The sequence below is a fragment of the Macrosteles quadrilineatus genome, unplaced genomic scaffold (assembly GCF_028750875.1).
Source record: "Macrosteles quadrilineatus isolate MER2022 unplaced genomic scaffold, UCM_ALF_1.0 Scaffold_7__1_contigs__length_78375512, whole genome shotgun sequence".
NCBI lineage: Eukaryota > Metazoa > Arthropoda > Insecta > Hemiptera > Cicadellidae > Macrosteles > Macrosteles quadrilineatus.
This window is the reverse complement of record NW_026542600.1, coordinates 32,354,148-32,461,738: the sequence shown is the minus strand read 5'-3', so window position 1 is coordinate 32,461,738 and position 107,591 is coordinate 32,354,148. Positions and strand designations below refer to the sequence as shown.

The following is a 107,591-nucleotide window of genomic DNA, read 5'->3' as shown; positions in this document are numbered from 1 at the left end:
TCTGTATATAGAAACTAATAATCTATTAGCTCCATCCCTACCAATGAGTTTGAGCCATTGAACAACGTGTTTTTTGTACGTTGTAAGTGAGTGTCTGTCATAGTCTCGTAAGTCTAGTGAAAAGATAGAGTAAATGATGTGTGCAACGTAGTAACAGTTAGTTGTAGAAAATGTCTTTGTAAGTCTGGGTAAGCGTATGCCTTGGCCTTGTTAAAAGTTAAAAATGGAGAGAAAAGGACTCGATACTGAGCAGAAAATAATTTAATTACTCACAAAAGAAAAGTATACTCAATCATAGTAAAATACTACCAAACTATTAATCTGTAGATTCAGTATTAACCTCCACTGGATCCTTGATTCCTAAAAAATCCAAACTCCACAAATCTGAATTGAATTCATTATCAACAGGGGACAGTAAAGAAGTTACTGCCATAGAACTGGACCTATCATTGCCTTCAACTCAGGCCCGTTTTTGACCATGTCAGCGCCCTAGGCACAACTAAAATAGTTGCGCCCCTTTGCAATATAAACAGGGTGACCACTAACCGGGAAATCCGGGAATTAAGCGTGATTTTTTGAACCGGATATTATGTGTGCATTTTGTATTTCTACCTGGAGTTTTCAATTTACCGCGATGGCGCATGACAACAGTGACGTTTCCATGACCACGGGAGACGATAGTATGTCTCCACAAGGCCGTGAGGAATGATCAGAACTTTGCCGCGATCGCTTGAGATGATGATAATGTCTAAACGACCGTGGGATATGATCATGATTTTACCGCGATCGCGCGAGACGATAATGTCTAAACGACCGCGGGATATGATCATGATTTTACCGCGATCGCGCAATACGACAATCAGATCTACAGAACCGCGAGGGATGATCAGAACATTGCCGCAATCACAGAAGACGAAGATTATGTCCACACAACCGCCAACCGCGGGATATTATTAACATTTTGCCGTAATCCCGGGAGACAACTACGATTTCTTCACGACCGCGGGAGACGATTATGATGTCTTCACGACCGCGGGAGATGATTACGATGTCTACAGGATCGCGGGAGTTACAATAATTATGTCTAATCTACACGGCTGCGAGGGATGATCAGAATTTTACCGCAATCGCGTAAGACGATGATAATATCCACTCGACCACGGGAAAGATCAGAATTTTGCCTCATTCTCGAAAGACGATGACGATCTGGCGATCTCCAAACAACCGCGGGAGATGATTACCATTTGCCGCAATGGCGGGAGAGGATGACAATGCCTCACGACCGCGGGAGACGATGATGTCTTCACGGCTGTGAGGGATTATCAGAATTTTATCGTGATCACGCAAGAAGATGTATGTCCACACGACCCCGGGAAAAGATAACAATTTTGCCTCATTCGCAGTAGACGGTGATAGTCTCATCACGACCGCGGGATGTGTTCATATATTGCCGCGATCAAGGAAGACGATAACACAGAAAACATACGATAGTTATTTTCACACATCCGCTGGAAATAGTCAGAACTTTGCCGCGATCGCGGAAGACGGACGATGATGACGTATATACAACAGCAGGAAATAATTAACATCTTGCCCCAATAGTGGGAGACTGTTAAGGTGTCTACACGGCCGCAAGGGATTATCAGTTTACCGCGATCTCATGCAAAAACAGCCACAACTTTTTTATTTTTCCAATATTTTTGGCGCCCTCCAAAAAAGCCAATTGCCTCGCGCCCTAGGCACGTGCCTACCTTGCCTATTCGGTAAATCGGCCCTGCTTCAACTGTGGTTCTTCCCATTAAAGTCTAGCCCAACAAAGTGTGCATCGCAACTAACCCGTTGGAAAGCAGATATCGTTTCTCAGTGTAAAGTTTCCCGGCGACGTCTGCACCTATCAGAACTTCAATAGGTCCGTCTCCATCTGTTACATCAATTCCCAGTGTTCCAAGCTCAGTGGACCAAGGACCAGGTTTAACTGATGTAACATCGTTACAAATTACATCTTGATCAAGAACGTCAAAATTGTTGTTGTGTGTCATAACTGTTATTCAAGTCACTTTATACACAGTCATCATCCACACGCATGTTGAATTGTTTCAGTGCTAGTGTCACCAAATAAAGCATGAACTAGCTTCTCCTTTCTGAGCTTCTCCGTCGTAGCCAAATTCCTTTGCTGTATTTTTCAAAATATAAGATAGTTGTGATCCCGTATTTGTTAAAGCACGTGCTGTTCGCTCTTGATTTTGGTTTCTAATTTTTACCAGAAAGGTTTGTAAAAACACTTCAGTGTGAACATTGTTTGCTTGAGAACTTTCTTTGCCTGGTTGTTCACTCAATGAACTTCTTTCTACAGCAGATGCCCTACACATAACAGCCAGGGCTAGGATATACAAGGGCTGGCTCACTCCTTTGATGTTAGCGCTCGCCTCCTCCGCCCCTCCTCAGTGACGTAGCGGAGATACATCGGCGCGAGGCGCAACGGTAGCCTAACACGGCAGTGCATTTGTCGCCCGGCATCTACGCGCATATTAATAATTGTGTTTATAATAATGTAATTTATAGTGTGATTTTTAAAGCGGGTTTTGTTAACCCTCCAACATGCAATGGGCGAACTCTGTAGTGGCAAGGCATTTTTGGCGATTTTGCAGTCATATTTTCGAAAATTCATATAAACTAAACCAACAGATCAAACCTATGAACCGTATTTATTATTTCCAACTTGAAGTGTTCGTAATGAAATTAAGAATTTGAAAATTGCAACGAAATAAATATTAAAAATATTGTAGAAAATATTGTCAGTAGGTAAAAAAATTGCTGCATGAACCAAAAATGTTTCATAAGATATACAAATTGTTTGGAATTTATTTCCCTACATGGAAATGTAAAAAGATTCCAACCACCATTTATACAAAGTTATGGCCCAAAAACGAAAATGACAAGTTTCACGATTTTGCACAACAAATTTCAAATAAAAACCAAATAAATGTATTATCAAGAGGTAAAGTAAAAGTAAACATTTTTAGGCAATAATATTGGAGATCAAATGAAGTAAGAATTGTTTATGTATACTGATCATTTCAATAGATGTTTATGACTTTTAATAAATGTTTATAGGTATTTGTCTTGAAAAACATTTTGTTATTCACACGTATATATTATTTTAAAAACACAAACCAACTATATAAAATGAAAGTAAACTTATTCCCCTACATGAATATAAATAGTTATAAAGGCAAATACACAAAAATAAATATTTTATATAGTTTTTTTTTCTATAAAATGCTAATGTGCCTTTTTCATTTGGCGATTAAATTGTTTGTTAATTATGACGAAATGTTTCAAAAACGGGCTAAATGTAATGTCCCAGGACTTAAATTAAGTAAGTACATCCACATAAAACAGTTTATAAACTAAATAAGTACAATTTTTACAACTAATAAATACGATTAAAGTGATAAAGTCAAACCCGCGATATTTGTTGTTGGTAAACAGTCAATGAAGTTCACAAAAACTGGCTAAATAGTGTCTCAAGTTTCTAAAAGTAATGTCACATTACAGTCGAGGCACAATAAATAATATCGTAACTAAACATTTACAACGTATAATCTTGATGTAAACTGAAAGTAAAATCACACCAAAACTCGACTTGTTAGTTATTGGTCAACAGAGATTGAGGTTAGTTAGTCAGGCAACTTAATGTATTTTTGCAACTATATGTTATTTTAATGTATTGAAATATGTAGGGCCTATAATAAAATGTAATTGATTAATTGAAATTCTTTTCCTTCCTATAAAAGTTACAAAATACTAAGTATAGGTAATGTATTTACATACAACCTCAATGTATTTTATATAACCTCAATTAATCCTAAAAGGTATGAGTAAGTAATAAATAAATACAATTAATAATCCATTCATTAAGATACATTCGAGCAATACAAACACAGATATTACACAGTAACTTTAATGCATTGGATCAATAACTACAGTAATCTTAGCCATCGCTTTACATTCCACTCCCATCCTTAAATATCTAATAAAGTTAATTTTACTTATTAAAATTGATGTTATACGTAAACTTATTTGAAAATCAATTACTTTTATAAAATACATTAATACCTAATAAAAAATTACCAACATAGAGCTTAATAAACGCTAAATGTGCGGTAATACCAGCGCTTACACAGGCAAAGATATACGGTGCCGGGAGCCCGAGGTATCGCCGTGACGTCACAGCGGCGGAGTGGTGGGGAGCCACCTGGCATCACTTTCTGAGCTCGCGTGGCCTAGCCCTTGTATATCTCTAGCCCTGCATAACAGCGGTGTGCCTCCTTCCACAGTTGGGACGTTTTACTCTAACTTTACATTGCACACTCCTATGACCATACTTCAAGCAAGTAAAACAACAATCATTTTTTCCATCGATTTTCACCTTCTCATCTACTGTCAATTTACTGTCTCTACAGTTTTCAGCTAAGTGGTTCTGGTTAGAACCACAAAACATACATTTTACTTTAGTATTTAACTTATCAGACTTCGTTGGGTTAACTAAACCAGCAGCTGTCAGCATCATTTTAGTATGTCTGGCGTAACTAAGCTTAGATTGAAATACAGTAGATTTACTTAATTTAGGCTTTAGGTTAGGTCGCTTACTATTTTCAAAACCAGATGCGGCTAGGGGAAGATATGGGGGTTTAGTGAGTGGGAGAAAATTTCGCGCCGTTCCGGCCAAACCTCGCATGCGGGGTTGGTTTTGCAGATTGGCCACAACCTAAACCCCAACTCTTACTTGTTAGCTGCGGAGAGCTACCTTCTGCCACTGGGTGTTGGTCCACCTACAGAACCAAGTGAGGGGGGCCCTAGACTAAGGTGTAATGCCATCCGTGCCAAGAGTCTTGTGGCACTGGGGGCCTAATATTCAGTGTCTTAACGGAGCCTTCTGGGAACCAGGGGTAACCCAGTCGTACGCACCCCTTACCTCTCTAATCGGGTCACTGGGGAAGTGGACTTAAATACCCGGTATTCGTGAGAACAATGTAGACAATCTGACCCAAATGGAGGAGGAAGGTCTACTGAAATCTGACGATGACGACAAGCTCGCAGAAACCGGAAAGGAACGAAAAACGACTTTCCAGGGGCGAGTTGCAAAGATGGAGGATAGCGGACGCTTAAGCCAAAGGCGAAAAGGTGCTATCCAGAAGTGAGAGGAGGCTGGTGTGGGCTGCCAAGCACCCTAACTCTGCTGCCTGCAAAGCCAGTTCCTCCGGGAACTAGGATACTGGGAAAAAGCAGGGCAAGGGTGGTACCCCCAAAGCTGACTCTAAGGAAGAAAGGTGGAGGCTGTGCTGACACAGTCACAAAGGATTGGCTGGTCAAGCAAGTTCAGGAGCTGAGTCCTTTCGGGGAAATCTCACTACGGCTTGCCCCAGCCAGAGAAAGCTGTGAAGGTATATTTATGTACCCAGCCCTACAAGGTCTGCGTATGAGATCCCTTGGCCTATTGATGGGAGATCAAAGGGAAGAACAGGTCACCATAGTCAAAAGGCTCTCACGGTTCACCAAGGACCTGGGATTTGACGGAGAATGAGGATCTGCGAATGACGGTGCACAATAAGCTGTTCTAGCTGCGATGTAATCCCATGGTAACTTGTAAGCCTGGCCGTCTCTTAAAAAAAAAAAAAAAAAAAAAAAGATGCGGCTAGAGTAATCCTTTCCTCGTTAGCAACGAGATGTTTCATTCACTCCAAAATCGTTCACTCCAAAAATTAATTTGATAAATTATTTGCCTGTTCGTTCGCTCCAATGTTCATTCAATCCAACGGGTACAGTCAACTCTAGAAGTAGACTAACCAGTAGAAAATATTAATTTTTAATTTTACTGTACATTGGATCGAATGCACATTGGAGTGAACGATCAGTATAATATAAATATGTAATAATCTTGAACTGTTGCATTCACTCCAAAATCGTTCGCTCCAAAAGTGATGGGTGTTGCGTTCCCCAATCTGCAGGCTCGTGGCGCTTGTATATTGTCGTGATAGTTTAGTATGAATCTTTTTGACTACTTGTTCACCTTAACTGTTATGTCTTTACAAAAATAATACTTTGATATAGTTACTAAAGTCCCTACTGGTATAAAACCTAATTAGACATACCGTAGGCCTACTATATTTTATGCAAAATTGACATTAATTGGCGATATCTTAAGACCTACTCTACGGGCATATTGGAAAACGTCTGCAATATAATTTACATACACATAAATTATTAATACCATTAACTATACACAGAATAATAATAACTAGTTCAATAAAGTTAAAGTTTTGACAACGCGATCATTTATTTTGGCATTTACCTTTTCAACGGAGAGCTTAGCGTTGTATACCTTTTATTTACAACAAAAATTCGTAATCACTAACAGTAGAGACTTTGACTTTCGTATACAATATTAAGGTTTGGAGGTGTTGTGTTTGTAACCATTATTACATATGCTAATAGGAAATAGTGTTCAATGTTAATAATTCAATACGTTTTTAGATACATTTTTAGAGTTTTTAGATTTTTTTTAGCTTGTCCAATAATCGTCTTCATGGCCACTTCTAGGTCTGGCTAGTTTACGTGCGAAGCTTTCCAGAAATCGCCGTTTTCCAACTACGATATGACGGAAATATTATTTAACGTTTTAAAATCACTAAATGATGAAAAATATTTTGTGCCATCCGAGTACCCGTCTTCGTACGGAGTGGGCGTATAAGTATAAAATGGTAATTGTAGTTATACTCAGGCTTTGCGTTAGCAATGGGAGAGGACACGGCTTAAGTAAATTGGTTCTTTTAATATAGTATAGCACATTTACCATAATATATTCTACCACTGCACCCAAACATAGAAAAAGTAAAGTTAACACAGCTTTGTGTTGGTGCTTGGTTCAAATAAGCTGTTGTTATTAGTGCAAAAAGAATTACTAGTGAAGTCTGTTGGTAAACCTTATAACTTTTTAATGCTATTGAATATAGTAGAAATAACTTCTTGATCAGCATTGTTCGTGTTATTAAATTTACGAAAAGTAAATAAAAGAAACGTCTTATAACACTTAAAACAGATATTTACGCTTAAATACTGTTACTCACAAGAAGGCTAATATACAAAAAGGATGGTAAGCGGTGATAGATTTCGATTGGACACTCCAATCATCATCAGACCCAATAGGCGAAAGTAATTCTTCTATAATATGCAATAACATTTAATAACATTCTTTGCAATCATCACAAAGTTAAGTCCATGTTTCCTACAAAAAAAGTCGCACTTCGGCTCATATCATTGTTCATTTTTTGTGGGAATCTTCAAATTATTGGACGTTTTCTTCATCATATAGGTTGTTAAATAAAAATATTAAATTACATTTAAATGAAATCATTATCATCTGGTCTTTACGTGTGAACTAGCTGTTCTGAATTATACACAGTTTTAACTGACTACTCGATTACCGCAAGTAAGACGGGCTAACAGCTCGTCATATATTAAAACTCAAATATCTTTATTTTTGACAGTCCCGTGACAGGGTTTTTTTTATTTCACGATTTTAAATGAATTACTTGACGGAATTTCACGATTTTTGTGTTGAAATAAGTATAATTCTGAGAAGTAGGGAATGTCATTGTGATTTTGTCATTGATTAGAGGAAATAAGTAAGATTCTATAACCATTGCTATACGAATCGATGCTCTCGAGCTTTAAAAAAAAGCTTATGAAAATTTCTTTTGCTACTCAAATTTTTTAGGAAAGGTTGGGAAAATACAATGATCAGATGTTTTAATTTATCTTATCAGCTTTTTCTTTACAATACATTTTGAGCTGCTTAAACTATGCTTGAATTAGGAATAGAAATATTGATATAACTTTATACATTTTTAATGGACTACTCGATTCCCGTACGTAGGACGGGCCGACACTACGTAGGACTCTGTTGCCACTGGTTAGGGTTCCATTATCATGTTAACGAAACCAATCACGTATAAACTTTTCATCAGCATTGATATAGCTACATATTTTTAATAAGTGAAACGTAAAGAAACGGAAGCTACCTCTAAGGTTTAATTATTATTACTGGAAATTTTAAATTTTTCGTGTATTTGTACTTGTTGTAATTTTGCCGTAGTTGAAAGTTATCAAGGGTATTTGAACAGAAACGGTATAGATCATACACATAAACAAATAACGTCACTAGCTCAAACCAATGGTAACATTAACATATTGGTTTGGTAATTTTATTGACGGTTAAATTAAAAAATGACAGTACAAACACGTGTGCTTTTACGCTAGTAACGTCATTTTGTTATAATTAATAATAACTGGATTAATGTAATTCTTTTTACATACATAGCTTTCATATTTTTTTTTTATACTCCATTTACAAGCCCAAATGACAAATACACACCTTTCTTTAAGCATGACAATAGATACATAATTTAATTTCACTTGGAGGGAAAGAGGCTCTTTTTGGTACAGAAATACGATTACGTACCAAACTGTGTAAATAAATAATTAGTTGCAAAATTAGACTAAAAATAATTTGTATTTACATTTCAATTGTTTACAAACATAACTATAAATATCGTGTGATTAGCAACTTTTTTATAATGCACTGATACATACATTTGTCATTTTACAAAGCAAGCTTAGTTGTTCAACTAGATTCTTTTAAAACACCATGATAAAGTAAATAATAGTGTTGCGGAGGTAATGACAATACATCTATGAGAGACATCTATGATCACATCTATGATCTATCAAGAGAAAGGTATTCATGCATAAAATCTTTATACAGTATAGTAAAATGTTCGTTACGTGAAAACTTACGTTCCATGGCAGTTAAATATTGCTTCTGCATCAATGGACGAACCTAACATTTTGGATGAGCCTTTAAACCGTAATCGTACAATTAATTTTCAGAGTTTGTCTCCGCAAATAACTTTTCACAATGAATAACTATAAATATAACTATAAATAGGAACTTGGAAATAGAATCTAAAAAAACTCAATAATGTATTATCGTTATTTTATCACCACTAATATTATTTAATCGAACCAAACTGTCATAAATATTTGCAAACCTAAACTAATTAGGCTTTCCAGCGACCCAATAATTACCAAAATCGGTCCAGTAGAAGTCTAGATTTCATTGTACAAAGTAAAAAAAAATACATCTTGCTCAGTATTTTCACACTTAAATGCCATTTGTAAGTTGCTTAGCTTTTTTGAAAATAACTTTTCAAAAAGGAAATCAACCAAAGTGAAGGTGAACTGATACTAATACTCAAGAAAAGGCAGCCAAAAGTTGCCTCCAAAAATAAAATGTGAAACCCCCGTTTTCAATGTATTTCTTATAGGAAATATGTTTTTTTTTTTTACATAAATCTTAGATTTTCAGAACTGATCTAAATATAAGAAGATTGTATATAGAGATAGGTCGATATTTTACAAGTTCTCTACCTACAGATTATGACACAGTTATTTACCTATAGCTAAGGGAGTATGTTTTATCTATGCCTATACCCGCGTGAGGCGGACATATACAGTTACTAGTTTGACTAGAGATGGGACCATCTGTATTTCTTTCTAACAACATTTACAGCTTCTACTCAGTTCGTGGCATAAGGACGTGGATCCTCTAATCTGTTAACCAACAGATGCGTTCTGTCTGTTTCTTATCTACACCTCTGATAATTTCCTCCAAACAATAACACTAGGTTCAACGTCAACTATGTCCAAGGCTATGGTGTATAAAATAAGAGCATGATCGTTGTAATTTCGAATTTTAAAAATGTCAAGACTTTTTATAATCAAACTAAATTCAAAGAGAAAATAATTGAATAAAAAATATGGGTTTACCACAAATAATTGCGTAGTTGTGTAATGCAAATATATAACATCTATATTTCCTAGAATATAGATATTGCCATCACACAATATTATATATATATTTTCCTAATCTAATTGGAAACTAGTTTTCTTTGTCTCAACTAATTTGAGAGAACGGCTGGGTGTAGAAACTTGGTAGATGTGTCCAAAGAAAGGTTGGTTTGTAGATGAGCCAACAAAAGAGAAATGAGCTAATTCCCGAGAGGCCTTAAAGAGTTACACACATGACACACACATCCACACACATTATGACACATTATGGACATTATGAGAATATCATTATGTTACAATATCTTATTCTAAAATAGTTGTTAATATTAAAACTGTAGTAACAGTTACCCAGCGCGCGTTGCTGCACTTATCTACTATTTATTGATAATCGTTTTATTATGATAAATAACAACAATAGGGATACCAATTGACAATAACTAAATATGTTATTATTTGTACTTTGTGTGAAAATCATACATTTCCTAAAATTAAACATGTGATACTCAGGGATGCCATTGTGCCTTATTGATCGTAATCTAAAAAAACAAGAACCAAAGGAAATTGTAGACACTTAGATTCAAATGGGGGTTCAGATTAAATCATCGGTATTCTTTGGATTGGATTAAGATTATATCTCCTTTGAACGAGCCACTGATGATTTTTCTTCGGTCAAGATTTGTTTCATTTTTTCATACGTCAGTCTTGTTCCACTATCAGACAGTAAATGCGCCGCGAGCCTGCAGATTGGGGAACGCAACACCCATCACTTTTGCAGCGAACGATCTTGGAGTGAATGCAACAGTTTACTATGATTACATATTTCAATAATACTGCTCGTTCACTCCAATGTGCATTCGATCCAATGTACAGTACACTTTAAAATTTGTATTTTCCACAGGCCCGTCTACTTCTGGAGCTGACTGTACCCTTTGGATCGAATGAACATTGGAGTGAACGAACAGACAAATAAATTGTAAAAATACTTTTTGGAGTGAACGATTTTGGAGTGAATGCAATAGACCCGTTAGCAACCTCCTTTTGTAGAAACTTCATCAAACCATCAAGTCTATCCTTAAGTTAGCATCAACTTCATAGCCGGAGTGACGCTGTCAAGCTCTCAACAGTTCCTCGGGCAAACAAGACTCTATAAGAGAATATAACATAGAAAATTTGTCAGTTGTTAGTCCTAATGTCTCCAATGCTCTTAGCTGAGTTTCCAGTTTGTCGTAAATGCAAGAAACTTCTACCTTACTGTTTAAAATACTCAGCACTAACTTCAAAAGTTCTCTAATATACACTTCTATGAGGTCATCTCTACCAAAACTACTTTTAAGACTTTGGATAGCTTTTGAATAGTTCTCAGAGGTTGCAGGATAGCTTTCGACCAGCTGACGAGAGCCTTAGAATTAGTTAAAGTAGCCTGCATAAGATAATGATATTTATCGATATCGTCAATATTCTCGTCATCATCTATTATTTTGAATTGTGCCCAAAAAGGTAGCCAATCCTTCAAATCCCTGCCAAACTTAGTAAATTCAGTTACTCATTACAGACGTTGTTACAGACCCATTGAACTCAGGTGAAGTAGACATAGGACTAATCAATCTACTCTGTACAGCTAAACTAATTTGATTAAACTTCTCTACATATTCATTTGCTAGCCTAACTTCTTAATCTAACTCTTCATCTGCTTTAGAATCAAGCAAGAAATCTACAACTTCCCTGTCCAAAATTTTTAGTTCTATCTTACCTTCCAGAGAGCTCAATTTACCCTGTATATTGTGTAGGTCTTGCTCATCTTCCTTGACATAGATCTTCATTTATTGCATTATAGATTCTGGTAAATGCTGTTCTGGAGGTTTTTCTTAGTTTCCTATTTCTTTCCATTATCTCAATCAGTGACTGTCTGGTTAAGAACTCATACAGTCCTGTCACGGTCGCCAAATGTTACAAGTCAAAAATGGAGAGAAAAAGACTCGATACTGGGCAGAAAATAACTTAATTACTCACAAAAAAAAGTATACTCAATCATAGTAAAATACTACAACAAAAATTTTCCTGTAATAACAACCTAACAATCCATCCAAAAAACACATGTGTCAACATTTTTAAAGTTCATATTTTTATAGCAGCTGGAAAACGTCAAAACTTATTTAAATTAATATAAATCACTTATTATTGGTTCGATTTTCATCGCCAGATACTCAATGGATGCTGAATTTTATGCTCTTCAATTCCTTTACGTTGTGTTTTTATGTAGGCTGGACGGTTTTTTGACGTTTTAGCAAAAACTACAAATTAACCCTAGATTTCAAGGTTTTTGTGATCCCAGGTCAGAAGCTCGCCTGAAAAAATGAGACAAACTTCAAATACTTTTACTTCTAGATAAGAAAAAGGATTAAAACAAGTTCCAGCTTTCCAGGAATTATTTCCAGGCACAGCCAATTTTTTAACTAATTTTACTGTCTTTTTTTCTCATAATTTCACTGAACTAACTACTTTAACTCACACTAACACTCTACCTACTAACTAACATAACTATTAAAGCACACAATACAAATTTAAATATGCTTTTGGGGTCTATTTCCTTGGTCTGCTGTAGCATTTTTGGACAGTCATAAAAAGATGGTGTAAAAGGTTTAAAGTAAACTGTGCTTTAGTATCTTGATGGTAAGTGGAATTCAATAATTCTGTTAGTTTTGGCATTGGCCATATTTATATATTGAGGAACTAAATTAAATACATGGTCATTTTGTTAAATATGCCATTATAATCTGACAGATGGTTAAGTATAATTTCCTCATAAATAAATTAATACATTGCCAAGATAATGTAGTAACATTTTTTAAAGGTTTTAAGGACAGTGAAACTAAACTCTCCTTCAATAACAATATTACAGTCTGGCCATTTTGGGATAAGATATAACTTCAAGTTTTGTATGAACTTACTTTAAGTATACTGTATGATACTCGTACAATGACATAACTATTTTTGAAATAGTGATCAACATGTCAGCATTAGAAGATTAGTAAATTCTTAACAGAAATTACACATAGGCCCTATCACTGACCATTCTAGAATTCGTTAGTTTGTTTACGAAAATAGAGGACAACCTCTTATACAGGGTGATTGATATTAGTGTGCCAGCTTTTTTATTTGAAAACTATAAGAGGTATCAAAATAAGTTAAATGATAAGTGCCTTGGATTTTTAATATAAAAAATTGTAGTAAAGTCAAAAAGAATATTTTAGCCGCCATTTTTCCAATATGGCCGCCAACTTTGATTTTTCTTATGGAACACCCTGTATTTTATTAAGTATTCTGGTAGAAAATGTAATTTTAAGACAATTTTACTCTTGTGTTTTTTTTCATAAACCTAACCGTTTCAAAGATAATAATGGTTAAAGTTGTGAAATTTCGGCATGAGAAAGAGTTTTGATAAAGGCCTAAGCAAGCATGTCAGCTGTTTTATTTGAAAACTATTCAAAATTTCACAACTTTAACCCTTTGAAACGGTCAGGTTTATGAAAAAACACATAAGTAAAATTGCGTTAAAATTACATTTTCTACCGGAATACATCATAAAATACAGGTTGTTCCATTAGAAAAATCTAAGTTGGCAGCCATATTGGAAAAATGGTGCCTAAAGTATTTTTTTCGAATTGACTACAATTTGTTAAATAAAAAATCCAAGGCACTTACGAATAAGAACAAGTTACGTAAACAAGAAGTTTACGATAAGAAATATTTTGAACTCTATAGACCTTTGCTCGCAATTTTATTTAAACATAAAAATAACATAATAATAATATTGTGTTGTCTAATTACACAAGGTTAAATAGTTTTATTCTTGTTAATTAACAAATATGATCTGCAACCTGATTGTGATGGGAGTCTCCTGGTGGCCAGTTATCACACATCACTGGAATTGATTGGACCCATGATAATGGGACTAGAATAGGTACACAGAAAAGGCTTCCTTGAAGAAATAAAAATTATGACAGCAGTGATCAGGCATACCTTTGGCCGGTGTTAAGATGACATCTGACATCGCCTTTTGACAAGAAACTTGACTGTTAACTCTATTTGATTTTCCGGCTCACTCAGTTAAACAGAATTTTTCCAAGCCAAGAATTCAGAAATATTAGTTCTGTCTCATATATTGCCAATTTAGAGCTTAGGGGTTAGCCAAGTCTAAATGCCTGTTGCTTAAGTAGAATTGTGTTCCAACTTCAGACCAAAGAAAATCATCAACCTTGTGGAGCAGAAAGTGCTCAAGCCCCCCTCTCCCCCTGTATTATACACAAATACTCCCAAGGTTAATGGAAAGTGGTATTTATATGATAATACTATTACAAAAAAATTCAAGGCTCATTGTTTTTACATTGTCATTTGTTATTATAAACAAATTCTGTGACTGAACTAGAAGCCCAGTTTCGTTAAACAAGCCAGAATGGGGAGGGGAGATTTCATGAGACTCGGCAACACAGCATTTGGCCTTCAGGCTCATGCAGTTTGCCTCTTAGAAACCCAGTTTTGTTATTTTATACAGTGTGTCCAAAAAGTCCTGGGTCGATTAAATATTTTTTTAAATATTTAAAATATAGCTACAAAACTTTGCACAAAGTGACTTAACATAAAAATCTACTCTATCACATATTCAGTGATCTGTTTCTCCTCCAGGGGGACGGCCCGCTAGAAGTCAGAAGAAAATCTTAAAAGTAAGCCATAGGTTGATATGTATATCAAATAAAACGTCTTTATTAGTAGAATACAGATCCACACATTTTAACACAAACGGACTACCAAATCAAAAATGGCAGCCGTTCAAAGATTTCTTGAATCTGCCATTTTGAATCTTTGAACGACTGTCATTTTTTACTCAATTGTTATTTTGAGCATAAGAATAAGAAGAATAAGAATCTTTATTACCCTTTAAACATTTTACAGTGCAATAGGGTTCGTCATTTGCTACATAATATTAAAATGTAATTAAATATTTCACATGAAATAGTAACAAAGATAATTTTATCAAATAAGTTAAGACAAGCTGGCGTGATTCTAATCTAAAATCTAGTCTACTAATGGCATGGTGAAACACAATGCAAAAAATATGAGCAAATAATACAAGTCAAAATAGAATGAGTACATAGAAACAATACTAACATGGCAAGATGATAAAAATTGATTTTGAAAAATTGTCAAAGGTAAATAAAAATATGACTATATCAAAATGGTTAACATCAGAAACAAGTTACTTAAATAATATGACTAGGATGGCACAAAGAATTAAACAAGTTGGGGACATTGCGGTTGCTTTTCAAATATCAATTTTGAAATATCGCTTTTAAAAAACTCATCTAGTTTGTAAAAAGGGTGGCTAGTTAACCATCTGTATAAAGTAGTCTTAAACACATTATAACTAACATGGTGAGAGGTGTAAGAAAAGAATTTATTTATCAAAATAAATACCTCTGCCTTAAAAAATAAGGTTGCCAATGACACAGAAAAATAGTACACATAAAATATCGAAGGATTATACAGCTATAAGACTGATTAATTTTGATGTTTGCCATATAGATGATTTCTCATTATGGTCAATGAACCTCTTAATGTTTCATGAATAATAATTTTCAAAAAGGATCTGTCCAAATCATATTGTTTCCAAAAGTTCACAAACAATTTTGATAATGTTCCTCTAGAACCAATAAACAATCCAATCACCTCAATTTTTGAAATTTTAAAACTTTGCTTGAAATATTCAAAGGTAGAATCATAAATTTGTTTCTTTTCTTCATTTACTTTGTTAGCTTAATTTATGTTTGTTTCAAATCGAATTGTAGGATCGAGAATTATCCCTTTGTTAGTATCTCTTTCAATCAATAAAATACCTACTCTTCTGGTGCTTCCGTTAGAAGAAAGACAGTGTACTTCTTCTTGCACTTCCCATGTATTATACCTTTTTAGGAAGGCATTTGCTATTATACTTCTTATTTTGTGGTGCCTTGTGTTTCTTAGAAGTTCACCAAACGGACAGAAGCCAAGGGCATGTGCAAGGGTTTCAATCTCACCACAGGCATGCCTGCAGCGGTTATTGCCCTGACTTCTGCCGTGGAGAACACGCACTGGCACCACATTTACAATCATTTTTATACTGTCTTTCCACTCAGATTCTGACAAGCCTTCTTTATTAATAATACTTTTATTTCCCGGAGTATAGTCCTTGAAAAGTTCAACACCTTTACCCTTCTGTTTTAAGCTTTTCCAATTTTCAAACTCTTTTTCTCTTAAGTCATTTCTTAATTTTTGGGTATTTATTGTTTGATTACAATCAATTTCTTCTAGGTGTAATTTTTTTAAACAAATTGTTTCTATCCGTTTAAATTTGTTTTCATTTATTGTATAGCAATTTTTTACCCGCCTGAGTATTTGTATAGTTTGTTGAAAAGTGTTATACCTATGACTTCAAAAGAATTTTTTACCTTACTTAGTAAAGAACAAACCTTACTTAGCAAAAGGAACATGATTGTACGGAACATGACATACATACGGTTATGAATTTCTTCCGACTTCTAACGGGTGCCCCCCTGAGGATGTAGTGCACAACATCATTGCAGATTCTATGCATCTTTGAATAGCTGACATTTCAGGACTCAGTTGTCCGTTTGAGTTTGCGATTGTGGCAGTGTATTCTACTAGTAAAGACCTTTTATTTGATATGCATATCAACAATGGCGGCGATAAGAACCCACGGGCCCCCCCGCAAGTTTGTTCGCCGGGCCCCCTCTCCCAATAATCTTTAAAAACATTTTACCATGTATTACCGCCTAAACTTGCAATTTTGCAATAAACTTGACAAGGCATCTCCCAAGGCGTCATTATCGTCTTCCATGATCGCGGCAAAATCGTAAATACTTCCCGTAGTCATAAGTCATGGAAGAAACATTATCATAGTTTACCGTGATTGCAAATGCAGCCAAACCTATGATATCATTAGATAGCAGCATCATCGTCTCGTGCGTTCACGGCCCAATCTAATATCACGGCCTAATATCTCCCCGCGACCCGTCGGTGGTGATGGGTAAATCATTTTTCCGTAATCGCGGCTAAATCCTAGATATATCTCACGCTAAAAGAAACGTAACTATCGTCTTCCGCAAAAGCGGTAAAATATTGAACATCTGCGGCCGCAGAGACATCGTCATCGTCACACGCGGGGAAATGTTCTCGTCAATATCCGCGATCGCGGCAAAAGCGTAGGCCTAATCTTTCAATTTCCTGAGCGTGATCATTGACTATATAACACTACGTAGTGTTATATAGTCAATGGCGTGATCCTTATAAAAGCTTTAACTTTTAATTGTGCATTATTGTATTGAGTACTGAGAAAATAGGCTCGAGCTTGACTTTCTGACTTTGTGCTTGATCTTTCAAGCTTGTAGTCCAGGCTCTGCTCGGCTCGAAAATCGACATTATAGGGTTATTATAAAAATCAACCGTTTCCAAAACAACCCGATTTTGAACCGATCTGATTTGGTCTGAGGCCCTTAGTAACATTTTTAGTGCGTTCAAGATCGGGTTGCTTTGGAAACGGTTGATTTTCATAATAGGCCTATAATGTCAATTTTCGAGCCGAGCAGAGCCTGGACTACAAGTTTGAGAGATCAAGCACAAAGTCAGAAAATCAAGCTCGAGCCGATTTTCTCAGTATTCAATACAATAATGCACAATTAAAAGTAAAAGCTTTTATATCCGTGAGGATCACACTCACGAAATTGAAAGATTAGGCCTACGCTTTTGCCGCGATCGCGGATATCGACGCCCCGCGGGTGACGATGACAAAGGCCACATTGGTTATAAATACGGCCCTATTATTATGTAACCAATTTTGACTGCGCCTTCAAACAATCCACGGAGGACAGTTAATGCAACCCGCATGACTGATGACAATTCTTTTACGTTGGTAGATAATTTATGTTGATCGGTTAAGTAATAGTGTTAGTTTAGTTGTTGTAAACTACTTGAACTATAGGTTTGAACAAATTTTCATCATAAAAAAACGTTGCCTATTTTAATTCTCATATAAATATTGTTATGATAGGGGACCCATGTGGATGAGCCTGTCCCACTATCGCGGGCCCGTGTGCCGGTAAAATTTGCCGAAAATCCCGGCCAAGGCTCACGGGCCCCCCTAGCTCGCGGGCCCCCCCGCACCGCGGGCCCTGCGGGTCCGCTATCGCCGCCACTGCATATCAACCTATGCTTACTTTTAAGATTATCTTCTGACTCCTAGCGGGCCGTCCCCCTGAGGGAGTAACAGATCACTGAATATGTGATAAAATATATTTTTATGTCCAGTCACTTTGTGCAAAACTTTGTAGCTCTATTTTAAATATTGTAAGCAAAAATAAGTAAAATTGTATACCAATTTTCTGGAAACTTTTACTTAGAAGCAGTTTTGACGTTTTGTTATGGCATAGTGCATTTTTAGAGGATGGTTTCTATTTCTTTAATTTTTCTGAAATATTAATAACTCTACATTAACAGTTTTGTAAATTTAGGCTCAAAAACCTGACCATCTTCACATCCAATCAAACACTGAACAGGATTCACTATTGTGTCATAAAATGCTAACAAATGTATTGAAACATATCACATATATAGTGTTTGATAAATGCGCTCTTTTAAAACCAACTTTTTTCCATAAGGGACTGGTATATAGAATATAACTTGTTTAATTGTATTTTATATTAGCATTTATGTTGGCTATTTCAATTCCACACAAGTTTTACCCTAATATCATAAAACTAATGGAAGAGGGAGACTGAAAAATATGTTTTAAAAGGTAGGATAAAAAAAAATTATGAGTTAAAATTTAAAAAAAATTACAGGTAAATTTTGTCTCCCTTAGTGGATAACTTTGCATATTTTGCGTGCAATTTATATGAAAAAACTTAAGGTTTTACACTGTTTTGAAACTAATACCTTATCACTTCTCCTGATCAAACAATACACTTGACTTGTCCTAACGATAATTAAAAACAATTCAAAATAAAAGATATTTTATACATTCAAACAAAAACTATTGACACTTTTACCTTGTTGCAGTTTAAGTGTTATGCCATATTTTAAATCTATCATTATATCGCAAACAGGGTAAAATCACAAGTGTTTTAGTTTAACATGGTTTTATTAAAAATATGAAACAGGAATAAACAACAATGTCCAAGTATAAAAACTGTACTTTTGCGAAACAATGTCAAGAGAACAGAGAAAAATGAACCCTATTATAAATATTAACAAAACTAATTAAATATCATTTTAATTTTTGGTTTCACTGATGAAATTTCATAACCGAATCTATACATTAACTAGATATATTTATATTTCCATAAGTCTAAAGATATTTATTTTACAACTTCTTACAAGATAACTAATAACTATATATACATGGCAAAAATAGTAACACAATCAAGAATAATTTATTGGGCACACTATACATAACCCCAGCACATTACCGATTACTCAATAAAGCCCTAAAAGAAAAAAATCATAATTATACTACAAGTATACATTTATTTGTCATCTGACAACTTGGAGAAAACAAGGAAATTTCTTGTGGTGTAAGTAGCAACGCACAAAATAAACTGAATATCAGCTCTGGTAAAAATGTATAGAAAAATATGCTCCAATTTTTACGAGTCTCTAATTTTAAATTATGTTGGCAAGTAGATTTTTATTTTAAAAATAATGGGAAAAGTAATCAAAATTTTAAAATATAAATTAACGGAAGCTACGTGAAACTAAAATGCTAGGCATAGAATCCAAATTTAAGTGTGAGTTAGTCACCAACTGTAAGCATGTTTTAATGCAATGAACAAATACTAACAAAGGGGGAAAAACACAAAACCTCCCAGTAATACTGTTAAGGTATTGTCATTTGCAGATGAAATGTTTATACAAGTTTAATAATGAAATACCCCCGCCGCAGCAAACCTGCAGACTAAGCGAATTTCCATTAGCCTGATAGGATTTCACATTAAAATGCCTCCTTAAAAATATCATATTTATTCCGTATTTAATTATAATTAGTTTAACAAGTACTTAGGTTTGCTGCAACAGGGAGGGTAAAAAGGTGGTTTTTTATGTTAATAATTAGTAAGAAATGAATGTATTTTCCAAATTCGATCAAAATATGTTCATAAAGAAGTAAACTACAACAGTTGACTTAATCTCCATAAGAATAACATACGGATTTTAAATTTACAATTTTTTGGAATTTTCTCTGTAACCATTAGGCGCACAATAACGCTTCAATATACTAAATTATTTGTTTTTTAAGCTCTACAAAATGGTTTGGAAATAAATTGTAAAATTTTGTGTTTTTAGGGTCAAAAATGGGAAAAAACCTATTTTTACCCCATAAAACCCCCCATAAACCCCCGTTCCCATAGTCCGATCATGCTGGTTCGCGAACTCGTTCGAATAAATGTAGGTTTACACGTTTGTACCAAATTTCATCAAAATCGGATCATTTTTGCTTGAGTTATCGTGCTGACGGACATATATATATATATATATATATATATATATATATGAATTTGAACGGATGGTGTTTTTGGCCTTTAGGGACCTCAAAACGAAAAAATAAATCGGTCCCGGGTCCAGGTCTTACCATGAGTACTACGGTAATAGCTTATTCCCTATATGGGAAATTCGCTAAAAAGAGCACAAGAGCCTAGGATTTTATAATTTTTTCTGAGAATACCAGCTTACCTGAATGAGAATGACTCCAATATGGCATGAGAAATACAAACATGTAACAGGAAACTTATGTTTTTGTACACAAAAAAATGTAACCTTTTGCGTTTCTCAAGCCTGACTGGACTCTTTCCCATCCAAGTAACATGTTTCTAAATAGATTAGTTGAATACTTTTGGGATTTTCTTCCTTCCTCAATTGCACAAACTTTGTTATGTTTACATTTTGAATTAGGCTACAATGAACTGCAAATGCTGTAACGGAAAGCGCTCTGAGCCCCTCAAATGTTTGTGGGTATGCCATGGACCGAACCCGTCCCCCTCCCGCCAAGTCTGAGAACACACCAATCTTTTATTGTATTCATGTTATTTAATATTTAAGAACATTAGAACATTGTGGTTATTTATCACCACAACTGCTTTAGACAACTGGAAGATATAAAGGAGATAACTTATACAATAACCCAATGTGGAGTTAAAAAAAAAGTAATAGAGGAAGACTAAAAACACAGACAATGATAGGAAGCATTATAGGTAAGAATGCCATATTGAAAAAAAAATATTGAAAAAACAGGTAAAAACCTACTTTTAAAATGTACATTCTTCACATCAATGTGGCTATATTATGCTATCTTGCACTAAACATATACCACACGTATATGTGCATTGTAGTTTAGATTTGTTCAATGGTTGTCAAATATAGTTCTAGCTTTACATTTAAAGACGTAACTAATCACTAATTTGTAATGCCGTAAGACATAACTAATCACAATTATATCACAAGACATCATTTACCCTAAATTTAATATTTTGTTTAAGTATGGTTTGGGGTACATTTTAAGACGGCAAAGTACTTTAATACACACAAATCCATTTCATAACAATTTAATTATGAGTTTCTGTTTTTACAGACCCAACTGATTAAAAAATTAAAAGTAGGGACATGTTGATTCTCGATACCAATTCTTTATGCCACCTGTACTTGGACATTGGTATCGGTTTTGAGAGTCAATTGTCAATTCCGATACCCGCACAATTTGAAAATTATACTATTGCCAAAATTGTGCAAGACGACCATAACGTTTCTGTGACTGCGGGAGACGATGGGAAGTCCACACAGCCGCGGGTGATGTTTATGTTCATGGTTTTGCCGTGATGGCGCAAAATGACGACGTTTCTGTGATGGCGGGAGTCAATGATGATGATGGTCTACACGGCAAAAACACGGTAATGAATATGCCTAGGTCGCGGAAGACGATGATGATGTCTAGACTTACACAACCGCGGAAGATAACCAGAAATTTGCCGAGATCGCGAAAGACTATGATGACGTGAATAGGACCACAGGAGACGATGATGATGTCTACACGACTGCAGGAGATTATATGAATTTGAAGACGCTGAAAACGTTTCCATGGGAGATGATAGTTTTTCTGTTACCGCTGAGCCATATTCAGGATTCTTCCGCGACCGCGAAAGATAGTGATGATGTTTCTGTGACTGAGGAAGATATTCAGGATTTTGCAGTGATTCCAGAAGACGACGATGATGTCTCCTTGACCACGGGAGATAATCACGATATTACCTCAAGTTTGGTTTGACTGAAAATATTAGGCTGGTACACTTCTGGTTATCCAAAGATTTTCTTTGATTGTGAGATCTTCATTTACATTTAATATGGTAGTTATTTAATGTGTTAAGAAGGGTTTAAGCTTAAATTGGCTTTCATGGTGAGGTTAAATTGGCTAGTTAAAATTTGTCATTGCAGCATACATTTTCTCTTTACTTAAAAAACTCCCCATTACCTCTAAAATACTTCATGACTTTATAGTTTAAAGACTTTGTTGGTGTAGTATAACCAATCCATTCAGAAAATTTGATAAACTATGGAGAATCTATTTTTCAGGTATCGGTATCAACAATAGATAAATTCTGGTATTGATATATCAATAATTAAGAAAGTCCTCCCGATAGTTTTTTTGTATGGATTAATTGCTAATCCTTATAGTATAATAAATTTATAATTACAATAACATTTCGTGAATCACAATTATGAAATATTTATAAAGAGTCAACCTTTACTCGTGAGAAAAAAGCAAACATGAAAAGATTGTTTTTGTTTTTAGGCTAACTAAAAACTATTAAAAATATAATTAAATCTATTTTTCTTCATGATCCAGGCATCTTTTCTGCACCACTGTTAAAGAAATATTAGAAATATATTACATATATTTAAAGTAATACACATTTAAAAATGTAAGACGACTGTTATAAAGTAAGGACCTAAAACAATTTTGTGATGTTTTAATTTTTGTTACAAATCCTATAACAGCTTAGACAGGTTTTCTGTAAAAAACTGAAAAGTTCCTATGATTTCGGAATAGAAAATTATACAGTACTGAAATCTTTAGGGATGATAAATATTAATAATAGGTAAACCTAAGCTGTTTACAATATTGTGTAATCAATAAATTGTAAATAACTTCTTGAACAATAAATTGTGAATAACTTTTCGATCAATAAATTGTAAATAGCTTCTTGATCAATAAATTGTAAATAGCTTCTTGATCAATAAATTGTAAATAAATTCTTGATCAATAAATTGTAAGCTTTTTTGTTAAGTTTACAAATAAACGGGGGTTTACAACTCCTTTATATAGGCCTACATCTTTGTAAAAAAGACTTTATTGTGTCATAAATATTATGATTTTGGAAATTGAATTATGCTAGATATTGTGTTAAAGGGGAACGAATATAATATCTGACAAATACTTATTATATAGGTACTTATTAATAACATAGTAATTTATTTGGATCTATATACACTTTTAACTGAATTAATAAGTTCTTAAATTTGCACTTGTTCTTCCATGATTGTTCAATGAAGGTTTTCACATAAAAATACACTACAGACAGATATAAAATACAATTTGATTTCTCGTAAAGATGATAGCATATGCTTAAGTAGTACTGTATGTACATTCTGAACTGTATAAATCAAAACATGACAAATAATAACAACAAAATAATATAATTATAAGCTACTCAAAGGCTACAAAAAATGTCTGATGAAATAAAATAAACAAATACAATTCTACAAAGCTCTTTGAAATGTGTCATACTTTTTGAGAAAATTAATGTAAGCCCAAACATTTAAAAGGAGCGTGATTTTAGACCATAGGATAGCAAGTTTGAATCAATTTGTAGGGTACATAAGAGGTACCGTTTTTAACATAAAGTATGAAAACTGGCTCAGGTTAATTTGTTGGATAAATTGTATCAAGCAACAACCACAAACTAATCATGTTAATTTTGAGGTTCAGTTATATCTCACAAATATTGAAACATATCACCAATTTGTTTGTAAAACAAGTGGTAAATTAGAGTCCAAGAAGCGAGGCAGACTGGGTTTTGAAATTAACATTGTATCCTGTAATTTTATGAAATGATATTTTGCTCGCAATAAGTTTCATTGCAACATATAACAAAATGTAACATAGATTTTTTTATTAAATATAATTCTGGCTATCCTATCCCTAAAATCAATTGACACTAGTAAATTGCTTCTTTCTATTGAGACATTATCTAAAACCAAAAACAAAATACAAATTACTGCTAATGAACCAAATGTGATTTGACGAATACATTGACATGACTTGAGTCCCATTTGGTTAAACAAATAGTAAATGCAATATAGATATTTTCTCAGTGTGGATATCTTAGTTTTACTTGACAGGTACAACGATGTGATGCCTGATGGATGGTATAGGTTAGCTCCACGTCAAGTCGTAACCCTTCCAGTTGGCATGAGGAGCGAGATACACTCGTCGCTTGTTGTAGTAAAAGGTCACAATACCTCTGTATCCTGTTCGAGGAACGCCACTCTGTTAACACAACACAGAATAAATGCAACAACTTTGCTTGGCTTGGCTTAGCATGTAGAAAGGTGGATTGAGTTAGTTTAGTTTTTATGTTCTCTTTAACTGCTGTACCGATTTTAAATCTACAGGTTTAAAATCCGCGCCAGGCAACGGACAAGTCAGTCCAACCATGACGCAACGCGGAGGAAGGACTCGAACTGTGCCGTGTGCAATCCCCTCGCCACTCGTAGTAGCGCCCAAACTACCCAACTACCCCCACAACTTCGAGCAGCACATTCAGAGCCATATGTGCAATCTTCATTCTAGTTTCAGCTGAACGCCAAACACAGTTTGATGTTTTTAACAAGGGGAGAGTTACTACTTACTCAATTTTAATTAAAAATTTCATTTCATTGCCTTAACATTCCTGAAACCCTAAAACATATTTGAGTTAATATTTCTCAAGCTTCCTGAACTTTGTAATTCAACCCATTATTTCCTGTTTTCAATACTCAATCTCTGTAGCTGTCATTCTTAATCATCATTTCCTGTTTACTGTACTTTTCCAATGATCAGACAGTCTCGGCTTGTTCCCAAAAGTAAGTGCAAGCTACGCATCCGTTTTCCTGTGACAGAGACAGAGAATATGCCAATAAACTTCTGGAAGCATCGACACGTGTGCAAATCAGGTGGGCTCACAGAAACCAATCATCTGTAAGAACACCCTGGCTGTATGACGTATCACCACCCGATTGGCGGAGAGGTTCCGGCATCTTCACGACCCTCTAAATTATCTGCGGAAGTGACGGACAGTCTCCTAAAATTCGGCTTAGCGTGAGTTAGTCTCCAGTCTCCAAAATCGTAAAATGTTTCGTTGTAGTGTCGCGCGCGTGTGTTGTGTGTGAATGTGAAGAAGTTTAGATCCCATGGCCTGTTGTCACTTTATTGGCAGAAGTTAGGTTGTGTAACATCAAGTGAAATATGTATGTACCAATTTAAATCCATTGTAATCATAATTTATTTAAATTCTAAATCTGCTTGCTCAATCACAAAATGATTAAAAGGGAATGTTTTAAACCTTTGTTTCTCTCTTCCTAGGGGCTGCTGAGTGCCGCGCCGGACCAAATCAGTATTATGATAGAGCTATCTAAATGTTTATCGTGTATTCGTACCATATTAATGTTTTCTGTGTTCGTGTCCCGTGTTTTAAATGTGTTTTTGAAGCTTTGAAAATGTTGTCTTCGCAACGAAACATGTAAGCTGTTGAGCAATATCATTTTTGGACTATTTGACTGAGGTATGTAAAAAACCTATTATTGTCATATCAATTTAAGCGTCTTGTTAAGATAAACAACTTTCAAATTTGCACCTAGTGTCTATTTTTTTTACAATTTAATTTGAGTAATAAACCAAAAACTAAATTTTTTCATATAAAATGCAAGTTAATTTTAAAAGCCTTAAACAAAAAAAACTAAATACTATATTGTTTGGTAATGCAGTTAACATGCATTTTATATTGGAAAATTTAGTTTAAATCATTTTGTGGTAAAGGTAATCGTAAAGATATGTTTTAAAACAACTTACCCTAAAATCGTCCATGAGACCAAGAGCTTTGGCTGTGCGCTGGTACTGTTCCTTGGTGTAATATGGTATACGAACTGGCCCGTCATGGACGATGTTGTTAGACTTAAGCTCATGGTATGTCACCACCCTACTCTCGTACACTGCTCTTACAAATTGTACATCGTAATTGTCCTACAATGAAAAACACAGAAACCATAAACTTTTGCATTGAACATTCATGCATTTACTGTTTTTCTTTAGTATCACATTATCTTAAAAATGGCATAAATTTGGTAAAAAAACACTGTTATGTGGTTGCGCTGATGGCTGAGTAGTTGGTAGTGAAATTAATTTAATGAGTTAATAGTTATTTGTGGACATTTCAAATGAAAACACTGAGTTAACTGATTATGCTGAATTTAATATTGAAACACTGAAAAAATACAGATATGATGTTGAAAGTTCTGAATACACAATGAATTTGAATAAATTGAAAAACGCGTAACAAATACGATTTTAGCGGACTGTATAAATGAGTAATTTTAATAGAAAAATGCTAACGGAGGACGCTGTGTGCCACGTGAGTTTCGTTAAAACACTGACTGTTACCCCCATAAAACATCCCCAAGCCCTGACGGGGCAAGGGAAGGGGTTTTTAGAAAGTTACGTAGGCTACAATTGGCGGGAGCTCTAAACAACACTATCATACAAAATCAAGAATTTCTTTTTAGACACACACTGAGATACAACAATAAGTGCAACCGTAACAAAAAAAGAAGTTTCTGTAGTTATTTTTATTATTTGTGTTCAGTCAATAACAATCAGTTATCAGTTGGATGCCGAGCAGGACGGTTGTGTTTTTGGAGTGCTTGCCTTATCATTGTCCTTACTCCTTATATATCTACAGGTTTTCCTGTCATCATGGTTTGATGTAGATGTGCTTTTTAAATCCCTCAAATTACATGTGTACTACAGATAAAGTATAAAAAAATATAAATATAAAAACGTGCGTGTTTCTTATAGGAGAGTTTTAACATAGTGTCATTATAATTTTGAGACATACAGTATAAATATGGCTGATTGTTCTAAATGTTCAAAATCCCTTAAACATTTGAAAGTTAAAGTAAGTTGTACTGATTGTGAGCAGAGCTTCCATGCAAGATGTGTCAATATGACCACGGATGAAGTGTCGTACCTATCGGAATAAGAAAGTGTTTGGAGATGTGAACCAAATTCGAAGGCAAGAGTATGACTGTTGAAACTACAAGTTCTATGGCCTAAGATGATGTACTTTATTTGGTTTCTGAGCTCAGTAACGACTTTAAACGAGTTGAAACAAGTTTAGGACTTTCCCTAGATAGTTGCCACGAGGAAATATCAACCACAAAGGCAATGGTCCGAAAGCAAAGCGAAGAATTGTCAGAGTGGATGAAAAGAGTAGAAGATCTCAAAACAGAAAACATGACACTTCGCAACAAGGTTTTGTAGTCTAGAATCTAGGATGATTGAGATGGGACAGTAACACAATCAAAATTCATAGAGTCCCAGTGGAAAAAAAGGGGGAGAATGTCGTCGCCTTAGTAAAGACAGTAGTACGTGCCCTTGACTACCCTGTGGAGGACAACATGATAGACGCCTTTCATCGTCTCCGGACTAGAGAAGGCTCTGGCAAACCTCCGGGAATTATTGTTAAAATGGTGAGAAGACTAGATGCTACAGAAAAGAAGAGTGAAGAGGAATATGAATACTCATGACCTGGGACTGACTGCTAAGCCCGCCGCGGTGGTATATGTAAATGAAAGTCTTACTCCGGAATGACACAGGATCCTTAACTCCGCTTGACTGCTAAAAAGAGAAAAGGGCTAAACATGCCTCTGGATACGGGGAGGCGAGATTTTCTTGCGGAAAAGTGATGGTGACTGAGTAATTGTTCTTGACTTAATGGATGACCTTGATAAGTGTAAAGGTAGTCGAACTATAAGGAAACTCTAATACATAGCAAAGTAAGTTTTATATTTGTGTGTGTGTTTGCCTTAAAAACGTTTATCATTCAATTATGGTATTTTCTAATTTTAAGAAGAAATACATATAACCAAAACTAATTAAGGAATTCAAGTACAATTTAATCTAATAACTTTAGAGATAGTACATTTATTGCTGCTTAATACTACCTACTTTTTTTATTAAAATGTTCTGGAATAGGATGTGTTATCAAATCAATGATTATCAGTTGGATAACTAAGCTGAGCTTGACCTACATTCCACATATTCATTCTTTATCATTTGTTTGACCTTCCATTAACATTGCAGGTGAACTGACTAAATAATTTAATATTGATAAGTAAAAATATGGTAACAGTATTTTGCAGGCCTGTTATCTTTTAAAACTTACACGTTTATAAATTAAGATTTTTTACTAATACTAATAATTTAATAATATTTTTTACTAATGATGAGCTAAAAAGTACATAATATGCCCAAAAAATATTAAGTATTGTAGAATGTATAATTGCCACTACAGTACTAACATAATGAATCTTAACCTGTGTCAGCTTTGTTTTTCTTTAGGTTGTTTCTTTCAAGGTCTTATTTGAAATTTGTTTGATGTTATATTTGTCTTTTCTCAATCATGACAGGTAAAAGTTAGGTAAATTAGACATTAGACATTATTTATTTGCACATACCGGTAACATTCTTTTAGATGTGATAACATATAGAACAGGTGCATTGTCAAAATTGAGCCTAGACCAGAAAAATACAAAGTAAAAAGGAACAAAGTAACAGGAAAAAATACCTAGCCAAAACAATACCGTGGTTAAGAAAATCAAAAACAAAAAATTAACTCAAGGGATGGTTATAAAATTCTTCGATTTTATAAAACGCACGTTCAAGGAGTCCATTTTTCAATGTTTCTTGAAACTTGTTTGAACTAATTTGTTTGAACTAATTTTTTATAATATATCGGTAGTTTATTATACATTTTTTAACCTGCGTACAAGGACTTTTTTCAAATAAGGTCAAATGGTGATTTGGTAATCTGAAAATTGTTTCGTTTCCTGTACTATAGTTCTGTGTGAATCTGAATGAATCCGGGAGGTTATTTTTTATATTGTGTATGTAATTTAACCCTTTGGGGTCGAATTTTTCCCACAATTTTTGGAGAATTTAGCTTGCCATTCAAGCAGTCAGAAAAATGGCGCCCAGTGACCTATACTCGCCATTTGACCAAAAAAATTAACTTTTTTGATTTTTGAATATACATTTTTTTTTTTGGTCCTTGTAGGTCGCCATTTTTGAACAGTCGGCAAAATGGCGGGCGGCGACCTATACTCGCCATTTGACTGCAAAGGGTTAATAATTCATATATGTATAGTCCTGTGAGTGTTTGGATTTTTAAATTTTGAAAATGTAATTTACAAGGACTTCTGGGTGGGAATTAGTCATAATTCGGATGATTCTTTTCTGAAATCTGAAAATAGTTTTTGCATCAGTTGCCTGTCCCCACAAGATCACACCGTACCTCAAGATGGATTCTACATTCACATGATAAACCATTTTAAGTACTTCAATGGTGACACATTCTCTCAAGTGGACAAAGACAGATGATGCAGATCTAATTTTTTCTTTATAACATCTAGATGCACCTTCCAGTTAATATTTTTGTCTAGATAAATTCCTAGGAATTTATTTGAATGGACTAAATTGGAAATACTATTTCTCTTTCATTTCTGGCTGAAAAATTGATAATTTGGGTTTTATCCACATTGAGTTTAAGGCTATTTATTTTAAACCAATTTTCCATTTCCTTCATAACTTCTGTGAGAGATGTAAGAAGCTCTTCTCTACTATTTTCTTTAATGATTGCAGTAGTATTGTCAGCAAACAGAATAAGATCTCTATTAATAGCTTTAGGGAGGTCATTTATGTAAATTAAAAAGAAAAAAATGGAGCCTTGAGGCACCCCAAGCTTTATACATTTCCAATGCGAGAAATGCCATTGGAAAATTCCATTTGTTAACACGTAGAGTACGGCCGTTCCCGATCGGGTACGGCGCTTGACCCCCATACGGTGCGTCCGTACCCCATCGGGAACGCTCGGTAATGCCTTTTGTATATCTTCGTTTTTGCTCTAGCGTCAGCCGAAAGCGGACCTTTACCACGTTAGCGTGTAGTATGTGACTTGCATTTTGTTGTGGTGTAGGTTGGTAGTAAATTTCCCCGTCTGGCAATCTCAAAAGTCTTCTTTTTGTCCCGTCTTTTTCCCTCCATTCGGCAATACAATTCCAATGGGACCGGCTGCGTTCCAAGCAGTGCTGCTATTTGTGGGTGTTTAGCGAACTACATCGACTCTCGTTGTAAAGCAGGACATCCCCTCACGTTATTTGCTATTCGTCAGACCAAAATCGGAAAGCCAATCACACGTGGCAATCGGGTTTACTCGACGCTGAGGGCTGCGCCGCACTGGGGATACGCCTGCTATTTGACGTGCCGCAGCGAACGTGTTAAACACTGATTTATGATAATAAAGGGTTCAGAAATTAAATTTACAGCAGCTTTAATTAATTTGATCGGTACTTCATCCCAACCCACAAAAGTTTTGTTTTTTAGGGAAAGAATAATTTTTTTCACTTCGCCCTTACTAATCTGCTGTAGATTACACAACGAAATTCCTTCATCTCTACAATAGTCTCGAACAGATTCATGAACTCCTTGCATTCTGATTGTATTTATTGTATGTATTGTATTCTGATGTAGAATGTTATAATTTGGATATTTATCAAGTAAATAAACTCGTAATATTCCATAAAATATTAGGAGCTTAAGAAAAATCTTGACGAGTTAATAGTGTTTTTAAGTCTCATGCGAGTTAAGCCAGGACATTATAGTTTTGACAGAGACGTGGCTGCGGAGCCATCTGATATGTTTAAGATAGAAGGCTACCAGGCGGTCTCAGCGTGGAACCCGACACGTTGCGGAGGTGTTGTTGTGTTTTATCGTTTTGATAAGCTATCAACGTGTCGTATCAATGACTCTGAAACTGTCCATTGGGCAGATTCCCTATTCCTTGACTTCAAACTGCTTAATGCTTACACTCTCACTATTTTTGCCCAATGGAACATGGGCATTAACACAATTCCTTGCAAGCTTTGAACAGCAAATTTCCAGGTTTGAAAACAAGTTTGCTGTATGTAATACTGAAATCAATAATAATGAAGTTGATACCTATTTTGAGGTTATTAGTTGGGTAGCGTTTGATATCTTGATTGATGCTGATATTCGAGTAACCGATCTCAGCTCAACTTGCATTGATCATATTTTATATAGAAATACCAAATCATTAAAAACCCCAATGGTTTGTTATTGACTCTAATATAACTGATCATCGTAGAATGGGAGTCGCTATTGATTTTGATTTCGGCACTACTAAAAATTGTGTTAAGTCAGATAAGTTTATCAGTGATTGCGATATCTTACAAGATACATTAAATAGCGAGACATGGGATCTTGTATATTCTGCGACCGGTGTAAATGAAGCTTTTGATATATTTATAGATACCCTCATATGTAGCATAAACAAGTCTAAAAGGAAATCAGAAAAATCTGAAAGTCACAAGATCAAAAATATAAGCCATGGATAACTATTAGACTGTGTTGTGCTATTAGCAGTTGAAAAAAGATGTGGAGGAGAGTTAGACAACGACCTGATTATTTGGTTACTAAACAATATTGCAAAATTGATTAAAGATGCAAAATTCCACTACTATAATTTACTATTTTAAACAAATAAAAATAATATGTAGAGATCCGCTACAAGACACAAGTCCAACGCGTTAGGTCACGTGACACAACTAGGCTAGGTGCGCACACAGCCAAAAGATTCACCCGCGCAAATAGACGACGAAGGAATAGTCGGCAGGACATCTTCAAATTGGATGAGTACCATTAGAATGAGTAAATAATATAGTAGGGGTTGGGGAAGGGTGTAGGCTAGGGCAATGAATTTGTAATTAATTATGTAATTTATTAGGTTTACCAAATGGTCGTGGTCTCGTGATCAATATTCCAAATTTATGCAATTAATATTTGAATTCGTGTTAGCTACATCTAGTTACTATAACAAATAAGAATAAGTCCATTCACATAGGCTAATAATTTCTCTGTTCGCTAATGTATTAATTAGATAAATTAAATAACATAAAAGCTGGCTGTGATAGCAGTACACTATACAACAACAACACAACACACAAGTATACTATGAGTATTATTGTATTAGCTCTATAAAGGAGGAATCAAATTATAAATTATTTAAATCTAAATTAAAAAAAACATTTAATAGGAAAGGCGCCTTATACAATGGAGGAACTCATTGAATAAATACCTATTCATACTTAAAATGTATTTATATCTTTAAGCTAGTTTAGTACTTTATACTTGACTTTATACTTGATTTTTGTACCAATGTACATGTAAGGAAAATAAATTTAGGAAAATAAAGGAAAATAAATGTAGGATGTTTTGATTTGATTTGATTTGTGCTCTTTGACGAAATAGTTAGCTTCTTTCCAATAGAGTTTGAACTACGACAGGAAATGTGTGTGATTCAGTAGTGGTTAGTGGAAGATATATTGAGCCCAGGTATCTTTATTTACACTCATACTATTTTTATTTATTTATTTATTTAACATCATCACATTACATCAATTCTCTTGACAGGTGATTTGTCATTAAGTCTAATAAAATTATACATTGAAAAATCTACATTATAAAAATCTACATTATAAAATACAAAACAAATAAAGCAATCAATACAACCCTATGGGAGAAGTAATACCTTTCCAATTGTAATCACATCTCCAAGATATTCTTCTAGTGAAATGCCCTCTCCAAAAGGAAACTTTTTAAAGATGATTTAAATTTAGAAACTGAGGCAATGTTTTTTATCTCAGCAGGTAGTTTATTGTAAACTTTTGGCCCTATATACTGAGGAGATAAATGAAATATTTTAAGCCTATGTTGAATTGGTTTTATAATATTTTTGAATCTTGTGTTATGTGTATGAGAGGGTTGACAGTCCATGAATGTATCGAAATCACTTTTAACCATTAATGCCAATTTGTATTTATAAGAGCTAAAAAAGGTCAAAATTTTAAACTGAATAAATAAATCTTTACAATGTGTTCTATTGGGAACTCTGGCCATTATTCTTACTGCTCTTTTTTGAAGAACAAATATTTTTTTGGCCTGACTTGATGAGCCCCATACAGTAATTCCATAATTCATAATCGATGAAAAATATGCATGATATACTGCTATTTGTGTTTTTAAATTAGTAGTATCCCTGATTATCGTAAGAACAAATGTTGCTGAACGTAGTCTTTTTGATAGGTTTTTAATGTGATTTTGCCAATTTAATTGTGAATCAATATCAATTCCCAGATAATTTATTGATTTTTGTGAGTGAATTGAATTAAAGTTTGTATTTAAACAGATTTCTTGGTTAATATTGGATGCAGAAAACTGAATTAGTTGGGTTTTTGCCACATTCATGGACAGACCATTCAACCAGTCCCCGAGAAGTTGAAATTCCTGAGTTATTGAGGCTTGTATGATGTCATTGTTCTGTCCTGTACAAATTAGAGCTGTATCATCTGCATATTGAAAGGTAGACATCTTAGTAGCTTTACATAGATCATTAACATATATAATAAATAAACAAGGACCAAGAATGGAGCCCTGAGGAACTCCACAGGGGTTTATGTTCCACTCTGATTTATAATTTCTCTGCATTTTTTGTACAATAAGTCTTTGTTTTCGGTTTTTTAAATAGGATCCAAACCACTTTAATTCAGTGTTTTTTATTCCATGCTTACTTAGTTTTTCTAAAAGTATATCATGATCCACACAGTCAAAAGCCTTGGATAAGTCACACAGCACACCCACAGTCTTCTGCGAACCATCCAAGGCTTTCGCAATGCAGTCAATTATTTTTGTTATGGATTTTTCAGTACTAAGCCCTGGGCGGAAACCAAACTGTGACGGATTTATTAGATTATTGCTTTCCAAAAATTCTGTTAGCTGAATATTAACAATTTTTTCAAAAATCTTTGAAAAACATGGCAAAATTGCTATTGGACGGTAGTTAGAAGGATCGTTGACATCACCCTTTTTGAATAGCGGTTTAATCTCAGCGTTTGCCCTATCCAAAAAAAAATCAGTCCCTTGACGAGGGTGTTTTTCCTGATAAGCTTAAGTTTTTAAGCTTATCAGGAAAAACACCCTCGTCAAGGGACTGATTTACTATTTGGCATAATGGATGTTCGATAAATTTAAAGACTCTTTTAACGACAAAAAGAGGAATATTGTCCCAACCTGAGGACTTAGTGTTACTGAGAGATACAAAAACTTTTCTTAATTCGTTAATTGAAACCTTTCTAAATTTAAATGTGAATTTGGAAGGTGGATGATTTTTAGTTAGTAGCTGAATGGCTTTAGATTTATCTGTTGACTGGTTAGCATACTGAGAAATATTAATAAAAAAATTATTGAAGTTATTTGCTACCGCTACTGCAGAATTTTGTGTATTCCATTCATGTTGGAATTTAATTTCTACTGGGGTATCAGATATTTGCTTATTAAGTCCAGTTTCATTTTTCACTACTACCCAAGATGCTTTACTTTTATTTTTAGACTTATTAATAAAGTCATCATTAGCTTTAAGTTTTGCTAGTGCAACTACTTTTTTGAAAACCTTTCTGTAGTTTTTGTAATAAGTTAAAAACTGAGGGTTTCGATTCCATTTTGATTCTTGGTGCAACTTACTTTTATTATCTGCAGAAATCTTTATTCCTGTTGTTAACCAGTTGTTTTTCTTCCGTTTATTCTTTGGACAGTCAATTTTTTTAGGGAATGCCTCATTGAATAAATTTAGAAAAAGTGTAAGAAATGTATTATAATTGGTATCTACGTAAAGTTTTCAAAAAGGTTCCAATTCATGTTGTGTAGTGTGTTTTCAAAGGTTTGAAAATTTGTCTCTGTAAACTTCCTAATAAATTTTTGATTCACGCCCTCAAGTCTTAGAGAGGACATTTTCTCAAATGACAAAAGTAAAACTTTGTAGTCTGATGCACCAATGTCTATGACTAAACTGCTTGTATTTTTTGTCTGTAAGTTAGAAATAATATTGTCAATACACGTACTTGAGATACTGTTTACCCTAGTTGGTACAAAAACATTAGGTTTAAATCCAAAACAATCACAAATTTCCAGTAAATTATCAGTACTTACTTTATCAGTTAATAAGTCTATATTTGTATCTGCCATTATAAAAACATTTTTTGACATTGCTTCCAATGCAATTTTGTCTAATAACAATTCAAACTTTTCTAAAAATATTTTATCTATGTCATTGCCTGGAATCCTGTATACTGATATAAAGATTGAATTCCAGTCCTTAACTTCAATGAATGATCCTTCAAAACAATATTGTTCATTTAAAAATGTTAAGTCATTTCTAATTTTAAAACTAACGCATTTGTCAAACATGAACCTCCCCTGCATTGATCTATTCTGGCGTAACAGTCAGCAATTATAAAACCATCTAGTTTATTTAATACATTTATATTTTTAGCATCTAGCCAATGCTCATTGATAGAGATAACATTAATTTTGCAATTCTTATTTTCCATGAACAGACTAAGTTCCACATGGTTATTTAAAAAACCCTGAATATTAAAATGTAATAAAAACATATCTTTACTCAATTTATTCTCAGACACTAACTTTACCTGTGCATCAGTTATATTATCTATTTCTCTAAAAAATACCTTTACTATTTCTAAGATTACTATTTACAAATTCTCCCTCTACAATACTAGTACTATGTACAGCAAGACAATCTTCTTCGTTAACCTTGGACACTTTCACTGTGCTCTGCTTTTTTTCACTAGAAACTATCACAGGAGATATTGTTGTTGGACAGTCTTTGAGGGCCGCTGCATAGTTCACAAGGTGATGTCCTCTCACTTAAGGAGTTGAATGTACAGTGATTGTAGAGCCAGGAGTTGAATGTACAGTGATTGTAGAGCCAGGGTCAAATTGGCTAACAGACAAGATCTCTGAGTTTGTTGAAGACACCACTGATGAAGGAATACGACTTGGAGATAAGTTGTTTTTGCTGGTTTCAGGTAAGGCATCTGAATTTTTGTGTTTTTCCAATGGAGTCTGTGTAGGAGCTTGTAGACAACAAGCTGTTTGTTGTTTCACATGTAAGTTTTCGTAGGTAATTTGTAAAGTCTTTATGGGTCATGCCATTTCGCAGTTGCCGGAAGGACTTCTGGTAATACGAAACAACTGTAATGTTTGCATGCGTTTCTTTTTTGAATTTAATCAGGTTTGATACAAACTGGCTTGGACTCACCCTGTCTCTAACACACCCAATTGGAGAGCATATCAGATGTTTTAGTTTTTTTTTCCTTAAAATCTTCAGTTAGATGTTCAAACGCAGTCTTGTAATCATCAAGGGTTGGTTTACCAAAAAATCTGTCTTTTGTGACAAGACTGTATACACAGGCTCCAGCTTGACTATTTTGCAGTGTAAGATGATCGGTAATGCAATGAGCTGCTGTTGGTTTCTCAAAGTGCTTTGCAAACACTACAGCCACACCCGCTGACATACGCCGGTCGTCGTCAAAATCTCCAGAAATGCTATGAGCAAAAGCTACTGATCTGTCATTGTGGTACTTTTTCATCATTAAAGACATAGGCATTTCAGTGACACTTATTCCTTCATGATTTTCTGGGAATGTTTGTATGATCTCAGGACAGGATGGAACTACCTTTGTTGTTTCAAATATTTGTTTAAGTTTGTATGTAATAAGTTTAGCCACTATGTACTTTCCTCTGTTATTTATGTGTAGGCCATGATATGAGAAATGGTTTCTCTTCAACACATCCAGATCAACAAGATGTAAAGATTCCAGTCTATTAGCTAATTCCCTCAAGTAATTATTTACAAGACATATTTCGTCATGAACTGCATGCTTCTTGTGGACATAAAATCTTTGTGGTACGGTTGTAACCAATACTGGCTGTTTTTGGCTTAAAGTCTTTAATTTGGCTTCTAGGGATGAGTAGATAGGAGTCATATCGTTTTTCAATGAATCATTAGATCCTCCAATAAGAATAACTGCATCATATTTGTATTTTGAAAGCAATGCAGTGTCTGTTACTTGATTGAATGAGGCGTTAGGCATGGGGTAGCGGATTTCTACCCCCGGATATTTACCCCCATGAAAAAACGCCTACGTCATTTTGACGTCACGAGGGGCGGGGCTTATACACGTTCGAGAAAAAGCCCGCGACTGGAAATCTACCCCCGGACATCTACCCCCAGACATCTACCCCCGGACATCTACCCCCGGAAATCTACCCCCAGTGGTCAGCTCTGCCACGTATCGGCCAATATTCATTGTTGTAATTGATTTGATTAATTATTGTATGTAAATCAACGTCTCTTCGGTTAATCATTACCCTCTAATATCTAGTATTAAGCATGTGATATGTCATTGCCTTGTTTAAAATTATCTATCTTCCTAATAAAATAAGTTGTAACAGCCCTTTTTCGCCCGAACTACTTCACTGATATTTATGATTAAGGTCTAATTTTAAATCTTAAGATCCAGCTCAACGCAAAACGGTATTTAAAACCACATGTTGATAAAGGGCTTCAAAAGTGTGACCCTTAAGCATGTGATTCATTTCCAGACAGTGATTTAAATGGTTGACAAATTTTCACATACAGTAACAACTAACGGCGCATGCATGAGCGCGGATCGGAAGTGTTTATCACAAAAGATTGACCAATACGATTTTAATACTATTTAAAGGTTCTTCCAAAAGAAGAGAAACCGGTTAACATTGTAATAATAACTCTTATGACGTACGGTATGGGAAATATTTTATTCATTGAATGATCAACCATATTTTGTAACTAACGCAATAGTCATTATTGCTTTTACACTCATTACTCATCAAACAAGCTAAAGAGCTAAATGCTCAAAATTTGTATTACTTCAATCTATTTATCGCAGTTATATGAATTAGCATAAGCCTAGAAAGTAACCGTCAGTGTCGACGGGTTCAACCTAATTCTGTTCTGTACTACCTTAAAATGCCTCATTTTAACATTTTACTGGCAGAAAACCTGCTTATTCACTTCCTATATGGTTTTGTTTTGTTTTAAGGCAGGATTTTCCAATAAGACTTTATACATGCTCTGAATATGCGAATGTGCTGCAATGGGGGTATTTAGGCGTATATATATATATTAAAAGATGTTAGGCTATGCTTAAAAAATTGAATGTGGCCATTATTTTGAATTTGAATAATTGTCTTATTTTAGGTCTTTAAGAGAAAATACTTTAAAATCCTTTCTTAGTACGCATCTAAAATCTTAGAAACTAAATCTTTTTACTACTAGGTGATATGAAAAATTTACGATTATACACCTGACTTTTTTATTGATCCTCTTTCTCAATTTAACAGTTTACAACTGAATTGCGTTATTTTAGGTATTTAAGAGAAAATACTTTAAATCCTTTTTTAGTACGCATTTAAATCTTAGAAACTAATTTTTTTTACTAGGTGATATGAAAAATTTACCATTATACACCTGACTTTTATTGATCCTCTTTCTCAATTTAGCAGTTTACAACTGAGTTTTGGTTTACTAAACAATTATTCCTACTAGGCCTACATTGAATAAACCGGAAGTTCACCACAGTTTATTCATTTTATCCTTTAAGAAATGTGTGTAAAAACAATGGTTCAGTACGATGTAACACTTGACCACGTGAAAAGTGCGCAATATTATATTATTTTCATAACTTTTTCATCTCCTGTTTACAGTTGCAGACGATCATTCATGTTTTCACAACCTGACTTAAAAATTGATCTGATGAGTACTCCTCACATTTCACTTTTAAACTGTTACTGTATAGAGTAAAAGTTGGTCAACCATTGGAAGCACCTTCTAGGAATAAATCAAAGGCTTAGGGGTCAACCTTTTGAAGCTATAATCGATATATCCTTTTAATTACCATTTTGTGCTGCGCTAGATCTTAAGCTTTTAAAAGACACCTCAATCGTAAAAATCAGTGAAGTAGGTCGGATTGAAAAGGACTGTTACAACTTATTGAATTATAAATATGGATAATGTTAAAAAAGACATCGACATATCGCATGTTTACTACTGGATATAAGAAGGTAAAGCAATTTATAAAATCAATTATACAACACAATGAATATTGGCCAATACGCGGCAGAGCTGACCACTGGGGGTAGATTTCCGGGGGTAGATGTCCGGGGGTAGATGTCTGGGGGTAGATGTCCGGGGGTGATTTCCAGTCGCGGGCTGTTTCTCGACCATGTATAAGCCCCGCCCCTCGTGACGTCAAAATGACGTAGGCGTTTTTTCATGGGGGTAAATATCCGGGGGTAGAAATCCGGCGACCCTTAGGCATTACTGTACCCGTTGCATTTATTTTATCATTCATTTGACTTAGCTTCCATCCTAGATTTCTGCCCTGGCTGTCTGCATGAACGGAAACCTTGATATTGTTTTTAAACACATTCGCATTACTTTTAGTATTTTCATTTTGTGATTTTTTTGCCTGAGGTTTTCTAGGGATGAAATGTATTTCTTCATTGAATTGATTACACTCGCCAGACAAGACCGTGTATTTGTTTGGGGTGATGATTGGAATATTTTAATTCCTGTAAATTTGGGTTCTAAATGTTTTTTTTATTTTTTTCAGCTGTCCAATTCATTGTCCGCTTGTTTTCATTGTCTTTTGAAGAAGTTAAGTTTACGGTTTGAGGTTGTTTACTGTTTAATATGTTATTTTGTTGATTGGATCCATTCTTTGATGCCTTGTTTAATAAAAGCTGTTTCAAAGTTGTGTCACTCAAGTGAGAGTATTGGTTGTTATGGATGATTAGAGCTAGCTGAGCTCGTTTAGTCAATATATCTGATTCTGACAAAGTAGGTAATCCTCTCTCAAAATTGCATGGTGTCAACCCAGCGATAATTTTTGCAGTTAAATGTTCCGCTATCATGATCATATGTATTCCACAATCAACGCTATTTTTTTGCCGAGGTACTTTAACATTCATGAGAGAGGGTTTGGCGGGTCGCCGGAATTGTACCCCCCGGCGATCGTTAACGTCATTTTGACGTCACGCATAAGGGGGGTACAATTCCACCCTGTACACTTTGATTTGAACGAAATCTAATCTATTTAATGTGGGCAAGTGATCAGTGAACCGGATAATTATGTTAGATATTAAAAAGAGCAGGAGATGTACGGCCCGGAATTGTACCCCCCTGGAATTGTATCCCCGGAATTGTACCCCCTGCCAACATCAAAATATTTACGTACAGGGTGGAATTGTACCCCCCTGGAATTGTACCCCCCACCAGAAAGCCAAATGTGTACGGGGTGGAATTGTACCCCCCTCTTGGACAGCTAGCTTGGCTTGTGTACGGGCTGGAATTGTTCCCCCCACCCACTCGATAAACTTAATTGGTATTATGAAGATGATTAGTTTAGTTGAATAAGTGGATGGTTTTTTTGACATCACATTTGCTACACGATTCATATTGGCCTATAAACAGTTTTTGAAATATCTAAGACATACTATTACTATAGTTCATACTATTTGTTCCTTTATTTGTTAAGTTTGGTGTAATATTTTAATTGGAACATTGATTATGAAATGGGTAACTGATGAAGCCCTTTACTCCGTAAATTTCGAAACCTATTTGTACTTGATTATTCATGAATATATTTAATTAATCAACTTTCACTATACCATTTTCCAAAAAGCTTTATGTTCGCTTTGAAGCCTGCCGTTTACTGATGAACATTAATCAGTAGGTACTTTTTATGATAAACCTTAATCATTGTAATATTCAATGATTACCTTAAAGCAGTCATTTACAACATTTTTACAATATAAATTCTGCTCAACACTAACTCAATACGGATTACATTTAACGAAAGAACTAGGGATATTCAAATGAAAATCAAACAATAATTAATTTTCCAAATAAAATGAGCATGTTTATTTGCGACCAGGGTGATCGAAAAAACTAAGTTTTAAAATTGAATTATAATGACTGGGGAAATACCTGGGACTTTTGTGCCCAAACAAAATGAATACTTTGTGCGAAAAGGGAAATTTACATTTTACAATATCCACCAAAGCAATCTGTAACAAGTCCCCGTTAGTTACCATATCACGTCTTGTTTTTGTGTCTCTTAAATCGCGTTTTCAGTAAATTACCACATTGTATCCGAGATCGCAAGAAGTGATAATAAACCGCGTTGCCGTAATCGTGGGAGATGACGACAAATTTGCTGTGATCATTTGGGATGACTGCGATGTTCTTGTGATCGCAGCGGATATACCTGTTGCCTTCCTTAGTGACTTAATAAAAGGCCAAGCAATATGGAATAAACGTTTACGAAATTAACGCTGGGCTTGATTCCCTCATGGACAAAGCTTCTACGAGTAAATAATTTTATAACCCAAGCCGATTGATTTTTTTTTAAACGGTACAAGCAGTGCAAATCCTAACAAACTTTGTTTTCAAGAGGAGTCACAAGCAGCGAATTTCGGCTTAGTTCTGTAAATTTGGAATACTTACCTTTTGATTACTCCACATAGGCCTAATAACTAAGCTAAACTAGTTTGTATACAATAACTACGCTATAAGAATGGAATGGTTATTTGTTCACGTCACTCTTTTCAACGTAATTTAATATGACCGTGAAAAGTTACTGTATTTCATTTTTGTTCATTCAAACATAATATGCATTATTGTTCATTCGGTAACAAATTATGAACAGTTATTACTGGCAAAGGTGGACAAAATACCTGTTGTAAAATTTAGATGTAGGTATCTGGTACAAAGTATTTCACAGTTTGTCAAAGTTTTGACCTTTGTGAGTTTAAGCTAAAGGCGGGGACACACTTGTCATACACCCTTCCGATCCGACTCCGATCATACTGCGGTACGACTGTCGGAGAGGAGAATGGTACATAACATTGAACGTGGTTGTTTACACCTCTCCGACACGGGTCACGTCATACTCCGATCCTACTCCGATTTTGACTCCGATCACGCACCGACACTGCAGTCTATTTGTTTGTCGGATGCAGGACGGGTAGTTTCTTAAAAATAACCTTTATTCTTAAGGTTTAGGAACAATGGTTTAAGATAAATATATGCCGATGCTTGATTTGAAATCTGTGCGTGCATACCTTCAATTCGAGACCTCAATCATGAAAATCGGACGGGTAGAAGAGCTAAACGAACTCGAGAGAGAAAACCCTATAATATATATAATGGGCACTTCTGCTTTCCTTCCATGCAGAATGGACCCAAATTCTCCGTTTTCCACTGCCCTCCAGAGATGTCTGACTTTCTTCCTCTTCATCTAGACATACCGCCACCATGGCTAAATCCTGAATACCAAAGTTTTTGAACATACAGTATTTATCACCTTCTGCACGTAGTTTACGTTTACGAATCAGACTGGCGAGTGTTGATCTACCCGGTGGAGGAAATCGGAGATGGGTCGCCGGTTCGGAAGCGTGTATGACATGTGTGTTCACCCCCTCCGATCCCGCACCGATCCTTCTGGAATCCCGCAAATCGGATCGTAGTAGGATCGGAAGGGTGTATGACAAGTGTGTCCCCGCCTTAACCCATGAACAGTTATTACTTGGGAAGGTTAAGAAAATATAAATGAATAACTTACAAAGAAGTCTGTTAGGCCTCTCGCACGTTACTCGGAATGGCCTTAATTTGCAGTTTCTTAGAATATCCTTTCACAGCAAGCAATTCATTAGGTGTCAGGTAACTTGGTTCAGTTCACTTTCGTGTGATTCCCCTCTAATATCCAACATAACTATTGTTTTGATTTTAGTTTGTAATCATAATAGACAAGCTCCTGGGTGAAATGGGGGGGGGGGGGTACAATTCCGGGCCGTATATCTTCTTCTGCGGTGACCAGGGGGTACAATTCCAGGGGGGTACAATTCCGGTCCAATAATAAGGGCTAGACTGACGGGGGGTACAATTCCAGGGGGGTACAATTCCAAACCGTACACTGGCCAAATAAAAGTGAGTTCTAACTGAGGGGGTACAATTCCGGTCGGTACAGTTTTTTAGAAGCCAGTGGATTTAATCAAACCACTCAAGTGAAATGTTAGTCTTGTTCAGTTTACTCTCTGCTGAAGTAGGATTAGTGCTGTTTGGTGTTGGTGTTGAACTCTGATTGCAATCCAGTGAATCAGGACTTGTTTTTCCAGGTGTACCATCACCCTCTAAGCTAGGGCTAGGGCAGGACTTAGTTACTACAGGTGTATTATCACTTAAGTTGCCACTGTCCATGGACTTAGCTTCGTCAGAATAATCCGAAAGTTTCTGTTGAGTAACCACCGCAGCGGTAGATGAATCATTAATTTCCATAGTAGAACTATTCCTAGTAAAACTCAATTCTATTTCCTTCATAGCTGTCAAAAACATTTCTTTATTTTTGTGTTTTAGCTTTGTAACTCCAAATCTGGATTTGTTTTCCAAGAAAAGGCTTACATCTATTTCTTTAACATAAGCCACCTCATTAGTTCCATAGAAAGTAACATTATACTTGGGTAGTTTATTTTTAAAGCCAATGCTGTTTATTACTGCAGGCCAATTAGAGTGTCCTTTTAGTTTCGCAAAGACTCGATCACCGACTTTAAATTTTGTTATTTTTTGTATGGCTCATTTTTAATCTTCATCAAGTCATCAATCACAGGAACAAACTACTGGTAATTTTATATGTATATATTTTTTTTTTTTTTGTATTTGATAGCGACTACTTAATTCATCACTACCAGATAGCTACTGGGCCTCATAGTAACATAAATAGTGTCCAATGTAAATATATTAAGCTGATAATCCAGGGAGTCATTTCTAAAACTTTAACATTTGGGGTATTCACAATGATCAGGTTGTTTTTTATCTAGCCTGTATGCACAAGTTATCAGCTATCATGTTGTAATATAAAAAATTAATAATCCTATAGTTTTATTTCCACCAGCAACAAGCAGCTTTTTCATGTGAAAAACAAAGTAGCAGAAAAGCAGACAAATAAATAGTTTAGTCCCAATAATAAACTCTTGATTTTTGAGTAAAATAAAAATATAATTTATTGATAGAACTAGAAAAAAATAAAGTAAAATCTCCTTTGGTATTAAATATCAGTAAACATTGTCCTCTAACCGTAAACAATAACAGTCCAGCAGTCTACCTGTAGTTATCAGTTGATTGTAACCCAACCAATGTCCTTGACCAGATAGCAGGGTCGTCCAGTCTTATCAGGTTTCCACAATCAGTTCGGAAATGTAATGGCACAGATGCCGATAGAGTTAATTGAGGATGGAAACAAATTCTTCAATAGATAATACTTTTAAAACAGCTAAGGTATGTTAAATTGAATTACTGATAAGTTTTTGCCACTAAAATATTTAATAAAACCACTGTATTAAACTTTAAAATACGGAGCAGTTTGATAGTTTTAGTGACTGCCCGCCATCTTGATGACGTATAATGTTTGTACTACACTGCATTTCACCACAAATAGCAAAGTGCAATGGGATATTATAAACGAACATAGTGGCCGAAAGAAAAAAGGACCTGATGAAGTAAAATTAATAATTAATAACACAGAAGTATCGTATCCAAAGGAAGTCGCTGAAGAATTTAAAAAGTTTTTTTTCTTACGTTCACCTAGTATCGTCATCTTCCTTACAAAATGTTCCAATTGATGATGTTAAAATCTATGACAACCTTTTTAAAAGCAAACCCATCGGAAATTCAATATTTTTATATCCTGTAGCTGAAAAAGAAATCAATAATTTTACATCAAGCTTGTCATCAGCAAAATCCCCTGGAAGTGATGACATTACTTCCCTTTTGGTAAAAAAAAGTTTCAACTCAAATCACTCCAATATTAACCTATATTTTCTACCGATGTTGTTGTCGTTGTGTTTCTTGGTTATATTGCTGACAAATGTCATGAAATATTCTGAATAATTAGTGAAAATAGTTTTTAATATATTTTTGGTTAGGTATTAACAGTTTTCTTTGCTTATTTTTATGCAAGTAATCAGATATAGGCCTAGTTTTTTTTGTGTCTAGTTTGTGTTTATTGACACCAATAGAATGTAGGAGTGAAGTGAACTATATTGTAAACTCAGAGTGTAATTTTCTGTTTTTAGATTTACAAACGACTTAGTATTTAGTGATAGTGGCCCATTCAAGTGAAATTGATAGATGGATTGATGATAATGAGTTGCTTTTATCAGATCCAAGTGATGATGAAGACTTTGACTTTGCTCAGCAAGAGGTATGCCTAGAAGGTAATGAGGGGGAAGAATTTGATCTTGACAGTGATGATCCTTTTATAAATGTTTGTAATATTGACAATGTCATGGAGGATGTAGTGGGAGGTGCAGGTGACTGCCCCGTCTGAAGAAATAGGCCTGTACAACCTGAAATAGTGTGGGAAGACTTGGGAGTTTATGAACCGATAAGGGATACATTTCTAAGTCATTCTAGACCCTAAAATACCAGTTGATAGTCCATTAGGTATGATAAACTAATGGATGAAATTGTGACAAACACAAATGCTTACACTGAGCAGCAACGAGCTAAGCAACTAAGCAAGGTATGATATTTGCTCGTAGATCTCGAGACTGGAATTGGCAGCCAGTTACTAAAGAGGAACTTTATGTTTATTTAGCATTAGTAATGCTAATGGGCATTGATCAAAAACCATAGATACGTTCCTACTATACTAAAAACCCCTTACTTGAGTCTGCTACTTTCCCCAGCGCCATGTCTCTAAATAGGTTTGAAATTATCAGTAAATATCTGCATTTTAGTGCCTCATCTAATAAGTCACAGTTCGAAACTAAGATTTTTACAGTTGTGGAGCTTCTAAATGACAGGTGCAAATCTTCTTATGACTTGCAACAAGACAGATCCATTGATGGGTCACTTACCCTTTGGAAAGGCTGTCTGTCATTTCGCCAGTACTTACCTCTAAAGTGTGCACAGTTTGTGATCAAATCATTTGAAGTTTGTGAGTCATCATCTGGTTTTACGTGGTCACTCCTTATTTACACGGGTAAAGGTAGTAAATTTGAATGCCCCATCTTTCTACCAGATAGTAATAAATCTACAGCTATTGTTGTGACATTGTTGGAAACCTTGCTCGACAAAGGACATACAGTCTGGATGGATAATTGGTACAACTCTCCAGAGCTTAGTAAATTTCTAAAGAATAGAAAAACTGACAGTTGTGGTACATTGAAACTTTCAAGAAAGAATGTTCCTCAGAAAAGAAACACAACTTGAGAAAGGGGAAATTACTGCACTACATTGCCAAAATGTAATGGTCCTAAAGTGGCGCGACAAAAGGGTTGTTACACTTTTGTCAACACTCCACAACCACAAAATGGATGTTAAGAGAAATAAAGCAGATAAAGAGCAGATAAAACCTATACTTGTGTTTGACTACAACAAACAAATGGGTGGGGTTGATCTCAGAGATCAAATGCTTAACAGTTTTCTCTTAGAGCGAAAGCGTGGACTGAAGTGATACATGAAGTTATTCAAAAGATTACTCAACATTTCAGTTCTGAATGCCTATGTAATTTGAAAATCAGCGAACCAGAAAAGTAAACATTTATAATTTAGGCTCCAATTGATCAAGGACCTGATTCACACCTATGGGTCAGAGGTGAAGAGACCAGTGTTTGGACGGCCATCAATTGAGCCCAAGCCATCTCTCGCCTCTTACAGAAAGACATTTTATTGAGCGAATCCCACCCACTGAGAAAAAGGCAAAGCCTAAAAAAAGATGCTGTGTTTACTACAAGCGTGGTGTGAGAAGGGAGAGCATCTTCTGTGAGCTGAGTTTGACTGTGAAGCTGGGCTGTGTATTGGCGAGTGTTTCAAAATCTACCACACTGTTGTCAACTTTTAGAAGGTTTGTAAAAAGAAAACTGTTTTGTTATTGTTTAGTAATATGTTCATTCATTCATTCATATGTTTTATTGTAGTGCCACTATTTCCATACAGTTTAACACAAGAATCATGTAAATAGGATGTATAACTTCCAGGATTCTGCACTTCCAAGATCAGAGCCAACATCATCACCACCACCAACGGACACATTACCATCACCAACAGACATGACTTCACTACCTGAGATAAACAGCGAACCCACTCTGCAACATGTTCAGCCCAACCTCACACTGTTGGATGAAAATACCATTGACATCAGTAGTAGTTCCTTGACATCTGAATGCCATATACCTGCAGCGGCAGTGATCAGTGATGTGGGGGGGTCAAAGGCCAATGGGAGTGCGAGTGAGGTGTTAACACAGGAAGCATTTAATCTTTCTTATCTGAGTGATAGTAGTCCCTTCAGGGGTTGGTCACCTGCTTCATCTCCAGTTTATAACCATGTTAACTTATGTGCAGTTTCTGTTGGAGGAACTGCAACCCAACCAAATTCTTCTTTTTTATAAATAACAATTATTGTCAATCTGACAAATTGTCAAAATTTCCAAACATAACGATTTTTCATCAAAATATTGCCTGCCTGCCTACTAGAATTGAATCTTTGGAAATAACTATTCAAGAACTAAATCCAGATATCATAATTTTATGTGAGCATAAAATGAAAAAAGAGGAGTTGGAAAGATTAAATTTTTCACATCACAGGCTAAGTGCATTCTTTGCCAGAGATAAAATTAGGGGGGGCGGGGTTGCAATTCTTTCAAAGAAGCATGTCAAATGTAATTCTGTAAATATAGATAGTTTAAGTGGTATAATAACTGATAAGGAATTTGAACTTTGTGCAGTAGAATTTGTCTTTGATTCTTTTCGGTTTCTTCTGTTGGGTATATATCGCTCTCCCAGCACTAATGTAAAGTTATTTTGTAAAAAATTAGATGCAACATTACAGATTATGTGTAATAGGTTTAAGAAAATTGTTATAGTAGGCGATATAAATATTAATGTTTTAAAAAAGGATCATGACTATTGGCTGTTATCCGACACAATATCAGCTTATGGTATGGAATATCTTGTAGATTTCCCCACTAGAATAACTGAAACTTCCATTACTGCAATTGATAACATCATAATAAATTTTGATAAAAGTATTACAAAAGTGTCTGGTATTAACACTCAGTTATCAGATCATGATGGTCAATTTTTCGAAATTTTTCACATTTCTGACAAAACTATGAAGAAACAAAAAAGCATAACAAAAAGTTGTAGACAGTTCACAGAAAAAAATATTACTGCATTTTTAAACAAGATTAATCATGAAAATTGGCTTGAGGTATACCAATCCCCAGTTGAGTACAAGTATGATGTGTTTATTGGAATATTTATATTATATTTTAATGAATGTTTTCCGGTTGTTAAACTAAGAATTAACTCTAATAATAAATTAAATTGGTATACTGATAGCTTAAAAAAAGAAAAAAAGATGAAATAATTCAGCTAAGTAATACTGGAAGATTATACAAAAATGAAAAGTTGTTAACTTTGGCAAAAGCAAAAGGCAAAAATTATAGGAAGAAAATTAATGCCACTAAAAAAGAGTATTTCAATGAAAAAATAAAAAATTCACACAATGTAACTAAAACAACATGGAACTTAATAAACAATGAAGTTGGTAACAAAAATAACTTTTCAAATATTACTAAACTTTGTGTTCATGATAAAATTTATTCTGATACTAATAAGTTATGTAATCTGTTAAATGATCATTTCATAAATGCTGTTGATAGTGAAGTTTTACCAAATTTAAATAAAGTTGATGAAATTGGAAATTATCTGAACGGTTCAGGTATCAATATCCCATTTTTCAAATGTAAACCTGTAGATGAAAAAGAAATTGACAAAATTATAGCCTCCTTTGATAATAAATACTCTACAGGCTATGACGAAATACCGATGCCAATAATTAAACATGCAAAAAAATATTTACTTAAGCCATTAGTGCACCTAATTAACTCCTCTTTTATCAGTGGAATATTTCCAAATAAATTAAAAATTTCAAAGATTAAACCCCTATTCAAAAAAGGAGATGAATTGAAGATGTCAAATTATCGACCTTTATCATTATTACCAGTTTTTTCTAAAATTTATGAAAAAGCAATGTACAATAGATTGATTACTCATTTCGAGGAAAATAACTTACTAGATGGCGAGCAGCACGGTTTTAGAAAAGGACGTTCTGCTGTAACAGCAGCTGTTGAATTTGTTGAATCAGTCATTAATACAGTTGAAACTAAAAATAAAGTAGTAGGTATATTTATTGATATTACAAAAGCTTTTGACAGTGTCAACCACTCACTATTGATAAAAAAATTGGCTGGATTCAAAATTCGTGACCCAGTTTTGTTATGGTTTAATAGCTACTTAAGTAATAGAAAACAATATGTTGAACTAACAAAAACAAATAAAAATCATTTAATTAAGAAAAAATCAGAAACAAAATTAATCAAACACGGTGTACCACAAGGCTCAATTCTAGGTCCACTGTTATTTTTAATATATATAAATGGTTTGCCAAAATTGGTGTCTGGAAACAAACAAAACAAGCTCTGCCTGTATGCAGATGATGCAAACTTAAAAATTTGTGGTGGATCAGTCAAGGAACTAGAATCTTCTATTCAGGAAAACTTAATCGATCTTAATAATTACTTTTGTTATCATCAATTATTACTTAACCCTACCAAAACTAGTCTTATTCAGTTTAGTACAAAACAACATAAAATTAATGACTTTGAATCAGTATCAGTTGGTCTAAATAACCATAAAATTAACAAAATTGAAAATACTAAGTTTCTTGGTTTAACAATTGATAGTAATTTGAGTTGGGATCACCACATTGAACAAGTGGCTAAAAAGGTTATATCTGGATTATTTGCTCTTTACAAGCTATCAAAAGTATGCAATTTAGAAACCTTAAAAACTGTTTACTATGCATACATACATGCAAATATCAATTTCGGAATCTGCGTGTATGGAGCAACGACTAAAAGTAATTTAGATCGTATTCTGATTTTACAAAAAAGAGCTTTAAGAATAATGCGTAATCTAAAATGGCGAGACACTGTCAAAGAGCATTTCAAAAGTTTTGGCATCATGACTGTTTATAGTTTGTACATTTATGAAGTGATCATGTATTGTAAGCTTCACTTTGATGAATTGGGTTTACTAGGGGAAAGTCATTCTTACAATACTAGAAATAGGCTAAACATATCAATGCCTATTCACAAACTAGAATTTTACAAAAAGAAAACTACATATGCTGGAGGAAAATTTTATAATAATTTACCAGATAACATTAAAAAAGAAGTTAGTATTATTAAGTTTAAAAAATTGCTAAAGAATTATTTAATTTCAAGACCACTGTATTCATTGGAAGAATTTTAGTATGTTTGGTTTTTAATTTAGTCTTATGATTATGACAATATTTTTGACACAATTCTATGTACTAATTTCATGTACAATAATGAAATAAAGAATGTTTGAATTGAATTGAGTTGAATAATAGTGAAAATATGTATGTTTTAGTGATCGTTTGCATAAAAAGGGCGCGAATGCCGAAATAAGTACCGCAATAGGGCGTTTTTGGTACTATAAATGTCCCGCGTTGAAGGGTTAACCACACAAATCACATACTTGTCTTGTCTTTTTGAAAAAAAAAAAAACAGAACAGACAACTAAAAAACAGATTTGACTTATGCTGGAAAGATGTGATGAAATCCTTATGAAACAATTTACATACCTTTAAAAGGAATGTCAAATTCTTCTGGGTAAAAGGCACAAACTGATCGTTGAGGTGAATGAACTTCAAGTATTTTTCATAAAAAAGGCCACTGTAAAAAATTGAATAATTAAAAACATACAATGATCCTGAGCAAAATTCTTATTCATTACTTGAAATTGAACAGTACTCTCCAGAATATTAGTATTTATAATGTTAGTCATTAGAGATCAAACTACACTTGTACACCATTGTCAAAAGAAAATAATATTCTATAGGAGGAATTCCAAACGTCCTTCCTTAGCTTTTTATTTATTTCTCAAGATGTAAAGGCCCTTCCACACCACAAGTAGTGTGTGTAGCTGGATGTACGCTAGTTACTTTTCTAAATATCGCTTCCCTGTTTATCATATGAGTCCATTCACACAGCAGGGCTCGTCTGAGCTGATATTGATCACGGAGGTCTCGCTGAAATTATATTTTTTTCACTTTTCTTAAGCTAAATAACGTCCTGAATTCAAAAATGATTGTCATTTTCCCTGGAAAAGCGGAAAAAAAAATTTTTTTTGCGGATATAGGTCATGAGGGTACTCAAATTAACCGGTAGAGTGATCTGAACAAGAATATGCGGAATTTTCAGATCTGATGGATATTAACGGAGATACGAACGGAAAGCGCCGTTTTCCCGGAAAAACTATGAAAATTATTTTATTTCAAAACACACATTTAACGTATCTAAATTGTGAGGGAGTTTACGCTGATTGCATTAGGTTATGTTAGGTAGGTTGAGTTGGGTTACGTTAGGTTACATTGGGTTATGTAAGGATGGGAAAGGTTAGGTTAGGTTAGGGGTTAGGAGGTTGGGTTAGGTTAGGTTGGGATAGATTAGGTTAGGTTGCTCAATAAAATGGATATTGTTAGTAACCTAACCTAACATCTAATCTAACCTAACCAAATCTAGTATAATATAACCTAACCTAACCTAATATAATCTAACCTTACCCAACCTAACCTAATATAATATAATATAATATAATATAATCTAACCTAACCTAAGGTTGGGCAAAGGTGTGGATACCCCTAGTTAACTTTTTAATGGGTGACACCAAGAAAACTAAACTCCACATACCTTCATAAAAAATAAAACTGCACTTTTTGGACGGTATCCCAATTTTTCACAATATTTTGGGGGCAGGTCAACAATTTTAAATGTAAAGGCCCATCGAGTGTTACCTCATTTTAAAGCCTAAAAGTAACTTAAAACTTGTTAGCTTAAATTTAGTGATCCAGAGGCTACCTCACCATGAACAATATAACAGTTTAATACTTCTCTGATTAGTAAAAATGTTGCCCAACCTGCGGATAAGACCAACAATTGAGAAGGCAGTCTTACAAATGGAAATCACATGATCATTATGTGTAAATCTGGAATCAAATGTCACACCCAAGTCTTTAATTGAAGTTTACCTCGAAAGAAGACTACCACCAATATTATAATTATGCATGATGAGGTTACTAGGGGTTTTCTTTGAATATGTTACAACAGAACATTTATCCACATGAAATTTTAGATTGTCACGACTCCAAAGAAACAATCGATCGATATCATCTTGTAGCATAACACAATCTTGTTGGTTGTTGACAATAGTGAATATTTTGAGATCGTCAGCATATAGAAGAAACTCGCAGTTTATTATCAAATCTTTTAAGCTATCAATGTAAAAAATAAATAGCAAAGGTCCCAAATTTGAGCCCTGGGGCACACCTGAGTCTACATCAAATTGTTCTGATAGGTGTCCCTCAAAAGATACAAATTGTTTTCGACCCCTGAGATATGAACAGAAGAATTTTAAGAGTCCTTCAGAAAAACCGAAGTAGTTCAATCTCGAAAGCAAAGCCAGATGATCAACTTTGTCTAAGGCCTTCTCGAAGTCGTTGTAGATAACATCAACTTGGTTACCACTATCAATAACAGGAATACAAAACTCAGAAAAGTTTAACAGATTTGAATTAATGGATCTGCTGGGGAAAAATCCGTGCTGTTTTGAAGATAGAAATTTACTGACATGGCTGAACACTTTATGATGAAGAATTGATTCAAATACTTTAACAGGAGCAGGCAAAATTGATATTGGACGATAATTCTTTATGATGTCTCTTCGGCCCTTTTTGAAAATGGGAATTATTTTAGCTTGCTTCCATTTCGTTGGGAAAACATTGCTGGTAATCGCGAGATTAAAAATAGCTAGAAGCGGTTCAACAAACAAATCTGCACAGGCTTTTAGAATATATGGCGGTATTCCATCTGGACCAAGAGATCTTTTAGGTTTGAGGTTTTTGAGTGCAGAGAGGACATCATGATACGAGACACAGGAGACATTGATATGAGCGGAGCGCACGCCGACACAGGTCGTCGCTGCCCAGCTGACAAGGCTCGTACACAGACTTAAAGTAAGTAGCAAACTCGTCCGCTATGGCCCTCCCACCCTCCACAACTCTATCGTCCAATTTCATAACAGTTGGACTGTTATCATTAACTCTAAGACGTTTTACCACACTCCAAAATGTCTGAGGATTGCTCAACACATTGTTTTCTAAATTTGAAATATATTCTTTATAGGCTGATTTAATATTTACTTTAATAGTACTTCCCACCAGTTTGTATTCATTTAATGTTTCAATCATGTTATACTTATTTAGCTTTCTCCTTAGCCTTTCTTTTCTTTTGATCAAGGATATTATGTTGTGATTAAACCAAACAGGATACTTTGAAATTTGTAGATATTAGCCTAGACACCTATTTATTATCAGTATTTTTACCTTTTTGGTAGCCTAAGGTGTCCAAAATTCTTATCTCCTGCGAGACGCCAGTTGGGTCAGTAGGCCTACAACCTTGTGCGGTATCGCGTGTCTTCTCCCGCTCGCTTGATGTACAGTACGTGTGTGACCATGGTTGTAAAACTGTATATAAATATGTGTTTCGTGAACTGTGTTATATGTTTTGTAAATTGTGACAACCACTTCTGTGGGCAATGTTGAGACCTGACAATGAAAGCGACTTAAGATGCATTGTAATTAATGCGAAACGCGTCTCGCAGGAGATAAGAATTTTGGACACCTTAGGCTACCAAAAAGGTAAAAATACTGACTTTGAAATTGATTTTTTAGCTTTTGGAACAAACTTATCAAATACATTATATAATTTAGTATAAAAAAATCAACAGATAAATTAACATCCTCAATAAGTCTAATTTCAGTCCAGTTTATTTTTTTTATTTCATTGTACACACTTAAAAAATCGGCCTTTTTAAAATTATAGAAATAACCATTTTGAAATTATAAAACATATGTTAAATGCAAAGGCATATGAATGACACTACATCTCCCCTTCCTCATTATATTTACTCATATCTTATTGGAGAATAAATATATAGAAGAAAAAAATCGTATAATTAAAACTTATTTTTATTTGTCTTGCTTGAAACTGAATTTTGTGTTCTGGAATAAATTGACGGTAAAAAAAAAACTCTTTGTGCAAACAGAGGTAATTTGTAAAAATCTGGTGAAGATTGAAGAGGAGAGGTGGAGTGTGGTGTATTAGTCAGTCAGTGAAAGTGGTGTATCAGTGATTGTGTAGGGTCAACGGTCAGGTCCGCCCAACGCGATAACGGCCTCGGTGTCCTCTGAACTCAATCCTACAAGCCACCCCACAACATGCTTCTTAAATAGAGAGAGAGAGAGGGTGAATTTAGAATGTTGACATTTTGATATCTGTTACACATGTTACGATAAATGATTTGAGTTAAGTGAAAGCAATTCGTATTTGAAAATGATTTGAAAGTTTGTGGAACACTTACACCAACATTTCGAGAAAAGCGCGTATTGTGGGAATGAGTAATTTTTACAAAAATATTATCAAAGTTTTTGTACATGTGAACTAAAATAAATTTTAAAAATAACTGCCTGACTGTCAAAACTCCCGATTCTACAAAAAGATCGTCAGTTGAATATCTAAAGTGTTTTTTGAAAGCAACTTTAAGTATTGTTTTCTGCACTACAAAAACAGGTTGCAAGATAGTTTTGTAAGCACCACCAAAAGCAATAATTCCAAAAGACAACAATGATTGAACATATGCATAGTATGCTATTTTAATTTCTTGCTCTTCGAGAATATCACTAAGTTGCCTAAATGCATAAATATATTTACGTAATTTATTTTTTAGATATTCAACATGTTCCGACCATTTCATCTTTGAATCAAAAACAATACCAAGGTATTTGTAAGAATCAACTTTTTCAATTTTGCTACAGAAACAAGAGTTATTGAAATGATTTCCACAGACATGAATAGTTAGGTTATCAAGTTTGTATTCGGTTATCTTGCGTAATGAAATTGGCATAAATTTTGTTTTAGATATATTGAGGGACAATACATTTTGGTCAAGCCATTTTTTTAGTAAACAGAGGTCTGATTCTGCCTTGTTTTTAACCTCCTCCCAGGATGCTCCGGTTACAAATATTAGAGTATCATCAGCAAATAATGTTAATTTTCCTTGTGTTTGAATTTTAGAAATATTGTTAATATAAATGAGGAATAAAACAGGACCAAGGGTCGAACCCTGGACCACACCATACTCCACTGGCAATACATCGCTTGACACTTCACCAAGTGCGAACTAGGGGTATCCACACATTTGCCCAACCCTGTATAATATAATGTAATATAATATAATATAATATAACCTAACCTTACCTATTTTTGGACATTTTGGAACTAACTAGATTTCCTTATGCTTTTCCAGCTGTATCTCTGTTAATATCCATCGGATCTTAAAAATTCTTGCATATTCTTGTTCAGCTCACTCTACCGGATAATTTGAGTATGACCCATTTCCACAAAAATGTAGTTTTTTTTTGTTTTTCAGCTTTTACGGGGAAAATGATTATCATTTTTGAATTCAGGATATTATTTAGCATGAGAATAGTGAAAAAAATATAATTTTAGCGAGACGTCCGTGATCGATATAATTACCGAATACTGACGGTATACAACAGCAATCGTGGCTGGTATAGCATCCGCGGATGTGTGAATTGGCGTGTAGCTAGCTTGCCCAGCAAGGTGTACATCCAGCTATGTACATCCAGCGGTGTAGGAAGGCCTTAATGCCTTAACATTCATGACAAAGTGTTGGTTAGAAAGTAAAATTCCAGTGATTTTTGATATTTTCTAATGGATTTGTAGTCTGATGAGTTTTTGATTTTTAACCCATTCCTGACTGAGTTATTTGTCTAGTAGCATGCAGTTAGAACTGAGTTAAAATGGGCCAATGGGCAGTGTTTTAGTAAAAAATCCATAAAAATTGTAATTTATGAAATAAATGGCTAACACTTGTGTTTAAATTGATCTACATAAAATTTCCTTTTATGTGACACTAATTTCCAATCAAAAAAATTTTATCGCAATTTTAAAAATATATATGGATTTTATATATATTTATAAAAAAATATATTTTATGAAAGCATACCTAAAAAAAGTATTTTTAATTTTTTTTTCAATCAATTTCTTGGCCAAATTCATAAATAGTATTCAATTCCTTACATAAAAAACTTTATTTGGTTTGTTTATATATAAAATCCTTCATTTTATAGCTGTTTTTGTAAAACTCTGCAAACAACAAAATAGGCCTGAATAGGCCTAATAGAAGCTTTTCACAAAAATTGCATGTGTACTAAGTTATGGTGTTGTGAGTATTGAAATAAATGGTAAATTATATTCTTAGCATGATTATATTAATTTTTAACTATAAAATGGGTAAAATTAGTTGTCAGGGAAATTTTAGGGAATTTCAGGGAAATTTCCCGGAATTTTAGGGAAATTCCCCGGAATTTCAGGGAATTTTTTGGAAATTTCAAGGAAAACAAGTTTCGTTCTAAATATCTTTGTGGGTACTCAAAGTGTTGGGGTTTTCATTCTCAATATGATTATATTATAATTATTCTTACCACCGGACAATTACCAAGCATATTATAACCAAAAACGTGATTCGTCTTATTTCATACTCGAATACTCAAGAAAACCTTATAGCCTAATATAATAAATATAAGATTGATCACTTACTTTTTTTGCTTATTTGTGAGCTCCAGACCTCTCTGCCACAATATTATATACAGTTTTACACTATTTACACTCTATTTACAACTTTTTTCTGGGTTTCAAAAGTTTGTTTGGGTGTGAAACACCTCGAAACATGTTTCTAAGTGCAGAGGCACAAGGCACTTCCTGCACTCGTAAACGGTTTCACTTCTCCTGCCTTGAGCACTACACACTCTACACTTCCTTGAAGGCCTTTGCTTAGAAGTGGGCAAAATCTTCCTTATAAAATGACCCCAATGCCTGGCCTGTAACCGCAGTGGTGATTCAGCTGCAACCGATGGCCTTCCCCCTACTGGTCTGTTAGTTAGATTGACACTTTCCAAAATCTGTTCAGCCAAATTTATCCTAAATTTTGACATAGTAGACTTTTTCTTTGTTACAATCTCATGAATCACTCGGGCATTGTTCAATGTAACATCGAAAAGATAAAAAAACAATTTCTTGTACCCTTTCATGCACTTGCGCATCACCGGGAAGCATGAGAGTCGTTGGTCTTGTTTGTCCACACCGTTCATATTGTTATTGTAGTTTATCACAACATTTGGTTTGAGTTGTGGTTGAGGATTTGGACGTCTTCTCTCTCGTTGTGGAATGACTTCCTCATATTCCGGTCGGGTATGGATGGTTGATAGCATGGCTACATCCTTTCTGTCCTTCCACTTTAGGGCTAAGATTTTCTTAGTGTGCAAAAAGGTAAGTTCACCTAATTGGAGCTGTCTGTTTTTTATTTCTTTTGGAAAGTTTGTTCTATCAGACCTCACAACTCCTACAGCGTACGTATGCCTGTTCAAAAGCTCTAAAAAGAGTTTAGGTGAACTATACCAGTTGTCTAAGTATAAAACCCGGCCTTCATCCAACAGATCTGCACAAATTTCTAATACAATTTTTTCACTAAGTAAAAAAGATTTCTCCGGGGTTGCAGCATTTTCTGTCAGATTTTCGCCAACCTCAAGATTTTCTCCATTTTCAGGATCATCTACATTCTCCTCATTTTCTTCTTGGGGCTGTATATCTGTCTCTTTGCCAGTATAAATTTTGAAGTCATAACAATAGCCAGTTTTAGAGTCATTCAACTTGTATATCTTTATACCAAACCTGGCTCGTTTTGATGGGTTGAACTGTATATAGCTCAGTCTGCCTCGAAATTTTATTAGGCTTTCATCAACACAAATTTCTTTCTGAGGAGTAAATACTTTCTTATAGGATGCAATCAACTTCTCAATAATAGGCCTAATTTTTCTTAGTTTGTCATTAGGGTCCACAGAAGATGAGAAATGTAAAAAACGAGAGATAGTTTTGAATCGGTCTCGTGACATCGTTTCGCCAAAAATAGGTTGATGCAAAACCCTTCTCGTCGACCAGTTGTCATGGATATTAGCTTTCACATTTTGTGCCATGAGTACCACTAAAGCAAAATAGGCTTTTAGTTCATCAATGGTCAAATCTACCCATTTCACATTAGGCATGCCCTCATCTAGGTATTTGTGAGCATTCCTGTTTGTTTCGTCACATACCTGTTCCCAAAAATTATTTCCCAAAAACTGATCTAGCACATCCAGTTCATTGCTCTTGTCTGTCAGTTGTCTAGATATAACAGGATTTATCCCGTGTTTCCCGGTAAAAGGAATATTTTCTACCTCATTTTCACCCTCAAACCAGTCCCAGGGCTTTGGTTTTGTTATGCGTTTTCGAGGCCTATGCCTACGAACGGGTTCATTACGGTTCACACGGTTACGTCTGCGAATAGGTTCACGCCTAGGTCTACGCCTATTACGACCAGGATTCAGAGCTCGATTTTCAATATTTACATTATTTGGAATATTTACATTATTTGGAATATTTACATTATTTTCAATATTTACATTGTCACTTTCTTCAACATTCGGTAAATCAACGTCATATTCATCAAGAGTAGGATTCAAGGTTGCTAGGTTAGCCGAACTACAACTTGGTAGACTAGACACACTTGGAACACTTACGTCTTCATCACTGATAATTCGTTCGTCCTCTTCATCACCACTCACTTCACAACCACTTTCCGCTAAAATATCATCAACAAACTGAGCAAAACGATCACTTTGTAAGAATAAATCATCGCGACGAAACGCCATAGCAACAACAAAACGAACCGCTGTTGCACAACTAAGGTTAGAATACAACATCATGACAACAAATCAATAATACAACAAAAAAAAACATTACAGGCTACCAGCAGACAACGCATAGAGTATAAAAACAAAGTATAGTAGTGAATAAAACATAGTGGATGGTTATTGATCGTTTTTAATCATGAGAACAAAATATAATAATGCATTATGCGTGAGGACGGGCGCTGCCCCGTCTTTAGTCTTTCGTAACCTGGCGCGCTAGGACGGGCGCCGCCCGTCTTTAGGCGGGAATGGGTTAATAGATAAATCAGACTATCATGACCAGTTAAGTTTCATGCTATAAATGAAGGTGTAACTTTTTAATATCAGCTCTACTATAAAAGTATACAAGTGAACTTGATAGTTGACAGTATGAACAAGTCAGGTAACCTCTTTATACTTCAAATTTACCTGCCTACAAGGACCTCAGGCTTGTGTGTAAAATAGTCAGCAAAGCAATGGGTGTACTGATACATCCAAGAATGGACTGATGTATAGACTCTCAAAATATAGTGGCAACCTTTATTATTTTTGTGATCACAAATTTAAAAGTATTTTACAATTTTACATCAGCTCAAGAAGTTTTTAAATCTTTATTTGGATTGAGAATGCTAAATTTGTCTTTCTAAGAAGTTACTAAGTTTGATTTAGGTAATAATAATTACAGTTACAATTATAATACATAATGAGGTGTGACACTGGCAGGTACTTACTTGCTTACACCTATTTTGCCAAATGTGCGTGTCCGAGACAGCTCAGGCCGAAGACAAGCTCGGTTCCTTCGCTGCTCAGGTTGTCTAATCCAGTCGTCCCAGTAGCTGAAACACATCCATCACCTTCTAAATCATAGAACAATAAAATAATACAGTAGAACTCCAACTATCTGAATCACCGACTACTCAAATTGCTTACAGAAATCATTTAAAGTTTAAAACCATAGTAATAAGAATTGTTATTAAGGAAGTCGTGATCGCGGCAAAATCCAAAACCTGTCTCACGATTGTGATGACACCATCATCGTCTCCCACGGTCACGGTAACATCATCATTGTTTTTTCGCGATCGCGGCAAAAAGTTAGATGTATCCCAAGGTTGTGATGACACTATCATCGTCTCCTGCGGTCACCGCAACCGTGGTGAAAGCGTTAATTTTCTGATTGCAAAATCGTCACAGACACGCACTGCGATCGCTATAGTAAAACCTCAGCATGACTTGCACTTTTTTCTTTAAAAGACTTTAGTAAAAATCCAATTTTCAAATAGGGTCCGGTTCCAATTGACACGGATGGATAGAGTTCTACTGTATTTACTTTTACTTTATCCTTATCGAAGACAATAAATATGTAAACGTTCATACAATCAATTTGTCCCATTAATGATCATCAGATTTTTAAACAAGTCTTAAGGTTGTTTTTGATTATTTTCAATTGAATTTACGGTATGTATGTTAGGGTATGTATTTATGTAAGGTATGTTTTTTTGTATCCCTGAAATACAAATCTGTAGCTTATCAGCGACCTTTTGAAGTGACATTGTAGGACACGTGTATTTAGCAAAAAGATCTGTGTAGGTAAGTAGCTATTACTGTGTTGTCTTCATGGTAAAACCTTGGTCCAGAATTTTGAACTTTTCATTAGTTCCTAGAGACCAAACAAAACACTGAATGTTTAACTTTTAATCAATCAAATAGACCAACATCTATTTAATTAAATTTACAAACAGGCCCAATCCAACCAAGGAAAGTTGGTTTCAAAGTTGTTCTTGTACCTGGTAGGCCACTTGACGGAAAGCTCACTCCACAGTTGTTTGTTTAGCATCCAACCTAGTCCTGGAAAGAAGTCTGTTCTGTATATAACATCTCTTGCTTCCTTATTCACCAAGTTGAGTTTCCCGTTGTCATTCCAAGCAGAAACACACCAAAGTGTAGGGTCTGAGTGCAACAGTGGAAGTGTTCCGAGGAAGTACTCAAATATGTCAGGGGAGACATCCAAGTCATCTAAAATATTGTACAAGTATTAATTTTATGCTGTGTGGCTTCTAAATCAGCAGAATCAATAAAGATTTATTTTACCAGCATTGCTGTTGGAACAATCCATTGCTAAGTATACTTTATGTCAACAACAGCTGTGTCATGCTTCATAAAACATAGCAAATATTCAGATCAGAATGTTAAACACAAAAAATTTCATCTTATTGGAGTTCGTCAGAAGTTTTAAACCATTACATAACACTGGACACAAAAACCCACATGAAAAAAAACGTTTAATATTGGTCAACTAGACGCTAACTATTCACTAGGTACAGTGCCAGTGGAAGGTAGGTCACGAGTTTTGCAATAGCTAGACATCATGAAAAGTGTCTCCACACGACCGAAACAAAAATCCCACTAACAGGATCGAGAAAATCCTTTTTCATCTCGCTTTACTGTAATGAGAAATCCAGTCTTACCCTTTATGAATTTTCCCGTTCCATCCCGAGTGAACTTTAAGATCTAAAGGTTATCGCGTCTAAATAGCTCTTTAAATCTTACTAAAATGCTGCTAGAATATACCTAATTTTTTTACAAAAATCTACATTTGTATTGTCCATAATGTCAAAATGCAAATCCAAACACATAATTAATAAACAGTATTAGCGATCTGACTCATACTTTCTCCCATAAGCTGGTCAACAACCTTTATCATGGGTATGCGGTGGGAGTAACTATCATATTTTATAGGGAAAAAACACAAAAGTTGCAATAACTTTTAAACCGTAATTTTTACAATAATGGGGGGGGGGGAGGTCCCACTTTTTTTTATTATAAGGACCATAACGCATTAATTTTAATAAAAACGGGTTTTTTTCCTAAAAAGTCTGATTTTTGTTCATTTATAGGTTTTTAAGGAAAAATCACAATTAACACGTCGCCAGCGCTCCCAGGTGGCGCGCGCCGACTACAGTCGGCACCAGACCAACAGTAATATATTGAGTCAGTGTGAGCTTAGCCTCAGACGGAGACGTTATAATCGTTGCCAGCCTGCCAGCTTAGAATGCGAGCTTTACTTTGGTGTAGGTTGGTACTAAAATTTACCGTAAAATCCCGTCTGGCAATGCTTTTGTCCCGGTTTCGGGGATTTTTTTCTCTTCAACCCACATTACAAAGACACTGGATACGGATCCATGCAGTGCTGCTACCTTTGGGTGTTTCAGTGAACTACATCCACTCTCGGGGTAACGCAGCACAGTCACCACTGCTCTTTTGTGATTCGTCAGACTGAAATATTTGAATGCCAATTGCGTTCGCTGATTCGGTTGCGCGCCGGGGCTTCGCCCGCCACTGGGGAGCGCCTGTAAAGTCGGCGCGCGCAGTCAACGTGTTAAAAATCAAAATTATCATGGAATGCAACCTAGATACCAAATTTCATCAAAATTGGACAACAGTTTAGGCCTGTAGCTCTGTACACATGTACACACACACACTTACGGGGTTTTACCGAATACTCGCAAACACCTAATTGTGGCATCTTTCAAACTGCGGCCACCAGTGGATGAAGGAAGGTGGTAGAAACATGTGTGCATCGATATTTTTAATGAACACTCCATTTTAACATCTAACATTCCGGTTTTTAATTGTAGCACCTTGCCACAAATCGGTATATATCAAAAGTGTGTGGACAGGATGCCACTAATGCGTTGTAGCGCTTGAGCAGTGTGTTCGCCCCACCTACTTCTCGCGTGCGCTGTTGCCAGTTCTCCGTTCTAGTTCCTTCATTCCGTTCTGTATTCATATGGCTATGTCCTAGCCGCTGTAGCTCATTGCGATTGCCCGCGCTCCTCACGTCGTCTTTTATTAGTGTAAAGATTTTTTTTACATGCAGTTTTTTCCAAGCTCTAATAATTTTGACAATTAATGGATTTAAAGTCAATGGACCAAATGCTATGTCGTTGATATTTTATCGTCACATTATATGTATGGTTTACGAACTTAGATACTTCGATACTTGGATTAAAGGCCTTAAGTGCTGGGTAAATTATCAGTTTCATGGGAATATACAAAAAATCTATATATTAATAGGCAAGCATGTTTCTTTAAAACCTTTTTTCTCAGCTCGTGTGCATCGTGGGGTAAATCTACGCATACCGTTAGAAAGCTATTTTCCTGTAGGTGTGCAGAATCCCTTTATAAATTTAAATAGGCTCAAAGATAAGCACAAAAAATGTGTTTAAAAATTTGAAAAAATTAACATGGATCTTATGCGTTGCCATGGTGGTGACGAAATAACAACGAAATATAAACAGAAAATCAAAACAAATGGAAGAAACTCCAATCACATGTTTTATTTATACAGTGTGGGGTGAAAATAAAGAAGTGAGTAAGTTTACATTACATATTTTTGGTCGAGTTTCGACCACTGGACGACCTCTCGTTTACATAAAAATACGAAATAAGTATGACTCTATTTTTTCTGTATGCATATAATTAATTCATGTATGTGGAACAAATTTTTCACCACACTATGATGTTTTTAGCTGTTTTACATACGTTAATTGGTGGCTGAAAGTTATGTTTTGCTGGCCATGCCAGTTGTCATCGTCATATAGGGGCCGAGCAGGCGTTTACATCCCTAGGGCTGCAAAATCACTTGTTCGCTTATTTACTTAAAACATTAATGTATATTAAATGCACAAGCTGTATCCATGGCATTGTAATAGACTTGTTTTTTTGACACAGCTGCCTAGACAACTATTTATTGTTATTTTTGATTTTACTGATTCCTCAAAATATTTCACATAAATAAGAGGGACGTTATATTGCAAAACATACTTGGGTGAAAAATAGCGTTCGTACCACAAGCCAAAATGGGTTTGCAGCTCTCGATCGTTTCACGTTCTCAACTTCGTCTCGAACTTAAAACCCGATCTCGAGTCGGCAAAACGTCACTTTCGGCCCTAGGTACGAAATATACTATTTTTTACAGTGGATTTAGAGACCCAAAGATTCTCACCCCGTTGCGAAGCACGGGCAGAAACACTATAGTTAATTATAAGATTACTGTCTTTACTCTTTTGTCTGTACATTGCGTATATTCATGAAGTGTTTGGTTATTTCTACGTGTTATATAATAAGAAAGCCGAACCGAGTCTTATGTCAATATCTGTACGTTTGTTTGATTGTTTCTGTCATTGTGTCTGTAACGCCAAAATTCCAATTCACGTGTCCTACCTTGAGAAATCTAGAGTAAGTACCGTTGATGATCCAAATAGTTTTGTAATTGTTTGAACAAATTTGCCAAGTTTGATCAAAATATATCCATAAACAAGCAAACTACAACATTTTACAATATTCTTTATAAGAATAACATGGGGATTTTAAATTTACAATTTTTGAATTCGTCCTGTTACCAATAGCCGTACAAAAACACTTTGATATACTAAATTATTTGTTTTTTAAGCTATTTAAAAAGGTCTGGATACAAATTGGGAAATTTTGTATTTTTAGGGTAATGTTTTTCTCCATTTCATATATTAGTAACAATATGTATAGTATCATATTCAGTAATAGCATTAACTACTGTATTTAAACCTTAACACAAGTGTTTTTATAGTCAATGAGGCTATTGGTGCTACCGCTGATGGCTTATGCATGTGTACGTTAGTAGCTAGCAGACAATTTGCCAACTAGGAACATGAAATCAGCTGTTCCCCGTCCTCACTGTCGCGGTTGCTCGCCTAGCATGTCAACAGCACTGCTGTAAAAATTGGATGAGGTGACAGTAACTTTTTCTAGTACGCTACTTTACCATGATATCTGCCAATTCAATTTTGTCCTAAAAAATGTATACACATCTCTAAGATTTGTTGCCAACTGACAAGCAATACAAATAAAAAAAAATAAAAAAACTATTGTTTATCATCCCTGCAAAACTGCTAATAATTCATGTTCAAATTTTCTTCATAATTCCATTAGTTTAAATCAACGATCACAAAAGACCAATAGATGGCCTATCTAACTAACATACAAGCAGCTGAAGCCAGGTCCGCCATCTTAGTGCCATCTTAGTCATCTTAGAAGTGGTAGATGCCAATGAAAACGGCACTAAAACTCTATGTCCAGCTTCAAAATAACTTGACATTTAGCCTATTAAGACTAAATGTATGTAGTTCATTACAATTACGTCAATGACCTTGAGCTCTGCTAGTAAGATGCCGTGGTATGGTGGCGTGTCGGGGAGAAGGGTAAAAGGGGGGATTAATTATTGTTCATGCTTACTCATTCGCTCTTACCCACAAACAAACTTATTTCAAGCCTAAAATGAAGAATGTAGATCTAACTTCTATATTCGTTTGGAAAACGTCAGTCTTAGAGGCAAGATGCCTGCGCGGTCCATCATATAGTAAGTAATAAGACACATAGTAAGCATATGTGTCGATTATGTATCTTGGTACTGGTTGGGACGAGATTCCTGTCACCTTAATTAAAGAGTGTAAAGATTATATAGCTATGCCAATCTGCACATTAATTAATCAGTCACTGTTTAGAGGTGATTTTCCATCAAAACTAAAAATATCAATTGTTAGGCCAATTTATAAGAAAGGGGATAAAAACTTGATTGAAAACTATCGTCCAGTCTCATTGTCTTTTCAAAAATATTTGAGAAAGCTGTAAATGTTCAATTACAGGAATATCTAGAGAAAAATAAATTAATAACCAAAAGTCAACATGGTTTTAGAAAATCTCATTCCACCAACTCGGCACTCATCTCTCTAACTGACAATATTTACAGAGCATGGGACAGGTCACAGACCACTGCAGCAATTTGTTGTGACCTGTCAAAGGCTTTTGATTGTGTAGACCATGAGGTTCTGTTAAAAAAGCTAGAGGTACATGGAATCAGAGGGTACAGTCTGAAATGGTTTAGAACATATTTAACTAAAAGAATGCAAAAAACATCATTAAGTATAGATAACATGACGTATGAATCAAAATACTGTACTGTAAATTCAGGAGTCCCTCAAGGATCAATTTTAGGCCCAGCTTTGTTTGTAATATATGTTAATGATCTTCCAATGAATATAAAGACGATATAGTAATGTTTGCAGATGATACTACAGCATTAATTAGAGATAATAGCACAGAAAAAAATAAATTTACAGCGGAGACAATAATAAAAGAATTAGAAAATTGGTTTAAAATAAATGGACTGTTGCTGAATGCAGACAAGACAAATATAATTCACTTCAGAAGTATGCAATATAGAGAGGGTGAAATAAAGGTTACAGTTGGCAATGATGATTTGAAGAATCAGAAGTCTGTGAAATTATTAGGGGTAATATGTGATGAAAATCTGAAGTGGCATGAACATATTGTACCATTATGTAAGAGATTAAATAACATTTGTTTTAATATGAGTTGCCTTACACACTGTAACAGCATGGAAACAAAACTTATTTTGTACTATGGCTATTTTTACCCGCTAGTGAAATATGGAATAACATTATGGGGCGCAACAAATTTAATAAAAAATGTATTAAAAGTACAAAAGAAATGCCTAAGAGCCATGACCCTCAAACAGCCTGGAAGCTCATGTAAAGAAGTATTTAAAAGTTTAAAAATACTTACAGTACCATGTATCTACATTTTTGAGGTTCTGTGTCATGTAAAAAATAATTTAAATTGGTACTCTATAGAAAAAAATAGCCACAATTACAATACTAGAAACCAGAATTTGCTTATATACCCTCATCATTCTACGACATCTTTAGAAAGAAGTATTCATTACATGGGAATTAAATTGTTCAATAAACTTCCAAATCACTTAAAAAACACAGCAATGAGTCCAGCACAATTTGCAGATAACGTTAAGAGTATTTTGATCAGAAAGGCCTATTATAAAGTTGATGATTTTCTAAATGACTCAAATGTTATAAGCAGGTCCTGTTACTTCCATAATATTTTATAGGGTAAAAAGTTCCTTCTCCATGTTAATCTTGTTGATTTTCAAATGTTATATATTTTATATATATCGTTTTTGTTGTGAAATTTTAATGAAGACCTCGTTATTGACTAAAATTACATGTTTTGTACGTTTTTTATGTTTTATTTATAATTAAATTCTATAAATCCTGTTATTTAGTTTTAAGCTTGACGTTATCTTTTTTATTAAACCTTTTGACTAGTCTATTTAAAGAGTTCCTCAAATGTTAAACAACTATTTTATTTATTATTAATAAATACATTGTATAAAAGGACAATATATAATATTAGACTATAAGAATGACGAAGCACCTGTGCATTTATCTAAAACCTCTGTACGTTTATGTGCTAATAAACATGATTTGATTTGATTTGATTTGGTACAATGTAAAATCAAGATGACGTTGTTCAAACTAAGATAAGTTTGAACTTCCTTGTGTGACCAAAATAGTTGCCTACAGAGCAACAGAAGAATTTACCATTTCTTATCAAATTAGTTTTATCGACATTTGCAGACATTTGCTTTTGATATTGTGAATCTATACACAAATGTTCCTGTCGAAGAAACAATATCCATAGTACATGACCATCTAAAGAGCTCCTGCCTCCCAACTAGAGGTGGGTCGAAGTATCAGTAGTCGCTACTTTGTACTAGGTACTCGCCATTCCAAAAGTACCTAGATACTGAAAGTGTCGAGTACCAGGTACAAAGTAATCGCAATTACTTTTAGTATCTAGTTATGTAGGTGTATGAGTGAGGTAAGCGATTACACTCGTGTACTCCCTGGTACGGGCAGTACCAGACGATTACAAGGACTAGACGAGTACAAGTACTAGCCGAGTACGAACTAAACGATTCCTTGTATCGAAGTGTTGACTCAGACTGTCTACTGTTGCTGTAACACTGTTACAAGTATCGAGTACATTCTAAAAAAAGTCCGATGACACTGATGACAGTGGCCAATTGCACTTCTCTTGGTTTTAAAACTACTGACAAAACAGAAAATATATTGGTATTCGATTACTTTGCTAAATGAATCTAAGTAAAAACGCTTTTGCCTTACATCAATGTACAACAAATATACAACTCTATTTTATGAATAATTGATTATTAATGTAGTACAATAGTAAAATAAGGATTTACTATAATTTAGTGGTTTAATCTCAACACTGATACAAATTACTTCGGTGCTTCTATGAGTATAATGCTCATTACTTTATGTACAAAGATTTATGGAACTTTACCTGTCTATTTAGTTACCAGTATAAGAAATGTTGGACGAGTTACAAGCCAATAGACAGTATCAGTAACATACATTTGCGACTGCATTTATTGGGCCAGATTCGGTTCCAGCACAGACAAGGGAAACAAAGTTTTATTTCCTTAGTCAATGGTTCCAGCCAGCACTCAGCAGCCATCAGCCAATGAGTGATGGGTTGACGCGGGGGCGGGACGCAACTGTGTCACCTGCAACTCACCTATCACACGCTTCTAAAAGAGAGAGGTCATAGACCCGGGAACGGAAATGACTCATACGCGATATCATATTTTAAATATTCTCATTGTGCAGGTAAAAACTCCTGAAATAAAATCAGTTCATTCCATGCTGTCGGCTGGAATTCATATTGACACTGTGTCTCTTAGGATTTTATGGAGTGTGTTGTAGTGGTATATTAAAGTTAGAGTTTCAAATTTAATGTAAGACATATTTATTGAGAAGTGTGAGTAAATACAATAGTGTGTAGGAAGTGTATTTTTTGACGTCATGGAGCCCCCAGGAGCAAAACGTAAAAAGATAAGTGAAGTTTGGAGTTTCTTTGACCCACTTAATAAAAATCAAGCGATCTGTAAGCTTTGTAAAAACAAATTATCCCATTCAGGTTCTCCTTCTAATTTGAAAAAACACATGTCAAGGAAACACCCTACCGTTGTACTGTCGAGTAATGAAAATAGAACCGGTCTAATTAATGAACATACACCTGTACTTATTGAGGTACCGGTATCACAAGATCAACTAGATCCAGATGAACCCTCTGCCATAGATTCAGACACAACTGGATTGATGCATGCAGTGACTTTTCCCAGTACAAGTAGGACTACCCCAGAAACAACAGTTCCCGTGTATACGTTACCTTCAAAAAAGAAACAAGCCCAAATCACATCATTTGTGCCAAAAAAGCTCACCGGATCTGACAAAAATAAAATAGACCTGGCTATACTTAAATTATTTGCATGGGACTTCCAACCTTTTTCAATGGTAGAAGACAGAGGCTTTAGAAACCTAATGGGTATTTGTTCTCCTTCTTACCAAATTCCCAGTAGGAAATATTTCGCAAACACCATGATGCCTGCTCTCTTTGAAGAAACACGCTGTAATTTGAAATTAACTTTAGAAAAAGAAACTTCAAGTGTCTGTTTGACCACAGACATATGGACTTCAAGCAAAAATGAAAGCTACATGGGAATTACAGGTCACTACCTAACAGAAAATTTTGACATGAAAACCGTTCTTTTCCAGTGTTCAGCTTTTGAGGAAACACATACCTCTCAACACTTAGCAGACGAACTGTTAACATCTATGAATGAATGGGGTATACAAAATAAAATATCCTTGATAGTCTCTGACAATTGCTCAAACGTAGTTAGTGCTGTTACTAAAGTTTTGCACATGAAACACTATGGCTGCTATGCCCATAAACTAAATTTACTAGTTCAAGAATCGCTTTCTCCAGTAGATGACATAATTAAAAAAGTAAAAGTTATAGTTTCTCACTTCAAAAGAAGTAACAAAGCCGTGCAAAAATTGGTAAAATATCAGGAGTTACAAGGCATCAAACAGCCCAAAAGACTTTTACAGGACATTGCCACCCGATGGAATTCCACATTTTTCATGTTGGAAAGATTTGTCCATTTAGAAGAGGCAATAAAACATAGTCTAGCAATATTAGACACTGACCTGACGCCTTTAACTTCAGAAGAGTGGGAAATTTGCAAGCAACTGTGTGACGTCTTACGCCCATGTGAAGAAGTTACTAAAGAAATGAGCAGTGAAAAGTACTTGAATGCAAGTAAAGTAATTCCCATAACAAGGGGTTTGAAGTCTGCACTGAAAAAAATTGCTGCTAATGTGACAAAAGAAAGTGTCAAAAATGTTATAAAATCAATGTTAAAAAGCTGTGATGAGAGATTTCCAAATTTAGAGAGAAGTCAAACTTTAGGAATATGCACCTTCCTCGACCCGAGATATAAACACCATATGTTTTCAGAAGAAATTACCATAGATTTGATCAAGAAACGTTTGTCGGACCTAATAGTTGGAATCATAAACCAGAACAGAAATGAATCAACTCACGAAGACAACACTGACGATGAAGATGAACTTGTCAAAGAAAAATGCACTACCGAGAAAAAGATTTCAGTCTGGGATGATGTCGAGGAAGTAATCAACAAAGTGAAGCCTAAAACCAATCCCACTTCAATTGCAATCCAAGAGGTAATTACAATGCTCTTACTTTTGTTATTATCAGAATACCTTATTTGTTTTAGCCAAAGTTCTGGCTCATTACTTTTTTTGATCTGATCGTTGAGATTCTAAGCTTTCGGGAAAGCTGTTTGAAATATACAAAAAATATTTAATAATTTTTATTTTCCTATCAAACGATCCAGTGTATAATATTTTTACACTTTCCATGTCAACTTATTTGTTGCTGTATTAATACTGATCTTAGATAATTATTTGACCAACGGATTACCTATAAATTAAACTTTCAGAATAATACATTGCAAGTTTATTTATAGTAATCAAATATTCATTAAATAAATTTTCAAATAAAACAGAACTTTTTTACTTAAAACTATATTTACAAACGTTTATTTACAGATACAAAGATACATGGATGACTGCCCGATATCTAGGAAAAAGGATCCTCTTGAATGGTGGAGGAATAACAAAAACTTTTACCCCCATCTAGCAACTGTCTTTCTACGTAACTGTGGTATCGTAGCAACATCCGTCCCTTGCGAGCGGATGTTTTCTAAAGCCGGCTACTTTATTAGTGACAGGAGAACCCGCTTAACTACTCAAAAAGTCAAACAGTTAATGTTCTTAAACACGAACCTGAATTAACTTGTTTTCAAGACTACAAACTCTGAAAAATTGAGTTCATTGTCATAATGTTTTAGTTGTTTTGTAATTTGTAAAGCTATTTTATATTTAATTTCAACTCATGACCCAACCAGCTTTGTGTAAATACTTCTTTGTAACATATTTTTTTATCTCTACTGTATATATTTGTTCCTATTCATAGCAACCTAATTTATACACAGTCAAAAAATACTGATATATGTCTTTAAATTTATAATTCACCAAGCTCGTTTTATTTTTGTTATAAGTATCGATTATCCTTTATATTTACGTTTCAATTAATTATAAATTACCTTTTATGACATTAATTTCAACCCATCACCTAACCAGATTTGTAAATACTCTTTGTAATGTTAGGTATATATTTGTTAAAGCTCTACTGTTGTGTTTCTATTAATAACAGTCAAATTGAAACACAGAACATACTGATAATTTATTTTCATTTCTGATTCACCATTAAGCTCGTTTTATTTTTGTTTTTACTTAGCAATTTTACTATATTTATATTTATATTATTATTATTATTATTTATTACTTATATTATTTATATTTATGTTAGATTGAATTGTATATTGTATGTGACCTTTTATTACATTATATAATTTGTTAATGGCCAGTGGGCTGATGTGATATTATGATAACTATTATAATTAAAATATCACTTCAATACAGTAAACGGATTTCTTGATTTTGGATGTTTTTTCCCTATCCATTTTTAATCCTGGATTTAGAAATAAATTTGACTTAAAAATTCCTATTTACATATTAATTTTACAAAATGTTATTATTTAATTACAAAATGTATTTTTTTTTAAGTAATCTATCTATTTTACAGTATTTGTTCAAAGTAAATATAATAATATTGCTGAAATGTTTATTTCCTGACTGCAAATTATACACACAGTTACAGTAGAATATTAGAGCCCACAAATATTATATTCTCTTGTTATACAATAATTGACTAGGTTAGTCGCTAAAGTAATGTTAAAAGTATCCAAATCCCATGGTAGTACATTGTACTCGGGAGTTGTAAATGGAATTGGGTACAAGTACTCAAGTAGGAATCGCGAGTACTAGAGGACGCAGGTAGGAGTCGTGATGAAAAGTAATCGCGAGTACAAAGTACTCGCTACTCGGTATCAGGTACTCAGCTGTACCAGTATCGGTTGTACCTGGTACTGGAAAGTAATCGTTTGGTACATCTCTACTCCCAACTGATGCAATTAATGAGTTTTTATTACTACTTAAGGAGGTATTAAAACAAAACTACTTCGTATTCGATGGTAAAATGTATCACCAAACTGACGGATTGGCCATGGGTTCTCCCTTATCAGGAATTTTATCCGACATTTATCTACATCACATAGAAAATACATGCATCATGTCAAGCACAAATAAATATAGTAGCAAGATTTTATTTTATAGAAGATATGTTGATGACACTATTGTAATATTCAACGACAATTCAAGGCAGCTACACTTACTCCTTAACTATTTAAATAGTCTGAAACCCAACTTAAAATTGACCCTTGAAATTGAAGATAGCAACAAACTGAATTTTTTAGATTTAACCATCATTAAAAACAACAATAGTTTTAACTTTGACATTGTAACAGGCTAAAATAATGGTACGATTTTTTTTGGATTAAATATCATGGTAGACAAAATATAGACAAGCAAGACAAGCATATTCAGGTTCCACCGATTTGAATTTCCCGCTTCCTTGACGTGCGCGCGCACCTCGCGCATGCTCCAGTTTCCCGCGCTGGCCTGTCGCGCATGCGCACGACGGTCTAGCTACTCAGAGAGTCCAAGACGACTCTAAGACTTCACTTCCGAACACGATATCAACCCGACAAGTCGATCATCAAATAAGGTAGGAGAACGTCTCCAATTCTGTTTCTAGTATTTGTACCGACATTTATTCCATATATGTAAAATTGCTTGACTTAGCTTAACGTAGATTGCTTTGCATTATCTTTTGTAAATCATTTGGAAATTATAATACCGTAGCATTTTGAGCTTGAATCGCACATATATAGTATTATTGCATTTAGTTGACGTATAAATTGTCATTGCTTTGTAATTGCTTGATCTATAATTAGCAGATCATTTACCACGCTAATTTGTAGATTTGCTTTGCTTATAGTGATTATACATCGTACTTGATCTACCTTGCTTGTACATTCTATGCTTGTATTTCCATTTGTATGCACCTAGCCTCATTCTACCTGCTTTATTCCGTTGCTTAAAACCTATCTAACCATCCCAAGACCATTCCCATATATCCTGGGAGCTGTGATAGCCTAGAGTAGGTAGAGTATAGACGTGCTATTATTAATGAGCAGACCATCGTACCATTATTGATTCCCTTGTTTAAATAGTTGAACCTTGTGTTTTACCATCAATCCTTGGATTTTACACCTTGATTCCTTGGATTAATACCATTACTGATTTACCATTAATCCTTGGCTTTACACCTTGATTCCTTGGATTAATACCGTTCCCGTTTTACCATTAATCCTAGGCTTTACACCTTGATTCCTTGGATTAATACCGTTACCGTTTCAACATTAATCCTTGGCTTTAAATACACCTTAATTCCTTGGATTAATACCACTACCTCCTTGCTACATAATATTACCGATTTACCATTAATCCTTGGATTTTACACCTTGATTCCTTGGATTAATACCGTTACCGTTTTACCATTAATCCTTGGCTTTACACCTTAATTCCTTGGATTAATACCACTACCTCCTTGCTACATAATATTACCGATTTACCATTAATCCTTGGCTTTTACACCATAGTTCCTTGGATTAATACCTTGATTACCTTGATCACCGTAAACCGTTCTACCATTAATCCTTGGCTTTTACACCATAGTTCCTTGGATTAATACCTTGATTACCTTGATCACCGTAAACCGTTCTACCATTAATCCTTGGCTTTTACACCATCGTTCCTTGGATTAATACCTTTACCGTTTTACCATTAATCCTTGGCTTTTACACCATAGTTCCTTGGATTAATACCTTGATTACCTTGATCACCGTAAACCGTTCTACCATTAATCCTTGGTTTTTACACCTTACTTCCTTGGATTAATACCTGTACTACCTTGATTACCGTAAACCGTTCTACCATTAATCCTTGGATTTTTACACCTTACTTCCTTGGATTAATACCTCGACTCCCTTGCATAATAAATTACCGTATAATATCTTAAATACATTCTTTAATCAATAAATAAGATAAAGCGCAAGCGATAGATTTTCGATATCAAATAGATACCGCGAAATTACGACCCACTCCTTCTCAACGACCTTTTTACGATTCCTTGATTGCTTCCACATCATTCCTTGATTAGGGGCGATGATGAGAGCTTAGCAGCAAGGACATAAAGGAATCTCAAGAGTGATTGAGTGATTTTAAAGCTGCACTACTGAGGAAATATTGATGACAGCTTGGAAATTCTACACACTTGCAGAAAAGGGAAAAAGATGGACACTCTAGAGGAGTATGAAATATACAAAAGTTTTAACAACGTTAACACACGTGAGACTATATTAAACGAAAAACTACAGTACAGTTCCCACACCATTTTTAATTCACTCATCAATAACTCCGTCCATCCTACAACAGCTGATCCTTGCCCAATATCTCTTTCACTCTCACACAACTGATAAGCATAAGCTGGTCTAGTCTGTCCTTTGCTACCTGTGCGGTCGGTCATCTTTGTTAGAACAGGCCTGTTTTTTTAATGTTTAATTGTTTTATGTATTTATTCGTGTCCGTACTGTGTTTATCTTCTGACGATGTTAACAACTGATCAACTCTACACTATGTACCTGAAGCTGACGATGGTGTTTTAACACCGAAACATGTCCTGAATAGACATATTTTATTGAGCTGTGACGGGAATTACGTAAGTAATTTAGTCTTACATTATGTCCAACAGCTCAGGGGCTACACACATGGATTTAAATTTGCAGACAGTTTTATATAATTGTTTTTAAGGAAACTCAAAATCTATTGGCAATCATAAATTAATATGATTTGAATTTTTTTGCCTCTTATAAATGAAATACCATGTGCATATTGAGCCTCTGGTCCTGTTAATACAATTTTGTGAAGGGTTTCTTTTATAATTTAAAACTATATCATTGCACAAGCATTTTCAAGGACTCTCTGCAGTTTTGCGTACTCTTGCAACTACTAATTCAAAAATTCAAGAATCAGTTTGGTGACCAATTAAAAATAATGTGTTGATACGTTATAAAAATTTGACTGTTAAATATCATAGTTTTTTTAGGGTGGGACTGGAAATTTATACTGTATTATAGATTTGCATTCATAGTAGAACATTATAGACTTTAAGTAAACCAACAGAAAAAAGATTGTTTAGAATTTTCAAGGTCATTCTAAAATGATGATGGTTGGAATTCTGAAATGAATGAGGCGGAGCAAACAGTTTGTTCTAAAACAAACTGTTTGCTCCGCCTCCCAGTTAACTGAGAATTTCAAGAAGTAGAAACATATTAAATAAATAATAAGTGAAGTTAAATATAACATATTGTGTTTTAAAAAAAACATTACTCAAACTTCACGGATGCCAATATATTTCCAACCATACTAGGAATTTCCTAAAATTGATATTGTATGTTAAAATAGGTTTATTATTAATAAAGTTGAGAATACTAAAGGTTCTACAAAACAAAACATTGAATAATAAAAATACATTTGTATTTAAAGTAACAGATAGATTGACAAAATTGTAAAACGATTGTATAATATCAAACAATATCAAATTATTTACAGTAGGTATCATGGTTACAACTTTTAAACTACTCTTGTATTTTAACTCAATGTTAACGTCTTTAGGACCTTTCATTTCATGCTTTTGTTAGTGGGGACTGGTTAAATCACCACAGTAGTATGCAAATATGATTGTGAGATGATATATAATCTGAACTAGTTTATGCGTGTTGATAATAATATGTATTTTAATTTAAGTACTTTAATTGATTCGGTTATGTGTTTACCTCATATAACATTTGAATATGGATTGAAACATTAGATGTCTTTGGAATACTCTGAGAGTGAGAAGCAAAACATAACTTTCAGCAATGATGCATCGAAATCTACCTTTACTGAGTGATTCAGAAATTTAATTGTAAAATATTTTGTCAACATGACTAGAATGTTAATAAAATAGATGTATCAGCACTAAATAGTTTGTAAGATAAAAAATTAGAAGACAGAAGAATTAAAAGAAGGACAACTTATATAGTGGTCTAACCTAAAACATTGTTATTGTTTCAATGTAAAAATTCAATTGATACAAAATAACTACGTTACCAATTTATGTTTGTAAACAAAAATAATTTTTTTAATGGTGTCATAAAATCAATTTAAATAATTATTTACTACACAAAATATTTGTAATGTAAAACATTGTTCACCACTCGGAGCAAAAGTATATTATTTATGGTACTTAAATTGTTTTATAGTACGTGGCAGTACAGTATTATTAGTTTATTAGTTGCTTGTTGCACTGTTCTACACACTGCTCAAGCGCTACAAATCATTAAGTGGCATCCTGTCCACACACTGTTGATATATACTGAATTGCGGCATGGTGCCACTATTTAGAGTGTAGGCTGGCGCGAGAATTGGCAACATAGCATTAGAGAAGTTATAGTTCCAGCGGACGGCGCGAGGCGCGCTAGCTACCGGTATGGTTTCCACAATTCGGCATGTACCTGCGCTACTTAAACTCACATCAACGAGTTCAAAAATACTCAATTGTGGCATGTGATGTTTAAACGACGTATTAATGCTGGAAACCCCAAAAAATGATCGAATTAGCTGTGGCACCCTGAAAAAGGTGCCACAATTTTTTAAGGTGCCACAGTACGGCCACGTGCCTGTGAAGGATGCCACTATTCGGTGAATACAGACACACACTCACACACACACACACACACACACAAACACACACACAGAGACATCACTTCGAAAACCACTTTTTTGGGTTAAGGCGGACCCAAAATGGATATATCCACTCAAACTCGAAAACTTTGACAAAAAATATACTTTCTCCATATAAGTTACTATGAAAGGGGGAGAAGGTAAAAATGTAAAGTTTTAATTTCACTTTATCTTGAGTAGTTACGGTAGCAATTAGTTTCAAAATGAAAGAAAAAAACAGTAACTTACCTTCAATAATAATTGTATTGTTAAAGTTGAAGAAGTTAAATACTTGATTTAGAGCCCATCCATAGTGCCGTGCTATCTTAAAATATCCTTTGAACTTCTTTTCTTTTGGTGGCACTTGTATGTCACTTTGGTCTGGTTGCTAAAAAATGGGAAACTTAGAGTTATTCATAATCCAAACAATAGTGTAATAGTGTAATAGTACGGTTCCTTTTGATATCCTAACTAACAAACTACGTTTTTATGGCATCACTAATGATGCCATGCTTCTAATTTCTTCGTATTTATGTAATAGACTTCAATTGGTATCAATTAAAAATAAATGTTCTAAAACTGAAAAAGTTGAAACCGGTGTTCCTCAGGGCTCTGTACTAGGGCCATTTTTCTTTAACGTCTACATTAATGATCTTCCTATAAATATAAATACACAATCTGTTATATATGCGGATGATACAACTTTACTCGCTAACCATTCTAATTTAACAACCCTGCGCTTAATTAGTCAAGAGGCTGAACATAGAGCATATGATTGGTTTTCTGCAAACAGACTATCTTGTAATTCTGACAAATCACAATATATAACAATCAGTCTTAAAACAGAGGTAAAATTTGAATCAGTTAAACTTTTAGGATTTAATTTGGATTCAAAATTAAATTGGTCATCACACATAAAATCTGTTTGTAACAAAATTTCAAGAGTGAGGTGCTTGCTGTGGAAACTTAAGGATTTTGTTAGCCAAGAATATTTAAGATTGGCGTATTTTGGACTCTTTCAATCGCACATACTATATGGTCTTATTTTGTGGGGCCACTCTCCACATATTAATGACATCCTTTTACTCCAGAAAAAGGCGGTTCGAAGCATTGCTGGAGAATGCTCAGATACACATTGTAAACCTCTTTTCATTAATTTCAGGATACCAACCATAGTAAATCTTTATATATTCCAAATTCTAATATATACAAAGTCAAACTTAGATCAATTCTCTTTCCGAAAAGACGTACACAATCACTATACAAGAGGTAGGGATAAAATAGATATATTGCAGCACAGATTGGCAAAAACCAAACATTCACATAAATTAAATTGTATAATGTTTTTTAATAAGCTGCCTGAAGAAGCAAAATTAGTTTCTTACAATATTTTTAAAAATAAACTGTATGACTGGATTGTTAAAAATCCCTTTTACAAAATTGATGATTTTTTAAGTTGTGAAATAAATATTAGATTTTGAAGAGTAAGTTGAAATAAAGCTTTTATTTTCATGTAAGTGGCTATTTAAATTTAGATATTTTGTACTGTAAACACTGAATCACCTTGTAACTATGTATAACAATGACGTGTCCTATTTCTTTTATAAAGATCAATGGAAATAAATATTTCTTATTCTCATTCTTATTCTTAATATATGGTTGCTCAAGTGATCTTGCATATTGAGCACTTTAATAGTTGGTTTATTATCAATTACTAAATGAAAGCCATGCGGCTTGGGAGTGAACAAACTGAATCCATCTTCCATCTGAATGATCTTTTTTCATTCGTATACACTCTGCTTCATGGGCATCCATCTACCTGTTCCATAAGGGGCGTTCAGGGGTCCTCCCCAGAAAATATAAAAAATGGTTGATTTACCAAATTTTTGTAACTAAATTTGCGTTGTTGTTTGTAAATGTATGGCATTGTTGATTGTTTGCATAGTTTTTTTTTTTAATTTTTTTTTTAATTTGATTAACTTAGAGTCTTATAAGGCGGGCTCAGGCTCCCTTTTGGTCATATTATTGATCGCTCACGCCTGCTTTATTCCTTCTCTTTAAACAAGATTCTGGATTTGTATATATTCACTCAACATTATAGAAGGCTGTGGTAATGGCAAAAGGTGAAGTTGTGAGCAAGTGCCCGGTGTGTTAAAAATAATTGTGTTTAGACAAGGAAAAACTCATCTTTGAGATGGTTATTACGTTTTGTGGCATCCCGCTAAATGCATAAATATATCTGCGAGGACTTTTTATGAAATTAGGAAGATGGAGGAGTATGTGAAGTGGTTCTGCAATCCCTGCACTGGAAGGCTCAAGGACCATATTGTAAATGACGAACCTCCGATGACTAACTTGATTGACGACAGGGCCGGATTTAGAGTTTTTGCGCCCCTAGGCCCAAATAATTTTTCGCCCCCTAGTCTGGTCACCGTTACTTTCCTTCAAACCTTTATTAAAAACTATATCATGCCTATAGGCCTAAGTTAATTGCTTGAATACCACTCCTCTAACACTAGCAAGGTAGAAAGTGTTAGAGATACATCTAGGATATACACTGTCCTAACAAAGGAAAACTCCTCCAAGCTAGGCCCCCTCAAGGAGCCTGGGGGAGATATGCTGTATGAACCTAAGGAAGTGCTAAAGCTTATGGCGGCCACCCACTTCCCTGGTTGCATCATCCCAAGCGAGCCATTGGTGCCGGAGGATGAGGTACAAACTGACGCAAGGGCAAACAACACTCGGTGGAGGGTTGCGTGCCACATTGTGACACACAGTCGTGTGAGATGGGCCATAAGGTCACTCATCCCATACAAATCACCTGGACCTGATGAGGTAAGACCTGTCTGTCTCCAGCAAGGTATTGATATATTACTTCCAGGAATGAGCAAGTTGTTCAGGACCAGCTTGGCCCTGGGACACATTCCCCCGGCCTGGAGCATCTCAAGGGTGGTTATCATCCCAAAACCTGGTAAGGCAAGTTACACGGATCCCAAGTCCTTCCGTCCCATCTCTCTGTCCTCATTCCTGTTGAAGACCCTAGAGAAACTGGTGCTTAGGTATGTGGGGGACAAAGTCCTCAGAGTCAATCCCCTACATAGAAATCAGCACGCCTATACCCCAGGAAGATCCTGTGACTCTGCCCTACATCACCTGGTAAGCAGAATCGACAAGGCGTTTGAGTTCAAGGAGATTGCCCTCGGGGCATTCCTTGGCATCCAGGGCGCCTTTGAGAACACTGAAACCCAGGCTGTCATCAATGCTGCCAGAGCTCGTGGATTCCATGAGGTGGTGTGCAGGTGGGTAGAGTCTCTACTTAGGAGGAGGAAGGTAAGACTCTCTCTTCACAATGAGGTTCTGGAGGCAAGGACCACATGAGGGTGTTCACAGGGGGGTGTACTCTCTCCTCTTCTCTGGAACCTTGTTGTAGATGACTTAATTATTAGATCTCTCAGTGATAGTGGTGTATTCGTTCAAGGATACGCGGTTGACATTGTGATACTGGTTATGGGTAAATTCAACAACACGGTCACCGACCTCATGAACACAGCCTTGAGGTCAGTTGGACAATGGTGCACAGAGGTAGGCCTTTCTATCAACCCCTCCAAAGTGGCGGTTATCCCCTTCACGAGGAGGCGCAATCTAAATGGCATAGGACCTCTGAGACTACAAGACACAGTGCTTGAAATGCAGAATCAGGTAAAGTACCTGGGGGTGGTATTGGACCGAAAGCTGCAATGGGGCCCACAACTCCAAAAGGTCATTGATTGAGGTAAGTGGTCACTCATGGCTTGCAGACGGATGGTGGGAGGAACCTGGGGGCTCAAGCCGGTGCTAATGCACTGGCTATTTGTCTCCGTGGTAAAGCCCGCCATGACATACGGCTCACTCGTGTGGTGGCCCAAGATGGCCTCATGCGGTGAGAGATCTGGCTGCCGTCCAAAGACTCGCCTGTGTCATCATCACGGGCGCAATGAGCAGCTGTCCGGGAGCCTCACTGGACTGCCTTCTCAACCTCACTCCGATTGACCTGCATGTCAAGGTCACTGCGAGGAGGACTGCCTACAGACTCCAGTGTGAAAACCTTTGGTTGGATGTTGGAGGATCCCGAGGTCACTCTCGGATCACTCAGCAGGTAAGAGGGGAGGTAATGGACATGCCCTCGGATCACATGCTGACTCGATTCTTCTTCGCCAGACCATTCACTGTCCTCCTTCCGTCCAGGGATGAGTGGATGTCCGGTGGGAATCCTCTTCCACAAGGCAACCTTGAATGGTATACTGATGGTTCAAAGGTAAGAAGTGGGACTGGGGCTGGAATTCATGGAGTGCAGAATGGGGTAGACATTTGTCTTCCTATGAGCACTCACCCAACTGTGTTCCAGGCCGAAATGACTGCGATTATGGTATGTGCTAGGGAAAACCTGAGGCTAGGCTTCAGGGACATCAACATTTCCATTTTTACAGACAGCCAGGCTGCGCTCAAAGCGCTTGACTCCTATGAATTAAATTCTAAGGTGGTCTGGGACTGCCTTTCTGCGGTATGTGACCTGGGCAGGCGCAACAAGGTAACGCTCTGTTTGGTTCCTGGGCACTCAGGGATAGAAGGGAATGAGGTGGCTGACAGGCTAGCAAATGTCGCGTCAGCCTCAGACTTCGTGGGACCACAGCCTTTCTGTGGAATATCTCGTGGGCATGCATGTCACTCAGTCATGGCATGGGCTCAGGAGGAACACAGGAAAAGATGGGTTAGGCTTCAGCACCATAGGGTAAGTAAGCTCACCCTCTTCTCCCCTTCCCAGACGGTCGCCTCCAATGCTCTACGTTTAGACAGGAGGCGACTCAGACAGATCACAGGAATGGTCACTGGACATGGCTTCCTGAAATTACACCTGCATCGCTTGAGGATCCACAAAGGTGACATTGCGTGTAGGAAATGTGGGCAATCAGAGGAGACTGCTGATCACCTACTCTATGACTGCACAGCTCTGAATGAGGTAAGGGACAGTACTCTTGGTGCAATGACAAGGGGCAGACACCTTCCTCAGGAGGAGCTCATTGACAGGATGATGGAGTTCATTAAGCAACTGAGGTTTGACGGACTCTGAAGTACCATGTGGGGAGCGCAAAAAGCCCATCAGTGGCTGACGTGCAACAGGACAAGGTCCGCCCCTACAGAATCAATCAATCAATCAATCAACCACTCCTCGTTGGAATCATTGAATTTTTTTAAGAATTGACTTGTTTAGCCTTAACAAAATGCCGTCTTAAACACTTATTAGCAATTGTATGCTTTTAATAAATGCTCACGTTTGTGGCCGTGGGACTGAAACAAAACAACTCAACCCACTGAGCATTAATGAAAAAAACATGGCAATTGATTCCAATTCCAAGCCCAAAAACATGAACTCGATACAGTACGTGATACCATAGATTAAACCTACTCCTTCAGTAGATTTGTCATCATTTTGGATTAGCTGAATACAATTCTTGTTATTTATGGAGCATGTTTTATCCATGTGCCTTAGTAGCTCAGAGCAGAGTGCAGTGGCAATACGATGCGTACCCCTTGGGCGCTCGTCAACGTCAACATCCCTACAGCCTACTCTCGTATAACCGATGTTCGTTACCAATTTTGTAACGAAATTGATGCGTAATTCTGAAAAATAGTTTAAATTTCCTAACAATTATTTCTTCTTATAAACCTCAGAATCACAATGCTTTGGAGTTTTTTTTATCAACTATGACTATTTATTTTTATTTTTAGATAGCCTAAGTATAAAAAAAATTACTCTCGGCCGTGCGCCCTCTGGGACCTTGCGCCCATAGGCCCGGGCCGGGCCTACCGGGCCTATTGGGAAATCCGGCCCTGATTGACGAGCTAAACAAGATGAAAAGTAAAGACTAAACTTTGAGAAAAAAATTAACATTCTTATGACAAATAGCATTACGAATAAGGTTGGACTAAATCAAATTATGGAATTTCACAAGGTTGAGGTTGGTTCTATACAGGAAGTGGACATTTTGGATTCAAGCTAGAGAATTAACAAAGTGCCGATGGCGTCATCAGCAGACAACGACAACTTGACCAATACGAGTCTGCCAAGAATCAAGAATCAAGATCTTTATTGTCATTGACCTTTTACAAGGAATAGACATAGTCAACAATAGAAATAAAAACTAAAGCTATAAAATACAGTGGGTTCTAAATTAAAAATTAATATTAACATCAGAAACTAAGTACTCTGTTATACAGTAATATGGATTTTAGATGAGCCACTCAAACATTTTAGACTTAAACCTATTAAAAGGAACCTGTTTTGCTGCTAGACCTAATTTATTAAAAAACCGTATGCAATTTATTTTATGGCAGTTATCTGTTTTGGCCAATCTATGGGCAGGGATATCTAGATTGGATTTGCCTCTTGTATTGTAAGAGTGTATACTCTCTCTACAAGTGAATTGATGAAGATTGGCTTTAGTGTAGAGGAGTATGTGAAAAATATACAAATTTACAACGGTCATAATTTTAAGGTCTATAAAAAGAAGTCGACAGCTACAGGGCCAGCCCCACAGGTTGTTCGTATAACTTTTTTTTGTAATAAAAGAATTTCATGGGTGTGGGGGGAGTGTCCCCATAGTATGATCCTGTAAGAAATATGAGATTGAAAAAAACCAAAATAAGTAATCCGAAGGTATTCATTACTAACAAAATCTCTGAGTTTCTAAATTAGATAATTTACTCTGGAAATTTTTTTACAAGTGATTTCTATGTGCTCTTGCCAATTTAATTTTGAATCAATTTGGAATCCTAATAATTTTACAGATTTTAATTCATTGTCAAGTGGGGATAGACTCAAAAGAATTTTCTGTGTTTTTTCTTTATTACACGTCAATTTATTTGAAGAAAACCAATTAAGTGCTGATGTTATTGATTCATTAGTAATTAAATCAAGCTCATGGATATCTCTATTTGTTGCAATCAAAGTTGTGTCATCAGCATATACAACAGTGTCTACATCAACATTCCTTGGCAGGTCATTTATCGAGATTAAAAACAAGAAGGGTCCCAAAACCGAGCCCTGTGGAACACCTACTTCAACCAATCTTAAGTTAGACTGACTGCCTCCAACAGATACATACTGCTTTCTATTAGTTAAATAGGATTTTAAAATGTTTAAAGTTTCACCTGTAATACCATAAAATTCAAGTTTTTTGAATAAAATATCAAAAGGTACAGAGTCAAAAGCTTTTGTAAGATCAAATAAAGTTAATGAAACAGTTTCTTTATTTTCAAATGCATTTAAAGATTTATTAATTACTTCTAAGACAGCTGCAGTTGTTGATTTACCCTCTCGAAATCCAAACTGTGAATTTGTCAATAAATTGTTATTTTCAAAATACTCATTCATTTGTTTATACATGAGACATTAAAAAATTTTGGAAAAGATTGGCAATATTGAAATAGGGTGATAAGCCATTGGTGGATGTAAACAAAGACAAAATTCAGGAACCAGTGAATCTGCCAAAAAAAACCTGGACGGGAACTGAGTGAAAAACGAAATTGAAATGGACCAATGATTTTGGAACGGAGTGAAGCTGAAGTTTAACCGAAGTTGCACAGAAGTAAACTGGAAATGAACCTGAAATTGAAACTGCAAGTCATCACCATGGAATCAAAATTTCCGATGATGGTGGAATGAAGAATATTGGTCAAGATCAACCAGTACCAACCAGAGGCAGTTAATCTCAGCAGTGATTGATCCAAGGTCGGTTAATAAGGGAGGGTATACTGTAGAAGCTAAATGCTGTTTTCATTATATGTTTGTGATAAATAGAAAACCAAACCTTACCTGAATGTGGTAAAGACGGTCTCCATAACCTCGAATGGCATCTGCTGTAGGTTCATGACTGCAATCCTGACTGACAATGATTGGGAAGAAAGCTGGATCAGGCTGGTATTTCAGCAACTGGTCCAAACAACGAGTGACAGTTACACGGTTGCAAGCTAGCACCAACACTGCAATGGCTTGTGGAGGATGTTGCAACAATTCCTCTGTCTGCAAACAAAGAAATCAAAGATTATAGTAGTTCCACGGTCACAAAAATTCTGGACCATTTCAAATTAATGGAGAGGTTATTTCAATGATGAATTTTATCCTAGAACTGTAGAAGAAGTTTACCCTAGGAGTGTTGACCTTTAACTTTTTTTTTTTTGTTTGCCTAAGAGAGTTAGGGGTTTCATTGTGGGATTCGTGGCCAATAGAAGAGAACAGTAGAGGTAAGAGGTACTTTAATGTTTCTAACACTTCCCTAAATTACCAGGAACAAAACTGAAGTGATCACTGAATAAAGACTTAACCTTCATGAATGGGACCAAAAATTATTCACTTCATTTAAAACAAAAATAAAATAAAAAAAGGACAAATCACAACAGTTTTAAAACATTATTTTAGCAACTAGGTATTTAATTCTATGGATAAAATTTCCACTTTCCAAAAATTAGTTTTATTTTTTTATAAATTGTAGTTTCAGTTCATTAATACCAAACAAAACTAAACAAAAACTAAAGAACACACTAACTGTATGAATTACATAATAAATATTTAATATTGGATGTAAATAGAATTGAATGTCTTAGTTTTTCATCATAAGTCATTATCTTGAGTATTGTCTTTATCACACTAATAGGCTGGCCCATCCCTGAAATGTACGCTATCAACTTAGTGAAAGTGGGACTGACAATATTGTTCATTAGTGTTTGTGATGCCATTTTGAAACATGTTTCAGTGGCTACTAAACAATGTAAACCGTGCGAGTTGTTAAAAGAAAATGACTCTGTTTTGGTACTAACTTTTTAATCATGTCATCGTTTGACACTAACAACTGATTAATTAATACACATCTACAGAAATCAGACTTTCATACTATGGTTTTGATTGAAACTCTGGAATTATAAAAGAATCTGTCTTAACTGTCACATAACGTTTACAAAATATAGCAATGCTATAAAACAGGTGACATTGTCAATATACAAACAAATACCTTTATGACTAAATAGTTATGTAAGAATAAAATAAACCAAAACTATAAAATATAAAAGTGCTTTAAACAAATGGATTTATTTAAAAAATTATACTTAAAAACAAGTTCATTAGGCTATTGCATATCCTGACCAGTTAAGAACTCATCTATACTAGGGTTTTCTAAAATAAAATTAGCAAGGCTGCTTTCCAGGATGTTCTCCATGGTGCAAATGTCATCATTCTTTAAAAAAATTTCTGAATCTTAAAAATTAAATTAATGTTTGATGCAAAGCCCCAGAATTCAATTCCATATTGAAGAATTGAATAGAAGTATGCATAATATAACATCAAATGGGCTTTTAGGTCAATTGTGTTTCTTAAACATATCATTTGATAACATGCCAAATTAAGTCTACTAATTTAATTTTCAATGTTCTTGTTCCAATTTAAATTTGAATCTAAGTACAAACTGAGAAATTTTCAATCCAGCTAAATTTTGGTCTCTAAACTCTCTTGCCTGAACAGTACAAAGCTTTACCAATTGGGTTTTATCTTGATTCATTTTTAGACCGTTAATGTTGAACCACTGTTCTAGTTCCGATAGTGCTTGTTTAACTTTGAGCGACAATTCTGAATTATTTTTAGATTTGACAACTGCAGTTGTATCGTCGGCATATAAAATAAGGTTGTTAGACATTTTTAGGCAAGTCATTTATATACAATATCAAGTGTAAAGGTCCAAGAATAGAGCCTTGAGGAACACCAACTGTAATCTTTTACCATTCTGATATTAATTGTTCATTATTTTTTTAAATTACTGTTCTTTGAAAACAATTTGTTAAGTATCAAGTCTTTATATTAGTCTTTATATCAAGCTTTTTAAAAAGAATATCATGGTTGGAACAGTCAACCAACTAGGCTTGAATAGGTCACAAAACACCCCCATTGTGCTCTGTGACCCATCCAAAGCCCATGAAACCTCACTAATAAAATCTGATAAAGCTTTCATTGTGCTTAAAGTAAACCCCTTTTAAAACCAAATTGTTCATTAGCCAAAATGTCATATACTCAAGAAAACTTGAGATTTGTTTGGCTGCTAGTTTGTCAAACCCTTTTGAAAATGATTGTGGAAGGGAAACGGGCCAATAATTGTCCGGATTTTGTATCTCACCCTTCTTGAAGAGAGGTTTGAGCTCTGCATATTTTAAATGTTAGGGAAAAGTGTTTATTATGAAAAGATTGGTTTATATTTATAAATAAAGGTTCAGCTATAAAATTAGAGACGGTTTTCATCAGAACGATAGGAATACAGTCCCAGTCAGCAGATTTTTTACTTTTGAGGGATTTGATATTATTAATAACTCCTTCTATACAATACAAAACTGAATTCAAATGGATTAGGTTGGTGTCCTGCTACTGTATACCTTGACAATTTTAGTGCATTCTCTTCATGAGGTATTAGGCCAATTTCTATTGTGATATTTATAAATTTGTTATTAAAGAATTCAGAAATTTCCTTGCCACTTTTGGCAATCCTAATACCAGGAAATTCCTTTGTTTGAAGTTCATTGTTGGTGATGGTGTCATTACAACTAACAATACACAAACACCCAACCTAAAAAAGTATTTTTTGACTGCTACCCTCTGTAGTTTATTCCAACTTAGATTGGGTGTTTGTGTATTGTTAGTTGTAATGTGTTCGTTAAGTTTTTTCACCTGAGGACGGGATCAGATTCCAGATCCCGAAACGTTGTGTATTGTTTTTTACAATCGTGATAGAAAATGTCTGCAATAAACCTTTGAAATCCCTAAACGTTGTGTATTGTTTTTTACAATCGTGATGGAAAATGTCTGCAATAAACCTTTGAACAACATCAGGAGAGTTTAAGTCTTTTTACAACCGAGTTCAGATTAAATTTAATGATAGACCAAACAGCCTTACTCTTGTTATCTGATCCTTTTATAAATATAGCATTATACATTTTTTTTCTTGATTGCATACCTTGTTGAAAGTTAATTTATACCTTTTAAAATAATTAATGAAATTTCTGTCATTAGATTTCTTTACAAGTCTGCTTGGTTCTCTTTTTCTAATACTAGAAATTTGAATAGGCCTACCTCTTGTTACCCTAGACTTGTTATTATTATAAGGTTTGGTACCACATCTAGGAAATGTTTCTTCAAATAAATTTTGAAAAAGTTCTAAAAAAACAGTTATTATCAAAAGAATTATTTACAGATACATTCCAGGAGGTTTCTTTTACATCATTTATAAATTTTGTTGTATCTTCTTTTGGAAAAAATGTTGTTTACACTTTTTACCTTTTATTATATTTTCATCAATTTTACTTTATTTTTAAAAATAATGCTCAAAATTATCAGAGATGCCTGATTCTAAATTCATTGTTATTGATAATAACTGATGATAATCAATTTTCTGTGATTAAATATTATCAGTGCAAGATTTTGTGGACTGAGCAGTTCTTGTTAGAGAGGAAAAATTCATTTTGAAATCATATTGCTTCAAAATAAAAATGAACTGTAACTTTTGCCGTGGGTGGCTGAAAGTTTCCAGAATATCAAAATTAAAGCCAGCCCCTATATATAAATTTTTGTATGCTCTGCAGACTATCAAATAATCTATAATTTAATGTGATTTGTCATGCATTTGAATGAGGTACTGAACAGTGTTCGATTTGTAAAAAATAAGGTGCCGGAACTGAAACCTATTTAATGTGATTAGTACCTATTTATGGCAGTATTTTTATTTTTCTGAAAGAGAGGTATGGGAACTCCGTTCCCCCGCGTTACCCTGCATATCGATCACTGGTACTGAACACAGATTGAATAAAAATGCTTATACTCTAATATGCTAGATGTAAAATAAGAACACATCCAAAACCAAGTTGACAATAAAGGTAGGAGACTTAAAAAATTACAAATTTAAACTCGAGAAACCAGGATTGTGGAGTGGAAAGAGAAGTCTTATTATTAATAAAAAGAGGGTTGGAATTTTTGAATGTCATATGCTCACTCTAGATTTATAAGAAAATAACAAACAAGACTATTTTAAATCAACCAAAAACTGTTATATAACATACCCTTCTCTTATAAAGTTCATCTGCTTCTATGGACAGTTCTTCAAACACTTTTTTCTTTTCTTCGATTAACTTTTTGTCCTCCCCTGAAAGATGTTGGAGACAAAGTTAATTAATTAAAACATTGATATAGGCTATAAACTTAATTTCATTCATGTAGGTAATTCATGCATATGTATTTAAAAGTACCTAATAATATAATGTAGTTTGTTTGACTTTAAAGAAAATTAACAACACTTTATATTAGTCATTGTGATCCAGATTAAGATCTTTAAACAATAGACAAGTACAAAGCTTTATGGTAGAAACGCCTGATATAGTAATTACTAAACTGGTACTTAGTTGTTCTATAGATTTCTTAAGCTACATTCTGCAAGTGAAAGGCTTTAACATTTAGGCTATCTTTAAAAGTTTATGAATTTTGTAATAAGTGTTTTGGCTCAATGTCTGTTTCAGTTTGCAAATAAAATTTGATTTAGTTAAGTTTTAAGGATTAGGTGAATGGTTATATGTTGTATAAATCTAATTATAAATGTTTAAATCCCATAACCATAGATAACTACTTTATTAGGCCTGAATTATTGATACAAAATACTATATGATATTGGTATCAAAAGACTTATTACACAAAAGTAAGATATTTTTAATCAAATCTGTTAGTATTATTGTCTTGGATTACTAATGTATTTTTTTTAAATATGCTACTAAAATAAGCAACTGTTTGTGAATAAGAATTTTAACTATAGCCTATCTACTTCTGCCTATTTACAACCATGAAGTTTTTTACCATAGGCTGGCTAAAAAATAATTTTAAAAAGAGTACACACATAAAATATTGTTTTTCTACAGATTTTTGAAAATAATATAACTCAAATAAGCTATTAAAACTTTAATACGATATTGAAGGTTTTTTAAACAGATATGCTCTGAAGCTACTATGAATTATTTATACTTTTCCACAAGGAAAACAACGGCAACCAATTCCTGAAAGAACAGGTGATTTACAATATGTTTGCTCAACCGTCAGAAGGTAAGTAAACATTTACATAAACTGTTTTCTGTTTATGTTTACTATTTGTCTTTGATTGGTCCTGTTCAAACATCACACTAGATGCTCTATACAGCATTGTATTGAAAAATTCAACAATTGCAAACTAAGTATTTTATTGTATTTACTCACATTGTGTCTGAATAGAAGTTTTAAGTCTCTCCAGAAGTGACTGAAGAGCTTTCTGTTCTACTTCAATCTTGCGCTCTAAGTCAACCAATTTATCTACCTCATCCAAGTTTAAAACCTAAAAAAAGAATGATGAACAATGACATTTTTATGACATCATTTTGGTAGTTGGTAAGTCCGTTCGCCACTTAAGGGTAATGCAAAACGAAAATAATTTACTGCTTGGTTAACATTTTATTTGAATATTATATCCTTTTAAAGTAGGCCTAGTATACATTGAGATGTGATTAAAATAAATAAAACATGTACGGTAGGCTATGTTATAATTTTTTTTAAATAAATTATTCTGTTTACTTTTTTAAAAAAGTGATCTGCAAAAACACACAACACTAAATCTTGGCAAATGTTTCATTTTAAGTATTTAAAATATAATTAGCAACAAATGTATAATTTATATAGGCTATGGTGCTAGAATTTTGTACTATGAAACTATCACAAAATGTATAAACGTTTTGAAATGCAAGGTTTGCACACACAGCATAGTTCAAAGAAAAATATTTTTACTCAAAGCATGATAACCAGGCTAAAATATAAATTTCGTAGGTCAGAAAGATAGCTTTCTGACAAATAATGTTATTCATTAGGTCTAATTCAGATTCCACCTTGACCTAAACTGTTAGGCCAATAATAAAGGAAATTAAGCTTTTTGATCAAGAAAACTAACCTATCCCTCAAATAGAGATCTCCGCCCCAAAAGTTAATAAAAAAGTAATATTGACCAATGGTTTTACACAAAACTTTGACACCTTCAACATTAGTACACTACCGTAAATTCAGCACATTTTACAAGCATGGGCTAACGTTATATTAAATTTGTAGACGTTAATTGGAAAAAAGGACAGCACTTTTTTATGAAACATACGGTAAGTGTTAGGAACTCATTCCATTTTGTCCATTACAGTAAAATTGTTCATGAAAAATGTAGCCTATGCTTCAAAACACGCCACAAAATAAAACAAATGTAAATAATTGTTGTATATACCGTAGTTGAATTTGTATAAACATGAGTGGCTTTTACCAGGTTTTAGGTTTTTATCAATATTTACTATCTCGACCATTGTCATGGTTATGATAATACAATAACAATGGCTGTGTGGTTATTAGCCTAGCTGTTGTAGGAATATTGGAAATAAGACTTGCTGTTTTAAAAGTTATAATTATCATTGTTCTTTAATTGACAATTATGTATGGTGATTACTTACTAAATTAAAAATATAAACTTGTCATCTTCTCATCCACAAAATAGTCATTATAATATAAATGTGCACTAAACTTAAGTTTACTCCTTTTAAATACCTTTGTACAATCTGACATGTAATCTATTATCGTTACATTGTAAGGTAGTCCAGTGAACGATAAATAAGTTAGCCTAAATTATTTGACATGTGGCCTTACCAAATGCTGATGCTGAGGCCTTTGACTGCTTAGGTAGTAAACTGTTGCGTACGAGATGACAGAGACAATAAATAGGGTAGCAAAGGCGTTCTTCCGCATCGCAAAAAGAAACCCCTCACACTCACATCTGCAACAAGGTATTTTATGAATGATAACAATGTTTTATGAATACTCAAATTAATTACCGGTACCTAACTTTAACTACCTATATCAAGGAGTCGATTATTTGGTTTTCTCTGAAAATATCTACGATTAGGCTGCTATTTTACTGGTGAAACCTACTTCATCAAAGGAGTATAACTTCTAGTAGGATTTTATTTTAAAACTACCTTAGGACATAGGCCTGTCATTGCTCATAAATAGAATACTACGTATATTAGTACAGTTTCAAATTGCGAGCATAGCTTAACTTTAAACACAACTGGTAAAGCCTCACTGAGAGAGTGAATGAAAACAAGTAAACATTATTTAGCTTTAATTTTGAGTCTGGTTGGTCTGAGAAGGTTCAACCCTGAGTGATTTCACATTGGATTGCACTTTAACTTAAGCCTAGAAATAAGTTACTTCTAAACACTATTCATGCAGTAGGCTCGCGCTAGTGCGGAAAATGATTAGACTAGGTAACTAAGTAAATGCCAGATAATTCATAAATAGGCCTAGCCTATGCTACATACCATAGCGATAAACCAAATACTATTGTAATGACAGGCATGTTTTTATGGTTGAAAACTAAATTAGATTGCAAATAAACATTTGCTCAAAACATCAAAATGACCTAGGCCATTTAAAAATTATAATTCTGACAACCATCCTTGTTTACGGTGAATTGACTTTTCACTGGCTAGTGCAGTTCAGTGCTTCTTACTGTAGCCTAGCCTACTGCTGATCACTGACTGACTGACTGATTATAGATTTTTTTAATTCAGTGAAAACGAAAACACTATCTTTTACACATGTGACTGGCAGGCTGTCCAACACCAAAAGCCGAAGGGTTAAGCCTTATATTTTGCTTACGCACTATACAAACTTATTACTATTTGTATCCTGTAGTGATAAGTTTGTACTCACAATACCATCAATTAAAATACTTCCATGTGGATCTATCCATGGATAAAACACATAATCCCATAACAATCATAGACAAAAATAATTAATTATATACCGACAACAGTGATGTGCTTAGCATATTCGTGGGGTCCCAGTTTATCGACATCCCAAAAGATCGACACTGAAATAGTCCCATAATGTCGACAACTCAAAATGTCGACAGTGTCGGTAATATGGGATGTCTGTAAAGTGGGATGTCGGTTATGTGGGATGTCTGTTATGTGGGACGGTTGTGTAAATTTTCCCACTTTATCGACACGCAAAATGTCGACAAGCAAAACAGATCGACAAAGAGCGGGAGATTCAAATTGAAAGTGAACAGCTCTTGCTGAACAGCTCGGTTGAGTCCAGAATAAGAGTCGTTCTTTTTTAAACTCCGAACGACTTCTATCCACGGCGCCTGCAGCTGCAGTCTCCTTCAAATTTGTCAATGCTATCTCAACTATTTTCTGTATATCAATTGTGTTCTGCCGTTTGAAGGCTTTACAATAATTTGTCATTTTTCACATTTGTATTGTGATTTATTATACTGTTTTTTTCGTACAAGAAAGTAGTTAAAACTTGCTATCTAGGCCAAACTTTGCTTGAGGATAGTTAGTTATGGTATCCATCCAACGTTTTTTCAATCAGAAATTAATTTGAAATTTATAATGGATATACATAGTTTTCATTTAACTTGCTAGCTTAGTGTTACAAACAGATTAACCCAAATAACGATTTTACGTTGTTTATTGTTACACTTTGAAATATTAAGTTAAATGAGTTGTAGTACATTTGTATCAGCAACTTACACCGGAAATGAGGAAATGTAAAAACTGCGTTAATTTACCTAAACAAACTGCAGATGCATTGATTCTTTTGTTAACCTTTCCATTGCCAATATGGCGATCCATAAAAAGTAATGACAACATAACATTTTGCAAATTTCTTTCCAAACTATTTTGTAGAGTTAAAAAACAAATTATTTAATATATTGAAGCATTATTATGCGCTTACTGGTTACGGAGAAAACTCGAACAGTTTAAAATCCCTATGTTTAATCTTATGGAGAATAAGTAAACTGTTGTAGTTAGCTTGTTTATGAACATATTTTGATCAAATTTTGAAAATGCATTTATTTCATACTAAACTACATGTACTAACATTTTTTAAACCTCTTTTAAACCCTACCTGTTGCAACAGACCTAAGTACTTGTTAAACTAATGCTATATTTAAATTAGGGAATAACAGAGGTGCCCATCCCCCCCAAAGCTCACGTCGCAGAATCCCCCCCAAATTTGTTGTTTAACCCATGCCTAAGGTCTGGGGGCTAACCCATAGTTATGTTTATAATGCGGGTAGGGAAGGGGTGCCCCCGACACTTCTTAAAATTTATGGGAATTTAAGCGTTTGAATCAAACTTTTAACCCAATTTAAATGGACAATTTTCCTTTAAAACTCTAGTAGCAAACTATTTGTTAGTTTAGTTTTAATTTAAATGAGTTGGATTTTTAACATGCACACAAATTTAAATCAAAATTGGCCATGTAGTTTTCTTTTTAATCCGATTTTCCATGAATTAATAGGTTTTAAAAGGGAAAATCACAAAGTTGCAATAACTTTTGAACCATAATTTTTACGGCATAGAGGGTTTATACAATTTTTGTCATACCTGTAGTCAAAGAGTACAACATGTTAATTATTAATCAAAATCGTTCGGGCCAGTTCTGAGAAAATTTTATTCATCCATTATTTTATAGGTTTTTATGGAATATTACTATTAAAAATCCAAAATGAAAAAAAAAACATCTGGAGAGACCATGGATTGGTACTTAAAATAGGTACCGAATTTCATCAAACAGCTACAGGCGTGGTCTGTAGCTCTGTACCATACATACACACATACACACACGCATCACTTCGAAAACCACTTTTTTGGGATCAGGGTTTTTTACATAAACAATTCTTTTACCATATTAAATTTAGGGGAGAAAGTACTTAAAGTTATGTCAAAAAGTTTGAGATATTTTCTAAATTGCCCTTCAATCCACTTCGGAGTTTGGTCCTGTAGGTGTAAAATTTTCAGTCTCAAAAATATGACTAGGCCTGAACATAATAGGTAGTATATTTTGTGCCTAGGGCCAAAATGAGGTTTTGCTGGTTCGAGGTAGTTTTTAAGTTTGATAGGTACGAGGTCGAGGACTTAAAACGATCGAGAACTGCAAAACCATTTCAGTCCGTGGTACGAACGCTATTATTCACCACCCCACACTATACCCTATTACCACTAATTCACCTCAATGATAATGCACTACAGACTGATATAGTCAACACAACTACAACTTTAAGGACATGTGGATAAATAATTCAAGGAATCAGAAAATAGCTATTTACATTACAAGTGTAGTAAGAGCGTTTTTACATCACGCAAGTGAATGTTGTGCAACGAGCGTAAGCGAGTTGCATAATTCACCTAAGTGATGTAAACACGCTCTTGCGTAACGTGTAACGTACAAGATTTTACCTGACCCGACAATATACACGGGGCTACGTACAATATTTTTCACTATCCATTTCACTTATCTTCTAAGAGTAACGTTCTTTTACAAACAAAAGCTAGGTTAGGAAAATACTTTAAAGCATAACAATAACATTCAAGCGCACAGCTGATTTCTAGCGTTGAACGTCGTTGGCTCCATAGAGGTATAATTTTGAAGTTATCCACTCAATGTTATTTAAATGGGTTTCATTACATCGCCGAGTGAGTTTTTTGATACTTTACATCACTCGAGAAGTAAGGAAGTTGTATACATCACGCTTAGGATAGGGAAGTTTAACATGGCGGGTTAGGTAAAATAATAATAAATAGTTGCTAGGTAGCGGTGACAATAAAAGGTACTTTCCTGTTAAAGGGAACATTCATTATTATCGATGATTTATTTTCGATATATCGATATTTTTGTTTTACTTCACGATTGGTATTCCTTCTGTTTTAATATCTTCAAACGCATTTAAATTGCAAATTAAGAACTAACCTTGTCTAGGCAAAAATAATAGCCTATATATTGGATTAGGACATGAAACTAATCTAAACTAACTTAACATAACTAACCAAACTTGCTGTATAGGCTAAGTTACCGTTTCAAAATTCCATTTGATAACAGAAGAGAAAAGTTATATGGGGAATAGGCTATCAAACGGATTTTTGAAATGTTACAGCAAGTTTGGTTGGTTAGGTTAGTTTAGAACAGTTTCATTTCAATATAGGCTAATATTTTTTTTTAATTGTTTGTTGATACTGAACAATATTTATTTACTGTATCCTATATCGCACTTGTCAGCTGATATGTTTCAATTTGTTACTATCAATATATCGGATGGAAAACAAAAATATCGATATATCGAAAATAAATCATCGATAATAATGAATGTTCCCTTTAACAGGAAAGTACCCAATAAAACAACTCTATTGCAATGCTATGGATACTGATTGTGTTTTTAAAGCGGGCAGCTGATTTTGCGGCCCTAGGGATGTAATAACCTGCTCGATCCCCGAATGACGATGACAGCTAGCATGGCCTGCAAAACGTAACTTTCAGCCACCAATTAATGTACCTATCTAGGCTATATGTAAAACAGTTAAAAACATCATAGTGTGGTAAAATATTATATTACGTTACTAGTCCTGAATCCCGTGCGAGACGAAGTCGAGTAGTGTTTTTTTTTTTTATACGAGTCCGGCCAACACATTTTGGACGAGTGACGTACGATAGTTTACGCCATACTACTAAATCCGTTCAAATCCCTGTATTACTACCAACTAAAGGACTAAAAATCACTAGTCAGAGGTTATATTTTTGTTATAACCACTCATTGCCACCCAAATACAGTATAATCAGCTGATTGGTGTCAAGCTAAACTCATTACAGTACAGTAGTAGGCCTACTGTATGAAACCCCATTGAATAGGGACAAAAAGCTGTTTTATGGACTAAATCCTTGCATGGGAAGTTCGTCAAAATAGTGTAGTATGGCGTAAAAAATTAATTATATATCTATTCTAAGACTAGTAAAATTTGTTTGAAGCTCTTTCTAGATTCAAGAAAAGACAATAACAAATACAATTTAATTAATCCAGAATCATGTGTTTCAGTTCTTGAAGTTAACGTAAACTCATAGCCTATCAAAAACCTTAATTAAATGTCACAGTACTGTATGTCAATTTCTTCCAATGAATAAATGACCCAGGCATAATTATTTGGGAGAGCCAAAATACTATCACAAGCTTTCATGTTGTTGTTCATGTTGTAAAAATAGCAAAATGATTATCATTATCATAATACTGTTTTTTTATGAATCAAGAATATATTATAATAAACAAACCTAAAAAACCATCAATAGGTCCTCAAGGCAATGAGGCTATTTGAGAATGAGTTCATAATGAAAGGTAAAAACAATCTCAAATTGCAAATACAATTTAATAAGCCAACCATAATCCTTTGACAGCAGTTGGCATGGAATTGTTCTCACTGTCAAACATGATACGAGTCAGAAAGTGGAAATCCACATAAAAGTATCTATATATTTTATAGCAATTATAAAATGATTTATTAATCAAGATAAAATGTCAAACGGGATTTTGATTTCATAATTACCCCAGTAATAAATTAAGGAGGTCGTAAAAATTATCTGATTAATCTTTTATATGCTTTCAACCAACCACTGGCTTGAATGGCTTGAATCCCCCCCAAAATCATAAAATCCCCCCCAAATAAATTTCTGATGTCGCATTTTGCGACATCAAACCCCCCTGTGGGCACCCCTGGGGAATAATTTTGTGATATTTTTAAGGAGATGATGTAAATCCAATCAAGCAAATGGAAATTCGTTTAGTCTGCAGGTTTGCTGCGGAGGGAGGGGGTATTTAAAATAAATCATAGAGTTGTAACAGTATTTTCAAACACACAAACCACTACTTGTAAACTGTAATGGCTGCTTAGGAAACGTAAACACCTTGTCTAAATGCAGTTGGTATAAAGAAATAGTATATGCCTACTTACTGTATTTGGTTACTAGAGTATTCTAGCCCGGTAAGGTGTTTCACCGAAGGCGTAGCCGAGTGCGGGATTTTCGTGCGAGTACGGTAGCTATAGTACCGGGTGAGTAACACGATACTTTACATCATACTACACAGAAAAATCAGTACATATTTAACTCATTCATAACACAATTTATTTAGGACAGAACATATATTATATTTCAAAAAATAAAATAGGCCGCTAAAATTAGCTGTTTATTTCAACAGCAACAGCTGACTAAGTACACGGGAAAAGTACATTACGTAACTTTTCCGTGTGTAGGTATGGCAAAGGGTAACTTCCCATCCACAGGATGGAAAAGTACCTGTTTCTGTGTAGAATTTTATTACACACAAAGTTAGGTGTTAAAATTAAGTGTTTATTCTTAGATATTTCAATGAGTACCTACTCGGGTTTGCTGCTACGGGGAAGGTAATTTCGGTGCGTTTTTGTTTTGAAAGGTTGTTGGCTAAGCAGTATGAAATAAACAAAAATTACCAAATTTGATTGAAGTAAAATCCGAGAACAATAAAACTAAAACAGATTTGAGATTATCCTTAAGAATAACTTGGGAATTTCTTATATATCCTTAACCGGTAGACATGCAACAACGCTTCAATAAACTAAACTATTTCTTTTTTTACTCTAAAGTCATAATTCATTTATTTAACAAGATTTACATAATTTACTAGCATTCGAGATTCAAAGATTCAAGATTCAAATAGTCTTTATTCAATATATAACATATATTAAACATACGTGTATCTGAATAGAGTCAAAATCTACATATAAACCATTGATGCTGATCAAGGTTTTTTACAATATTTTTTTAATAAACCACATTGAGAACTCAGAGCAGTCATTTTTTGGCAGCGGGTATGGTATGGTAAAATCGAAAACTCTAAATTCATTTACATAGCTAATGTGTTTATTAAAATATATCTATTGATATTTAGTGGTATTTCTCATGGCTAAGTATTTTATTTAATAATAATTTAGTGAATCCGTTTGCTCAGAACAGTCTTCAATTTCTCAAAGCTTGCCTCATTGTATTACAAGTTATGAAATATACAGCTGGCAAAATTGGAAATAGGAAAGATATGCTACAAGCTAAAATGGTACGATTTTATTAATGCTACAAGTTTCATAACTCCATTTACGCTCTATCATAAACACTCGAATTAAATTAGGGATTTGATTGGTTTAACCCATAATAAGCCTAACAAATATTTGTATGAAATATAAGTTTCATAAAAAAAATGTTGTAGAAATATAAGAAGTTACTTTAGATTAGAACGTTAACCAATTACGTTAGCCAGAAACGTTAACCAATTCTTGGACATGAAAGTACATACAGTTCATAAGTACATACAAATTCATCTCTGATGTTAGGCCCCATTTGATATGGATCCATGTTCATTGCTGCAAGTGTTGCTAAGTTGTAATACCGGTTGAGCGCATTTTGCTGCATAGTGTTAGGCTACATTTTGTGTAACAACAAATGTTTTTCTTTTTACCACCTAGACTACGATACTGCATAGTTTTACCATGTTTTACAGAAAATGTAACGCCAGTCATTTATATATGTGTCAACGATAAAATTATTTAAAGTTATAAATACATGTTATGCCTATATATTGCCCAAATAAACAACAAAATACTAAAATACATGCATATTTTATTTCGTGCAATATGGGGTCACAACATTTGATATATAGTTGTTAAAACGGCAGATAGTTAATGAAAAATGTGGTTCGAATTCCACTATAAACTGTGGGTCCCATAGTTGCCATTGGCTGTATAGGCTATTAATCAACAGCTGTGTCTAAGGAACTACTGTTGTGAGAACAGTTTATTTCATAACACCTGTTAATTTCTGTTAATTATAATCACATGTTTTTTTTGTTATTCTATGTTTTGAAAAAAGGTAAATAAAGTGAGTTGAGTTTATGACATGAAACAGTGCATCCACTTAATTCTTAGTAAACTATGGAGGTTCATAGATTTTTTTTAACTTCTATCCCTACAAGTATAGTTAGTTAATCTTCCCCATAATTTGAGCCGGACTTCCAATCATAATCAAAACAGTAGGCTACAATATTAATTAGCGTTTTGTCATCGCGTTGGAAGCCGGGCTCGAACGGGAAATTTCGTTCCAACACACTGACTACATCACTGCATTTGCCTAGCAGTGTAGCCATGCTGCGGGAGGAAAGTTGAAATCAGGGGCGTAGTCTCGCTGAATTGAATTAAAAATCATTATTTAGCAGCCAATCCATTACCAACCCTCTACGACCAAACTATACGTGACATTTGTTGTTCTTTTACATTTACTGAACTTCTTAAAATTTATCTCTAAGGTAGCATGTGTTAAAAGGAAATTGTATTAGTTAAATAATTATTTGTCCAATCAATTTAACTTAAGGTAATTTTAACGTTCCATTGGTACCATTTTATTAAAACGAAAGGTACGTAATTGTTTACAAGTTTTTATTACAGTGTAAATTAAATCGTTTAAGAAATTCATAATCATTTTTATTCTTACTTAATTTATTAAGATTTGGATGGTTAAAAATATACTGCAATATGCCAACTGGATAATGGTTTTCATGGTCTTGTATTTCTGTAGTCAGTAACTTCCAGTCAGTTAACAACTGCATTCTTCGTAAAAAATAAAGCATAGGTATAACACTGTTAACATTAAACGTTAAATTTGATGTACTTTTTTCCATAGGACGTCAAATTACAAAATGTAACAACGTCTATATATGAGTTTTGCACGTGTCATAAAAATTAAAACGATGTTTGCGATGGATAGGCATCATGTACATTATTTCTCAGAGGCTTTTTGGTCGATACGCCATACTTCCTTAATAATATTCATCAATTTCGAAAATTAAGGCGCCACTTTAAAGTTTTTATTAACTGCTAGGCTGGAAAAATATTTAAAATACTTACATTTAGAACAAAAATGTTATATTATCTAATTCCGCCTTTTTTACTGTTTCCCCTATACATACAAAGTATACTGATGTATTTGTTATTGATGAAGTATGTGAATCTATGGTATGTTTGCCAAAGTTGTCGAGTTTGTGGATTGAATAAAAATGTCCATTTTCGGTCTCCCTAACCCAATCTATAATTGCGTAATTCATAGTCATACGCAAGCATGTTTCTTTAAAACTTTGTTTTCAGCTCGTGTGCATCATCGCAGGGAAATTTTAATTTTATGCATACTGTTGAAAATATATTTACCTGTAGATGTGTAGAATCTTTTTATAAATTAAAATATGCTCAAAAATAAGAACAAAATGGATTTAAAAATTAAACAAATTTGCATATGGGTCATATGGGTTGCCATGCTGGTGACGAAATATAAACAGAAAATCAAAACAAATGGAAGAAATTCCAACCACATGTTTTATTTACAGTGCGGGGTGGAAATACAGAACTCTGTACCTTGTAGATTATTTTGGTCGAGTTTATGGTGACTGGACGACCTCTCTCGTATATGGCATACGTATATGGTAGGGTAGTTGTAAAGTTAAATTAACGTAACACCATCGACTATTTAACACTTTAGTTTCACTCAAATTATATTCATATATTACGCGTTTTTCACAAAGGCCATTCAACTATTCAACTTACAGTTCTTGGACCAGAAGAAAAATTAGAAAGAATCTCTCTGTTTACTCACGCCTCTATGTGGAGTCTGTGACTTATTCAAAATTCCCTGAAGGCCCACTCAACCAAAAATAGGCTACTAGTGATCATTATGAGCAAAATTTTCGGGTAGCCATAGTGAACTAATATACAGTACTAATTTTAATATTAGTTCATCTATGGCTATAGTTCGCTAACGCAGAATTTCCAGACTTGTGTATGGGCTTGGTATGTATTCGGCGAGAAGCAATTTAGGTTCTATGTATTTTTCGTGCAATGTATAATCAACCTGGTTTGTTATTTAACAAACAAACAATATTTACCGCGTTAGATTGTTTTAATACCGTACTGAAAAGTTAAAGGTATGCAAACATTAGTATTAACGGGTACCCCAAAAAAGGGCTGTCGGTGCAATCGTAGGGTGGAACTAATCCCTGACCATAGGTGCAATCGGGCAATACTGTTGAAATTTAGTAATATCTCTAATCATGTTTCTAACAGTCTGTGCTTAATATTAATTTATTGTTTATTAACAGATGATTTGTTAACAGATGATTTGTTAGTGTTAAAGTTGAATTTGAATAAACAACATCATTGAGGTTTTTGTTAAAATAACTTTTTTATAGTTTTCTGGTTAGTGATTATTTTGTAGATTCTCGGAATATTCAACAATTACAAGAGGAATAGTACACTTTCTGTATATTGTTAAATGAAAGCAATATACTGATTACGTTAACTGCATGTTTTATTGATTTGGCGAATAAAACCATCCAGACCATTTTACTGACACAATTCTTTATATGGAGCTTTAATTATATGTTGTATTGCTGTATTTTAAATGTACAATCATTAAGAGGTTTCGAAATTATAGTACTCTTCTTTTCAGTTGGACAAAATATTTCATATTGTAGTGTAATATTAAATTTCCTAAGATCGTTTAGGCCTAAATTAATATTTCGCTTGGAAAACAATAATTAATTACGTGTTATTAATATGTCAGGGGTGCCCACAAGGGGGGGCTGTGACGCAGACTGCGTCATTGAAGTTCTTGGGGGGGGGGGTTCAAAAAACTAAAATGGGGGGCTATAGTTAATTGCAACAGTGTTCAACGTGACGAAAATAAAAAATACATTACGAAGTCGCCAGATAGAAAGTCGATTAATTAATGACAATAGTTATATTATTTCATTCAATTAGTAAAAATAGGATTTACTGATAGTTTAGGATTCGTGTAGGAAGTTATTATTCAAGATTAGTAAGACGTGAGATCTATGAGGGAAGGCACGGAATGGATCAACTGCTGTGATAGATAAAAGATTGGCACACCCACGTCCAGCTACACCGCGACTTAGCCCAGAACGCTTTGTTGACATAAAGCTAGTTAAAATACAATCAAGTAGCATAGGCTACAATACTTTACACTATTGTTTAGATACAGTACTCGATTACCTGAGTTAATAGGGAGGGGGGTAGTGGGTAATGAAAAATACGGTTAATCCAATATAATATAAAAATAGATGACAAACCCATTAAAACGCGGTAAGCAGCCATTAACGTCACGATTTGCATTTTTATAAACGAAATTCAATATTGCACAATGATTATTATTGTAACTTACATTTCAAATCATTTATCTTGGTTCGGTTGTACAAACGGCATCGTTTAAAATTATAGCTAACTCAAACGTTTTCTGTGCTCAAACACAACTAATAACTAGCCAAACACTGCATTGCTATAAATAACGTAAATATTAAAGGAACCTTTAGAAAGTGTTATAAAAGCTACTGCTCATGATAGACAGATAGCCTACCGGTAGGTGCTGTATCACAGCATAGGAGTTGATAGATAAGTAATAAAAAGGTGTAAAATTATATTTAGAGATAATAAAAACACTCTTAAAAAGAATGTAACGAGAACAATCTTGTTATTCTTTTTCTTTGTTCTTCTGTTCTTTATACGTTTTTTTCTTCAATTCATACACAAATTCAACAAGTCTCCATATTTAGGCCTACTCATTGCCCAATCACAGCCTAACTAAAGTTACCATGGTTACTAATCACAGTTTACTAAGCATTATATCGTCATCATTCCCCAGCTGTTGTATCTGAAATCTGTTGTAACATAGCGCACAGCAGACAGAAGTGTATAACGGAGCAGACGATTGTTGGCGCAAGCATTGTTTCCATTTTATTTTCATCGAAGGAGCTGTGATGTTTCCAAAGAAAGGGAGAGGGTTTCGTTATATCAAGAAAAAGACGCTGACAAATCGTTAAGCAGAGGTTACGAACGCTATATAGCTATTCTGGCAATAAAAAATTCCTTAAATTGAGGTGATTTATAATACTCTAATTATATTTATATAGAAAGATAAGTTTTCCAGTCCTGTACAACACTGATTCACGTACGGTCTTTTCCCGGTACCTAATCAAAATTCAAGTACAACTTGATATACACAGAATCTCCGGTTCCCGACCTGGATGATGGCTAGTTATTTATTTTTTTAATTTACAGTTACATATTAGTACCCGTGATAAATCAAACCCGTTATTTAAACTAAAGCCACACGGTTAATTATCTCACTTGGTTTTGGATTTGCTTACAAACGTGATCAGAAATGGTTACAAACGTGATCGGAAATGGCTAGGGCCTAAACAGTATTATTCGTAAATTCGTAAACAACGTTTATTTTTGTAAACATATCAGTGACAGCTAGAAAAATGAATCGTTATCAAAATAGCTGTTCGTAATTTCATATATGGCGTGTTCTCTTAACAGATTATTAATATTTCATAAATGACGTGTGTTAACGTATGTTTACTAACATGGAGAAAAAACCTAGAAAATGACACAAAATTGGGTTTTTAATCGTCCGTTATTTGATTTCCAAAATAGTGAGGCCATGTTTTAATGGCTAAGGATGACACTCCTGTGAATACAATTAAACCATTAGAATCATAATCGGTACTCTAGTTTTCTTTAGAGTAGGCTGCGTAAAACGCATTCTGGGCCGTGACAGACGGACATAAATTGAGATAAGACATGTTTCAACTTCTTCAATGTATAAAACGTAAAAATAAACCAAAACATGTATAATTCTGAGCAATGTATAGACAAAACTATTTATATAGATTAACTTAACTAGGTTTGAATTTTTAATATAAAAAAAATGTATAAAACTTATTTTAGTTTTACAAATAGTGCTTGGCGGGGAATAATGTTTCTCATTTGTTGTGTACCTCATTTATTGGGGGGGCTGTTGCTCAATTGGGGGGGGGGGGGGGGTGCGTCATGAGTCTAGGGGGGATGGGCACCCCTGAATATGTCTCTGTTTGAAGTAAAGTAAAATATTAAATATTAAATAATTTTTTATTTGTTATTTATATTTGATATTATTATTACAGTACAGTATTATTTTAATAACGTGCGAAAGTTCCGCATTGACAATTTGACCTAGACAATTTGAATCATAGGTTGACCGCAACTGTGTAGCCGTTATGGGAGCCTCACATCGTTGGACGAGCCTTTTATGCAGCGAACACAGAATAAAAATAGAAGGGCCACTCGAGACGAAAGCTGTCGCCACTTTTACACCGCTGCCGCCACCAAGATGGCGTCCGCTACGGATGAGTCACTGTAGTGGTGCGCGCACACCGTACCGTATTCGTTGACATAGTCGCACACACCCTGCTTGTTTTATGTTTTACCATAGATAAAACATACGGTTTTACTTTATACTGTACTTCTTGCAAATGCCTCAAAACAGGAGAGCACGACTGTTTTGAAATGGAATCTGAACATAGCCATATTATACTTCTTTTAATAAAATATGTTTGTAAAAGATACTTTACTGTAAGATTTCACCACCATTCAAATCAATCAAATCAAATCAAATCAAATCATTTATTTAGCCAAAATTTTAACAAAACAAGTTGCATTAGCTAAGTCACATTATTTTAAAAAGATGCCTTACATAGATCTACAATATATACAGGTATTTACAAAATGGTTTACATTATACTACAAATTACATCAAAGACATATAAATCAACATTTACAATCGCATTCCTAGAGCTGATATGAGTTATGAATTCCTGGACGCTGTAAGAGGTAAAATTTATCAAAAGAGATTTTAATCGTTTTTTAAATTTTGGAAGGTTTGGTTCTAGCTTAAGAGAAAGTGGAAGAGAATTGAAAAGTTTTATTTCATTGTACTGTAAGTGTCTTTTGAAAAATGTCGTAGAATGTTTAGGGATTGGTAATGTGTGTGAGTTTCGCAAAGTGTAGTGGTTTTTGACAGGAACGTTAAATTGAGCAAGTTCTTGTTTTACAAATGTTAAGGATTCAAGAATATAAATGGATGGAAATGTCAAAATTTTTGAATGAGCAAAATATTTACGGCATGTTTTACGCTTTTGCAAAGAGAAAATAGTCCTCATAGCCATTTTTGAAGTTTAAACAAAATGTTGGTCTGCTGGCACTCACATCCCCAAATAGGAACGGCGTAGCTAAGTGGGGATAAATGAGCCCATAGTATGCAGTCAGCAGTACCTCCAGATTTTCATTGTTCTTGAGGTTACGCAAAACGAAAATACCAGAGCTAAGTTAATGGCCATGAAAACTAAGTCTCTCGTCCAAGATCAATCCAAGAAACTTGACATTTGGTGTTGGATGAACTTCGGTTTCGTCGAGAAGGAGACTGAATCCATTTGAGCGATTTGATAAGCGGAAGTTAATGAGTTGTGTTTTTTCTGTGTTTATTTTCAATGAGCTGTCGTCAAACCATTGGATTATACTGTTTGCTTCCAAAAAACGAATTTGTTCTAAATTGAGAAAATCAGAGAAAATTGAGAAAATTGAATTCTCAAAACTAAAAGAAGATAGGTTTTAGTCGGTTGAATTAAGGCTGTAAGTTTGTGTATAAAGCTAACATAGTTTTCAAGCTTCTAAAATTTGCTACGCAATACAGTAATAAACCAGCATTTAAAAATAAATACTCGTCGGTAACGACTAAACTTTGTATTTCCATGATCTAATTTTTATGCATTAAGTTGCAATACTCCATTTACGATTCACATGCCTGTATCACATGGAAATTTATGTTTATTTAGTTTATTTTTATAATTAAATTTTATTTCATTTAAGTATATTTAGTTTGTATTTATTTATGCAAGAACCTGGTTGCAGTGGCAGCGCTCAGCGCCTGGTCCTCGCCGCACCGTAGGACGGATATTATACTCTCTCTTCAACTTAATTTATTTCGATTACCAAAGATTGTAAAATTCCCCCAAAAACATATGTTAAGGTTTAACTCATGCTCTCAAACTTTTCCACAGACGAAACTTTCCTGACCAAAAAATAAAAAACTTCCTCACTTAGTCACTTTTTCATGTCACGATTTAAAAATTACTGCAAACAGTTAACTTCAATTAGGTATTAAGATTGCATTAAGGTTAAAATTAATACTTTTAACTACACCATTAGCATCCACAATTAATTTTATTTAATTGTGCTAAGTTTCAAATTTTTATCTTGACTCTAAGTATGTCAAACAGCGGTGTTAATGAAAAGCGCGCACTACAAAATTCCCCGTTTCTAAGCGCTAATTTCAACCTGATGCCGCCC

General features: G+C 34.6%; 1 protein-coding gene across 1 annotated transcript; it reads right to left on the bottom strand.

The window, feature by feature from the left end:
• Positions 1-20,493: 20,493 nt before the first annotated feature.
• Positions 20,494-93,018, bottom strand: LOC128997855 (alpha-1,3-mannosyl-glycoprotein 2-beta-N-acetylglucosaminyltransferase). The gene is made up of 11 exons (XM_054423624.1): positions 92,817-93,018; positions 92,143-92,269; positions 90,691-90,805; positions 89,514-89,596; positions 85,240-85,446; positions 77,637-77,775; positions 61,077-61,305; positions 60,024-60,128; positions 51,031-51,121; positions 26,117-26,287; positions 20,494-24,556 (listed from the first exon to the last, which is right to left on the bottom strand). Exons 2-11 carry the CDS (start codon positions 92,239-92,241, stop codon positions 24,443-24,445), a joined length of 1,353 nt encoding a protein of 450 aa, XP_054279599.1. The 5' UTR covers positions 92,242-92,269; positions 92,817-93,018; the 3' UTR covers positions 20,494-24,442.
• Between the last annotated feature and the right edge of the window lie 14,573 nt (positions 93,019-107,591).

Coding starts and splice junctions, on each gene's coding strand:
- LOC128997855 (XM_054423624.1), bottom strand. CDS start 92,241: ATGCGGAAGAACGCCTTTGCTACCCTATTTATTGTCTCTGTCATCTCG. Junction 85,447..89,513: donor ATGAACTTTATAAGAGAAGG/GTATGTTATATA, acceptor CTTTGTTTGCAG/ACAGAGGAATTGTTGCAACA. Junction 77,776..85,239: donor ACCGTCTTTACCACATTCAG/GTAAGGTTTGGT, acceptor CCCATTTTTTAG/CAACCAGACCAAAGTGACAT.